Raw genomic sequence first — 131,282 nt, forward strand, 5'->3', positions numbered from 1 at the left:
ACTTCCTTTCATAGAATCATAGAAGCTTATGGCACAAAAGACCCCTTGTCTCAATGCTGGCTGAAGAAGGGATATTCGGACAAATCCTGTTTCCCACCTTTTGATCTCTGGCACTGTAGATTGAAGGAGAACATTTGCTCACGCAGGTACTTATTAAATGTGATGAGGATTTCCAGTTTCTCCAATTTTTCAGGCAGAGTTCCAGACACCATCAACCTTTGGATGAAAATGTTTTTCATCTCCTCTCTATTTCTTCTGTTATTTTAAAATGGTCAATGCGTTTCTGTTAGATGTGGCCTTAAAATGTCTTTTTGCAGCTCTCTTTATTATGATCAGATTTAAAGTTGATTTCCCCATCATGTAAAGCTTATCACAACACTGAACATCATCTTAAGATAAGATAACTTTATTAGTCACATGTACATCGAAATACACAGTGAAATGCATCTTTTGCATAGCGTGTTCTGGGGGCAGCCCACAGGTGTCGCCATGCTTCCAGCGCCAACATAGGATGCCCACAACTTCCTAACCCGTACATCTCTGGAGTGTGGGAGGAAACCAGAGCATCTGGAGGAAACCCACACAGTCACAGGGAGAACGTACAAACTCCTTGCAGACAGTGGCCGGAATTGAACCTGGGTACCATGCCTGCCTCAGAGCCAGGTTTGTAATAAGCAAATTTTGCATTTTGGTCTCTGAAGTGGACAACAACCTAGTCCCAGCACTAGCACAAAACCGCTGAAGGAAATGGGAAAATATCCAGGGGCTGGACACATACAACTCATGAGCAGCTGGTTCACCAATAACCTTCTACCCACCTGCTCCCAATGCACCACATTGCCTGCAACAATAAAGATTGACAGTGAGACCCTGGAAAACATGGACCACTTGCATATCTCAGAAATCAACTCTCAGTGAAATTCAACACTGCCTTCAAATCACTAGCATCTTAGTTGATTGGGGGAAAAGGGCATCTTATAACAAATACCTTAAGACCTGGCACAAAATTCATGGTCTACCAGGCAGCAATGATCACAGCCCTTCTATATTCTTCTGAGAGCCGGAATACTTACAGGAGGCATCCTAAGGCACAGGAAAAGTACCACCAAGGTCTCTGCAAAATCCTCCAAAATTCATTGGAAGGAGAAGCAAACCAATGTCAATCTCCTCTCCTAGGCCAAAATCCCCAGCATTGAGGCCCTCGTTACTCTCAGTCAGCTATGTTGGATAGACCATACTGTTCATAAACCTGACAGCAGAATCCCAAACACAGATAATCTATTCAGAGCTCCACCTTGTGAGGAGATTACCAGGCAGACGGAAGAAGAGTCTCAAGAATGTGTTCAAAGCTTCCTTGAAGAACTGTAATATCCCCACTGACTCCTGTGAACATCTGGCTCATGATTAATCAAAGTGGGGGAGGAGCATTCAGGATCGAGAGCCTCGAGGCCATGCATCTGGGCACCTGCTCAAAACTAGACAGCTGCCCGCCCTATCAGTCTCGTCCTGCCCCACCTGAGGAAAAGTCTACAGATCCCACATTGGCCTTATGAGTCATCTCAGAATCTAAAACACTGGAGCAGAAGCAAGTCATCCTCAATCCCAAAAGACTGCCTGAAAAAAAGATTGTCATAATTAGAAAGTGACTTCATGTATCCTGGAAGGGCATACTTTTTCATTCTTGGGATGTCAGCATCACTAACAAGACCTATATTAATTTTCAAGCCCTGAGTATATTTCTCAGACTGCTTCAAGCATTTAAATGTTTGTCAGGCCACTTCAGATGACAGCTTACTGGTGCTGTGGGACTGTGGTTGTGTATAAACCAGCCTGGGTGAGGCTGGCTTTCTTATTGAGGCTTTTTTAAATGAATTCAAATTCCTAAACTGCCATTTGAACTCAGCTTCCCCAAAACAATCTATACACGGGGTTTATAGTTCAGTAACAAAACCACTGAGTTATAATACCTGCTATTTCCTGCTTTATGTTTTTTAGTGAAAGTCTTTGCCATTTATTAATGGCTGATTTCCTTTTTGTAATGGCAAGGACAATAAAGCACTCAGTGCTGTAAACATACACTGCTAATTACATGTATCCCTCTTCTCCTGTTTGTCCTGTTCCAGGAGGGTCTAGTAACTCTGAGCATGGGATCTGTGTGCATACGTTGATCAAGAATTTTCCTGTTCTTTTGGTGCATTAACACATGCAGGAATGTAGACAAAAAGATGCTCAAATTTGCTGATTTCCCCCCACTTTGGAGCCAAAGTGTATTCCTACAAAATTCTTTTCTCAAGTAGGTAATTTCCCCCAAACATTGAGTACTGCAACATAGACTTTTTAAAATGTGGGGTTTTATTTAATCATCATCTTTTTCAATATTCCACAGCAGTTCCTATTTGAACCTTGTCTTTTATATTCTGGAACCCCTTTCTATACTCTCTCCTCACTCAAATGCCAACAGTTAAGCCAGTTTCAGTAATTGCGGCTTTAACTTTCCATCTATAGCTAAAAAGGCTTCCTTCCTCCAATTAAATTAGCAAGATGTTGTATTTTATGCAATAGTCTTTTGAAATAATTACTTTAAATGTAGTTGCCTTTCGCAACTTCAAACTTCACAAGAGAAACGGGCATCTAAATGTCTTTTGATCTGTGAGACAAGAGGTGTTGTAAATTAATTTATGATTAAAGCAAAAAGTTACTTCTTAAGGAATGCAATAGAAAGTGGGATCCACAGTTTTCTTGAACTTCATTGAGAGCCAGGTCCTTACTTACTAGGAGGAAAACAGGAGGCTTCTCCTAATACCTTAAGTTGAGACCCAAATGGATCAGTTGCAAAACTTGATTGAAAAAGGAATCACATGATTTGCAAATGTCATGGCCTCAAAGTCTTCAAAGACTGTTTCAATCAATACTATGGCTGAGCATACAACTGTTCAAGAAATATGGTCCAGAAAAGGCATTTTAATCTCTTTTAGACAGATTCAAATTTAAATACTCTTTAGTGTTCTTACTGCTCCATGCATTATCCAACTTCTAAATAAATCTATTATTTTTAGGCTCAAATGACGTTATGAAGTCACGGCTATTCTTTGCACTCATTCATGACTTGAATTCTTTCCTTAGATCTTGGGATATCAAAACTAAACAACATTATACTGAAGATTCAATTGAAGCACAGTATTGTAATTTTAATGTGAGAGCTTCCATTACTGTAACATCCACCAAGAAAAGTCAGCATTTTGCTGCTCAGCAATAATCTGACAAGTTTGAGCTAAATCTAAAATCATCCCTGTAGTGCTTTCAGAATCAGATTTATTATCACTGTCTTAGATGACATGAAATTTTCCTTAATGTAGTGGCTTTTCTTTTGCCAATATATTTTTTGCCAATATATATTTTGCCAATATATCTTCTTGCAGATAATTTATTTCACTTTATACAAAGAAAACGCATGGATAGTTCAATTTGTTACTGCTTCAAAAAACCGAGGTGATTAGCTAAAGGGAAAGCTAAATATGTGTTAAGACAGAGTGGAATAGAAGGATAATCAGCTGGGTTAGACCTTAGAGGGTCGGGGATGCTTTTGTACAGCATAAACAGCACCATAGCACTAATTACTTGATTGGATTATAAATTCCATGCAATTTTTTTGCAAAGGGACAGAAAAAGATTGCCATATTTACAATTGGGCTCTCTATAGTAATACAGATTACTATAAACCTAGTAACAAATCCAAGGAGAATACCAAAATAAATTAAATATCTTCCAGTTTATCAAAATGGCTGCCATTCAAACTTGCCTTTTAAAAAAAATCACACACTGGATTTATGGTCCTGAAACATAACTATTGTTCCAATATCTGCTACTTCCTGCTGAATGTTTTTAAGTCAAAGCAGATATCAAAGCCCCAACTGACATTCACCATTAGTTAGAACACCCTACTTACAATACAACCCCCAAGTAATCAGCTGGTACTGGTGAAAGTATGAGCCCAACTAAAGTGTATCTTGGTCCCTCACAACTGTTCATCCTTATTCAAGAGTGAAGTTACTGATCCCAGAGCAGGCCTGATCTGCCACAGGTTGTTTGAGCAGATTCTGTACCATGAGAGATGGGGAATCGCCACGACTTCATACTGTGCTACTGTCAGCATGAAGAGCTGTCAGCAAGTTCAGGCCTATTCATCCGCACACATTTGTGTGAAAATCCCAAACCATAGAACAATACAGCACAATAAAGGCCCTTTGGCCCACCATGTTGTGCCAACCTTTAAACCACACCTAAGACTACCTAACACCTTCCTCCCACATATCCCCCTATTTTAAACTCCTCCGTATGCTTATTGAACAATCTCTTGAACTTGACCAACGTATCTGCCTCCACCACTACCCCAGGCAGCACATTCCATGCACCAAACACTCTCTGGGTGAAAAACCTCCCTCTGATATCTCCTTTGAATTTCCCACCCATTACTTTAAAGCCATGCCCTCTTCCTGCCACTGTCTGTAAGGAGCTTGTACGTTCTCCCAGTGTCTGCGTGGGTTTCCTCCGGGTGCTCCGGTTTCCTCCCACATTCCAAAGACGTACAGGTTAGGATGTTGAGGGCATGCTACGTTGGCGCTGGAAGCATGGCGACACTTGCGGGCTGCCCCCAGAACACTACGCAAAAAGATGTTTTTCACTGTGAGTTTCGACGTACATGTGACTAATAAAGATATCTTATCATTTTGTGCATTGGTGCCCTGGGGAAGAGGCACTGACTGTCTACTCTATTCCTCTTAATATTTTGTATACCTCTATCATGTCTCCCCTCATCATCCTCCTCTCCAAAGAGTAAAGTCCTAGCTCCCTTAGTCTCTCCTCATAATCCATACTCTCCAGTCCAGGCAGCATCTCCTCTGCACCCTTTCCAATGCTTCCACATCCTTCCTATAATGAGGCGACCAGAACTGGACACAGTACTCCAAGTGTGGTCTAACCATTGTTTTGTAGAGCTGCATCATTACTTCACGGCTCTTAAACGCGATCCCCCGACTTATGAAAGCTAACATCCCATAAGCTTTCTTAACTACCCTATCCACCTGTGAGGCAACTTTCAGTGATCTGTGGATATGAACCCCCAGATCCCTCTGCTCCTCCACACTACCCAGAATCCTGCCATTAACCTTGTACTCTGCCTTGGAGTTTGTCCTTCCAAAGTGTACCACCTCACACCTCTCCGGATTGAACTCCATCTGCCACTTGTCAGCCCAGCTCTGCATCCTATCAATATCCCTCTGTAAGCTTTGACAGCCCTCCACACTATCCACAACACCACCGACCTTGGTGTCATCTGCAAACTTGCTAACCCACCCTTCTACCCCCTCATCCAAGTCATTAATAAATATCACGAAAAGTAGAGGTCCCAGAACCGATCCTTGTGGGACACCACTAGTCACAGCCCTCCAATCTGAATGCACTCCCTCCACCACAACCCTCTGCTTTCTACAGGCAAGCCAATTCTGAATCCACAATGCCAAGCATCCCTGGATCCCATGCCCACTGACCTTCTGAAGAAGCCTACCATGTGGAACCTTGTCAAATGCCTTACCAAAATCCATGTAGACCACATCTACTGTACTACCCTCATCAATCTTCCTGGTCATCTCCTCAAAGAACCCTATCAGGCTTGTGAGACATGATCTTCCCTTCACAAAGCCATGCTGGCTGTCCCTAATCAGTCCATGATTCCCTAAATGCTCATAGATCCTATCTCTAAGAATCCTTTCCAACAGCTTGCCCACCACAGATGCAAGTCTCACTGGTCTGTAATTCCCTGGACTATCCCTACTACCTTTTTTGAATAAGTGGACAACATTTGCCACCCTCCAATCCTCCACTACCATTCCCGTGGACAACGAGGACTCAAAGATCCTAGCCAAAGATTCAGCAATCTCCTCCCTTGTCTCGCGGAGTAGCCTGGGGAATATTCCGTCAGGACCCGGGGACTTATCTGTCCTAATATTTTCTAACAGCTCCAACACATCCTCTCTCTTGATATCTACATACTCTAGAACATTAACCTTACCAACATTGTCCTCAGCGTCATCAAGGCACCTCTCTTTGGTGAATACCGAAGAGAAGTATTCATTGAGAACCTCACCCACTTCCACAGCTTCCAGGCACATCTTCCCACCTTTGTCTCTAATCAGTCCTACCTTTACTCTAGCCATCCTTCTGCTCTTCACGTATGTGAGAAAAGCCTTGGGATTCTCCTTAATCCTACTTGCCAAAGCCTTTTCATGTCCCCTTCTTGCTCTCCTCAACCCCTTCTTAAGTTCCTTCCTTGTTACCCTGTATTCCTCATGAGCCCTAACTGATCCTTGCTGCTTACACCTTATGTATGCTGCCTTCTTCTTCCTAACTAGTTGTTCCACCTCTCCCATGGTTCCTTCACCCTGCCATTCTTTCTCTGCCTCACCAGGACAAATTTATCCCTAACATCCTGCAAGAGATCCCTGAACAATGACCACACCTCCATAGTACATTTCCCTTCAAAAATGTCATCCCAATTTACACTCTCAAGTTCTGGCCTTATAGCCTCATCATTTGCCCTTCCTCAATTAAATATCTTCCCCTCCTCTTTGCTCCTATCCTTGTCCATGACAATGGTAAAGGTTAGGGAGCAGTGGTCACTGTCCCCCAAATGCTCACCCACTGAGAGATCTGTCACCTGACCCGGTTCATTACCTAACACTAGATCTAATATGGAATTCCCTCTAGTCGGCCTGTCAACATACTGTGACAGGAATCCGTCCTGGACACACTTAAACTCTGCCCTGTCTAAACCTTTGGCCCTAAGCAGGTGCCAATCAATATTCGGGAAGTTGAAGTCTCCCATGATAACAACCCTGTTATTCTTGCATCTTTCCAAAATCTGCCTCCCAATCTGCTCCTCAGTATCCCTGCTGCTATCGGGGGGCCTATAGAATACTCCCATAAGTGCAAACGATTGTACTTATGCAGGGAATTGCCAGCAGTTGCGGGTGGAACTGCCAGAATTTCCCTGCAGAATCCAGGCCATCACTTTGTACCTCACTGTGACCAACATTTCTGTCGTGTTTCCTCTGGAGGCCAGTAGAGAGCCAAGAACATGACAGTCTTGCACTGCTGCAATGAAAGAATGCTTAAAGCATTTCCAGACTCCCACAACTGAATGGCAATGCATATTTTACTGTGCACAGTTTGTTTCCTGGTACTGCTATTTTCTTTTCAAGACGTCCTTTGCTCTTGGAGGTCTGGCTGGTTGAACGGGCTTAGCTTATTTAGTTAGCAAATAATGGAGCATAAAGGATGACTACAGAACACTTAAAATCCATTAAACATTATGCAACTGCCTGTGTCTGTTTGCATAACAGCTTCTGTTCCCCTTAATCCAAGCACAGATCTAGTTTGGACAGTGCTCAGGTGGGTGTATTCCATAAAAAGAATGGAGACCACACACGCACACACACAGTGTTTTTTTGCTTGATTGATGTTATTTTCTTAAAATGAAAGTGGGAATGAATGACAGGCTAAAACTTTTTAAGTACAACAATTTGTTTCTTTGATTTTCTGAAGCATTAGCAGAAGCAACATTTTTTATATGGTGGCAGCTGAGAGAATTGGAAAAGCTGCAGAAATGCAGATTGCGGTCAGCTTTTCAGGTGAAGGCTAACATGGAAGTCAAGCTTCTTAGAAGCCATGCTCAGTCTCTGTACCAAACAGAAACTGAACACTGCATTTTCCAAACCTTAACCTGTCAGGTGGTTTTTTCATTTGCCCGAAATGAGATGGCAAAATTCATTGAGTAGCACCCAGACATGCATCTATTTTGCAATAAATCTGGAGGAAGGCCACATTCAAATGGTGCATCACAAATCAAATACTGCATAGGCAAGTTCTTCAAAGCATTTCCTCCTCATTCCATTAGGGTTGGACCTGGTCCTTTCCCCTTCAGTGTCATCTCATGTGCACCTTCTAAAATAGGTTTCCCCTCAATGCCCAGCGATTGGGTCTCCATTCCACCTCAGGGAGCTGAAGGCTGAAGCCATTTTGACAGGGGATCAGTGTGGCGGCAGAGCCTGAGACATTCTTGGAGTTGCTGAGTACTTCAAGCACTTTTGGTTTTTATTTCTGACTTCCAGTATTGGCAGGTTTTTGTTTTGCCTTTTGATTGTTTTCCCAGCCTTTCTCACTGTTTGTAGATTCCAAATGACAGCTAAGCTTGAAATTAGAGGCTTGGAAAAGATGTTGCTCATTCTTGAGCTATTCCACCATGTACGATGGAACACACAGACTGGCTCTGAATGAGTTACAAGACAAACTAAATAAAGAAGTGCAGGGCAAAGAAAGAATTTGGCTTCTCTTTAACAGACGTAAGCAAAACAGGCTTTCAGGATGACTGGGGCTTCATTTAAATGCTAAAGTCATATTATTTGTACTAATTTAAATTACCGTGAAGATTTGTCTGCTTCCTTGCTCTTCTGGTCGCTGAGCCAACGCTTTAGGCCACCCAGGTTGCTGGAAGATCAGATTAAGCTTAAATGAAAATCTGTCAAGTTTTACACAATTAAAAGGAGTCACATTTACTTTGGTTTTAAAATAGAGCCATATTTTGAAGTACTTTCTTTCTGAAAGAAAGAGGGGGATGCAAAAGGTGCGGAGGGGAGGGACAGGGGTTGATGGGGCTGGGGGTGGGGGAGGTTGCACTACTGATTAGGGAGAACATCATGGTAGTACTTATGATATCTTGGAGGAATCATTCAATGAGGTCACTTGGATAGAACTTAGCAATAAGAGAGAGGTGACCACTTTGCTGGGATTACATTAATAGCTTCCCAATAATTAGCAGGAATCAGAGGAAACAATATGTAAGCAAATCGTAGAAAGATGTAAAAGCAATAGGGTTACAGGAGTGGGGATTTTAACTTCCCCAATATTGACTGAGATTACCTTAGCGCAAGAGGCTTAGATGGGGAGGAATTTGTTAAGTGCACCCAAGATAGTTTTGTGAGAGAAATGTATATTGTCCTACTAGAGACAGGGCAGCACTCAGCCTTATCTTAGGGAATGAAACTGGGCAGGTGGTGGAAGATATGGGGGAACATTTTGGGAATAGAGACTATAATTCACCAAGGTTCAAGGTAGTTATGGATAGGCAGTCCTCAAGTTAAGGTCCTAAATAGGGAGAAGACTGATTTCAATAATATAAGAGGTCCTGGCAAAAGTAGATTGGGAGCAGATTCTTGCAGGTAAGACAACATCAGACATGTGAGAGTCTTTTAAATAGAGAGTAAGAGTTCGGGACAGCATGTTCTGGAAAGGATGAAAGGCATAGATGGTGTGATTAGGATGACACAGGTTATTGAAGGTTTGATCAAAAAAAAAGTGCATGACATGTATTGGCCATTGAAATTCACTCCATCTTTTGAGGAATACAGAAGGTGTTGTGGTGAAGTTAACAAACGAATTAGGAGGGCAAACAAGGGTCATGAAATATTCTTGGCAAGTAAGATTAAGGAGAATCAACGACATTCTGCAAGTGTATGTAAGGAGCAGGAGGGTAGCCAAGGAAAGAGTGGGTCCCCTTAGGGACTAAAGGGATAATCTGTGTGTGGAGCCAGGGATGTGGACAAGACCCAAAATTAATACTTCTCATCTGTATTCACCAAGGACAAGGATGTGGAAGAGCATGTTGATAGTCTGGACCATGTTAATATTAAGAAGGGAAAGGTGTTAGATGTTATGGAACGCACAAAGATTGATAAATACCAGGGCCAGATGATATATATCCCAGGATTCGATGGGAAGCAAGAGAGGAGGTCGCTGGGGCCCTAATAGAGATTTTTGCATCTTGGTTAGCCACAGGTGAGATACCAGAAGATGGGGGGATAGCCAATGTGGTTCCTTTATTTAAGAAGGGCAGCAGGAATAAGCCAGGTAACTACAGGCCAGTAAGCCTTGTATCAGTAGTAGGGAAATTACTGGAGAAAATTGCGGAAAGACTGGATAGGCTTATTTTCCCTGGAGCAAAGACGCCCAAGGGGTAGCCTGATAGAGGTATAAAAATTTACAAGAGGCATAGATAGGGTAGGTCATCATAATCTTTTTCCCCTGGTAGAAGTGTCAAAAACAAGCATAGATTTAAGGTGAGAGGAAGGAGTTTTAAAGGGGATTCAAAGGGAAAGGTTTTGTTTTCACATAGGTAATGGTTGATATCTGGAATTTGCTGCAAGATGAGAAGGTGGAATTAGATACAATAATTACATTTAAGAGACATTTTACAGGCAAGGCATAGAAGGATACAGACCTAATGCAGGAAAATGGGATTAGTGTTGGGCAGAAGGGCCCAGTTCTGCACCGTATGACACTATGACTCTAAAAATGGACTCTGTTCCATTTATTAATTGTGCTTTTGATCTCATTCACTGTGATTATGAAAGAGATCAAAATCTTTGATTGTGAAATTCACAACATCAATTTTAACTATTTTCATAAATTCTAAAATTAAAAATAATAATCAATGGTCAAAAAAATTAAGGTAACCCTAATTACTTCACATGAAATATTATGACCAAAGTACTAAGATACTATGTGGAAATTTTTAATGATTAATTGGAGAAAATAGTGAATGGCAGATGGAACGCTAGTTACTCTCCATGTTGGGTGTTCCGTAACATTCTCTTCAATTGGCAATTCCATTCCTCTACACTAAACATCCATTCCCTCCACTACCAGAGCACAGAGGCTATGGTAAGTACGATGCACATGATGCAAAGCAATGACTTGCCAAAGCTTTTTTTGATGGAACCTTACAAACCCATAAGCAAGGACAGCAGACACATGGGAACACCACCATATCCAAATTATCTCCTCTCCAAGTTCACTTCCAAATTTTCCTCACACACCATTCCAACTCAGATGTATATCATGGGCAGGCACAGTAGTGTAGCAATTAGCATAACGCTTTACAGTGCCAGTGACCTGGGTTCAATTACAGTCGCTGTCTGTAAGGAGTTTCTACGTTCTCCCCGTGTCTGCGTGGGTTTCCTCCGGGTGCTACAGTTTCCTCCCACATTCCAAAGACGTACAGGTTAGGAAGTTGTGGGCACGCTATGTTGGCGCCAGAAACGTGGTGACACTTGCGGGCTGCCCCCAGAACACTATGCAAAAGATGTTTTTCACTGTGTGTTTCTATGTACATGTGACTAATAAAGATACCTTATCTTAATCAACAATTGGTCAAAAAATTGGAACTTCTTATTTAATAGCACTGTAACAACATCTTCAACAAATTGACCAAAGTAATTTAAGAGTAAGAAGTGAGAAATTAGGAAGTCCCTGTACAGAAAATGAATTTATAAAAATACAGAATAGCTTGACATTTACTAAAGTTTGTCACTGTTTCCAACTTCCCCACCTCAAGCTTATGGAACAGGGAAGGGCAAAAATGACCATCTTACCAAGGGAAGATCAAGTGACTTGATCAAGGTTAGTATAGATAGAAGGCTGAAACTGGCTGACATACCATTACACAAGTTCATAAAAATCTCACTAAAAAACATCAATTACTTTCAGAGGGCCATTCCTGCTAAAAACATGACTGCCCACTCAGAGGTGAAGCCTACCCTCATAGTCAGAGGAATGAAGTTAAAAGCCTGCATTTTCACTTCATACGTACCATTTCAGGAATGGTGCTGGTGGCATCCTGGGAGTAGGCCAGTTGTGGAATCATCCATACCATAGGGATACCTAAGAGGCAGAAAGAAAATATTTACAACTATGACAAAATCTGGGGAAAAGAATTAGCCATTCTTTTCTTCAGTCAAATATATTATGTATCAAGAACGGTTCCCTTAGGTATGCATTAAAAATTACAAATTTTTCAATAATTTCCTTCCATATTAGTACAATAAATCATTGTAAAATATTTTTGGCACAGTAACTAAACTAAGCAGATACAAAGTATTAAAATCGAGGCTGACTGCATCTCATGAAGGGATATCATTTATCTTAACAAATAGAAGAAAGTATACCGATAAATAATAAAATATTCATTCTATTATTTGTAATTTACAAACTTATATTCTTGGCATTTTATTAAAAGTGAATAAAAATCTTTGAAACCATTTTTGATTCATTTTACAAGTTTCTAAAAGGATGAGAAAACTTGCAATTATGAAGGGTTCATTATATGCACAGAACAATATAAAGCAAATGAAATTTATATACAAATAATCTGTGAAGTGCAGTCCCTGTTTCTGTGGAAAATGCAGCATCTATTTTATGCACAAGGAAGGTCCCATAAACAACAATGAAATGAATGACCAGTTGCCTTATTTTTGGCCATGTTGGTTGAGAGAAGAATGTTAATAGTAGAATTCCCTGCTATTCTTTGAATAGTCCCATGGATTTTTACCTTTTACCCGAGCAGGCACATTGTGAGGTTTCAGAGGATCAGCACTTTCTGGGAACCGACAGATCCCAGTTAGATTGCAATAGGTGTGGGTATGGTCAGGCCTAAATAAATGCTCAAATCCCAGAGTTTGTTCTTCTACCTACAGCCTTTTTACAGTGAGGTAAAAGAGCAGGTAACAAGCAACAACTAAATTTGCTTTGCATATTTGAAAAAAATTTAAGAATTTTCCATTTAGATTTCACTAGCTGATGCTCCCATTATATTTGAAGCATGCATTATTGAAAAACAATTGCCTCACTCATTGACAGTAACCTTGCCCAAGTCAGAAAGCCATAGGATTAAACCTTATCACAAAACCTTGGCAACTGTGATCACGTAAACTTGGCTAGTACTTCAATGCAGCACTTAGGGAGAGTTGCACTGTCCGGGGTGTCATCTTTTTAAAACAATGTTAAACTGAAGCCCCATCGTTCTTGAAAATCAAGAAAAAACTGTATATGTTGGAAAATCTGAACTGAAAACAGAAAATGCTAGAAACATACAGCAGGTAAGGCAGGATCTGTTGAAAGAGAAATAGAGTTAATGCTTCCGAATGAAGGCCCTTCATTTGCACCGAGAAAGCAGCAAACAAGTTAGTTTTAAATTGCAGAGGGGTTGAGGGAGGTGTGGATAGGACAAAGGTAATATCTCTATAGGGTGAGGTCAGGTTTGCTGAAGTGATTCCAATATTTACAGAACCATCTGGTTAATAGATTAATGAGTGAAGTTCAAGAGAGTGAGAAAATTGTTTGTGAAAAAATGTGCATTTTTTTCCTCCCATTGCTGATCAGGAAATGTGGGCAAGGCAATATGATGTTTTATTATTGCCACTGTTTTGATGGTTGGAAAAAATTGTAGAATAACTTGTTTAAAATTTTTCTGTCCTTAAACGAAGCATGTAAAATCATTTGAAACTAGTTTTTTGATTAGCAGTTTACTCCCACAACAGTTTGTTCAAGCTGAAGGCCAGATGACTTTGCATCATAGACAACCCCAACTCAATCAATAAGTTTCAGGTCAACAAAGCATGAGGCAAGCAGCAGTGAGCCTCTTGATTAAGACTTAATGGTGAAAACGTATCTTGCAGAATCAGGGAAATACAAGTGGAAGACAATGCTGGGGCTCACATAGAATTGTACCTATCATCACCATAAAATTTTTACAATCAATACGTTTTGAAATGTGTTCACTCTGGTGAAATAGGAAATCAGCAATCATTTGCACTCAGCTTGTCACTACAAACAAGTTGTTGATAATGATCAGAAAATTGATTTCAATGAATTTGATCATTTACCTTCAATTTGAGCAGGGTTCCTTTATAAGGCATCCCCACTCCATTGCAACTAGACAAAAAAAAAGTACACTGGAAAAGTCTTGGAAGACGGTTATTCTTTTACACTGTGGTTAACACGAGCAACCTCAAGCAGAATAATGCTGTGCATATAATGGCTCCCAAAAAAAAATGTTTAAAAAACTAGCTGAAAATAAACAAAATGTCATGTTTAATTGTATGAAAAGGAAGTACATGAGAAAAAAAAATCATCACTTGTCTTGTTGGAGATAGCACCCAAAAGCAAGAATTCTTTGTGAAGGCTGATCTGGTGAATCCTCTTGCCATTTCTCAATGTTACTAGGTCACATTGTAAGGCAGTGTGGTAATTTGCTTTCCTTTTGAGGCTTCAGGTTATGAATGTGCAAATTCAGCAATGTTAAATGCTTAAAGAACTTAAATGCTTCTGTGGAGCATTGACAGGTGGCCAGCACTAAGCAACATTCACCACTCAATTGTTACCTTCTGTGGAAGCATCCAATGAAATGCACTAAAACTTCAAACCCAAGCAAACTTAATGGCTTACCTCTCTATATGCTTTCCTCTACTTTAAAAACTCACCACAATTTACCCTATCATAACCTACGTCACTTAAAACTCTTGAACCAATTTAATTAACTTTGGCATTTTCTTAATTGGATGAAGATAAGCAATGATGCCAGTTTGTGTTATTCCCGCGTTGAAGCCCAGCAGCCCAGCACAAACAACCAAGAACCAGATTTGCAGTCCACTGTTTTTTCTGGCACTGGAGCCTGAACAATTCTTATCAAAAAGCCAAAATCAGCTGCCTACATTATTGCCCGATGTATGGAATAACATTGCACAATTTTCAGTGAGATCCAGACCCACCACAAAGAACACTTTTTTGTTTAAAAAAGGCTGTACAGACCAGTTCACAGAAATCACATTTGTTCTTTTATGTTTTAAGCTCAATAAGAGAGGCATGTCATGCTAAAACATGTTAATATAACAAAGCAGGTTGCTTCAATGTTTTAGGGATTCACTCGTTCAGCAAATTATCATGCTGAAACCTGTCAACAGGCAAGAAAATTATTCAAGCCTTCACAGTTTGAACTGAATACCAGCCCAACTTTTAATCTTTAAATGTTTTTTTTGTCTGTGAGGTAAAGTTACCTTGCAATCAGTCTTGTTCAGAATGTTCTTTCAGACGTGGATCATGTGCATTGGGTGCTTATCCCCATATACCTCATTCTATATCCAATCTCCTGTCTATGTACAGGCCTCCCTGCTTGATCTGCTGTTGATGTGAAGAGACATTTGATTCTTGTTTGAGGGCCAATCCAAGGCAGTCCAGAAGCCACCCAGCCTAAAAACTTGGAGAAAGTCATGGCTGCACAGGGGTGAGAGCAGGCGATCCAAGTTTTAGACACTGACCCTGATACCTTGATTGACAAAGTGGAGAGAAAGAGAGAGGTTCTCCATCCATGGGGACCCAAGAAACCCCCACTCCTTAAAGGTCAACCAACAGTAAGAGGTTACCATTGAGGTCAAAGCCAGGAGCAAAGCCCCAAAGTCCTGGTTGTAACACTGCCAGTTTATTGACTTCATATGTGTGGCCCAGGTCAGTAATACATTATCCCTTCCAACATCTGCATCAATAGCCTCACACGATGTTCTACATGATACACTTCTTTTACTTATTTTGCCACAAACTCTATCAATCAGAATTTCTACCTAACATTTAATACTTAGCTCTATCACATGCATCAGGGAAGTCAAGAGTGAAGGTTGGAGGGGCTGGGGGTCAGTAACACACCAATGACTGGCACAAACTCTCCCATCCCTCCCTTACTGTCACCACAAATGGTGTGAATTAAGGTCACTTCATTTTAAGCTCCTGGTTAGATGAATAAGTATACTCAGCTATTCAGTATTAATCTACTGATCCACTATTATTCATATAGAGATCTACTATATAATTGACTAATCCACTATTAGCTAATTAGTGGATTTCAACAGCTCTAGTGATTATGTGTCAAATGCAAGAATTGTCAAGAGGTAATTGTAAACCTATCAACCAGCCAAGACTCCTATGGGATTGGTCAGGAGCCCATTTGGCATACACCCAAAACTACACTTAGTAGGCATTGCATGAGAATAAAAATATATTGGGTTTAAAACCAACATTACACCTGACCTTACCAGATGCACAAGTTAGGCTAAAATTGTTCCCATTTTCTCCAAAGTTAATAAAGACTCCTACTGCTTGGCCTGCAAAGGATCTCCACTTTTTAGAATAACTAAGAAAATGATTTCTAGATTCTTTGCAAAGTTCATGCCTTGTTTATGGACGCTGAAAAAAAAAATCAGAATTGTCATATCATTACTTCTCAACTTCAATTTGGCACTAGCTAACTTTGCAGGATATAAATCAAACTAGTTGCTGCGATCTGATGGATCAGAATGAAAGCTGAGTCAGTCGTAAAAGCCCATGATACAGGATGTCATCAGTGGTTTAATGGAAGAGGAGGGGCTAGTGCAGGGAAAGACTACAGAGGGTTACAGGACCCTAATGAAATACATGGTTTCAGTCATTATGCTTCAGGCTCCTTCCAGGCTAGAACCAGGAACATTACTGGGATATCCTGATGGATTTGCACTCTCACCTCTGAGTCAGAAGGTAGTGATCTCAAACTTCATTCCAGGAGTGGAGTGCACAATCTAGACTGGCACATGTTATTTATTAAGGATCATTGTCAGAGATAGAATAATGGATCATGAAACTAAGTATCATACTACTTTTATGCCTAGCAATCTAATTGCTCATCATAAAATATTGATGCACATAAAAAGACAAAGTGTAGAAGTTTGTTATAGGCCTTTTTCTTTAAAAATACCTTTTAGTGCTTGTGGGCTTTAAGTGCATCCCTGACCAGGAGCCCACAGAACATCAAAATTCCTGCAGAGGAATCAGATTTCAGTAAGACATCCCAAAATAGTCGAGACTCCTCATTAATTAAATGTTGGTGACCTAATGCCAAAATATTGCCTGAGCCAGTACGAAGTGAGATGCATTTCAGGCATTAATTGGTCCTTTTCCACTTCAGTTCGAGTTGTGCCTATTCTTTCTTATGCAAAAAAAATCTTTTCTCACTAAGTTCTTATTCACTGCCTTTTGATGTTCTTTATGCACAAATGTAATACTTAAACAAGTCTCTTCCTTTTAATAAAACTGGGCTCAGTATAATGAAGTTGAGTTGACCAATTTAAAATAGGATTCCTAGCTCGGCAGGACACATTTTTGATGGTTTCTAAGCTTCACTTGCCACTCCTGACAACATCATCCACTCAATTTTCCTCTTTTCTAAAAGTAGTCACCAAAGCTGTTCAAAGAAAATTAAAATTAAACTTTCTAAAAAATTAATTCATCCACATTTCTTCAAGGTTGCTTTACCAGTTTGCAGGAGATTAATCTTTAACTCCTGGAGACTCTTGGACATCTTGTAAGGGTTAGCTACATTAATTCCAGTGGTCAGCAGAAATGCAGCCCAACTGTTAGCGCTCTATAAAATTGTAACTGAAGGGTTCCTGATGCCTGTACAAGAAACATGAGAAGCTGCAGCTGCCCTTTAATATATTTAACAAATCCAAAACGTACTGCCAAGCTTCACATAACGTTTCCCTAGCCTCAAAAGCCCTCACTAGAAATTCTTTGATGTGCAGAAATTAAAAATCTTAACAATCACTTAAGCAGACATTTGTAAGATAATTTCTCCAAATGTTGTGCCTAATTTCCCATTCCTATGACTGTCTGCGGCTCTATCCTGCAGTTATTCAAAATAATATGCAACAGGTTTAAGGTAGGAAGTATGTCAACAATAATTGCAAACTATTAGTGATGGACATGCCGAATGTCCTAATATCCTCTATGTGACATGAGACGAAAATAATCCCAAATAGATTTGAGGTCAGTGGCCTTTTTTTTGCAGAAACTTTAAAAAGCCTCAAGATACTTCGGGAGATATAGACAACATATACGGAAAATAGTTTTAAGGAACAGCTTTGAGGAGGAGAGGAAGAGAGAAGGAAAGGCTTCAGGAGGGAGTTAATTCTAGAGACCAAGGCCCAGCTACTGATGTGGAGTCATTGAAATTGGCGATGAGCAGGGAAGTAGGATCAAGACATAAGAGAGAATATAACTATAATAAAAACATTACATAAGGAAAAGAGAAAGCAACAAAGATAAAAACCAAGTAATGCTTTCATACTATTGCATTAAAACACAGAAAATAAAAATAAACATATTGATTTCTGGACATTTATCTGGCTACCAACATTCACAGGATTAATTTTATTTATCAGGGTCTGGCTGAGTGGCAGTGAAGGCAGGTAAGGATATGCATGTGCTTATTGTCTTATTTAATCTTATACAATAGCACATCAGCCCCAAAAGACAATTTCTGTCACTTTTCCCTCGCATGAAATCCAGTGATTGCCTTGTGAAAATGATGAGGCTGATAAAAATTCCAAGTTACTAGGCAGTTATAACCACAAACCCACATCAGGAAGTAACATCAAATTTTATATGACATAATCCGAGCACTTTCAACTATTTTGAGCTAGCAGCAAAATCTTCATTCAAAGCTGCATTGGCAGGTTCAAAAATAGAACCTAAATGTTCTCCTCATTTATTATATATTAATAAGAACATGTAGTAGACAAGGCTGAGTAATAAAAAGTGACTGGCATTTACATAGCATCTTTAACACGGAGAACTTATAAAGAAACCAACTAGAAGAGAAAGGAAAACAACAGAAATAATATTACATTAGACAGTGAAATGTACTTGACTTTGAGCAATAACATGGTGTATCAACTATTATTTTAAAATTTAGGATGTGAAAAAAAAATCGGGAAAAAAAATTGTATCTTTGGGTTTCATTAAAAGGCAATGAACAGGAACAAAAAAAGCATTTGTCTCTATTTCATAACTGAAACAAAAGGTTGAACAGGGCCTTGGTCAGACCATCTGGAATTCTCTATTCAAATTTAAGTACTGAGGTTCAGGCTTTCAAGTTTTCAATACAGATTTACAAAAGTAATATCTGGACTGGAAGGGTTAAATTATGACAGCAGTTATATTTAAGGCTGAGAGATAGAGTCATAGAGTCATACAGCATGGAAACAGGCCTTTCAGCCCAACTCGTCCATGTTGACCAAGATGCCCAAATAAGCTAGTCCCATTTGACTGCTGTCATGAACCAGCAACAAAAGAAACACACTGAGCATGATTCAGTGTTAAAAACTATTTTATTAATCACTACTATTGATAATACGTAAAATAAAAGTAAAAATGTTAGTATGTTAGAATTCAAGAATGTTAAACCTCGAACGTTAACCCCAAAACTAAACTCTTCGTGTGTGTGTGTGACAAAGTCCAAAACTCCCAGTTCCTGAATGGTTCTTAAAGTTCAGTTCCGCAAGCCATAAGGTGAAAACATGAGCAAGGGCTTCTTCAACAACCACCGTTGTCTGAAGATAAGATGTAGATGTAGAAAAACATAGAGAGAGTACATACGAAATCCAAATGTTCCACGATGGAACCCAAACGACACTTCAGTGTTTACTCGGTATTGACTTCCTCACCCCGAAAAGCATCCGAACCGTGGTCGTCCACACACAAATACCTGTTTCCTTCTACAGGTCAGCAACAAAGTGAACTCCACCGGATTACTTCCAACTTCCATACATGGATTTCAGTGGCAAACACAGTTATTGTTTCTCATCCATCGATAGAGAAAACAAGCAGGCTGGTGTCTCTCTCCCTTCTCTCTCTCTCTTCTTCTTCTTCTTCTTCAACAACGTCATTACGTCCTTTATCTTCTATTGACGTAAGCACGCCCCACACACACATACACACACACTCTCTATCTTAAAGGGACTTTCACTGAGTCCATAACACTGCGTTTGACCCATATTCCTCTAAATGTTTCCTATCCATGTACCTGTCCAAATATGTTTTAAATGTTATTGTACACGCCCCAACCACTTCCTCATGCAGTTCATTCCATAGACGTACTAACCCTCTGTGTGGAAAAAGTTGCCCCTCAGGTTCCTATTTCCCTTCTCACCTTAAACCTATGCCCTTCTAGTTCTTGATTCCCCAACCCTGGGAAAAAGACCATCTATTTATGCCCCTCATGATTTTATACACAAAAATCACCCCTCAGTCTCCTACACTCCAAGGAATAAAGTCCTAGCCAGCTGAACCTGTCCCTGTAACCCAGTCCCTCGGGAACTGGCAACATCCTCATAAATCTTTCCTGCATCCTTTCCAGCTTCATGGCATCTCCCTATAGCAGGGTGACCAAAACCTAACACAATACTCCAAGCAAGGCCTCACCATTGTCTTGTACAACTGCAACATAAATCGCAGCTTCAACTGCATATTCAGTGCCCTGACTGATGAAGGCAAGCATGCCAAAAGCCGCCTTCACCATCCTGTCTACCTGTGACACCACTTTCAGGGAACTATATACTTGTCCTCCTAGGTCCCTCAGTTCTGCAACACACCCTGGGGCCCTACTTTTCACTGTGAAAGTCCTACCCTGGTTTGACTTCCCAAAATGCAACACCTCACACTTATCTGAATTAAACTCCATTTGCCATTCCTTGGCCTACTTCCCCAGCTGATCCTGTAATTCCTGATAACCTTCTACACCGTCTACAAAACCACCTATTTTAGTGTCATCTGCAAAATTACTAACTGTGCCTTGTACATTCTCATCCAAATCTTTGCTATAGATGACAAACAACAATGGACCCAGCATCGACCCTAAGCACACCTCTAATCACGGGCCTCCAGTCCAGAAAACAACTTTTCACTATCACCCTTTGCTTCCTTCTGTCAGATTATCTCTGTATTCAGTCAGCTAGCTGTCCCTGATCATACAAGAACTAATCTTCCAGAGAAGCCGACAATGTGGAACCTTATCAAAGGACTTGCTGGTCCATATAGACTATGTCTACTGTTCTGCCCTTATCAACCTTCTGGTTACTTCTTCAGAGAAAAACAATCAAATTCATGAGATATGATCTTCCACAAAAAATCCACGCTAATTATCCCTAATCAATCCCTGTCTTTCCAAATGTGCATGTATCTTATCCCTCAGAATCCCGTCCAATATTTCCCTTCCACAGATGTTAGACTTACTGGTCTATAGTTCCCAGTTTTTTCTTTACAACCCTTTTTAAGTAAAGGAACAACAATAGCCACTCTCCAGTCTTCTAGCACCTCACCCATCGCTAATAGTGATGCATATATCTCAGCCAGGACTCCCGCAGTTTCTTCTCTAGCTTCCCACAACATTCTTAGATACACCTGATCAGACCCTGGATTTATCTACCTTCTTACATTTTAAGACAGCCAGTACCTCCTCTACTGTAATGTTGACTACCCTCAAGACATGCCCATTAATTTTCTCCGAGTTCCCTAGTCTTCATTATCTTTCTCCATGGTAAAAACAGAGGAGACATATTCATTGAAGACCTTGTCCATCTCCTGTGGCTCCACATATAGGTGCCCACTTTGGTCTTTGAGGGGCCTTATTCTCTCCCTGGTTACTTTTTTCCCCTTAATATTCATAAAATATCTTTGAACACTCCTTATTCTTTCCCATCAAAGCTATCTCATGCCCCCTTTTTGCCCTCCTGATTTCCTTAGGGGATGCTCATGCATCTCTTATTTACCTCCAGGGTTTCACTTGATCCCAGTTGCCTGTATCTGACCCCTGCCTCCTTTTTCCTGACCAGAACCTCAATATCTCATCATCCAGGATTCAGTGCTCCTGCCACCCTTGCCTTTCACTCTAACAGGAACAGGATGATCCCTGTAAAGGGATTTGTTAGATTAGCTATGCAGAAACTTGCCGAGAAATTAAATGTTGCCTGCTTTTGGTGTGCTAGTACTAATGGCAAATCGGGTCCAGGAATAAAAATAGTAAAATTAGAGAAATAAGACATTTGTAACAGCATTAGGGTGGTCTGCACACAGAAAGAAACATTGAAATAGGAATAAAAACAGAAAATGCTGGAGATGCTCATAAGGTCAGGGAGCATGTGTAGAGACAAAAAGTTAACTTTTTAGGTTGAAGAATTTGCATCCCAACCGGAAAAGTGAAAGTGTGTTTTAATTTGCAGAGAAGGGGAAGGAGTAGGGAGAACAAAGAGAATATCTGTGATGGGATCAAGGCAAAAGAATAGAGATAACACAACCGCTGTTGTTGTCACCTCAGAGTGTTTGTTAATCATAGTTGATCTGTCTGAAGGTGTAAATAGAGTAAGGTGAATGAAGGCAGTGGAGCAAAACTACAAAACGTTATAGTATGTAATAGCTAGAATATCTAGTGCATGGAACACGCACACACACAAAAAATCAGCATGGGGTATAGCAAGTAATTAGGAATGCTAATGAATTTTGGCCTTCATGGCAAGTGGTATAGAATATAAAAGTAGGGTAGCTTTAATGGAATTTGCATCTGGAGCATTGAGCACAGCTTTGGCCTCCATACTTAAATGATCTTCTTGCATTGGAAGCAAGGCATAGAGGTTCACTCAGTTGGTTCCTGGGATGAAGAGGTTAATCTATGAAAAAGCTTGAGCACATTGGGCCTATACTAATTTGAGTTCAGAAGAATGCAAGACGACCCTATTGCAACATGAGATTCTAAAGCAGAATGACACGGCAGATGTTTATAAAATATTTCCCCTAATAGGAGTATCTAGAACTAGTGGACAGTTTCAGAATAGGGCGGTCACTCATTTATAATGGAGATGAGGAGGAATTTCTTTTCTTAGAGGGCCGTGACTCTGGATTTCTGTGCCCTCGAGAGTTTTGGAGGTGGAGTCATTGAATATATTCAAGATAGAGACCAACAGACATTTGAACTACAAGGAATTCAAGAGATAAAGGATGAGAGCAGGAAAGTGGCATTGACCCTACTTCTCTATGCACAGACACTGTCTGACCTGCTGAGTGTTTCTAGCATTTTCTGTTTTTATTCTTGGGAGAATTCAAGTGATGGGCAACTGGAAGTTCAGGGTCACCTTGCAGACTGAACAGAGGTGTTCTGCAAAGTGGTCATCCAATCTACATTTGCTTTCTCCAATGTAGAGAACACATCGTGAGCAGCAAATTAAATATACTAAATTGGAAGAAGTGCAAGTGAATTTCTGCAACTGGAAGGATTGTTTGGACCCCTGAAAGGTGGTAAGGGAAGGAGTAAAAGGGTAGCACTTGCATGGGAAAATGCCATGGGAAGTGAAGTAGTTGGTGGAAAATGGGGAGAGAACCATTGTGTAACACAGGGAATTTCCCTTTGGAGTGCTGAAAGGGGAGGGGAGGAGAGGAGATGTACCTGGCATTTTGTTGAATGATGGGTGGTGGGGTGTCATGTCTCTAGTTATGACACCAAGGCTCTCATTGGCCCAAATGAGAGAACCTGATCACCAAAAGAGACAGTTTAAAGTCAGTCATATAGCATGGAAACAGGCCATTTGGCCCACCACATCTATGCTAACAAGTGGGAACCCATCCATACTAATCCCATCTTCCAGCACTTGGCTTGTAGCCTTCTATGCCTAGATGATTTAATTGCTCATCTAGATGCTTCTTAAATGTTGTCAGCGACACTGATTCCACCACTCTCTCTGGCAGTGCATTACAGGTACTCACCTCTCTTCGGGTGAAAAAGATCCCCCTTAAATGCTCTCTAAATCTCTTACCCCTCATCTTAAATCTATATCTTCTGGTTTTGTTCACCTCTGATTAGGAGAAAAGTTTCTTTTGGTCTACCCTATCTATACCTTCCATAATTTTATATTCTTCAATCATGTCCCCTCTTGATGTCCTTTTCACAAGAGAAACAAAACCTGGCTTCTCTAGTCTCTCCTCAGAACTGAACTACTCTATCGCAGGAAAGATCCTGGTGAACCTTCTCTGCACCCTCTACGGTGCTGTTACATCTTTCCTATTGTGTGGCGATCAAACTACACAGTACTCCATCTGAGGTCTCATCAATGTTTTATAAAGTTGGAGCATAACCTTCATACTCATGTATACAGTGCCCCAACTAATGAAGTCCAGTACCCCATACGCTTCTTAACCTCATTATCTACCTGCGTTGGCACCTCCAAGAATCTTTGGCCTTGCACGCAAAGGCCCATTTCTCAATACTTCCTAGGATCTTACCATTCGTGGTGTATGTCCTAGCCTCACTAATGCTCCCCAAATACACCATTTCACATTTATCAGGGTTAAACTCCAGCTGCCATTTCCCAGCCCATTTCACCACTATATCAATATCATCCTGCAGCCTAAAACTACCTTCTACATTGTCCACAACTCCAGCAACCTTCATGTCATCTGCAAACTTACTGATTATTTACTTCTATATTCAAATCATTCACAGGCATCCAATCACAAAAACAGCCTTCCACATTCACCCTCTGTCCACTATTGCCAAAGCAATTTTGGATCCAATTTGCCAAATTGCTCTGGATCCCATTATGGACCAGTCTCCTGTGTGAGACCTTGTCAAAGGCCTTACTGATGTAAACCACATCAATGCCACTTCCCTCATTAATATACTTCACCACCTCAAAAAGTTCAATCAGACAAAATCTACCCTTGACAAAGCCATGCTACACATCTCTGATCAGTCCCTGGCTTTCCAAGTGATCATTAATCCTGTCCCTCAGAATTTTTTCCAATAACTTACCTACGACTGATGTTACCTTCACAGGTCCTTAATTGCCAGGCTTTTCCTTGCTGCCCTTCTTGAAAAGGGGGATCACATCTGGTACCTCGCCAGTGAAGACTTGAAAACCTCAGCCAGAGCAATCTCTTCCCTTGCCTCCGAGAGCAGCCTGGGATGGATCTCATCTGGCCCTGGGGATTTATCCACCTTCAAGTACGCTAAAGCATTAAGAACTTCCTCTTTATTTATGGAGACCTGCATTGAAATTTCATCTTCCCCTTTACTGAGTTCTCCAAGCACAAAGTCTGTTTCCTTTGTGAATTCTGATGAAAAGTGTTAATTTAGGACGTACCTCACCTATACCTTCTGGATCCAATGCACATTTTGCTGGTTATTCCTTTGTCCTTGATATAGTTATAAAGCATACTGTATTTGGATCTGTCTGCCTGTGCTATTTTGTGACCCCTCTTTTCCTTCCTAATTTTCTTTTTAAGCATCTCCCTCCATTTTTTATACTTTTGACAGGCCTCCCCATCTTTAGTTCTTTAGACTTGCTATATACTTCCTTATTTCTCCTTATCCAACCTCGATATCCAGCTCTCCTTGTATTTCTTACTCTTCAGCAGAAGTCCTGTTTAATAAGATGAATACCAAGTTTTGTTGTTGGAGAACCAGAAAGAGCCCAGCAAGAGATTGCTGAACTGGTCTCCTCCAGGAGTGAGAATTCTGGAAGAAATTTCATTATGTTACAAGATATATTATGCACACCACTATGTATATTGCTTTATTATACAAACACAAGTGTCCAGACACACCATGTTGCTCAATCTACACAGCGCATGCTCTTTACAATTGCCTTTCTAAACTCTCAGAATTCAAGCCTAACAACAGGATAACGACAAGCTTATTCACTATTCCTCTTCGCCTGCATTCAGGCAAAGACAATGAGAAATAGGAGGAAGGCCGTCTGTAAGAGAAGGGGAGAGGCCCTGATGGAGAAGACCTTTCCTCTTCTGGCAGAGGGGCCACATATAGTCAAAATGTCTCACAAACAGACATCCCAACTGCCAGGAAAGCTTACTAATTAAGCTTCATTGTACAGTGTACTAGGAGCTTGTCTCTATGCTATTGTTGGCGGGCTGGTGAGTACTACCTTATGTAGACTCTAGGAGATATCAGGAGCTTCATACATATGCCAATTTGAGGATTGTCAACTGCTTGCACAAATGTCTACTTTACAGATATTATTGTTACTGTCACTTGTGACTTATTTATATATTTACATACAAATATGCTACACTGTCTTCATATTATTGCAGCTTCAGTCCAGCTTTCCCAGATGACTGGACCTTGAACATGTTTGGGTTTTAGGTGTCAGTTATTTATTGATCTGAAGAAGTTATAACACACCAAGTTAATTTACTACTTACTTGCGTCTCCCCTTCGGTGTTGGTTCTACATCCACGTCTGGAATGAATTCAGCAACAGAAATTTCTCATCAATGTTCTGGTATGTCGTGTACTGCAATTACTTCATTACAGGCCCTCTCCAGTTTACAAACACCCAACTTATGTACAACCCGTACATTTGAACAAGCATTTGGGAGACTGGCGGGATGGATTTGCCAGCCACCGCAGGGCTACAGGCATCTGCTGGGGAACTTGGTTTGCAGCAGCATTTCCTACTGGTGTCAGTTTGGGTTACGAACAGTTCTCAGGAATGGAACCCTGCAGGAACCTGGAGAGGACCTGAATTGTAAACTCTTCAGATCTTTCTTTCAAATGCAGCACAAGTCTGCAGTACTAAACAATCTCATCAATGTTCCATTCCCCCATCCTGCACTGTTTGGTGGTCTTCGTACTCATGTTCTTGTGCTCAAACCAATTCCCTTTGTGTTTTCCTGATGAGTTGTTAGGAAGCAAGTCATGATTTTGTTTTCATTTCAATTGCTGTCCACTCTCTCCTCCAAGCTGGCTATAAAAAATCTCAAGCAAGTTTGAAGTTTGTGATGCACAAACAGCCCTGCTGGGGTGAATCCTGTGACAGAATGTGGCATTATATGAAACTTTAACAGGAAGTTAGCAAAATAGGGAATCATGGTTAGACTCAAACCAAAGTTTAAGTGTATACAGAACTTTGAGCTGCAGCATTAATGGCAGGATGGTATGTTTGATACCATTCCTCCAGATAAAGAATTTGAGTAAATATGATCTTGGATGAGCTCTATTTTCTGACACTGTACTTCATGCATACCATAAGTAATAAAAATCAATCTCAATATCACTATTCTATGTTCTACTGTTGTGCATGATCCCGAGGGTTAAAATTCAATCCATTTGGAATGAATGTTGAAAAGAATGAGCAAGTAGTAGTTGTAATTCTGACAAAAAAATGTGGACACTGAAACAGTTACATTGATCACCTTTATATTTAAAAGGGTGTTATCTCGACAGACTGGACATGTTTTGACCTGAACCTTCCAGGTCACTGTGAATACCTGAAAAGTATATAGAGCTTTTAGTAAAAGCCTTCATGTTTACATTGCCAGAATGTTCCACATGTAATTGATCTGAAATTCACCTTGTCAGGACATCGAGGATGACTATTCCTCATTTCTACTTCAGAGATGGTTACCTCTCCACGTTTGGACACTATTGTTTCAGAAATCTGTGTTCACTCAGCCATTTCCATACCTTAACCTGGAAAGTCATCACCCACCACTCGTGGAGATTGTGTCCTCACTGCCTATCATAGGATTTTCGCATGGTAGTGTGGATCAACCATCTGCATGTAAAGAAACCATATCTGTCCAATTGACCTTAGTTTTCCACCAATTCTTGCCTAGTAAAGTTGGTCACTCTAGTTATGCCTATCGGCAGTTCTAATTATTTGCCATTATAAATGTTGGATGTATTTTATTTGACCTGGTAGCTTTAAGAATGTCAAAAGTATATAGTTAAATTTCTTGTTGCAGATGCCTCTACCCATGTTAGGGCTAGATTAATGACCAATCACTATAAATATAGATGCTACCACATCTATATTTTGCTGCTTCCCACCATTTGCACCAGTAAAACAGATGCAAGTCTAATTCTGATTTATTGGCGGCCATTCAATTTCTGCACTGTTTCTGTGAATAAAACTATTGGCTTTCTGTGGGACTAGCAGATTAGTAAAAGTGGAATAGGACTTGAAATCAATCTCTTGCAACAGAATAAGCTTTCTCCTTAAGCTTTCTTAGGAGAATATTCAATGCATCAGCATTTTCAACATTATCCTTTATATATATTCCTTTATAGGCAAAGAAGCCAAAGTCACCTCAAGAGCAAATTATGGAACTGCAAGGTAAGATCACTCATAATGCTTCATTGTGCAATATATTGGGAGGAGGCCTATGAGCCGCTGTTTTAGATTTGATGAATACTGTATTAACTAGCCCAAAGGAGACATAACAACCTTCAGAATATGTTTAGTCTTCAATAAAGAGGTGTTAAAAACTGTGTGCTATGTTACATATACTATTACATCATAACATAACATGTACATGATTTTCATTCATATTTACATACAAATGCACCCCTCATTGTGATGACTACATCCCCTTTGATTTGATCTATAGTAGACACCTTCTGCACCCCCTGCCCCAAATCCCCAACTACTATCTGTCCTGCTGCATCACCACAAAAATGTTTTAGGTGCACTCTACAAGAGTAACTATTTTCTGCTTTGTCTCTGTAGGGTATCGGGAGAGTTTCCCCAGTTTCACTCTTCTCAGAACTCTATCACTCAGAGGTTGAGCAGCAGTCAAAGCACGAGGGAAGATCAGAGAGTGGGAAGAGGTTATCGGAGGGTGGGTTGGCAGTGGGTTGCAGTGGGGATAGGGAAATGATGATGTTGAGGGTACAGACCACCATGCATCTTTGTGCCTGGCAGCCTACGGCAAAACCTCAGCTGTTGGTTCTGTGAGGGATGAAAAGACTTATGTTAGAGGGACAGTGTCGAGAGCAGATACACCAGGTATTAGCATGCTGCAGCCTGGTAACAGGTGTGGGAAATCAGTGCAGGAGAATCCCCAGAGGTTGGGGTGGGTGGTGGTCCAAGCATCTGTTCTGTTGCAGAGGACTCAGACGAGCACCACAATTCAGATGCTTCCAGTGACAAGGCTGGTGCAACTGCGCAGCCAGACAGTTAGTGAATTTACCGGCCCGTCTCTTCCAATGCAGGAGGCAACAAGCAGCATGAAGGAAACCACCTCCAAACTCTCACAAGAGGTTGTGCGGACCCAGGAGACCATGACCTCCTCTCTGGTGGCCACCTTCATTTTTCTGTAGGACTTGGTGATAACATCATTGCACACTGACTACTGGCGCAGATGAGGTGGCAGCTGCTGCAGAGGTAATGGCCACAGTCTTTCTTGAAACTCTAAAGGAACAACTTAAGAGTCATAGAGTTATACAGCATGGAAACAGGCCCTTCAGCCCAACTTGTCCATGTTGACCAAGGTGTCTATCCAAGCTAGTCCCATTTGCCTGGATTTGGCCCATGTCCCTCTACTCCTTTCTATCCATGTACCTGCCCAAATGTCCTTTTACACATTTTAATTGTGCCCATCTCCACAGCTTCCTCTGGCAGCTCATTCCATATACCCACCACCCTGTCTAAAGTTGCCACTCAGATCCCTTTTAAATTTTTTTCCCCCTCGCATTTTAGATCTATGCCTTTTATTTTTAGACTCCTGTACCCTGAGAAAAAGACTGCGACCATCCACCTTATCTATGGCCCTCATGATTCTCTATAAGGGCACCCCTCAACCTTCTATGCTCCAGCAAAAAAGCCCCAGCCTATTCAGCCTCTTCTTATAACTCAAGCCCTCCAGTCCCAGTAACATCCTTGTGAATCTTTTCTGCACCTGTTACAGCTTAATGACATCCTTCCAATAGCTGGGCAACCAGAACTGCACACAATACTCCAAGTGTGGTCTCACCAACGACTTGTACAGTTGCAACATGAGGTCCCATCTCGTGTAGTTAATGTCCTGACTGATGAAGGCAAGCACAATATGCCATCAGGGAGCAGCCTGATGCCCTTAAACACCAGAAAGATGCCCTTTGTGAGTAGTATGCTTTCCACCTTTGAGAAGACTGTTGTTCTCAATAGATAAGGATGCTACCCAGATGCAGGTTTCTGTTTTCTAAGCGCAAAGGGATGTTATGCATCAGCAACTGCCCAATCTGCGTAAATTGCTTGCCTGCACGACCAGAGAGACGCCAAGACGAGAAACCTTCTCGTCTGAGGATTGTATATGGAAACTTGTCTTTCTGTAGGAGCAGAGATGCACCCCCTACCCCAGCCTAACTGCACACCTCTGCGCTGAAAACAGACAATGGCTCAGATTTCCTCTGACCTCTAGTACAATTTACCCCAATTTTGGTTTGTATACTGCTGAGGAAATAGATGCCATCCAATCCAATTTCAAGGCTACAATTTCCTCTGGTAAAGAAATCTGGAACAAGACTACATAATCTCAACATTGGACCATGGTGTGAAAGAACATCAAGTGGCAAAGAGAATTGAAAACCTGCAATGTTCGCCCCAGCTGTCGATAATGCTGAGCCAAGTATAATTTTCAGGCAGAGCAGAGATGGGTAAATAATGTTGTACTCCACCTCATACGTGTTCTCAGTCTGCTTGCAGGAGCCGAGGACTCAATGTTCTGCACTAGAAACCTTTAAATGTCAAAGGGAAAAAGTAATCATACAAACTAAAAAGAATATTCTTCCTCACACTAAAGTACAATTGTTTTGGACAGATTTAAAATCAATAACTAATAAGAACAACCAGATAACCATAGACTTGATGGGCTGAATGACCATCTGCTGTTCCCTACCAAATCTCTGAACCTCCATTAAACATCAAGTAACATTTGATTATCGCATTAAGATAGTTCCTGTATAAAATTGACTGTATGTCCAAAAACTGAAAATGTTAAATAATAAGTAAATCTGTTTCTCAGAATAATGCTAATCAATGCAAAACAAAGTATCAACTGTAATGTCCCAAACGACCAACTTCCAATAGTATGTTGTTACCTTACCATTCTTCTGCCATTCCATGAAATGTAAATATATCAACTTTGAAAAACAAGCAGAAATTCATTACTTCACATTTTTTTTCTTTACAATTACTGTATTTAGATCAATTAAACACTATTCATTTATATGTTTCTGCTGCTTTTCCCCATCCAAAGTCTGAAAGTTCTGTTTCCACAGCTGGCAACTTGCCAATGATGTGCCAGATGTTGAGGCACTAAAGTCATTCTCTAGATCACGTTTTTTCCACAAAAACTTTTCATTCTTCTTCCAAAGAGAGCCATCCCATTCTTTTTCCCTTCCCTTAGTTTTCAGAGGTGCACTTTCACATAACCTTTCTATCACTGAAAAATCTGTTAGTGTACTGACATACTCTTCATTACTTTTATTGAGAAAGTCCCAGAAATCTTTAGGTTTGCTTTTTCCTTTTGGCACATGCCCAGAAGCTTTCTTTGGCTGTGCAGTAAGGGTTTTCTTTCTGTCAAACAATGGATCCAGTATGGAGGTGTCACCAAGCAGCTCTGTGATTGAATCGGTTTTGAGTTGCGTTATTTCTTGGTTGTTATCTGACTTGCACTTTGGCCCTTTTGCTGGTGGTCTTATCTCTTCATGGTGTTGCTGAAGTTTCACAGCCCCTCTGGAGCTCGTTGCACTCCTGTCGAGTCTACTCTTTGAGAGAGCAGCAGTTGAAGGACTTGAACATCCCATACAGATTCTATCGCCAACACCTTCAGCAAAATCACTAGCAGATTTGTCAGCCATCACTTTATTATTTTTTTTATGAGGCTGTCCTGAGTTATAATCACGCTTTTGTGAACCAACTTCATCTTGCGTTTCAAAACACACAGCTGCTGTTTCCTTCAGGTTCTTTTTCCTTAAACTTTTTATTCTGCCAGCTGATACTCCACAGATACAAGAATTTATTGTTTTTTTAGCCCTTCTGTCAGAATGGTCTGTGGCTGCATAGCCCTTTGACCTCTGCACTGTGACATTATCCTCAAGTTCAGATTCTGGGGGCCCGGCTGGCAGGATGTCATTGAGCTCTGGATATGGAGTCAGGCGGGAGTTCCTCAGCATTTTTAGCTGGTGTTGAGAGGTGCTGCTCAGAGCAGGTTCAGCTAAACCTTCCACAGAAGCCATGCCAGAGGGTTGCTCTCTGTAACAGAGAGATAGGAGCTCTTTCTTAAAATTGAACACTATTAAATAAACAATTCAACATTTAAAGAAAAGCAGCAGAGTAGGAAGGATTTTTTTGTTAAATGGTGAGAAACTTTTGCCCTCTTCCCCTTCATCTCCCTCAGTCTCTCAACAAATTAGCTAAAGCTCTGAAGCACTAAGCTGATGCCAGATCAACAACACAAGTCTTTCCATTTGTGAATATTGACGATCTAAACAATCTAAAGACCAGTCAATTTCTATTTGAGTGCTGATTGAACGTTGCTGAGCATTTGACTGGTACCAACTAGAAAACAATCAAGTGCTTTGGGTTAGAGTATGGAAATGAAGAAATACATTGATCCTTGTACTTTTGGAAGTACTTGCTCACAGTACGTTTCCTCTAACTACGACGAGTTCAACATGTTGGCTGAAAGTTATTTCAATGCCTTGCTAACCTGACATGCTAGGCTCACTTTGTGCTATTTATCCTAACAAGTCAGAAGTACACAAATGCATTTTTGTTGGAGACATGGTTGGGGGTTAGGAAGAGAGGGAGAGGGAGGGATGGGATGGAGGAGGAAAGTTACACTGTATGCATTATTGAGATTGTGATATTTTTCAATGTCTACATTTGCTCCATCCTTTCATCTGCTGCATAAATACATGGACCTAAACCATCATATTCTTCCCAAACATAAATTAATAAAATACATTTACTCCTTGAAAATAATGAGGTATTTTTCAGAGTCCCCCAAATGGCAGCCAACTCACTCAGTTTAACCTCCACTTCAAAGCAGCTTCTAAATGTCTGTTTATTTAGGTCACAACACACGTACAGTGAGAACACACTAGATGGCAAAAGCTCAGGATTAACAAATACAAAGCCATTCAAACGTCAACGTGGTCAGTAATCCCAGCTGGACTGAATGGGTGAGCCTAAGGTCTGTAAATTCTCCTGCTGATTTAAATGAAAAACCTTCAACATTGTGAGGCAGAACATGTTTCTGGGCACATATATGTTTATCTAACCAGGATGAAGCAGAAAGCCTTATTGCCAATTAACACACATTAATAACAAAACATCGAATCATTACTAGCACTTCCAACTCTCTTGATCTTAGGCTTCCTCCGACCTTCTCATTATCAGTCAGACATGAGATCCAGTGCTTTTTATTCAGTTAGCAATGTGCATGGAGTGTAAAATTTCCTCCAGTGCAAGATATTCAATACTTTTCTAATGTATTCCCTTACTCTGGCAATGTAATTACAGCAATAAAACAGTACGTTTCCTGTCACTACTTCCAGTTTAACATGTTGGCATTATTTTCAGATCCATCGCTAATCCTATTTGCAAGCTCCTTCTTTGATGGTGGGCAAAAAAAAAGTGTTCGTTGGGAATGCTTATACAGCTGCACCACCAGGTCTTGAGCAGAGACTGCCTGTATCTGCAACCCAGCCTTCAGAACCTGTGTGGGCTGTGTGCATTATTCAGCACAACACCAATGAACAGCTGAACACAAACAAAAAACTGACCATAACACATATGCCGCCTTTAGGCTCACACATGATTACAAATAAAGGCTCAATTGTCATTTACCACATAATCAATTCATGCCTTGCCTTCACATTCATCATTGCTCAATTATTGTATGATGGTGATGCCTGTCAAAACAAGGCTTCTTGAATCGGTGATCTAGAGAGTGAGACGATGAAAAAGGGAGCCTGAAATCCTGTACAAATTTCCTTACAAAGACCAGATTCACAGAGGACGTGACACGACAATGTAATCAGAAATGACAGGAAACACAATGGTTTAGAGAAGTACTGGCCCGCCACTCAAAATGAAGCTCAGTCTGCATTCCTAGCCTGGCTCTGCAGCTGTCACTGCCTTTGACAGGTCCTGCACTCTGACATCTTTACAACTATGAAATGCTTTAACAACCTGAATGGAAACAAAATGGTCAGTGGAAGAATAGGCTAAGTATTTCCTGTACATGTATTCTGCTGCTGTCCCACCGTTTGGCAAATACATTAGGTCAGCATGCCAATCAAGAATGGTCTGGACTAAAAAGATCACATTACTAGTGTTCAATTTCTTCTTGGACTCTTGCAAGTACAAAAGCAGCACCTATAGTGTCATCGTTAGGTAAAAGTATCATATGACCAAGCAAAGAGATAATGAGTTCAGCTGCCTTAACAGAGAGTAAGCAGGGCCTTTTTGACCTTTGACTTCAGTCTTCTAGTTCACTCACCTACAGACCCCTTTGGGTGCATCCCTAATCAAGGTGCTGGTGCCAGCTGCTCGTTGGTCCTTCCTGTATGTCTGTGGAGAAGGATACACAAGTGACAGGTGTGTTAACTTCTGACCTTCATTTGTTTGGTGTTGATGAAAGCATTTTTGAGGGGAATCAAGTACATGACTAGCTTCATGAAGCACTTAGAACAAGAGGTTAAATACTTTTATGGATGTAGTCATAAAGGTTCCATGGGATTCAGTCTGCTGCTAACTCCAGATAAAGAAGTAGCTGATCCAAACAAAAAATGTCACCCCATATTGTTTAGAATTCTTAAGTCAAGTAAGATACCTCAATGCAAAATCTGAAATAAGATGCTTTCTAATTGATTTTCCTTTATGTGCTACAAGTCAATCACTGTTGCATTAGATTGGACTTCACACACTTAAAAATACCTTCAAACAATTAAAAATATTTTAAGTGTGTAGGAGTTTTATGTTTTAAAGTAATTATTAAATATAATTGTTATATCATTTCTCATAGTTTTTTTAAAAAAAGTGATTCTTGAAGCATTTAAAATCTTCAAGGATTTGACAATTGTACTTTACTCTGTACAGTTTTACTCTACAGTTATTGTTTTTACCAGTACTACATCAATGCACTCTGTACTAACTCAATGTAACTGCACTGTGTAATGAATTGACCTGTACGATTGGTTTGTAAGACAAGCTTTTCACTGTACCTCAGTACAAGTGACAATAATAAACCAATACCAATTGATTGAATCTGGGGGTGTAGCACAGATAGTGGTCATGGCTTTTTTTCAGCTGCTTCATGGCAGGACTTACCTGGTCTGCACATGACACACAAGGTCCTGCTACTATACAGGGCCTTGCCATTTTGAATCAGGACTGCTTTGGGCAGCAAGTCCACACTGACAAGTCTAAACTTACCACATAGCCCTGAGGTAAGTGTGGGAGGCTTGCTAGCACCATCAAGTTCTGATTCTATATGTCTAAGGTTATAGACATAAACTTTCAAAATGTGCAAGTTGAGGAACACTAGATTAATCCAGTTTTGGCCAATCTAACACTCTTGGTACAGGGATTTTTTTTGATGGATGAGAGACTACAGTTATATGGATAGATTGGAAAAGCTGGAATTGTTCCCCTCAAAGAAATGTGATAGGGATATCTAAAAACATGAAGGATTCAGGAAGTAAAAAAGATCTGATTTGACAGCTATTGGGTTGCCAGCCAGAAGGCACAGCTTTAGGATAATATCAGGGCAACATTAGGATTTGGAATGTACCGCTTGGTAGAGTAGTTAGTAATAGATTCAATAGTAAACCATTACCTACAAAAGAAAATGGAATAAATAAGTTAGAGCTGAAATTACAGAGGTATTAAGTAAAGAATGAGGAATATTGAAACCAGCTGAATTACTCCAAAAGTGCTACTGCAGATTCGAAGGACGAAATAGCCTTCTTCCATCATTCTATGATCAGAGTTCTCCTATTACCTCCCATCCTTTATTAGAATTCAGTTACTGACCTGAGCCCAATGGAAACTGATGAAATATGTTGGGTTTGGGTCAGGTACCAAAGAGTAATAAGTTTTTAAGTTCAAGAGCTTAAAAAAAAATTCTACATTGTTCAGTAATAACAATAGGGAACATATGTCAACACATTAAAATCTGCAGGGAGTGAGCTGATTGGTAACTCCTTTAAGATGGGATTGATGGTGAGCTATCACTGCAGCTGAACCATGAATCCAGGCCCAAAGGTGGAGCCTGAACCCAGCAGCAAAACTCATTATATCTGAGCCCCCAAATCCAGAGCTAATGGGTGGGTCATAGACTGATCACAAAATGGTGATAAAAAATACAGCCTGCTGCCTAGAGGGATGAAGGTTAACATGCCCAAGTAACTCCTGCCCCCTCTTTGCCTGAATGCACCATATATACACGGCGGGCATTAGCACAATCTCCTCAGTCCATCACCCCAACTTCCACCCTTCTCGAGCCTGGCTACATGACCCAAACCTGACAGGATGCAATTACAGTGGCATGCAAAAGTTTGGGCACCCCTGGTCAAAATTTCTGTTACTGTGAATAGCTAAGAAATTAAAGATGACCTGATTTCCAAAAGGCATAAAGTTAAAGATGACACATTTCTTTAATATTTTAAGCAAGATCACTTTTTTTATTTCCATCTTTTACAGTTTCAAAGTAACAAAAAAGGAAAAGGGCCTGAAGCAAAAGTTTGGGCACCCTGCATGGTCAGTACTTAGGAACACCCCCTTTGGCAAGTATCACAGCTTGCAAGCACTTTCTGTAGCCAGCTAAGAGTCTTTCAATTCTTGTTTGGGGGATTTTCACCCATTCTTCCTTGCAAAAGGATTCTAGTTCTGTGAGATTCTTGGGCCCTCTTGCAAGCACTGCTCTTTTGAGGTCTATCCACAGATTTCTGATGATGTTTAGGTCGGGTGACTGTGAGGGCCATGGCAAAACCTTCATCTTGTGCCTCTTGAGGTAGTCTATTGTGGATTTTGAGGTGCGTTTAGGATCGTTATCCTGTTGTAGAAGCCATCCTCTTTTCACCTTCAGCTTTTGTTTTACGGACGGTGTGATGTTTGCTTCCAGAATTTGCTGGTATTTAATTGAATTCATTCTTCCCTCTACCAGTGAAATGTTCCCCGTGCCACTGGCTGCAACACAAGCCCAAAGCATGATCGATCCACCCACATGCTTAACAGTTGGAGAGGTGTTCTTTTCATGAAATTCTGCACCCTTTTTTCTCCAAACTTTCCTGTGTCCTCACCACAAAATTCAGCATCAGAAGTTTGCAAAGGAACATCTAAACAAGCCTGATGCATTTTGGAAACAAGTCCTGTGGACTGATTAAGTTAAAATAGAACTTCTTGCCTGCAATGAGCAAAGGTATGTTTGGACAAAAAAGGGTGCAGAAAGTGTTTACAAGCTGTGATACTTGCCAAAGGGGGTGTTACTAAGTACTGATCATGCAGGGTGCCCAAACTTTTGCTTCGGGCTTTTTTCCTTTTTTGTTATTTTGAAACTGTAAAAGATGGAAATCAAAAAGTAATCTTGCTTAAAATATTAAAGAAATGTGTCATCTTTAATTTTATGCCTTTTGGAAATCAGGTCATCTTTAATTTCTTAGCTATTCACAGTAACAGAAATGTTGACCAGGGGTGCCCAAACTTTTGCATACCACTGTATATGTTTTGAATTTGGTTATCAAAACTGGTTACGTTCTGAGGCTCAGATCAGATTTGGATTGGCCATGGTCAGATCAGATTTTACTTTTATATCCTGCACTCTGAACAGATCCCTTGCTCTAAGGTTATGTACTTTCATTAAAATAAACTTTTTTCTATATAAAAAACATAATATTACTACAATAATTGTGGATAAAAGTGTCCTTTCACCTCTTAATCACTTAAAAGGATTGCCTGAGCAGGAAATGCACATTTCAAGGGACAAAACAAACTTCTTAAAATTTAGCCAGATTATCTCAGAAACATTACTAATTCCCTGCAGAATTTTGTACGGAAAATTCTATAGACTCTCATTCTGAGAATCAAATAACTTTATTAATACAATACTACAAATTTGTGATTAACATGTTGATTGACATAAAAAGATTTGCCCAAGATAGTGCAAGAACTGAAGGCAGCAGTTTTAAAGGTCAAGGGCACACAGTAATAAACCAGACCAATAAATACTATACTGGAAACTTGAAGCACTAATCACTTATATGTGTTACACATCAGAAATATGCGATAGGTCGAAAATGTGTATTTATATAAAGTGTACTTCTGAAGGTTTCAGTTTTATTTCTTGACAAGATGTTGGTATTTTATTTACATTTTCAATTCCTGTTACGGGAGATCTCAAGATGATTCCCTTCAGTGCAAGGCTTACCTGACCTGTATGGCAGGCGATGTTTGCAGGAATCTGGGAATTCTGTTTTAGTTCAAACACATCACGAATTGCGGTATGGGTCATTTGGTTCTCAGCCTTGCTAGATCCAACCACACGTTGGTTTGAATGAATGAAAGCCACTTCTTGTACATCGCCTATTAATTGAAGTATTAAATATCAGTTATCAACAATCCCTGCTGCTTTAAAAAAAATTTGCCAGTGTCCTTCAGCAAATCATGTGATTTATCTTGTTTCATAGAGAACTAACTCTTCTGGTTTGCCCCTTTTCTTGTTTTCAACCAATTGGGTGAAATTCAAATTATTACTGATAAAAGGCTTAAAATGTACCAAAGTGCTCCATAGTTGATGAAACCATGCTTGAGTGGAAGAACTTCTAGCAGCAAGGTATCTCTTGATTATCCAGACCACAAGTCTGAACCTAAAACCTACCCTCCTTGATAAACGCAGAGTACTTACACTTTTGGTTTATTTATCAATATCTACTGTTTATTTTGCAAGGATAAGGATTGTATAAAATTTCTCTCATTGGAAGCATTATTTTAAAAAGTCTTTGCCAGAGTGACCTTATTCTGATTTAGAGCTGACCTGACCCTATACCAGCTGTAATTAAATACACTGAACAATTCTAATTAATGCATAACTTTAAGCTTTTCATAGTGCACACACACCACAACTGGAGCACCCTTACAATTATAGGGACAGTTCTGGGTCTATTCTTGCTGCTTCAAAGGCAGCATATGCCTGAAGTGGACAGCCCAAGAACACTGAAGGATCAGACCGTGATCGAACCTTATCTACATATTTGGAGTCAGAGTTGGCAATCTTCATTGTCTGGATGTCTCCAGGAGTTGAAGATTAACCTCTAAACAATTCTGCAAGCAACCCCGTAAAAATGGCTACGTGACTGGACAGGATGATTTGAGGCAGACAGTGGCCATGTGATATATTGTCCAGGAAGATATCCAAACAGAATTGGCAACCCTATTCAGGTGAGCTGCTGGTGCCCTTTTCTACATTTATCACCAGGATTGTGAAGAGTACTTGATTGGGAGCACCCCTGCCGTTCTTTGCTCCACAGTGCTTTCCTTTATAAAAATCTAATGTGAAATAAAACCTTAAGATTTGATTGATTGTCTACAGAGGTTGCAAAAGAATCCTGAACTGGCCAGACTTGAAGTACATTTGTGTGCCAGCAAACATAATGTATGTGCCAAGGGTTCCTTAGCCTCCTAATTTGGAGCTCTTAAGAAGAGGGCCTCACAAATGTAGCAGCAGGAGCAATGCCTGTGCTAGTTAAACATGATATTGTTAGACTTCATTTATAACATAAAATCAGGCAAAGTCTAGCCCTGAAAAAATACTGTTTTTCTAACTTCAGGAGTTGAAAATATTAGTCTGCTTCTATTCTGAGTCACTTTGGTCCTTCACAGTTGATTCCCTCCAAGTTTAGTGCCAGTGCAAAGTAGCTTCAGTGTCATCCTAACATAGTTCTTGTGAAATGCCAGTGTACGATTCATCTGTAATGTACTCTCATCCCTCACAGACATAAAATCTTCGCAATAGACAGACAACACACATCCTGACCACTTCACTCTTTAAATGAAAGATCTGTAGTTACCCAACAGTTTGTCCACTGATGCCAACTGCTCCCTGTCACTGTTCCTGTGCCTGGGTACAGTTTCATCTTTGGCAATTCCACTCGGCCTGTTGTGAGATCCAAACTGAACTTTCTTGCATTCTTGTTTCCTATTACTTCTATTCATCTCATTGTCTGCATTTAATCGGGTCTGCTTGGTGGGAATGTCATCTTCAGAGGATGAAAATTCCTCAATGTTGTATCGTGCTGTCCTTTTTTTAACAATAGCTCTAGAATTACTGTTAACGCTTCTTCTGCCTACTTCAGCTCTGTGATCTGATGGATTGGACATTATGTCTGATGACTCTGTAGATATTTCAACATCATCTGACTCATCACTGATGCTGTCTTTCTCTTTCAACTGTGTTTTCAGTTTGGCAACATAGCTCAAGGGTTTCCCCTTTGTTATCTTGGGAGAATCGTCAACAATGCATGGTTTCGCACTAATGCAATCTGAATTTTTAAGGGATAATAAAGACTTTTTATTACTGGAAATATTTTCATTGTTTGAATCCTCTGAATCTGTAGACAGGAAGCTGAGATTAGATTTCTTCTCGACTAGCGTTTTTTTCTTTTGTCCCAACACTCGTGAAGTACTGATCACATCATTCTCTTCTCTGCTGTTAGTGGCTCCCACGTCAGTTGCTGGTTCAGCCTTTCCTTCAGATTCAGTGGAAGAGCAGCAGTTCTGCCTTGCCTGCTTAGTATGCCCACAATCCCCTTTTATTGGTTGAGCATCCGATTGGATATCTAGAGCCAGGTAACCAGGCATGTCCTTTCCCTGTGCCACAGCAGCACCCAAGCTTGTGCTTATTTCTGTGCTCTGCTTCTCTAACATTTCACCATCAGAACTACAGTCACTTTCACTGGATTCCTCACCACTGCTTGCTTTTCTGTCAAAGAATCTGGAAAACCCACATTGGACTAAAGTGAGCTGTCCACCAGTATCCAGACGGTGACTGATTTCTACTGAATCTATTTTACTGTTCTTCATTTTTGCCACACTTGAAGGCTCCGTTTCGCTGTCACTACTGAAGTCAAAAAATTGTTCCGACTTTCTCAAGGCTGCCCTATTTCCTTTATTAGGTTGCATCAACAAGTCCAGGTTCTCTTCTCCCATTATATTTCCGGTGTCTGTGGTCTAAACATTAAAGAGAGTATCAAACATTTAAAGGTGTACCAAACAATACATACAAATAAAAACAGAACATTTGAGAAAATCTCAGCAAATCAGACAGTATCTCTGGAAAGAGAAACAGAGTTAATTGTCAAATATTAATGGAAAGGCAGCTCAGAAATGCATGGATGGCATAACACTATTACAGCACCAGCGACTCGAGTTCAATTCCGGCCGCTGTCTGTAAGGAGTTTGTATGTTCACTGTGTCTGCATGGGTTTCCTCCGGGTGCTTTGGTTTCCTCCCACATTCCAAAGACGTATGGGTCAGGAAGTTGTGGGCACGCTATGTTGGCACCGGAAGCATGGCAACACTTGCAGGCTGCCCCCAGAACACTCTACGCAAAAAGATGTATTTCACTGTGTGTCTCGCTGTACATGTGACTAATAAGGAAATCTTATAAAAAAAATTTAGTAAGTTGGATTCTCTGATTTTGACACGATTGGGTCTTTTTTCCTTTTATGGCTTTCATGTCTCCAAACTGTGGGGTTAACATATCATACATTCACACAATGAGATTCCATCCACTATTTGAAAGGCCAGAGTATAAGTGGAACTTGGAGGACGAGGAGGGTCTTGCAGAGGACTCGGACTGTCTTGCAGAGGCAGGATACCTCCTTGATTTAGTGGTTCTGCAGTCAATAGTAGGATTTAGTTTTTTTAGGAGGCAGCTGAAGAGGTGCGCAAGGGCAGAGCACCTCAATGTTGGATGCTTTTAAGGCAGCCATTTAATAAAAACGTTGTGAAAAAATAAGAGTCTTTTGTAAAGCATAATTATGGTGGTTATTAAAATTTTCAGCTTTCCTACATGTTGTGGTATGAACTCTCTTTCATCCACCTTACTCCACCACACAACTCATCATACCCACTCAACTTTTACTGCCAGCTGTATCTCAGTTGATAGCTTTCTTGTCCCTGGGTTAAAGGGTGATGGATTCACATCCTGCTCCAAGCAAGCAGCTACAAAAATATTGAACTTTTTCTCCACAGCAGGTCTAATGAACTGCCGCTCTTTTAAACGTGCCCCCATTTTTTAGTTGAGATGTTAATCCCAAGGATTCATCTGCTCCCTCACAAAGAAATAATGGATTTCTCACTACTTGTTCAAAGAGCCCTAAGTCAATAGATATCTCTAAGCAAACTTCACTAAAACTGCTTTACACATTGCAGTTTGTGGGAGCTTGCTCTGCATAAATTGGCTGTCACATTTCCTACATTTCAACATGTCCATACTTAAAAGTACTTCATTTTCTGCAAACTACTTGGGACATCCTGCCAATTTTTCCTTCCAGCAGAGGGTTCAGGACAGGTAAGCTACATAGGTACATCTTTCCCAAATAGGGATGAATGGAACTTGGACCTCATTGATACCTGATGACAGAATTACAAACATCTCTGACACCAACAAGCTCACTTTATTTAATTAATGACTGCCATTTGTGAAGAATAATTATGGTGGTTATCAAATTTTTCACCTTCCCATGATAAAATCCTTTCATTTGACTTTGAAGATCTTGAAGCATAGAGTATATGTCACCGAACATTTCAGAAGACCTCCTTCCTTCTAAAGATACATCTCGCACAGACATACAGCCCCATGTACCAGTGGAGATAGAGAATCTGGGCTGTCTAGACAGAGTTATTTGGGTTTTCACTTAGTGATTCACATGTCACAATTGAGCATAAGCAGATACTAGACAGCTGTGGCATTGTCCAGTGCAGATAATCCAATTCTCTCAAAGCTCTGCTGAGCTGGACACAACAATTATTCCAAAGGTTCAGCATCTAACGAGCACAATGTGAGAGATAGGAGCAAATTTGCAAGGTATTGACCTATATGTTTCACTCACTCTCTGCAATAACAGAAAGGATGGAATCATCCAACAAGATCAGTAGGGGATTGGGTTATCAGGCAATTGTGAGAGTGCCTACAACAGGGAGAGCATTTGCTTCTAGGAAGCTTCCAACATTCCTATACAGGGCAGTACCAAAGCTGTGTAAACTTTGAATGCCAATTTTTTTGCTGCTTTAAACAGCCTGTCAGATATTTTACACATTCCAATTCCACTATAATCTTTGGTTCTGTACCAGAACATTAGGAGTAAGGTGGTGATGACCTTCTTAAAGGATGATAGCTAAGGGGCACATCGTAGTGCAAACTCAAATCAAAGCACTGTATTCCCCACTCATTGTCTCCTTCACCCAACTCCTCTTAGCCATTACATGACATGCCACCTCTCTCCCGATGACCAAGACTACCCCTGCTCAAAGCAGGTAAGGCAGCCTTTGGCAGTGGTCTTGGGACCTGGATATCCAGAGAATGCAGGGCACCCAGCTGAACAGCCTGCTTCAACTACTACTAAAGCAAAAAGGATGTCCCCATGTGGAAACAGCAGCACATGGCAGGAGTCTGATTAAACGCTAGTTTAAGTTTCTTGCTTATATACATCTCTACAAAAAAAGACTTATTGGCACTACTTCCATATCGATCCACTGCAGAACCCATTCAGTGGATGAAAAGTGGATGGATCTGTGGTTGGATGAGTGCTTTAGTAATGGATGGGTTTGGGGTGATGGCTTTCATTACTTCTTGCAGTTAAAATTACTAATTGAATCTTTGTGCTATGAAGGCACAACTGACAGTGATGCATGCACTGGACTGGCAAAAGGATGGCTGTATCTCCTCTTTCAATTTTCTCCTCAGGGGTGCCTAGATTATTTTCTTCTTTCTTGTACAACATTATGCATAAGCAGCACACTAACATGCATCTGGAGGTCCTCAATGGGCACATGTTCAACATTTCAAAGGCATACTCAGTGACTTCTGACATACAAGTAGCTTTCCCTGCAGTGGTCCTGTGCCTTGTGGTGAGATTCCTCATAACTTTCATGAGCCAAATTGGAAAGGGGTTTCCTAAGAGCCAGACTACAAGTGTGTTTCCTGGAACAAAAAGGTTTGGAATGTTGGATTGCTGTGATATAAAAGCATCATGACTGCCCAGGAAATTTGGCATGTACCTGCATGTGGTAGTCAACCAGTTGAACACGAAAGCCCCTTGTGGTTGATAAAAACTCCTGGCAGTTGTAGTGGAGTTTGGATTGCCACTTATATGCAATTAAGGCACTACATACATGTGGGAAGCCAGTCAGAGGAAAAGCAAACTACCCACTCATTCCAGCTATTGTAGTCACAGAGGAAACTGACATAAGTGGTTAGCCTGGCAAACAATCCAACTGTGTGTACATTGTGGGTACCTGACTGAGTGGCCCTTGAGATATCAATGGCAGTACAATGGTAGGAGACAGAAGCAAAGGAATTGAGGACAGCGATGACTTTGCCAGAGGTAAGCAACAGGGGGCTACCATGTTCAGCAGTTGATTTTTAAAGATAATATTACATATACTTTTGACCAATAACATCAATGTCAGTCGCCCCTCTCGCAATGCTTCCTATGACTGGTTACTCTTACTCTTCTACATGGTGTTCTCCATCCCTTTCCGGTGCACCCGCTTTTTAGAAGTGCTTGATTCCCTCACCTGATATACTCCCATGGCACTGCCAGCCCTGATGGCATCCGTTTAAAAGCATAAAAGCTTCAGATAGCTCTAAAGCTATAATTCACCAGTATTTCAGGTGAATGATTAGAACCGAAAGGAGTTGGAAATACAAGCCAGCAGAGAACCAGAAGTAAAAAAAAGATAAGATGAAGAGCAATAGCAATAGCAATTAAATGGCAGAAACAAAGCTGGTGCAAGGTAAACGGGGGTTGTAATGGTTAAGTAAGACCATAAAACATAGAAGCAGAATTAGGCCATTCGGCCCATCGAGTCTGCTCACCATTCGATCATGGCTGATTTATTTTTCCCTCTCAACCCCATTCTCCTGCCTTCTCCCTGTATCCTTTGACGTCCTCACTAATCAAGAACCTATCAACCTCTGCTTTAAATACACTCAATGGCTTGGCCTCCACAGCCATCAGTGGCAATGAATTCCAGAGATTCACCACCCTCTGGCTTAAGAAATTCCTCCTCATCTCTGTTCTAAAGAGTAATCCTTCTATTGAGGCTGTGCCCTCTGGTCCTAGACTCTCCCACTACTGGAAACATTCTCTCCACGTCCACTCTATCCAGGCCTTTCAGTATTCGGTAGGTTTCAATGAGATCCCCCTTCATCCTTCTAAACTCCAGCAAGTACAGGCCCAGAGCCATCAAACGCTCCTCCTGCATTAACCTTTTCATCCCTGGATCATTCTTGTAAACCTCCCCTGGACCCTCTCCAATGCCAGCACATCCTTCCTTAGATATGGGGCCCAAAACTGCTCACAATATTTCAAATGTGGTCTAACACATTATAAAGCCTCAACATTACATCCTTGCTTTTATATTCTAGTCCTCTCAAACTGAATGCTAACATTGCATTTGCCTTCCTTATTACCAACTCAACCTGCAAGTTAACCTTTAGGGAATCCTGCACTAGGACTCCCAAGTCCCTTTGCACTTCCGATTTCTGAATTTGCTCCCCGTTTAGAAAACATTCTATGCCTTTATTCCTTCTAGCAAAGTGCATGACTAGACACTTCCCTACACTGTATTCCATCTTCCACTTCTTTGCCCATTCTCCCAAACTATCCAAGTCCTTCTGCAGACTCCCTACTTCCTCAACACTACCTGACCCTCCACCTATCTTTGTATCATCCGCAAACTTGGCCACAAAGCCATCAATTTCATCATTCAGATCATTAACATAAAATGTGAGAAGTAGCGGATCCAACACTGACACCTGCAGAACACCACTAGTCACTGGCAGCCAACCAGAAAAGGCCCCCTTTATTCCCACTCTTGGCCTTCTGCCAGTCAGCCAATCTTCTATCCATGCTAGAACCTTTCCTGTAACACCATGGGTTCCTATCTTGTTTAGCAGCCTCATGTGCGGCACCTTGTCAAAGGCCTTCTGGAAATCCAAGTAAACAACATCCACTCTCTTTTGTCTATCCTGCCTGTTACTTCCTCAAAGGATTCCAATAGATTTGTCAGGCAAGATCTCCCCTTAAGGAAACCATGCTGACTTTGGCCTATTTTACCATGAGCTTCCAAGTACCCCAAAACCTCATCCTTAGTAATGGAGTCTAACATCTTACCTACCACTGAAGTCAGGCTAACTGGCCAATAATTTCCTGTCTTTTGCCTCCCTCCCATCTTAAAGAGTGGAGTGACATTTGCAATTTTCCAGTCCTCTGGAACCATTCCTGAATCTTTCACTCCTGAAAGATCATGACTAATGCCTCCACAATCTCTTCAGCTACCTTTTTCAGAACCCTGGGGTATTGTCCATCTGGTCCAGGTGACTTATCTTCCTTCAGACCTTTCAGTTTCCCAAGCACCTTCTCCTTAGTAATAGTGACTACACTTACTTCTGCTCCTTGACTTTTCCGAATTTCTGGCACGTTGCTGGTGTCTTCCACAGTGAAGAGTGAAGAAAAATACTTAATCAGTTCGTCTGCCATTTCTTTGTTCCCCATTACCACCTCTCCAGCATCATTTTCTAGCGGTCTGACGTCCACTCTTGCCTCTCTTTTACTCTTTATATATCTGAAAAAACTTTTGGTATCCTCTTTTATGTTATTGGCTAGCTTATCTTCATATTTCATCTTTTCTCCCCTTATTGCTTTTTTAGTTGCCTTCTGTTGGTTTTTAAAAGCATCCCAATCCTCTAGCTTCCCATAAATTTTTGCAATATTGTATGCCCTCTCTTTTGCTTTTATGCTGTCTTGGACTTCTCTCGTCAGCCACGGTTGCCCCATCCTCCCTCTAGAATGCTTCTTCTTTGGGATGAACTAATGCTGTGTCTTCTGAATTACTCCCAGAAACTCCTGCCGTTGCTGCTGTACCTTCATCCCTGCTAGGGTCCTCTTCCAAACAACTTTGGCCAGCTCCTCTCTCATGCCTCTGTAGTTACCTTCACTCAACTGTAATACCGATACATCCGATTTTAGCTTCTCCCTCTCAAACTGCAGGGTGAATTCTATCATATTATGATCACTACCTCCTAAGGGTTCCTTTACCTTAAGCTTTCTAATCAAATCTAGTTCATTGCACAACACCAAATCCAGAATTGCCTTTTCCCTAGTGGGCTCGATCACAAGCTGCTCTAAAAAGCCACCTCGTAGACATTCTACAAATTCCTTCTCTTGGGATTTAATACCAACCTGATTTTCCTAATCTATCTGCATATTGAAATCCCCCATGACAACCGTAACATTGCCCTCCTTACATGCCTTTTCTATCACCTGTATGCAACTCCCATCAGGGTCTTATTAAATAGTAATATAAGGAACTATTTACCATCACCTGATATCTGGGGGGGAAAAAAAAGGAAGCAATGGATGCAATTCAAATTTGCTGAGTCTAAAGGGGGTACAGAGTGCCAAATAAAATGACAAATTCCTTAAATTTATGGTGAGCATCACTAGAACAATGTTGAAGGCAAAAGACAAGGGGTGGGAGTGATTTAGAGAATTAAAATGCCAAATAAGTAGGAGCTCAGGATCATGGTCACGGAAATATAGAAACAGTTTAGATTGATTTATGGTTGTTTAAACAAAAAGGTGAAAGTCTTCATGCGTTACTTGTATGAATGCAGATAGAATGAAATTAACTTCCACTAAAGCAGTATAGCAGTTAGAATAACAAAATAATGTGGAACTCAATTTCAAACTTCATTTTGTTAAAGAACTTCATGTGGCTTGCTGATATAATTCAGCTCATGGTATGAATGAGAGAGAAGAGTGGTGGACAAACACAAGTAAAACAATAATTTTAATTTCAAGGAATAGCATTTTAGGTCCTATGGACCAAATCTCCCTCTCCGCTTCTTCCTCCACATCCCCATCCCTCCTCCACATCCCCATCCCTCCTCGATTTCTCCCATCTTCTCTATTTGCTCTAACTGTTTGACTGAGCATTGTCAAAACACAGCTACGCGTAGCCAGATAAAACTGAGAGTGTTTCAAACAGACATTACGAGTAAAAGAGAAAGAAAGGTGTAGACTTGTAGTGATGCAGCATCTTTCACAACCTTGGGCCATCCCAAAATAATTTACAATTGATGAAGTGATTTTGAAATGTAAATACTTGTAGGAAATGTGGCACTCCACTTGAGTGGTGAATTCTCACAAATAGCAAAGAGATTAAGGCCAGGTAATCTGTTTTATTGATTTACCCAAGGGATAAATATAGACCAGGACATTAATGATTAATTCCCTGATTGTTTTTGAAATAGTGCCACAAGACCAATTACATCCACCCGAGCGAGTGGATCTCAGTTTAATGTCACACCTCAAAGAAGACACCTCTGACAGTGCAGCTAAACTTTAGCATTCCACTGAATGTCAGCCTCAATGTTTATACTCATGTTTTGGGAACTTAAAACCTTTTAGATTTAGAAGAGAGAGTGCCAACAACTGAGCCATCAGACACAGGAGGCTATGCTCACATCTCCAACTAGCAGGTGGACTGCTAATTTTTAAAGGGACCTGCTGTTTCAAAGTTGTGATACAGGCAACATTCACACTGATGGTGCACATAATACAGGTTATTATAATGGTGAGTAAGAGTTTTATCTCATTAGCATGAATTCATCCTGAGGTGTTATTCAACACAGGGGAAACTATAAAATTCCAGAGGTGTATGAGGCTTACTTCCATCAATGTGTATTTTTTTTTGGAAATGTGGCACAACTTATTCCCATTATTGCTGATGTTTGAACAGGCAATTAGGTGTAGACTTCAAATATCAATGTATTTAAATTTTAATCTGGAAAGAACTTATGATTGGGCTGAAGAATTAAAAATAATTGTCAGGATCTCAACCACTTGTAGAAAGGGAAGTTCTGTTCGATGGAAGGAAGAATGGCTTGAGCAGGTACTAAATGTAGAGCTGAATAATCAAACGAGCTTTTCATGTTCCTACCTCATGTTCCTACCCCATGTTCTCAAAAGCAGTTTCTTTCCAGTTGGAATGTACAAAAGGCTATGGAAACAACAGTTCAAAGTTTCCCATGATATTTGTTATTCACATGAGCATAAAGTTTGGAGTCATCTACTCATCCGTGACCAGTACTAATGACAAACTCAACTGATCAACTGAAAACAGACATGTTGAGATTATATAGACGTCCCTGGATTATGCAAATACATCAGAGTGCACTGCACACAGCAGCAATCATCTTGTGAAAAGCAAGTTGTAAACGGTTACGTAATCAAAATCTATCTTGATTTCCAGATGAGCCACCCCCCCAGAGCTTGAGCAGCACTAACCTATGGGAAAGTGAACTATTAACCCAGGCACGGCATTGGGAAGTATCAGAGGGTTGGGAAGTCACTGGGGGTCATTGATGTTCAGTGGTTTTCAGGTGAAGTATTGCGTGCCTACATGCGATGACAAAAAACTCACTGTTTCCTGTCTTTCCACTGGAGGTTCTTCTCTCAACTGTGTAGTGGCTGTCATCACTCCTGCTTCCACTTGGCCCTCCCTCTGCAAAGAAACACACAAAATCTCATGGTTTAGTCATATTAAAAACAGAAGAGATGTAATGTAATGAACAAGCAAGTTCTAAGAGTTTCTGAAAAGCTCTTAAAAAAAGTCTAAACCAGAAGCCACAGAAAAGTAAACCTATTCCACTTGATTGAGTTTACAATTGCCCTCTAAACATTTTATTTTCCTGCATGCAATGAACTGTGACAACCCAGCAGGTAATTTCAGGAAGTGATTCGTTGGTATTTATAATGAGTGGTTGCTGCCCCCATTTTATCCTTGGAGAAGGACCTCAATTGGTATAAAAACTGAGCAGTATTTTAAAGAGGAATACGAAAGAACATACATTTAAATAATACTTTGCACAGTGTAAACTGCTTCACAGCCCATTAACTATTGTTATTGTGTAGTATATAAAATGTGGCACCTAATCTGCACACAACTAACAAGATCAAGAAACAGCCATGTGATAAATGACCAGACAATGGGGTTAAAATTTAGCTCTGGTCACTGGCACGATAAATGCACAATGTTGCATATTGGACTGCGCTTCCAGACTTCCATTCCATTGACCCAATTAAATTCTGGATGGAGAGTGAAATGTGCTGCTGGTGCCCCAATGTATGTTTAACACTAGCAACCAAAAATGAATAAGGCAAAAACAGAAAACGCTGGAAATACTCAGCAGGTCAGGCCTCATCTGTGGGAAGAGAAACAAGAGTCAATATTTCAGGTTGGAGACCTTTCTTCAGAACTGCAAAGGAGACAAAAGAAACTTGTTAAGCTGCAGGGAGGGTGTCTCTGACAGGATAAAACCAGGGTGACCATGGGGATAAGCTGTACTACACAAGGTTTGAGGAACACCAAGCTTCCTGTTTGCCATAAGTTCTTATCCCACACTGACCTATTGGTCTATGACATCCTGCACCGTCACAGTGAGGCCCAACGCAAGCTTGAGGAACAGCACCCCATTGTCCATCTGGGCGCATTCCAACCTTCTGGACTCAATATTGAATTCTACATTAGGTACCTTGATTTCTCAGTCTGTATCAGTGATCCATCTGTAATATTAGCTCAGCTTTTTTTTTTCTTTTTATTCCCTCTGGGAGTGGAGCACATACCCAATGTTGACCTGCTGGGCTTGTCCTCCTGCTCTGCATTTCAGAAAGGGGGCAGAGGAGTTTTCAAGGGAGGCAGAGGGGGAGAGAAGGGGGAAGGAGAGAGAAAGAGAACCAGGGGCAGGTGTGTGTGAGTGAGAGCGAGGGTGAGAGAAAAGTGACTGGAAGAAGAAAGCCATTAAAAATATTTCTGACCAAAATCTGCTTCTAACCATATTCCGCAGGCTTGATGCTGCACTCTCACCTGAATGATGTCCCGAGTCAAGCAGGATCCCCCTATTCGAAGGCTGAAAAGATTCTGGACTCCAAATATTTCCCCAGGATGTTCCTTTGATCCTTGCACTGCATTAAAATAACGCCTTGCATTTTCACTTCCAACAGCAGCACAGTGCAGTTGCTATTGTAATTGAGAAAATAAATATTTCAGAAACTTCAGATTCAATACAGCTTCAGTGTTTTGTAGTTTTCAGAAAGCTGATACATGGCTCTAATTTGAGACAATCATTAATTCCTAAGGGTATCTAATTTGCCAAACTTACTCAAGCAGCTGTTATCATTGTGGGTAAATGTGGGTCTTGCTGAATGCTTTGAGTATTTAGAAGTCTACATTCTAGTGCACCAAAATGGGTGAACTACGCTGACAATGCATTGAACATTAACAACCACTGTTTGTGTGGCCCTACTGCAGATTTCAGCAGCATTTGAAGTCCACAGCTTTGAGAGTAATAGAGCAAACACTGCACATTTTCATTTTTGCCCCGAGTTGTTCAGGGGAAAATTGGGGTTGGGAAGGTAGGTTGTTGAGTGAGAGCAATTGTAAACTCACTTGTAGTCTGAGGAAGAGATCATGGGGAATACATGCTTGAGACAATCTAAGCATGAGAATGCGGGATTATTAGGAAGGAAGGATTAGGGTCATGTGGTCAAATGGGAAGAGTCTGGAAGAACAGAGCCTGGAGGTCAGGAGTAGTGATCAGGTGTAAGGAGGGAGCGGTGGGTTGGGGGGGGGGGGGGGGGGGGCGGAGTGTGGAAACAAAGGATGAATATTAAGCAGGGGACATTGCCTTACAGTGTACCCAATTCAGGATTATGTTGCTAGAGCATGTTTATCACTGTCTCCTCCCGATATGGTCACAAGCAATGTTTCACAGGAAACATAACTGCTCCATGCCTGACTAATAAGGAAGTCGCATTAGGGTGCAAGGATGATTCTCACCCAGAAGTGCCCGACAAATTTCTGAAGTGATACAATATGAGCTGGAAGTAGTTATTATTGTGTTTCACAAATCGATTTTTAATCGCACTTTGCTAGAAAAAAATGTCTTATGCAACCAAATTCCTAGACACAAATGCCTTCATTAATTCAGAATCAAAAAATCTCAGCATGTTTTGAATCTAATTATTTACACTTTCTGCTTATGTTGGTTCCTTGCAGAGACATCTGGCAATGTAACAGAAATGCAGTTTCAACACAAGATGGAATTTGATGGATCAGACATAGGAGCTACTCACAACATCAACATTTTCGTACATTGCAAACACTCAAACAGATTTTGCTTTTCTTCATACCACCTCTACCAAAATCTTTCCGACTTTCTTCCTGAATACCCAGACTCCAGTCCGGATGCAGTCTAGCAGCACTAACAGTCAGCTTGCCCTAGTAGCTTTTCTTTATTGGCAATGCAAGTGATGACAGTCAGCAAGCGGGATGATGCTCAGATTCAGCTCTCTGCGCACTTCTGTATTCACACACGTTTATCCATTCCTAGCTGGAATTACCAGGCAACAAAAGAAGGGGCCTTGGTTCCTTTACATTTTTCACAGGATCTATCCCAAATCACTTAACCTGTGGGATCAGATATGCCCCAACTCTCTCCTGCCATGATCAATGCATTCACAATGGGTTATGGAATCTTCAAAGCAAATAGAGACATGCTGTTTTCTAAAGAGTACAGTGTTGACATCAGCTGTGCTGTAATGTGCATCATCCCATGGGTGTTTCATTGTCCTTTCAAAAGTTAATAGAAGCAAAGACATTAAAACACCATAAGAAATCTAGCATATTAAATCCTTGTAACAAGTTTGGTTTTGGATAACGTAGAACCCATAGCTGTTGAAAGGAAAAATGATCACTGTAGATTGTGCAAAAATGTGTGAAAAGTTCCAAATTATTGGCAAACCTCTACTAATCATAGACGATTCACTTTTACATCATCAAGATCCATTTTGATACATTTATATCCTTATAGGATCAGGATGATAACTCTACCCATTTAATATACAATATAAAACAATAATAATTACTTAGAAAATTACCAACAAGAATGAATTGTTATTACAAATAGAAGCAAAATTGAGAAATACTGAGCACCATTATTTGCTCACCTGTTTATAAAGTTGGCGCAGGTACATGATTTCCTCAACCGTGCCCAATGAAATTAATCGAAAGACTTTAACATCTCTGCACTGACCAATGCGATAAGCTCTGCAATGAGATGGGGGAACCATTTTTGTCAAAATAAGCACAGAATTCATTGGTAATTAGTCAGGAGTACACAGATACAGGTTAACATGGCAGCACAGTAATACCTCAAATTAAGAAGCCCATAAGTCAAAAAATTATCATAGTAAAGTCTTCTTGGACCCTCCAAAGTTCATTATGGAGCCTCTTTTCCCTTTTTCTGTGTCACAACATATCCCTATGTTACGAATTATATATAATTACATATGATACAACCGTCTTCTCCAATAACATTTTGTAGACAAAGTGATTTTCAGGAACGTCCCCTTTATAATACAGGCAGTCCTCAGATTCTGAGAACTACTTGTAATCTGAACTGTTTGCAAGTTCAAACGAACCAAAACGGTGTGTGGGAGAGGATGATAGAAACAGCTATGATGGGAGAATGTGCAGGCATGGGCAGAGTGGCTGCCCCCATCCTCACTGACTCAGTGCGTGAGTGAGCGAGTCTGCTCAGAGCTTCCAGCTCTGCTTGGCTCAACCCAGCCCCCAATTTTTGTGGCTTGGGGTAGGGGAGGGTGGGGAGAGAAGGGATGCAGAGATGCCCCATTCCCACTCGGCAGAGTATGCCTGAAGCAACTGGCAAATCCATCCCTATCCATCCTGCCGGTCGCTCAAACACTCATTTGTATGTACAGGGTGTCCATAAGTCGAACATTCATATCATGTGAAGGACCTATATATTACTCTAATTGAGTTCCACGTCTTTTTTTATTTGAATCAATTGGACTTTAAACATCCAATTGATCAGTATTAGAGACAAACTGAAACAGAGCCCTGAGGAAATAACCTACAATGGGGGAAAAGGGAACAGAAGCTAGAAAAAAAAAACAAGAGTTGTTCACACAGAGAGTGGTTGGAATCCAGAATGCTCTGCTTGAGGTGGTGGTGGAGGCAGGTACTCTCACAGCATCTGAGAAGCATCTAGACAAGCACGAATTGCCAAGGCATAGACACTATGGACTAAATGCAAATAAATGGGACTAGTATAGATAAGTACATGGACAGCATGGACATGGTAGGCCATAGGTCCTACTTCTGTGTTGTACGACTCTATGACTCCATCATAACCAAGTACAGAAAATGCAGTAAATGCACAGCAGGTTGATCAGCATTCAAGAGAGGAAGTTAATCCATTGAATGAATTTTTCTGACTAAACCGGTTCCCATTTTGTAGATGATGAATGGCCTTGGGTTTATTTGCAAGAATATAGCAGCAGCTCACCAATTAGCGGTCTAGACTCTTTCACTTTCTAGTCCTTAATAACATTTCAATATCAGTCGCCAGCTTTAGGTGATTTGCTCTCTCCATTTGTAATGGAACTGTTCATTTGACTCTAAATCATTCATTTATGATATTCACTCAGGTTTTTCCTCTCTCCATTAGTACAACCTGCTGGGCATGTCCCACAGCCCTGCTCTTAGCAACAAATAACACAGACAAAAAACCATAATTACCATCTAACTGCCCCCATTAATCTATTTGGCTTGTTCTCACTCTATCACTGATATTCCTTTTCCCTGTCCATCCTTCCCCCTGCTTTCTCTGCAACTTAAAATTCACTTGTTGCTTAAACTTAAAATAGTCTCTTTCCCAATTCTGACAAAGGGAAGTAAGTTGGGGGTGATGATGGTTCAGGCAGGGGTTGGTGGTGGGGTGGGGGGAAGCTCATTCGCAGAAGAGGAGAAATTTTTGAAGAGTTGCCTTTGTTGTGACAGTGACAGTTACATTTTTGTCCATGGGGATAGAACTTAAGCTTTGGAAAGCTTGGGAAACTCATGGCCAAAGGAAAATATAGGAGATGCCAAAAAGATACCTGTCAATAGCTTGAAGATCATTAGCTGGATTCCATGTTGGGTCAAACATCACAACAACATTTGCACCAACAAAATTTAGTCCTAGGCCACCAGCCCTGCAAGTAACAAAAAAAAACATAACAACCAAACAGCACCAAAATTTAAGAAGTACTAATCACTTATGAATACATCTTTGATAATTAACCAATGAGTGCACAATTGCAAATTTAACACATCTTACATTGTGGACACTAAGCAAATGTTGATATCTTGCAAGCTGTTGAATTCCTTCACTATCTTGACCCTCTCCTCTGTCTTGGTTTTCCCATCAAGTCGCCGATAATCCAACCCAGTAGCCATACAGTAGCTCTCCAGCACATCCAAAAGCTGAATGGTGTACAAACACATATACAAGCATAAAGCAAGCTCCATCACTTCTGAACTTTGTTCACTTGCTGTTTAGATAGGTCTTAAGAAATATGGAAATAATATTGTAATCTCATTGTGTTGTTGCAACAGTACAATGACAAATAAAGAAATAAATTTTTTTTTTAAAAAGTCATTTATCTGTTTACATTATGCATGAAAATATTAGTCAGAATGTGTAATACACTTTTGAAAATGCTGCATTTGTGTAAGACAAATAACTGATCTAGATCTGGAACTGCAGAATCAAAGAAAATCATTACATCACAGGAAGATGCCATTCAATCCAGTGTCTGTGATCAGTCTTTGCACAATCTATCATTTAATGTTCATACTTTCTCTTTGAAGGGACTATTTTTCTAAACACCAGAAGTAAAAAGGGATAAATTTACAAAGTGTGGAAGAATTGAAAGTATTGTTAATTTTTTTTAAAGACTGCAAACCACATGATATGGCCTGACGGGAAGTCTGCAACCAGTAGTGTACTACAGAGATCAGTGCTGGGACCTTTATTGTTTGTCATATACATATCCCTCAATGATTTAGATGAGAATGTCTGTGGCCTGATAAGTAATTTTGCTGATGACATGAAGATTAGTGGAGCTGTAGAAAGCAAGGATGGTTGCCTAAGTATACAGAGGGACATAGATCAGCTGGATTGTTGAGTGTTGTGGTGACAGATGGAATTTAATCCAGACAGGTGTGTGATAATGTATTTTGGGTCATCTAACACTGGCAGGATGTATGGAGTAAACAACAGGAACCTTAGAAGCAGTGATGTACAGAGGGACCTTGGGGTGCAAGTTCATAGCTCCCCCAAAATGGCGACACAAGTGGATAGGGTATGTTGTATGTAGTTCTGGTCACCACACTGTAGAAATGATGTGGAAGCACTAGAAGGAGTGCAGAAGAGATTCCTGGAATGGAGAGCTTTAGTTAAAGGAGAGATTGGATAGACTGGGAATGTTCCCACTGGAGTGCAGGAGGCCAAGGGGGGATCTTATAGAGGTTTATAAGGGGAGGGTAGATATGATAGGGTAGATAGTCACAGTCTTTTTCACAGGGAAGGAGAGTCTAAAACTAGAGCTCAAATATTTAAGGTGACAGGGGAAACATTTAAAGGAGATCCAAGGGGCAAGTTTTTCCACAGAGGGTGGGAGGTTTATGGAATAAGCCGGCAGAGGAGATAGTTGAAGTAAGTACAATCATAGTGTTTAAGAAGCATTTGGAGAGTTACATAGATAGGAAGAGAACAGCAGAATATGGACCAAATGCAGGGAAATGCATTTCGCGTAGATAAGCATCTCGGTTGGCATGGGCAAGTCGGGACAAAGAGCCTGTTTCCTTGCTGTAGAACTCTATGACTCTATGATATCAGCATTAGCAAGAGCCAAAATGGGTGGATCTTTTCCTTGGGGGATAAAAGTCAGGTAAAACTCCAAAACAAGAAATACTACAGACAGAAATTCTTCAATGAATATAATACCAGCTCTGAAGTTGTCTACAATCAAGCAAATTACATATTAAAACCTGGATTTTTACTTAATCCATATCTTTCTGAGACCTGGACCACCTAGAGCAAGCATCTCAAGACACTGGAAAAATACCATTAACACTATCTGTGCAAAATCCTCCAAATTCACTGGAAAGATTAAGTGAACAAATGTCGTCCTCTTCCAAGCCAATACTTCTAGCACTGAGGCCCTAGTTTACTGTCAGTTGGCTACATTGGGCAGGTCATATCACTCTCATGCCCTACATCAGGGTACCAAAACAGACAATCTATTCCAAACTCTATGAGAGGAGATCGCCAGGTGGACAGACAAAAATATTCAAGGGTGCACTCAAAGCTTCATTCAAGAAGTGCAACATCCCCACTGATTCCTGGGAATCTCTGGCCCCTGACTGCTTTAAGTGGAAAAGGAGCATTTAGGATGTTATTGAGAACTTTGAGCCCATGCATCAGGACCATACAGAAGTTCCACATAAACAGTGGAAGGAACGCACCACCTCACAAACTACTCACAAGCCCAACCCATGGGGCATCTCTTGCCCCATCTGCAGAAAAATCTGCAGTCCCCTCGGTCCTGAGGTATTGCCGAAGAAAGAGTCATATTGGTGCATGGACTGATCTGGAAAACAGTCAATGGAGAGTTTCTTTCCTTTCAAATCAGGATAATTTGCAAGGCTAATTTGAATGGAGGCTTATAAAGTTGTAACTGGAGATACAAAGGCTAGAAATTAATGAATGGGAAGGGGTTTTTTAAGGTGAAGTGGGAAATCTGCTTCAACTTGTAATGAATCCAGAATAAGGGAGCAAAATAGAGTCATAGAGTTATACAGCATGGAAAAAACCCTTCGGCGCAAGTTGACCAAGATGCCTCCTGAGCTAGTCCCATTTGCCTGCGTTTGGTCCACATCCCTCTAAATCTTTCCTATCCATGTAGCTGTCTGAATATCATTCAAACGTTATATCTGTACCCACGTCTACCACTTCCTCTCGCAGCTTGCTCCATCCTCTGTGAAAAAGTTGCCACTCAGGTCCCTTTTAAATCTTTCCCCTTAAACCTATGCCCTCTAGTTTTAGACTCTCCTACCCTGGGAAAAAGACTATGACCATTCACCTTATCTAAGCCCCTCATGATTTTACAAACCTCTATAACATCACCCCTCATCCTCCTGTGCTCCAGGAAAAACAGTCCCAGCCTATCCAATGTCTCCTTATAAATCAAACCCTCTAGTCCCGGCAACATCCTTGTGAAATCAATAGAAATTAACCACAAACAAATCAAATAGAGAATTTAAGAGAAAATCCTCTTACAGAGTGCAGTGAAAATACAAAAAACTGTTACATGGAATGGAAGCAGCAAAGAGCTCTGATGTATTAAGAGACAGCTTGATGAATACACAGGAGTAAATAGAATTAAAAAAAACAAAAGACAGGGTGGAATGAGATGATTGCTATGGTAAATGGATGAGAAGCAAGACCTATTTCTAAGCTGTGGGTTGAAGTAATCAGATCATTTAAAACTCATAAATAGGGCAGGATTTGATCCGGCAGACTGAAAGATTGTTTCTTTGGTAGGTATGAAATACCATAAAAATATAGATAGTGGAAGCCTGACTCTCAACGTAATGTTTGAAATTGGTAAAATAAATATCCAGGAAGCATATTTCTTTAAAAAAATAGCATTGCTTTTGGGAAGTCTAACAGCTTGAATCATTTTTACTTAAAAATAACAAACAGATGATTGGATGGCCACATGGTTAAAATAAACATATTTTTTAAAAAAGCAAACAGCCAGTTATTCTGGATAATTTTCAATTAAGTAAGAAAGATCCCACTCCCACATGCTCTCCCTCGCAAACACAAGTCCTGCGAGCAATCATCTTACCCTTTACTGAGCAATTTTTAAATAATCTGTTGTCATTGAAAATAGTTTCTTGCAAAAATATATTCTAATAATACTAGAAGGAAAAACAAATTTGATAAAATATATTTCATTTACAATTTATGGATTTCAAGAATTCATGGACAAATTTGCAATAAGTGGAGTAAGAACAGAGTATGCTAGGAATACTCAACAGGTCAGGCAGCGGCTTTGCAGTAAGAAAGATTACTATTTTTCAGATAAATAAAGCTTCATCAGAACTGGAAATAATCGAGAGTTAGAGATAAAGCAAGTTTTAAGGTGCAGAAAAGGGAGGAGAGAAGGAATGATCAAAATGGAAGATCTGAGATAGGTAATTATAATAACAACAGGGTGTTTTTACCATTGATGCAATGGAACAAATTAATTTCAGAATAAATATCAAGTCTATACATTCCAAGTAAGAACTTTTGTTAACTATTCACTGTATTGCTACTGAAGCTGTATCCACAATGGCAATTATTCACTATTAAATCCAACTTCAAATAGCTCAATAAAACTAACATAATATTTGAAGAAACTCTGAACTTCCTCTAAAGCAACATTTGAAATAGAACATCCACAATCCTATTATTTTGAGTTTAAGACAGAGACTTTGTACTGCCAGCTGTTGAAGTCATTTCACTGATCCTCCCAAAGGATATAGTTGACTCAAATCCTGACACTGTTTTGCCAAATATTAAAGAGTGCCACATTTTTCAGTTGATTTCAACTAAATGTCACATTTCCTTGAGACATGGAAGGAAGCCATTTCGGCCCATCGAGATTTTGCCAACTCACAGAGCATTCCCATTCCCCACCAATTTTCTCCAAGTGCGAAGTAATTGCAGGTCACGTAACAATTTAGCTATGAAATTCAGACAATCTTGGGTAGAAACTATCATGTTCTTAAAGATGTTTGAAATAAAACCAGAAAATGCTGTTTCCAGCTTTTTCTGCTTTTATTTCAAAAATAAAAAAATGCTGGAAACAGAGCATTATTTTATGAAGGGTCTCCAATTAGAAATAATAATACTGTTTCTCTTTCCACACATGATGCCTGATCTGCCGAGAGTTTTCAGCATTTTTTTATTTTTATTTCAGACTTCCAGAATTTGTATTTCATTATGCCAACTACTTCCATTATTCTCCTTTTGGTTTCACAGCTCAGCAATAGCTCTGACTTGTATTTCCACAACATTTACATGTTCCTTTCTTTGTTCTCTCTCTCTCCCCCCCCCCCCCCCATTGCCCTCATTTAATTACGTTATTAACAATACTTAAATAATATTATCTAAAGTTCTCTATCAGGCACAAATCTAAGGTTATATAGTACATGTAATTTCCATCAGATAGCTCTGCAAACAATAAAATCACCGGCATCCTCTGCTTCATCCTACCCCTTTCTCCAATCCATTTCTCCCCAGCCTCTCGGCAACTTAAAACTAACTTGTCTTCTTATATTCTCAATTCTGTTTTTCTTTTCACAGATGTTGCCTGGCCTGCTGAATGTCTCCAGCATTTTCTGTTTTTACACCTAATTAATGGCTTCTCTGGGATATTTCTATTTTTAAGAATTATCTTTGCATGAGGTGAAACTCTGCATGTAACTGGTCTACAATATGGAAACAACTGCAGACCTAATTGGTTTATCTCATAGGAGGCACTGGAATCACAAAGGAGTGAGGAATTCAGAAGCTCCAATTGAATAAGCATGGTCCATAATCTCTTTACAACAGACATCCAATCATGTTCTTCAACTTTCAGGATTCATGGCTAGCCTTCCCAAACCCTAAAAACAGTATTTTCATTTGCATTTCTGTTTTAGCCTTGAAACCCAATCCTGCTTCTTCAAAGTATGGTCTAAAACGTTGGCCATCTTCTTTGTTGTTCAGTGGGGCCGAGACAGGACTTGAGATATGACCATAAAGACTGTCAGCTTTTTGTTAAGTAAAGAAAAACCTTTCAGTACTCCCCCAAAACCAAATCAGCTGTGAGCTAAATGAAGGGCATTCAACACAGCAGTGACATAATTACCAAGAATAGAAATAATTTAACTTGAAACATGTTTACAACTTTTTATATACAAAATATATCAACAGATACTCAATTCTGGCATTATGAATTAAATGGAAGACCCACCAGTTCCATAAGAAAAATATTACAGCTCATTAAATTTAGGGTAAAACACTGCAGTCTAGACATTCTGATTTAAGCAGTATTGAGTATTTACTTTAAGGAGATTGATTAAAATAGAAGTAATATTAAACCATCTTCAATTAAAAGTCAAATAACCTTTCTTCATACTAAAGTTAATAACAGTACTTATATAACATTATCTAAAGTTCTCTATAAACCACAAATCTAAGGCTTATGCAGAACACACAATTTCCAAATCAGGAAACTCAGAGCAATATATTAAAAATACAAATATATGGTTACATCAAATTAAGAGTGAATCATCTCAATTTAAGCCACAAATGTAACAATTATTTTAGAAGGATCAAATAATTAACCACAATATTAATGGTCATAACAACATAAAAAGATATATAATTTCTGCTGGTATCCAATTATATCTAATTGGTCTATGGTGAGCATATAAATAGATATCAGTCTGATGTATCAGTCTGATAAGTAGGGACAAATTAGAAGTCCTGTACCAGACTCCTCATGGCAACAGGTTCAACCAGGTTCCGGCTTCTGTCTAAATTCCCATTCTGGAATTCCCCTCCCTACTGCCTCCTCCTCATCAACATCAGCCTTCTCTGCTGATCTTTTCTGGCATCCATTTCAGTCATCCTAGTCCTGCAAACAGAAAAATTAAAAAAGACTCCAGAAAGGATTTTCAAAAGTCCTCTTCCCAAATCATTAGCTTTGGTCTGCTTGGACTGTTTTCTCTTTCTTCATAGACCTACTACAAGTTCTGCTGACATTTGCAGATCTCATTTGCAATTCCCTTGCCCTCGTATTTTATGCAAATATTACAAAAGCACACCCAACCCAGCTAACCTTGCAGTCATCCTCATAAACATCTAGGGATGTTCATAAACTGGGAGTTGTCCTACAGACTAACTAAACAACATCCTTACCAGTATTATGCAGAGATTCATATCTCCAGCCAACAGCCCAGACTTCACCCAAAAACAGACCCACAAGAGGTAGCAATACAGTCAGGAGTGATTGGCACTGAACATGGTTCTTGGACCACATGGTATCTGGTCAAATATGTGCAAGGAGGCCACCTGCTGATGTCACCTACCACCCACCTTTGGATGAATCTGTGCTCTTCCATATGAAAAACATGGAAGCAGCAACTGGGGTAGCAGGAGGGTGAATAAAAGTTCATTACCAAGAAAAACTTGGTACCACCACCACTAACCAGGCCAGCAGGTCCCAAGGGATATTACTGTGGCACTGGGTTTGTATTAGATGATGAAGGAAACAATGCATGGGAAAATCTTACTAGACCTCACCCATCAACCCTTTTCAGAAACATTTGTTCATGACAATACTGGCTGAATGATCACAGCACAGATCCCTTTCAGATGATATCCTCTCTTCACACTGAGGACCTATCACTTTGCTTGGGATTACCAAGTACTACATGGGATGGATTCAGAACAGATTTAGTAGCTGAAAATCGGACATCCTCAAGAGCCAGCGGCAGCAGCAGGACTGAATTCCTGCATAGAGTTCAACTCTGTGGCCCTCATTAACTGTCTATCAAATTAGGGGACTATCCCAAGTTCAACAAATATAGAAGAGCACGCCAAATGCATCACCTGGCACAACAAAATATGATGTGGAAACCTGGCAATGCTACATTTACATTAAAGAATGTAAGTACTGTGCCTTGGAGCTGAGCATTCACACAACCAAAAGATCAGATCAATGTCCTGCAGTTCCAACACATGCAGTAGTGAAGGTGATAGATCACTGAACTAACAGATAAAGGAATCTCTACAAATAGCCCAATCTCAATGAGGAGGGAAACCAGCATGTCAGTGAAAAAGACAAGCTGAAGTGTTTTCAATACCTTTTGTCAGAACCGCAAGTGGATGATCTATCTCAGCTTCCTTGCAGACATATCCAATCCAGTTGCTCCAGCTGACTGCACTAGATATCCAAAGGCAGCTGGATCTGCTGAGGTAGGTATTTACTTGTTGCTCATGCAGCTAAACCTGATGACATCCAGGTTTGGACTGGTAAGTGGCAAATAACATTCATGCCACACAAATGCTAGAAAAAGACCATCTAAATAACAGAGCGACAAAATACATCTCCTTGACATTTAACAACGTTACCATCGAGTTTTACAGTGTAGACAGCTTGCAGGGTCTCCCCGACCACCATCTTAACTAAGCTAATTGCATAAATAATATGGCTGCAAGGGCAGGTCAAAAGGTTGGTATCTTGCAGTGTTTCAATTGCTGACTCCCCAAAGCCTTTCCACCCAAAAAGAACCAGTCGCGAGTACATGAAATATTCTCCACCTGATTGGATGCATGTGAATCTGAAAAAAGTTCAAAACCATTGAGGACAAAGTAGCCTACTTGATCAGCACTAATCCAATGAACACTCCTTCCCTCCATCATCAGTGCACAGCAATGTGCACGAATTCATGTCACCCAGCTGCTAGGAAATGACCATCTAAACATGAGACTGATGAACAACTTCCCCTTGACATTCAATGACATTGCCATCATTATGCTTTGTCACATTAACTTACAATGGTATTTCTGAAGCACCTCCTAAACCTGCACCAACTATTGCCTCGAAGAACAGCAGCAGCAAGGGCATAGGGTTGTTACCACATACCAGGTCCCCTCCATGTCCCAGCTTGGAAATATTACCTTTCTTTCTTTCTTGCTGCGCCTGAAACTCTGAAATTCCCTATCTGACAGTATTGCAGGAGTACTTTCACCACATGGACTTCAGTGGTTCAAAGTGGCTTACCAACCCTTTCTCAGTGAATGAAAATAAAAGAACCAGATGCTGGAAATCTGAAATAAAAAACAAAAGTTTCAGCAGTTATCAGGACTGGCCTTTTCTACTCTGTCATCCACCCACCTGTGATATTGGGTCAATTTTTCTCTCTCCATTACTACTGTTTGACCTCCCAGCATGATCCACAGCCCTATTATTAGCAACATATAACACAGAACAAAAATGTAATCATCATCTAACTGATTACATTAACCCATTTGACATGGTCTCACCCTATCACAGATAGTCCCATTCTCCTATCATTCACCCACCCCCCCCCCATCACCTTCTCTGCAAACTAAAACTAACTTGTTTTCCTCTTTTCCTCATGTCTGATGAAGGGTATTTGACCTTAAATGTTAACTGTGTTTCTCTGTCTGCAGTTGTTGCCTGACTTACTGAGAGTTTCCAGCATTTTGTGTTTTTGTTACCCTTTTCTCAAGGATACGAGGATGGGCAGTAAATGCTAGTCTTGCCAGCAACAGCCATATCCCACTAACAAATGAAAGGACGTAGATTGTATCATCAACCATACATACTGACAAACTGTGTTTAGGCCATACCACAGTTGGAAGACTGACTTCCTCGAGATCACACCAATGCAGCTACCAAATGGTGAGCCAGAAGGAACATGTCGGGTCTCAATCTGGATACCAGATGTATAATTACTACCAGGGATACAAACTGAGGTTAGTCCAGGAGCATAGAAATGGAGTATGCCTGTTAGTCTATCCAATACATATGCGAAAACTACCTGTAGTCCAACATCAATATCTAACGGAAGGTGAAGATGCCAATACTTGGCAACACAATTGTGATGTATAACCTGAGTTAGGTGCATGATCCACGAAAGAAATATAGGTTAAAGTCACACCAATCCATAATTAAAAATCTTTCACCTTATACTTAGCTAATGATGAAGAAAATTACTTGTAGTTTCAAAAAGGAAAATATTCTTGTTTGCCGTTCTTGAGCAGCTTTCAAGTAGAATGGGAACAATGGAATAGCAACTAGTACTATCAATAACAAATTCAATTTCTCTTCATGGGATTGGGATGTACCTAAAAGTCACCCATATAATTTCAATGTTTACCTAATGGTATTAAACCTTTGCAAGAGTGAGTTGTAGGGGAGCCATGATTGAGTTTTCAGAGCTGCCTACTATCATCCTTGATAGAGTGCAATGGAAGAACTGCTTGCTGTTAAATATGAGGACTTGGCAATTGGAGGCCCAATGCTATTTATCACCATCAATGTTAGGAACAGTTGTTCATCTGGCCCTCACCCACTGTATGCATCATAAAGCCCAGCTTCATGTCACTTTGCTCCATGCAGGTGATGAGCTCAAACACTTGAATAAATCTGCTCTTCAGAATCCCAAGGAGCAAAGGCTGGAAACCTAACTGCGGAACCAAAGGAATTGAACTCCTGCTACCACATGCCAAATTTGATGCTAAGTGTAAACAGCAGTACAGAAGCAGACTTAAATTCCAAGTAATGTGGCCAAAAGGTCAAAATAAAAATGCTTGATTTATGATAGTGCTTAGCCTGACTTCCTTCATATAAGTAGGAAATTGAAGACTGGAGCTCATGGTCAAGCATTATGTACTTCTTGGCTTTGAAGAGTGATCAGCTCCTTTCCATTTAATTAGCTTTTGATGGTACCTATTAACTGTACTATTCTTTGCTGTTAAATGGAATATTTTCAATCGTCAACAGTTGCCAAGGAAATAGAACTAACATCATATCATTTTCTGTACTAATTCAGACTATTTTGCTTCTTTCCCCTGATCACAAAAGCAAATTTGATCAAATAAACCTAACGTGCACCAAAAGCATAGTGCAACTTTATGTTACCTCTAGCAGCCCTCTAAGGGCAAGCACCAAGGGTAGAATATATAGGGAAACACAAATGCTTTTGTCAATTCTTTATATTTTATAGAAAAGTTTGAGCAGCAGCCATTAAAAAAAAATCAGTACACCCAACATCCCTCCTCAAAGCTGCATTTACCTTCATATTCAGTGGCTCACTAAGATAGTAATTAACCTCACAAAAAACTTTCTTTAAGAATTTTAGTAGCTATGCCATATTTGGCAGAACATTGGTCCTAAATGTTGGAAGTTTGTGAAAAAAATAAACCATGCCAGATGTACCTCTTAGAACCCACTCCATGGTTTATTTTTCATAAATCACCAGCCCTGTTGTTGATTCTCCCCGTAATTGTGGAATGAAAAGGGTTTTCAGTCAGTGGGAGGGGGAGATCCCACTAAGCAAGTATTTTAAAATCTCTTCCTGCCAAAAATGCAAGTTAACTCCTAAATAGGACATTTGTATCCGAATCCAACCAGTTTTTTTTATCCTGTATACTCAGAAATATTCTGATTCAGTTTGTAAGTAAACCATATTTGAACATAGTTACAAACCTTGGTGGAGAAGGAGAAGAGCAGAACTTTGTCCCTGTTTCTTCTACAGTGGTCCAAAATCCGTTGAAGAACCTGAAAGCAGATGACATTTTAAATATGTTGTGGGGAACCTAGGGCGATGGAATGAAAACAAAAGATCACCAAGGAATTAAAAGATAGATCTACATTGCAAAAAGGGGCCTGGAAAAGTTAATGCTGCCATTCATGGTTCAGCACACGCTGAGGGAGGAACTGGAACAACACAAAAAGAGCTGAAGAAACTCAGCGGGTCAGGCAGCATCTATGGAGGGAAATGGATAGTCAACATTTTGGGTCGAGACCCTTCATCTGGACTGGAAAGAGGGGTGAAAGCCAGTATAAAAAGGTGAAGGGGTGGAGCAAGAGGAACTGGAATACAATGTTACCTTGTGAAGTGTGGGCAGATCAGCCATGATCATACTGAATGGTGCAGCACCCCGAGGTGCCCTACTACTTTTCTTGTGATACCAGCTAGACAAGAATAAACAAGTTTTGTGTATCAGCATCCTCAAGAGGTGTAGTCACATTCACCACATCTGAAGTTTTGAAGGTGACTCCATGACTGATTTTGCACAAAACTGTCAAAAGTTTTCAATTTACTGTTCCTGTCACACCTTACTCTCTCATTCTCATGCCCTAGCTTGAATCTCATTCAAGATTCGCCCATTAGTGGAAACATTTCAAGATCTACTTTTCCAAATCCCTTGTATCAGATGTTCTTGTGCAGTGCTTTTCGAAAGAATAATTGCTGTAGTAATAAGCATCTGAGGAAAAAATGGAGCTTAGCAGGCTGAAAACTGGCAGCAATTCTCATGACAAATGGGTAGGCCAGGAACGATTAAGAGGAATATTGAAGAAAGGATATGGAAGGTGCCACACCTGGTATACAATGACAGGTCATGCTTACATGCCAAATTCCCTACAGAAATGTTACTTTGGGCGGTTTCAATTGTTGCGGCATAAAATTATTACCAAAACTTGTGATACCTCTAAGTTAAATTGAAATGTGTTTTCATTTGAGTGTCAGGACCTAGTCCTGATCAATTCTTGATTTTAGGGTAACACATCACTATTACACTCAGCCCTCTTGTCTGCAACAAAAAAATACTCCATGATTAAAATATGATTCTTAAATTTATTAGATACTGCAGTCTGCCACTTTATGAGTGATTCTATTGCTAAATCACATCAGAAACTTGTTTACTGTCTGGCTGCTCTAGGAAATTAGATAGACAGCACTTCGGTATTTGCTCTCATTCCTATAGATTAAGTTTTGCTTACTTTAATTTGAGAGATTGCCAAGACAATTTTATAAAAAAATTATTGCTTATAATTCCAACAAAAATAACTCAATTTTCCAGAAAAATTAAGGCAGATTTATAAATCTACATTCAAACCAAACTCAACTTTAGTTTGAGAAGTATTTTGGAGGGGTAAACTCAATGGCCTTGCTTATTAGTACAGAGTTAGTAGACTGTAACTTAAGGAGGGCTTTAATTATCTTAGGCATTGGAGAAGAACCTAATGTATTTCACTGTGGTTACTGGTTCATATTTTAACTTACAAATTGATTTTCTCAAGTTTCCAGTTCATTCAACATCCCGATTGTCTGATAGCGAATGCTTTACCTCTATAATTTGCCAGGGCTGATCATCATTGGAGCAAGGTTCACAGGAAACGTTACATACTCATTAACAGCAATCATGGGAGAAAGTAGGCAAAATAAATCTATTGCTTTGTACCATCCTCCAGTGAACTAGCTATTTGTCCTGGATTGCAGATAAACCTGGGGCGTTCTCTAATCGATTTGCTCAATCAGGGCTGGGTGCCTTGTGAGAGAATCTTTCTCCTTTTACTCAGTAGCTACATTTTCCTTTTATTTTAGATTTGTACAATTCCACACAAAGACCAAATTCCCTTTTCTAAATTATTACTTTGGATCATTGAGTTTAATAGTTCAAGCTTATCCTAGCCAAGGGTTAGTTAACAGACCTTTTTGAGTTGGAATTGTCAACCTTCACCTTGGTTTATCTGATGGATTCACTTGAATAACAGATCCCACCCCCCCAGGTTAGAACTTTGCCGCGAGTTTCAGCCAAGTTTTTATTTTATCCAAGAGGTTTTGTTAAAACTGTGACAAAAATGATGGATGAGGAAACTGCATTTAATTTGGACTGTTAGAAAGCTTTTGACAAGGTATCACAATCCACACTACAGAAAAGATTAATGGACATGAAACTAGGGGGAGGGGTAGCAATGTGATTTGAAAACTAACTATGGAAGAAAATACTGCACAGGAGTAAGGACCCGACATTGATAAGATGGTGGAAAGGTCAGAAAGTGGCAGATGGAATACAACCTCTGGGAGGTTAGCACAAATTTTTACTTAATTAACCTCAGAATGAAACATTAAGCGCTATGAAAACTAGAAAGATTTACACGTTCAGGTTCAAAAGAAATTAAAAGCATTATTTTGTGAGTATGGCCACCAAAAAGATCTAAGGCTTGGCCAACAATAAAAAGTTAAGTTAGACAGGCAGATGATGGGAAATGGGGAGTAAGGCAATAGAATGGACACTTGGATCAGGACCATCGCATGCAGGTGATAAACATCAATATAGACTGGTTGTGCCGATCTATCCCTTCTCTGCTGCAATTTACCTAAAAACTGGAGGGTAGAACAATCCAGCCCTAGCAGTTCATTCCTGCTGAAAATAAGAACTAATATATCTTTATTAGTCACATGTACATCGAAACACACAGTGAAATGTACCTTTTGCGTATAGTGTTCCGGGGGCAGCCTGTAACTTCTATCATTCATTATTTGCTGCATTACGATTGTAATTACAATTTAATATGAAGTTCAACAACTCACTTACACTTAAAATTATTAAGTTTAATAGCTGTGCCATCCATCATTGCATAATGGAGTTGAACTAGATAGCTTGATTCTCACTATACTAAAACCCAATTTTGGAAAAGAAAATTTAAATTTAGCTGGATTGCTTATCTTGCTGGAGACTGCATTTAAGCCAACAGAACTACATTGATCTTTTGAAAGCAAATTAGTAAGCCTGCAGTCCTGATTTTGGAGGGGTATTGTGTTCTTTAATGGGAAAGAGGAATGGTTAAGACAATAGTCCACCTATTTTTATCATAGCAATCACATACCTCAAACTTTTTTTTAGTTTATGAGCTGGCAAAATACACATTCCAAATATCCTATGTCTCTGTTTGTGTTATTTAATTTTTGAATGCTAGCAAATCATATTTTTAAACATTTGCCTAAAATATACAAGCTTTTCTCAATTGGCTATTCTCAAGCTAATCAAATCATTTGTTTTGCCGAACTGACATTACGTATTAAAGTCAACTGTACAGAAAAATTGGAAGCAGAGGACAAAACAAAAACTGCAGGGAATAGCCACCTTAGTTTAATTGAATTACATTCAGCCTGCTTTTAACAAGTGGATGCAAGTACACTTCTGGAAACTTGGTAAAGCTAGTTTAACACACACACGTTTTGCTTTAAACCCACACTGCAAGTTTCCATAGTGAATTAGGGAACACATCAGGAGTTCAATAAAACCATTCACCGAAAAAGTAATCAAAAAATGCTTGTTAGAATGGGTCTGCACAGAGCTAGTCTTATCTGAATATTCCTTCAGCAAGAATTTAGCTCAATATCTTCTTGGAACTCTCTTCTCTAAATAATCAGTCAGTTGCCCAGGGGGTGCTCTTGTGTTGCTCTGTTTACAGTAGGCCTTGGCTTCCCTGAATGTGTACAGATGTGGATCTGCCAATAATCTGATTTGCAAGATGTTCCATGGCTTGGGGAAGCAAATAACTGGTGCCTTGTGTACAAAGGCTGGACTGTTATTTTCAAAGGAAGCATATCCACATCTGGCAGTGGCAGACTGAATGGACTACGCAGAAGACAAAATGCACCAAGGGGAAATGAGGAATTTTCTGCACCACGTCCAGTGCTTTCATTCATTCAGTAATAAAATATTACAACTACTGATGTGTACTTCGATGTTGCAATCCACCTATAAATATCAGCTTAGCTACAGGTTCAAATTTACTGCTCGAAAATGTAGCAACAAGCTGCATGCATTTAGACAAACAGAACCAGAAATAAAAATACATGTAGTCACTAAGCTAACATAAATAAATTCCAGTCTGCTAGATGTGGAAGATAGTTTGTGCACAAGATTTAAAGCATTTAATATTTATTTAATGATTTATCTTTATCTTACCCTGGCAGTGTAATCCACAGGTGCTCATTTGGTGTCTTACAGATTGAAAGTGGGAAAAGCTACTTTTTCAATCAAACTGCAACTTAAGACATCCATCAGTAGGTCAAAATGTAAAGACAACAATTGATGTGATACAGAGCCAAATTGAGCAAGAACATGTCAAAATTAATCCTAGGTATAGGGTTAGGATGATTATTAGGATGACCCTCAGTATCCCTAGCACAGAGCAAAAGACTTCTCATTGTGAGCAGTGCAATAGCCTCATCACAGACCTAGGCTGGTGTGGAGATAAGCAGTGTTACAGCTCCTGCCACCCAAACTGGAATCTCAATGGATATAATCACCAGGGAAAATAGGATTGATCGCCACATCAGTTCTGTCTTACCCACACCCACCATCCCACTTCAGACAAATAACTTGCTAACACACTCAAGAGGACATGAAAAATATTCTGAGGTGCATGGTCTATTTAAAGGTGCAAAAATTGTTAAGCAAACTTATTTAAAAATAACATGCTAGAAAATGAAATGTGGGAAAGCCTATGTGATCTAGGGTCCCACTCCTCTGTTTTCCTGACTGATCCCCATAACTTTAGATTCTCCCACAGTCCAAATATCTCAGACTTAAACATTCAACATCTGCAGCCCTCTAGGGCAGAGAATTCCAAATAGTTGCAATCCTCAGAGAAGTATTTCCTCCTCATTTCAGTTCTAAGTGATTGATCCTTTGTCCTGGGACAATGTTGGCTGGCTATGCACGTTCTAGGATCTACACTGTCAAGCACCTCCAGAATCTCACATTCTTCAGTGAAATCACTTTTCATTCTTCTTAAGTCCAGAAAGTATAGATCCATACCACTCAATCTTTCCTCATAAAGCAAACCCCTCATCCCAGTAATCAATCCACTGAATCTTCTCTATACCACTTCAAAGATCAGAATATCCTCCTTTGAGGAGAACAAAACCAGACACAATACTCCAGATATGGTCTCACTAAAGCTCTGTAGTTATAGGAAGACTTTGTTACTCTTGCACTCTACCGCCACGCCCCCCCCCTCCCCCACTTTGTAATTAAAGTCAACATTCCATTTTCCTTCTTGATTGCTTGGTGTACGTGAATACTAACTTTCTGTGATTCATATAGGAGGAACAAAATCAAGCAGCCATGTTAGGAAGGAACTGGTCAGTGGTAGGTATATTCTGACAAAATCCCCGAGGTTAAAGCTTAAAGATTCCTTTTCAAGGCACGTTTCATATTGGTACTGTGTGGCCAGGAGAAACAACTGTCAAAAAAAACTAAGGCTATAATTAAACCTTTTAGCAATTCATTGGCATTTTCCATGTCACTGTTTGCGAGATGAAATTATATTAAAAGACCAAATCCCATGATTTGTGGTGTCAGGACCCAAAGTAACCACGATGGAGGAAAAAATATGCCTGCATCTAAACACAGTTCTTCCAAGGGTGCCACTCCATTTTGTTTCAAATTACAGCTATTCCCTTTCCACTTTCACCTTCCTCAGGATGCATTTACGTCTCTCCCTCTCTCTTTTCCTTCACATTTCTGACAATAATTGGAGAACCTGGACTGAGGTTGATGAGATGGTGTTGCAGAAATGGGCATCAGAGGTCTGAAATCCCAAAGTGGTGTGGAGCAGACTATGAATTTTCTTAGACTAGTAGTAGAACCAGTACTCTTGGGTTGGGTCCATTGGTAGACCAGTCCAAGAAAACCTGTCCAAGTTGGAAACCCACCAAAAGGATTGGGAGGAAACTGGGAGCCCTGGTTGTGTTATAATACACGAGATGGGAGAAGAGAAGGAATTGAGGAGCTAGCCAACACACAGGGATATTAATTTCGCCAAAACCATAATGACATGGCTTTTATTGGCAGGTCCTACTTTCATATGTCATTCCTTCCTTGTACTGTCATTTTCTGTTGCTCTATTTTCCTTTGAACACTTCACCCCGAAGCTAAACTTGCAGCAAGAGCACATTTAACTCAAGGTGAACCAACCTTAAGGAGGGCAGGTTGCTGTGAGGAATCATGGGACTTATAAAATCTTTTAAAATAAACTGCCTGAAAAATCTGCAAAGGTCACTGTTCATACAGTGTGATTGACTCATTTTGCTGTGGAAGGGGAGATCAGCAAACAGACTACAAGGAAGTCAAAGGGATGGGGAGAGGATGGGAAAGATGAAGTTGGATCAACTACAATATCGAATGGCAGAGAGGTTCAAGGGTCCAATTGGCTTACTGTTGCTTCTTATGTATGCAGAAGCACACACAGCTAACTCAGGGATATAATTTATTTATCACCTTTCTCCATATAGCTTTTGTAGTACAACTGTCCACAACATTTTCCAAGTTAACACCTAAGTATTCATCAGAACAAGAACTTTTCAACACGTCGATAACCTCAGTGGTACTCCCTGTCAAAACAACTTTTCTGTGAAAAATCAGGCGAAGGATGGATTAAATCAATCTACAGAAATATTTGGGCTTACTTGCACAGGTGATACCATCACAAAGAATGGTTTCATGTCAATCAATTGTCACAGTGCGATTTTTGTAAAAAGGGTGTTTCCCGGCAAACCTTTGGCAACCTGCAAGGGAACTGCAAATGGAATGATTGCCTGGACAAATGGGAACAAACTGCTTCAAGTAAACATAAGAAAATAGGAGCAGGAATAGGCCTCCAGGCTCCTCAAGCTTGCCTTCAGTGTGATCTTGGCTGATCTATGCTGGCCTCAAATCTTCTGTGCCAGTTCTCCATAACCCTCAGTTCCACAATCTTTCTTCTTGGTCTCCATCTTAGATATATCCAGTGATCTGGCTCCTGCCACTTTTGGGGGATGAGAATTCCAGAAATTCACCACCTTCCAAGAAGAAATTTCTTTGCACCTCAGTTTTAAATGTACCCTTGTTTATGACTTTCCTATTAGAGAAAACATCCAAACATCTATCCTGGCAAGCCCCCTTAGGATGTTAAATGTTTTAATACGATCACCCCTCATTCTTCTAAACTTCAAGGAATATAGAGCCAAACTATCTAGCCTCTTTTGATAGGACAACCGTCTCATCCCAGGAATTAGCCTAAGCAATCTCCTTTTTCCCTCTGCCTCCAATGCTAATATATCTTTTTTTTTAGGGAAGGGGGCCAAAACTGTACACAGTATTCCAGGTGTGGCCCCACCAACACCATGTACCACTGTAACAAAATCTCCCTATTCTTAAACTTAAACACTTTGCAATAAAGGCCAAAATGCTGTTTGTCTTCTAAACTACTTGTTGGATCTGCCAGTTAACTGTTTGTGATTCATGCACTAGAAAACCTAGACCCCTCTAGCACCTAGAACTTTACTCACTGGCATTCTCTCTCCATTTAGATAATAATCCACCTTCTGATTACTCTTACCAAATCTGACGATCTCACACATCCCCACATTAAACTCCATTTGTCAGGTTTTTGTCCTATCTACATACATCTTGTTGCAGAATCACTATGTCTTCATCACAACTTCCCCCCACCTATTTCTGTAATATTGTTAAACTTGAAAACCTTACTTTTTGTTCCCTCCTCCAGGTCATTAATGTAAACTTGTTATGAAAAAAACTTGGATTCATTTCTCAGGAGCATTGGAGGCTGAGGGGCAACCTGATAGAAGTAAATAAAATTATGAGAAGCATAAATAGGGTAGATAGTCTTTTTCCTAGGGTGGAAATGTCAAATACTAGAGAACATAGCTTTAAGTTGAGGGGAAAGTTTAAAGGAGATTTACCAGGCAAGTTTTTTTTAAAACACAGAGAGCAGTAGGTGCCTGAAATGAACTGCCAGGGGAGGTGTGTTACGGATTAGGTTACTATTTGGTGAATGTCCCTTTAAGACATTGTACAGTAGTTTGTTTGTGTGTGTGGTGGTGGAGATAACGATGTGCTGACGCTTTAGTAGTCAGGAGAGAGAGGCGAAAGAGAGACACTGCCTGCTGGTCTCTGTATCAATGGATGAAAAACAATAACTGTGTCTGTCACTACAATCCACGTATGGATTTTTGGAATAATCCGGTGGAGTCCACTTTGTCGTTAACCTGTAGTGGGACACAGGTATTTGTGTGGATGGCCACGTCTCGAATGCCTTTGGGGTGGCAGATACTTCAGAATAAAGCAGTGGAGATCATCAGTGACTGAGGTGTCGTATGGGTTCCATTGTGGAACATTTGGATTTTGTAACTTCTCTCTATTTTCTCTCTACATTTTCTCTTCAGTCAACAATAGTTTTGCAAAAGCCTTTGCTCACGTTTCACCTTATGGCTTGCTGAACTGAACTTTGAGAACTATTCCTGGACTTGGAGTTTGGGAGTTTGCCACACACACACACACACTTTGAGTTCAGTTTTGGGGGGTTAATGTTTAAGATCTAGCATTTTTACTTTTAACATTCTAACATTTTTACTTTTATTTTTTCTTATTATCATAAGTAGTTATTAATAAAATAGTTTCTAACACTTATACATGACTCGGTGTGTTTCTTTTGTTGCTGGTACATAACAGGTGGTGGAAGCAGATATGATAGAAATGTTTGAGGCATTTAGACAGACACATGAATAGGCAGGGAACGGAAGGATATAGACCACGTGCAGGCAGATGTGCAGAATAAAATGGCACCATGGTCAACACAAACATTGTGGCCCAAATGGTCTATGCCTGTGATGTACTGTTCTATGTTCTAAGTAGTAAACAATTGAGGGTGAAGAACAGACCCCTAGCATATTTCACTAGTTACATCCCTCCAGTCCCAAAAAGGATCCATTTAGTCCAACTCTTTGTTCTCTATGTTACATCCAGTTTTCAATCCATGCCAACACACTTCCTTCAATACCTTGGGCTCTTAATTTATATATTAGCCTCTTGTGTGGCACCTTGTCAAATTCCTTTTGGAAATCTAGATACATTACTTCTACAGGTTCCCCTCTATCAACCCTCCCTGTTACATCCTCATAAAATTTGAGCAAATTTGTTAAACCTTTCATAAAACTATGTTGACTAGGTTTGCTTATATTCAGCTTTCCTAAATGATGAGTTACTTCCTCTTTGAGTGATCGCTGGCATGTGACATGTTCAGAGTCAGAGTTAGACAGAAATACACACAAGCTGATGTTACAGTTAAGAGTTAAGCTGTGTAAAAATCATGGTATTGTACAGTATTTTCTGTGTTAGATCAAACTTTTTGTAGTTTCTTGTATTATTTTATGTTATATTATTTGTAGAGTTTGCATTTATACCATTTTGTTTGTAGCATTCACTTATTTTTAATAAACTTATAAAAGAATTGTGGATTGTGCTTCTCTGTGGGCCTTGATTACCACTGACACGCATAGACAAGTTTTGGCTGAATGCAGAAAGTAGGTGCGAAAGCCACCTATCCCTTGCTGCTGCATTCTGCATTTCTCTGAAAATCCTTGTCAACTTGCCTCTGAGGTTCTCCAGCATCTTTTACCTGGTTTAATCTCTTTAGCATATTTCTGCACTGAGCAATAGCTCATCATCAAGCAATTTCAGTCCAAATATCAAGGTGCTGTCAAAACACCTTGCAGTGGCTCAAACAATTACTCAGCGCAAATTTACTGCTTTACCCATTGGTGTGGTCAGTGAATCTTCATACAGTCATCATCACCACTCTCCCTTAAAAAAAAACATTATTTGTCCTTCAGCCCTCTGCAATCACTTGCCCATTTTCCATACTCTCCTTTGAAAGCCTCCCAATGTTATCTATGTCCTCTTTTCATCTGTTACTCCTTCCATGGCATTACTGTCTCCTACCCCTGCAACCTCATTCTGCCCTATGTTTCTGTGCACACATCTGCTCTTCTATTTTACATTTTCCTTCTCTACAATCCACTTTTGGTTTTACAAACTTCAGTTTTTTCAGCCAGATGTTCAGACTCTCTTCTTTAGGCCCAGCCCCCATGCCCACCTTTCTCCTTACCTTCAAAAACTACCTAAAGGAGCTATTTCATTGATTGTTATTCCAAATCCTTCTTGTTCTATTTCTTAGTTTCCAGTTGTTTTCATCTCTGTGAAGCATTTTTACACTAAAAGGTGTCAATTAAGTTCAAAATTTTGCAACTGAAAATATAAATACTTGCATTTGCAAAAAAACTATCATTTGGTTTAGTTATGCAACATTTGTCCTGATTCTTACCTTCATTTTCCCACTGTATTTGGGATCAGAAATGGTTGCAAAAGCAGCTTCTTTACTCTGCTTTACAAACTCTGGAAACTTGCAAAATACATGCTCACAGACTCCTCTGACAGTAGATTGCTGAAATAAATGCAAAAATCAAAAGCATAAATTGAATGATTATCAAAATCTTATTTCACATCACACAGCACTGAAAACATATGGAATAGCAGGAAAGAGGTGAGAGGAAGGTAATATTGGAAAGATGCATCTTGACGTTGATTTTAAAATATATTTTTTTAAAAAGTTGTGCCAGTTTCTTATGACAGTCAGGTACTGGGAAGCATCCAAATATTCCTCTTGGTGAGGTTTTCCAAATTACTATTGGTAATCGACTACACAAAATACAATGTGTTGGATCTTCCAACTTGCCAACAAGTGTTTTATTGCATTTATTGCTGTGACAATGCTTTTGAATCAGAAGGTAGATGGTTCCACAAAGACTAGCAATGGTTGACGAACATCTAATGATCAAAGAAGCTGGTCCGTTGCCACAGTACTGAGCTCCCAGGAAATCTCCCAGTCTTTGCTTGAGGGGGGAAGGGAGGGTAGATATTCATATTAGAAAATGGAATTACAAATGGCAAAACACAGGTTATGTTTTATGTAGATCAGTTAATTGAAAGCATGGTAAGTCAGCTGTCCTTTACAGAGGAGATTGTTTTTTTAAATCAGTGCATTCTCATTAATTGGGGCAATGTCATCAATGGGGCCTTTTTTGAAATGGTCAAGTGATGGGGAATAAAAGCCCCTTTTAACTTGCAACCTGGTAAACATAGCATATGATAGCTGTACTACTAATTCCTAGCTTTTCCCCACTTCCTTGCATCTTGAGCTGAGTCCACTCCCATCACAAATCTTCAACCGCTTCAGCACCTGTTACCGAAGCAGATCCACTAAAGCAGGGCCAACTTAAACCAAATTCAAAATCTAAAGACTGGAGATACTGGAAATCTGAAATAAAATCAGGAAAAGTAGTAAACTCAGGAAGTCAGGCACTGCATGTGGAAAGAGAAACAAAGTTAGCATTCCAGGTTAAAGAACCTTTATCCGAATGTTCCTGGCAACTTCTATTTTTCTTTCAAATTAACCCAAACTCTTTATCCCAACATTCATGTCTGAAGAGCAAGTAAAGAAGGGCAAAACATTGACTGAGATATGACCTCTTTCTGAAAGGCTATGGATTGTTAGAACAATACAGCACAAAACAGGGCCTTCGGCCCACCATGTTGTGCCGTCCATCAAACCACTCTCACACTATCTAACCCTTTCCTCCCGCATATCCCTCTATCTCACATTCCTCCATATGCCTATCCAACAAACTCTTGAACCTGTCCAATGTATCTGCCTCCACCACCACCCCAGGCAGTGCATTCCATGCACCAACCACTCTCTGGGTGAAAATCCTCCCCCTGACATCTCCCCTGAACCTCCCACCCATAACCTTAAAGCCATGCCCTCTTGTCTTGAGCACTGGTGCCCTGGGAAGGACGCACTGACTGTCTACTCTATTTATTCCTCTCAATATTTTATATACCTCTATCATGTCTCCTCTCATCCTCCTCCTCTCCAGTGAATAAAGCCCTAGCACCTTAAGCCTCTCCTCATATTCCATACGCTCTAATCCAGGCAGCATCCTGGTAAATCTCCTCTGCACCCTCTCCAACGCCTCCACATCCTTCCTATAATGAGGCGACCAGAACTGAACACAGTACTCTAAGTGTGGTCTAACTAGAGTTTTGTAAAGCTGCATCATTACTTCGCGGCTCTTAAACTCAATCCCACGATTTATGAAAGCTAACATCCCATAGGCCTTCTTAACTGCTCTATCCACCTGTGAGGCAACTTCCAGTGAACTGTGAATATGAACCCCCAGATCCCTCTGCTCCTCTACACTGCCAAGTACCTTGCCATTTACCTTGTACTCTGCCCTGGAGTTTGTCCTTCCAAAGTGTACTACCTAAACACTTCTCCAGATTGAACTCCATCTGCTACTTGTCAGCCCAGCTCTGCATCCTATCAATATCCCTCTGTAAGCTCCGACAGCCCTCCACACTATCCACAACACCACAGATCTTTGTGTCGTCTGCAAACTTACTAACCCAGCCTTCCACCCCCTCATCTAAGTCATCTATAAATATCACAAAAAGTAGAGGTCCCAGAACCGATTCCTGCGGGACACCACTAGTCACTGCCCTCCAATCCGAGGGCACTCCCTCCACCACAACCCTCTGCTTTCTACAGGCAAGCCAATTCCTAATCCACACAGCCAATCTTCCCTGGATCCCTTGGCCTCTGACCTTCTGAAGAAGCCTACCATGAGGAACCTTATCAAACGCCTTACTAAAATCCATATAGACCACATCCACCGCACTACCCTCATCAATCTTCCTCGTCACCTCCTCAAAGGATTCTATCAGGCTTGTGAGGCAAGATCTTCCCTTCACAAAGCCATGCTGGCTGTCCCTAATCAGTCCATGACTCTCTAGTGTTCATAGATCCTATCCCTTAGAATCCTTTCTAACAGCTTACCCACCACAGACGTGAGACTCACCGGTCTGTAATTCCCTGGACTATCCCTACTACCTTTTTTGAACAAGGGGACAACATTCGCCACCCTCCAATCCTCCGGCACCATCCCCGTGGACAACGAGGACTCAAAGATCCTTACCAGAAGCTCAACAATCTCCTCCCTCGCCTCTCGAAGCAGCCTGGAAAATATCCCATCAGGTCCCGGAGATTTATCTGTCTTGATATTATTTAACAACCAACGCATCCTCTCTCTTGATATCTACAACCTCGAGAACATTACCCTTACCAGCACTCCCTTCCGCGTCAAGACCCCTCTCCTTGGTGAATACCGAAGAGAAGTATTCATTGAGAACTTCTCCCACTTCCGCCACCTCCAGGCATATTCTCCCACCTTTGTCTTTAATCGGACCTACCTTTACCCTAGCCATCCTCCTACCCTTCACGTAGGTGAAAAAGGCCTTGGGATTTTCCTTAACCCTACTAGCCAACGCCTTTTCATGTCCCCTTCTAGCTCTCCTCAGCCCTTTCTTAAGTTCCTTCCTCGCTACTCTATATTCCTCACGGGCCCTGTCTGAACCTTGCTGCTAATACCTTATGTATGCTACCTTCTTCTCCCTAACTAGTCGTTCCACCTCTCTTGTCACCCACGGGTCCTTCACCCTGCCATTCCTTCTCTGCCTCACCGGGACATATTTATCCCTAACATCCTGCATAAGATCCCTGAACATCAACCACATCTCCATGGTACATTTCCCTTCAAAAAGGACATCCCAATTTACACTCCCAAGTTCTCTCCTTATTGCCTCATGGTTCGTCCTTCCCCAATTAAATATCCTCTTGTCCTCTCTGCACCTGTCCCTGTCCATGACAATTTTAAAGGTTATGGAGCAATGGTCACTGTCCCCAAAATGCTCACCCACCAATAGATCCTTCACCTGTCCCGGTTCATTTCCTAAAACTAGATCTAGCATGGCATTCCCTCTAGTTGGCCTGTCGACATACTGCGTCAGGAATGCCTCCTGGACACATTTAACAAATTCCGTCCCATCTAAACCTTTGGCACTAAGCAGGTTCCAGTCTATACAAGCTGATCATCATATCTAACCACAGATGAAGCTCTCTGCCAGTATGAAATAAGTGATGCAGGGTTTTGACCTGAAACATCGACAATTCCTTTCCTCCCACAGATGCTGCTCAACCCACTGAGTTCCATCAGCAGATTGTTGGTTGCTCCAGATTCCAGCATCTGCAATTTCTTGTCTCCATGAAATAAATGATCAAGCGAGCTCAGCTCAGTTCAGGCACATAGGAACAAGTAAGTGGCCAGAGAATCCTGATGATGAGTTAGGATTTCTCCCCCTTCAGATCTACCTCAAACTCAATCCATTACCAAAAGCTGGATGTATTCTGACTGAATATCAGGCCTCCAGTGGGACTTCCACTGTTAACTGAAACAGTACCAGCACCTTGAGGATTTGTGAGTGCCCAGAATGTCATCAAGGTTTCAATTTAAGGCTCTACCAAGACCAAAATAGTTGGTGCCAATTGGAAGGAGAGAAAGCTGTTACAATGTCTTCTCATCCTGTGAGGGGATCTCAAGCTCTTTACTGTCAATCTCCAAAGTATAATGTCTCCACTGAGAACTATGTTATGCTATACAACTAACAAGCAATAAGCAGGGAAGAAATGTTCAATAGTGGGCCTAGTGGAAATGAGGGGAGGAGAAATAAAAGAGTAAAAATAAACAGAAAATATTTGAAAAATTCTATAAGCGCCATCTGTGGAGAGAGAAACCGAGTTTCAGCATGACCGTCAGAACAGATAAGAAGGGAAAATCCTGATTAGTAAAATGAGTGTACTCCTCAGATCAATTTCCCTTCTTTCTCTGACTCAGTTTAAGCCAAGATCAAGGGGGAGAAAACTCCACTAATTTTATTTGCAGGTATTATTATACAAGATCACCTTAAAAGAAAATTAGGTTCATTGTTTCCAAATACTTGCACATGAAATAACCAGGCAAATTAGTGCTTGGGGGATATTGTGCATTGCAAAAGATTTTGAGGAGGTTAAGTGAGAAAGACTGAGACAACAAAAATTTTAAGGGTATTAAAAGCAAAGGAAGAGAAACAGTGCTTTGAATGTGATCGGCCTTTGATTTCAAAATGGTTAATCATGCATTTTGAAGGGATTAACTTTGCACTGTATAATACTTTGTAAATGATTCCTTGTAAATATGTCATATGAGCTCCCTATCTCTCACTCACACACACACACACACACACACACACAGAATCTTTGGTGCCCACTAACTGCATCAATACTGCAACTGCCACTCAAGCCAATTTCTAAACTTCACTGGGAGTTTGGCAAAACAGGTTGGGGCAATAAAATGGTCTAAGTTCTGGTTGCAAATGATCCGAAAATTGCCATTCAGACATGAGACCTTGGTACCCAGGGTGCTCTTTCTCAGGAAAAAGATTGTTTTATTGGTATTGGTTTATCATTGTCACATGACCCAAAATACTCCCCAAATCTCTACATTATTTTCAAAAAACCCATCCCATTACCCTAATTAATGAGGATGCACACATTTTTAAAAATCTCCATGGCACATCTGTATGGAGCAGCTTATCTCAACACATTTCTTTGATAATCTTGCAAACCCACATTTTTCAATTTGTAATCCCATATACAATGTCCTCCCAAGTCCCCAGCAATAAAAGTGGAACACCTATTTCCACCCCTGCCCCCCTCCTAAAAAGTGTTTGATTGAGGGATAAATGAAGACTGGAATTCCCCTTTTTGTACTGCTGTGTGATTTTTACATCCACTTGACAGTGCAGAAGGGGTCTTGGTCTCATTTGAAAGGCACCACCTCTGTTAGCATAACATCACTATGAAATGTCAATCTTAGTTAGGTTCCCTGATGTGAGTGATTTCCCACAATTTCTAACTCAAGAGGATAAAATTGCTACTGTCTGAGCTTTAAAAGCTTACGCTGGAATTCAGTTGCGTGGCTCTGTTTTGGTCACTGCCATTCATCTGAAAATTTGCTCATTCCCAGTGTGGATTGCAATTACAACAAAGTGATTGAGTCACCCCGCTGTTTAAATTTAAACAAGTACTTCATTGCAAATTACCCTTGTACCATTGACACCATTTCCTGGTCAGTCAGTAACAAAATGGAGTCATTTCCTAAGTTTGTGCAGCACAGCCTCTGAGATTAGGTCACATTGTTCCAAGGAGGACCTGTTAATGTCACTCCCAGAACAACTAAATTATCCTCATGCTGCTCGATTTGCAGCAACATTGACAGGAGCCACCTTGTACTGGGCCCAGTGGTTTAGTTTATTTTTAAAACTTGCCTTTAGACTTCAACCCCAACCCCCACTCCCCAACACCAGCCCCAGTCTCAATACCAGAACCCAATTAGGCCTCTGTATGCAGGCCATATCTCTGCTATCCCTTACCTTCCAGGCCAGTCACTGGACTTTGACCTTACCACATTTTTACAAAGTGTGCAACAGATGATTAATATTGTCTGATGCCTAGAAGCTCAGAGACTAACAAATTCTGCTGGGGTTGACTTGTACTATAGACAGTTAAAGGTGTCCTATACACTGATCCTATCACATCATTAAAGATGCAAATTAATTTCTAGGCTGCTGAATCTATTACTAAATAGTGAAATCAAAAAATTACCTGCATCTTGCTAGTGTTCTCATTAGGCTGCAGGAGTGCAACATGATTGGATATCTTACGGAGGACTGCCAGGTAACTAAAATAGATCTGTCGTACTGTGGAACCTTCTTGATTGCACTGAAAAAAATACAACAAAAAAATTTTGTTTTGTTAAAACCAAATCAAATGGTTCCAATCTCAAATTACCAGAGGGAACTCAGAAACAAGAGAAACATCATTAGACAACACTTTAAAATTTGTCTCTTTTCTCCCCCAAGAAAAAGGAGCATTTGGCTCGGAGTGGCAATGTTCTAGGGAGCTGCCACCTTCATTGCATTTGCAAAGCTAACAGATCAGTAATGCTCAAAACTTAGCTATGTGCTTGGGCTGTCTTTACCACCTCAATTAATGTAGTCCAAGATCATCAGGGACTGAGAGGTGTCCCCATGATAATGAAAGACTTGATAAATACAAAATTGTTCACATAAAAAGATGGCAGTAAACATATCAGTGTTTTTTCCCCCCACATGGTACTGTTCCATAACGAAAGGCCAGTGCTTGGCCAAGGAAAGAACACTGATCAGGACATTAAGGCCTCTTGCTCTTCTTTGAATGGTGCTCTTAAATTGTTAGCTGCACACCTGAATGACCAAAACAGGGAGAAGCTCATCATCCCTGCCAAAGGACATCATTTCCAACCTTGCCATATTCCCTCAGTACAGCAATGGAGCATCAACCTGGATTTTATGTTAAATTCAAATGGGCTTCTAATTCAGATTAAGCATAACTGAGCCAAGATGAAGTACAGTGGAATTATGAATGGCAAAAAAAAATTGCTTTGTCAGCTATAAGGCTCCCAAATAAGATGAGGTTGAAGAATTTCAGCTATGGGTCCACAACTTCAAAGCTTGTATTACTGCACCAAAACTGCAATGAAGAGGTCACTGTAATGGCAGAAAATGGAAATGTTATAATGCTCCACCAAAGGGTTAAAGCATAATGGAACAGAAGGGGGCTTTACTCTGAAACTAATTTGCGCTATTCCCGACCCAGATTTAATTCTCACACTGACTGCCAAAAGTAAAAAAAAGAGTTCCATTCAGAAGCCCTTGACTTGACGAGTAGAAAAGCTAGCCAAAAGTATATATTACGAAAACAGCAGGGTTTACTTAAAAAAAAATCAAGCAAAGGCAGAACATTGAAGAATTACCAAGAAGGGGACACCCAGAACTTACTGTTTGTAAATTACAGAGTGATTCAAAACCTAACAAAGTAGCTTGAACATTCATCAGAATATATCCTCCTGTGCTCAGTTATTGATGCTTTAACTGCTATGATTGCAGTATCATTTACCCCTTACTCCACAATGGATCTAAGTGTTTGTTTTAACTTTGTGTTACACAAGTAGATTTTGGATACTTTTGCCTAGGTGTTAACAGAAACAAGTTCTCTTGGGTGGATGCAGGGAATTGGGGGCTGCTGCTAAAAGCCGGTTTCTCCAATATTCTGTAAAATTTAACTTAAGCATTCCCACCTATAGTCAGCCAGGCCTGAAAAACTGGAACACAGCTGAATAAAATTTCTATTTTACAAAGTTAAAGCCTACAACCCCAAAAGAGGAGTTAGTTTTGATGAATGATAGGTCTGATCTTGGGGTGTAGTCTCAATTACTGGGGGGGGGGGGGGTGCCAAGAGCAAATAGTATTTTTGGGGAGGGTCAGGGGAAGACAGGAAGTGGGATTGATTTTGCAGAGAGTGAAGGTGGAAAGTTAAGGCAACCAGATTCCCACAGTGGACTTGCCAGTCATCCCTCATTCTGTCTCTGTTAAAACTGCGAGTGATTGCGTTTAAGGCTGGCTCAGTTCTTGTTCCAAAATTTTTGCTTAACCCCTAGCATGTCCCCGGCCTTTTTTCTGGAGTTACCATTCAACTCTCAGCTTCTCATTTCCATTTGAATGTATTGTGGACATGCAGATTTAGTCAGAACAGAAACTGTTTGGAAATTTAAATTAAAAAAAAACACAAGTAGGCATTATATTCATCATGCCAATGTAATTCAATTTCACCGAACTTAGCATCTAACTCTTTGAACTATTCACCAATGAGAGCCTTGACGTCCAATTGCCTGTGGCTGACCTTATAACAGCAGTTTTTCCTTTTTCGGCCACTGCTGCAATCACATGGATCCCAACCACGCATCACCAACTTTATATCTTCTGTCTCCAACACTGCCTTATACACAGACTTCTGGAACTCTGTTAAAGAGCAGTAAACCACCTGAGAAGAACAAGATATTTAAAATCTGGGAATTCAGGGCTTCTTAACTCATCCACTAATAACCAATCAGGTCACATAAGACCAGTTCAAGTATCTAATCCTGGACATGTGTGAAGAGAGCACATATTATTTCCATACAATCATAATTGTACCATACAGATATGGAAACCCAATATCATTTACTTTATTTGAAAATAAAAAATCTGTAGATGCTGGAAATCTGAAATAAAAAGTGATCTGGAACTTTAACCCTGTTTTTCTTTCCTCAGAAGTTACCTTACCTGCTGAGCATTTCCAGCAGTTTCTCTTTTTATATCAATTAGAGTTTCTTAGTAGCTTCTGTATGAAGAGGTATGTGTACGAGTAGATGTGTATCATGCCATTGGAAACATAACATTGGTAAAGGGCAATGCCATCTAAAGTTATCTGTCCAGCTTCAATTAGAAATGATAACTAAATTAATATGATACAATGTAATATTTGAACCACCCTGTACTGGAGCAGGAAAGATGCTGATCAAGGTCAACAGGGAAGTATTATTCAAGGTTCAGTCGGGGAATGGTTTTGAGACAAATTTTGACACAAGGAAGATTTATGAAACAGAAACAACCTAACTTTCATTAGTTCATTGACAGTGTTCACTTAACCAAATACAGTTTCAGTATAAGAACAAAATTTTATGAACATTCAAAATTTGTAATAAAAACAAAATTTTAGAAATATTCAGCAAATCAGACAGTCCCTGTGGAGAGAGTATCATGTCTAACCTGGTGACAATTTTCAGCATTTTCTGTTTTCCATAGAGTTTATTGCTGTTTGGCAGTTCACAGCCAAAAATCACAGCTGAATAGAGCAATTATTTTACTACCTTCCAAAGTCAATAATAAAAAAAAAGAGGTATAAACTCTAGGTCAAAATAAAGTGAGAAGTTTTCTGAAGACTTTTGGTCTTTCTATAAATTACTTAATTACTGAGAAGGTAAGTGCACACTCAGAATTACAGGGAGCAATAGTTTGTTTCCAGGATTAGTCAAAGTATAGCATTTTCATATAGCTTTAAAGGACCCCAAAACCACACATTTATACAGAAATATATATTCAAAAATATTTACCTCATAATTCAAATAATGTACCCCAATTCTACTCAGTTGTGAGCTGAGAGGTCCAAATACTTAATTTCACCTCTGATGTACTTGCGTTCAAGAAAAATGGCATGGATAATGTCACAATCTCAGTTTAGAATAAAATGTCAGGTTTGCTTTGATTTTAACCTTTATCTCATGCAACAACAGACAGTGGGTGGGATCGACAGGTAATGGGTAAGCGGGCTATGGGCTTGAGTACAAGTTCGAGGGGTAAGCATTAACCAGAGGGGTAACCAAGATGGTTAGTTGCCCAACCATCAGTTGCCTTATTTTACATTCCAAAGCTCTGGCAATGAAAGCCAACATTTTATTAGCCTTCCTAATTACTTGCTGTCCCACATACTAGGTTTCCACACCCCTCCCCCACTCCCCCAAGTCCTTTGTACTGCAACATTTGGATGCTTCATTCCATTTAAATAATAATAATTTGTTATCACATTAGATTGCATAGTATATACACAATGTTCATTTACTGAAGGTCCCCAATGAGGAATTAATGAGCATTCTCCAACAGACTTTTTATGCAAGTGCTGGCTATCTATGTTCATTCAGAAACACAGTTACATTACTAGATTGATCTTAATTTACCCTGTCTTCTTTTCTCGGTAGTTGATCACTGATGAGAGACTTGGTGCGCCTCAGAAACCAAAAGGACATGCGTTTTGCCAACAGTCTCACAGATTTTCTTCCAACAGCTAGTTCTCTTTTAGTTGCCCCATGTCTCTGACCAAATTCAATCGGATTGCCAAAATCTTCCTTAAACCGAGCTCTGTTGCCCAGGCAGCCTGGTATGGCCCTACAAATAAAGAATTCCAAGAGACTTTTCATTACCTCGGCCAGTCAAATCATTAACAAAGCTAGGAATAATTTACACACTCAATATATTAGGGCCAACTACTGCATTTTGGTGCCTCGCTGCCTTCATTAAAACTGTTTCTCAGAGACTGCAACCATTTTAAGAATTGTAGAGTTCGGCTGAGTATTCTTCAAGCATACTTACAGAAGCTTCCTACAATTCTTTGCCAGCACCTGTGCCAACACATCCAGTACAACAGGGTCTGAATGGCTCTGCTGTGAACATTCCTAAAATGCAATGTTCAAGATCTCTACAGACAATTTTTGTGTAAATATATCTTTCTTCAGAAAATGAAAGTAATTTTAAATTGTCTCAATCCCCCAATGACAAAAATAGCTTTACCATGAAATTCTTTGAACCTTTTTTGGGATAAGTTTTTATTGAAAAAAACTAAGTTCTTGATGATAATTTATTTTAAAGTGAACAAACCTGTGAGAGGTTGGTTGGGCAACTGGGTGACAAATTGGTAACTGCTAAGGCAATAACTGAGGCTCAGAAATGTTTAACATGTATTCTTCATTCATTAACTTACTTAGATTCTTATCTGACAAGACTAAGAGCATTAAATGATTTAACTAGGAATGCTAATGAAAAAATGCTTTTGTATAGGATCTTCTCACATTGTTCCACCTTAAGCTGTTTCGCAGGCTCTTTTTGGTAGGTAAATGAGGCACCCATTCTTCAATGTTAACAATTCACAAGTAATAAGATCGATCACTGGATCATCTGGAGCTACTGCTTAATATTCAACATGTACAAAAATGTGTGCACAGAACTCTACTGAACTAAACCCCTCATCGATAAATAGCTAGAAACTCTGTCTGCTTAAATATCACTTGTTGACTGAGGATTATTGGAATAATTAGGCTAGGGAAATTACAAATACTGACAACATTCAATGGCTTTAGCCTCACGGACTCCTCCACCATCAATATCCTGGGGGTCATCATTGATGAGAAGCAACTGGCACAGCTATATAAATACAGTGGCTACAAGAACAGCCATCCTGTAGCAAGTGACTCTCCTCCTGACATTACAAGGTTTTCCATCATCTACAATCAGGACTGTGGCAGAATACTCTGTACTTGTCTGAATGAGTGCAATGCAAACAGCTATCCAGAGCTTGATATCATCCAAGACCAACCTGTTTGACTGGCACCCATCAACAACCCTAACATTTAGTCCTTCCACCCAGTGCACAGTGACTGCTGTGAGCACCATCTCGAAAATGTACTGCAGTTATTTGCTCAGATTACTCCAACAGCACCTCCCAAACTAATGACTTCTACAACGAAGGACAGCAGCAGGTGCATAGAAACATCATCACCTGAAAGTTCCCCTTCAAGTCGTGCACCATCCTTAGTTGGAAGTTTAATGCCTGTCCTTCATTATTGCCACATCTAAACCTTGAAACTTCCTACCCAAAAGTACAGTGAGTGACCTTCATGAAAAGGAATGCAGCAGTTCAAGAAGGCAGCCCACCACAACCATCTTTTCAAGAGCAGTTAAGGAATGGCAATAAATCCTGGCCTTGCCAGCAATGCCCAGATCCTGAGAAAGAAGATCAATGAAAGAGGCAGGTGGCTCAAAATTTTAGTTTTGGAAATGCCAGTTAATTTTCTCATTTCTCTCTGTATACCTGACAACCACCAGAGTTACATTCTGGAGACATTTATCCTTGCATTGATTGCCTCCCACACATGGGAAGAAAATGCATACGTTAAGTGCTGTGACTAGTTTGGTCAACTGCTCCGTCAATGACCAATTAGAGCCTATTCTAGTTCCTACATTGCAATCAAACATTTCAGAAGTTCAACCTGAAATAATTTGCTATTACTTAAAATAAACATCGTAAGAACGCTTACCAATCCATGACACACCATAACTCATCCATGTTGTTCTGTAAAATGGTTCCAGTTAGCCCAATTCTAACCTTGCATTTCAGGGCTTTCAAAGCCTGTGTGATCTGAGCTTTAGGATTCTTTATCTTGTGGGCTTCATCTACAAACACTGCAGACCATTCAATACTGTGCAAGAAACAGAACATAAACTACAGAAGTTACATAATATAGTAATTCTTAGGAATATCTACCCCTGAACAACAGAAAAGATTTACAGTTTACTAACTTACCAACAAAGAAATTCCAAAACAATAACAACACAATTCTACAGCTGTTATTGATAACAAGACTCTTTAACAGTATCAGAGCTGAAAAAAAAGGGTAAGATCTTTTGTTTGCTTCTAGTGATACCACCCAAATGGAGAATGTACTGTTAATGGAAAATATGAACTTTGTCAAAATGTAGGATGCAACAAACGCATGTTACATTCTGAATAAGCTAGAACGCTCCCTGTTGATAACAGTATAACTTGCTCAGTGGGGTCTATCGCTCACTCTTCTCCAGCTCTATAATTGTGATCTACAGATTTTTCAAATCATTTCCATTGTTATCAGATCATACAAGGCTATTTAAAAAAATATAGATAGATTGGCTTAAACTAAGCAATAATATTTAATTTTTCAAAGCTTAAACTGGGACTAATTCTTTCTTTGGTGTACAACAAAAAAGCTCGGAATCTATTCAAGGACTTCGGAAGTAAACTAACATTCAAAGGAAAATTGTTTAAAAGCATGCAAAAATATCTGAAAGCCTCTCAGAAAGCATTGAAGAATTCCAATTAGTTTAATTTGCAAGTTCAAAATCATAGGGAGATCCTAGGCAAGATGCATCAGTCATGAGCAGGCCCAAGTGGCCACTTCAAAATGGAAGAGGTTTAGGGCAAGACACCAACTTAACCCTGAAACACAAAACACAGCATTATTAAGCTGGGAACAAAACCGAAAGCTGGAGGAGGGGGAACGAAAAAGGAATTGGCAGGAGGGATGGGATGGGGGGAGGGGTTTCAGGGAAGTGTACAAAACTAAAGAAATTGTAATTGTATTATTGAAAGAAATTCTGGGAAGGTAAGAACCTTTAATTAGTTTCATTCTTTGAGTTCAATTCAACTAAAATTAGTAATCTACATTGATGACCTAACTGAAATTTCAGGGTTATTACATGTGCTCAACAGAGTTTAACAGGCACGTGGGAGATGGCATCTTATAATTCCATTCAATTTGGATAAAAGTGTAATCAACACTGTGGATTTGAAAAGGTGTCCAGATAATTCATAATGCATTACTTGGGCAGTTAGCACCTTTTAAGATATTGATTTTGATTGCAAATAAAGTTTGGAAAGATACAGATGTGAGATACAATCGATATTGGAAATGCTCAGCAAGTGAAGCATTACATCTGGATAGACAGCATTAATGTTTCAAAACAGATGAAACTGAAGGTCTGATAAAAAGTCATCAATCCGAAAAATTAATTTTATTTCTTTTCCCCTACATGTTATCTGATCTTCAGAGTATTTCCAATTTTGGAAATGTTGCAGCTCTCACAGGAAATGATTAAAAAAAAAACATTTTTTATCTCAAAAGGTAAAGATGAAGTTCAGAAGAATTCCAAACTTCTCTGAATATTTACTAAGAGCATTCAAATTTGCTCCAAATGCCTCCATTAACCCAACAACTGGATGATCTCTACAACTTGTCTCCATGGCAACCCTAGGCTCACCCTACCAGAGATATTCCACTTGTCCTATCCCCCATCACTCACCCATCTTCTCTGCAACCTAAAACTTTGTTTTCTCTCTTTCCCAGTTCTGACAAAGGGTCTTAAAGCTGCAGTGTTAACTCTGCTCCTCTTACCACAGATGATGGCAAACCAGTTGAGTGCTGCCAGCATTTTCTGCTTTTATTTTAAGAGTTGAAAGTCTAAGTTCCAAAGTCCACCTTCAGCGTCCTAACATTGCCAGTGATACAAATCCTACCATTTCACTGGTGCACCATTCACCCACGTTCAACTAGATGGAGTAACTGCACCATTTACCTGCAATCCCCAGTGCCCTGACTGAGTCAAGTTTTCCTGCAGAGGGATGTGCAGTTTCTGGAAGAACGCAGAGTCAGAGGCAAGAAAGCAGAGATGAAAAATACTAAAAGTGCATTTCACACTCATTTCTTGTGTGCTATGATTTTGTTATGAAACAATATAACAGTGCAAATAATCCAAGGGGGAAAATATCAAACCCATCCTCATCTTTACTTCACTATGAAGACCTGGCAAACCTGAATGCAACCTTAGCTCACTGAAGTATCTCTCAGCTACGGAACTGAAATGACACTGGAGGAATTTTCAGAATGTATACACCATCTATCATACGATGGTACTGGTTTCTGTATCACAGCTTTTGTATTGCAATTCAAGAGATATTATCTTTATTGGAGTTTTAATTCCATTGATCTAACCATAAAAATACAAGAGAACATTGAATCTTATATAGATGAGCCTCCATATCTTCTTGAATTAGTACTCCAAGCAGCTAATTGGATAACAAGTGTACTCTGGCAACATCAGGCAGACTGAAGCTCTATACCTAAACTGTTCTACCGTAAATGTGCTATAAACTTAAGAAGTAAATATTAGTAGCAAATATCAAAGCAATCCAATGTTAAATACATTGTAATATACAAGCTATTTACCTGTTGACCTCATCTAGACATAGGCGGACTGTTTCGTAAGTAGACAGGGCAATTTCACACTTGCTTCTTCGAATGCAGCTGAATGCATGGTCTTTCTTGTTGCCATGCAAGATATACACTCTAAAATAACCCCAAGTGTCCAGTTCATTTTTCCAGTTATACAGCACGGATAATGGAGCAATTACTAGAAAAATCTTCAAGAGAGAGAAAAAAAACAAGTTTTAGATCCATTGTTGAGATAAATCACTTGGAAAATTATGAGATGATTAGCATTAATGCTAATGCAGAAGGTAAGTTACATCTAACATAATTAATTGTTATAACTGACTCAATACGAAGACAGAAGCTGTGGAAAAAGAAACAGATAATATTTCAGGTCGAAGTCCCTTTGTCCCCCATCCTCCCCTGCAGCTTCATACTAATTAGTTTTCTCTCCTTCCCAGTTCTGACAAAGGAATATCTCCACTAGGTTGAGGCCAGAGTTGCCCTGGGGATAAGCTGTTAAAAAAAATTCATCAGGTCTATGGGTTAATGGGGGCTGTTAAGGATGGAGAACATAGCCCTTTGTCCATAAAAGCTATGAAGTGAGGGCAGTTAGAGTCAGAATGCTGACAAAGGTGACAAATCACAATAGTGGCGCCAATCATTTCCTGCATGGTGATCCAGAAAACTATATGTCCAACATAAGCAACACATCCACAAAGGAAATTACATTACAATCTCTCGAAGTGGAGTATGCATACACAGTGTACCCAGCAGCATAATGCAATTGGATTTTACCTAAAATAGTGTGGCTTGGAGCATACAAAATGTTGTGCCATTTGATAGAACCTCTAGGCGAAGGAGTTTTCCTCTTATAGTTCAGTGTCTGGTCTTTATATAAAGCGTCCTGGGTTTGTCAAAATGGTGAGATCATGCAATGAGAGGGAGAAATATAGAACAAATATGCAGGGAAACTACACAGAAGTACACAAAGCGTAGGGCAGTTATAATGGGGGCTTTAATTATCCCAGTGTAATCTGGAACAGTAATAGGACAACAAGGGTGAAGAGTTTCTGAAATATGTCCAGGATAATCTAGACAATTGTGTTCTGCAAAGGTGGGTGAAATGCAGTAAGTTTCAGTAGGAGAATATTAAGGAGATATTACATCACAAGATGAAGGTCGGCTGTATAAAGGGAGAAGAGGGGACTAATATGGATGGGTGTCCACTGGTCATGGTGGGCTAAATGGCCTGTTTCCATGGTGTATGATTCCATGACTCTGTATGTAGGTTTGTAGATGGTTTTCACCGGTTTTGGTGAATAGTGAAGAGCAAGATCTTGGCAGATTAAATATGTGAACAGTTTAGGTAATCAAACATGACGCAGTCTATTTGGAAATAATGACAGTAAATAATAGCATTCAGGACAGAAGAACAAAAGAGTGTAGAATATCAGATATATAAATTATTCGAAGTTAATTTGCGGGTTCAGAGGACTAATACTGGGATCCTCGCATCAGAGGGCATTGGTATAAAATAAAGAAATTGTAAACAACAAAACCTTCCATCAGGTGGAATTTGGAAGATTGCATTTTAATATCTACAACTTACTTTGAGAAGGAAATACTGGACTTAAAAGAAGTCAAATTATGATCAATTGAGATTAGCCATATATTGGGGCAAATCAATGGGCCAAATGGCCTAATTCTGCTCCTACATCTTATGGCCTTAGATCCTACCAAACATAAGCAAGGGATTATCATGCACAGTATGTGCTCTAAATATACAGAGAGCAGACAAGTCTGAGTTAACACTGCCATTTTGGCTTTCAATGCTCCAGTTAACTGCTTTTTTTAAAAAAAACTTTCTACAGTTAACCATCCATTCAGCAACAAAAGGGACAACCCCTCCTCCCCACCATACTTCTCCCAATCAACACTATTTAAAGATATTATCAATAAACAGGTTAGACATTGATTGATTTCTTCTAGCTGTGGCTACAATTCTATAAGCTTTTTGTGCTATCAATAGCTATTTCAAGTTGCTTCAGTCGTGGGGAAGGTGATGAAGTTTTGAAGAATGAGAGGAGATGATCAAAACACAGAAAATCCCGAAGGCGACGAAGGACCTTATTTTGCTTTTATACAATTGTTAATTGCTATCCATACTTTAAAGTTTTTCAAGTCTACAGGGAAGGACTTTCACCTCAATTCAAGACGAATTAAAGCACAAATGCCACACACTTTTCCTCAGAGTTTCAGGTCAATTGCTTCTTTACGCCTTGGGCAGATTTTGGCTTCCTGCTGAATTTTTTTCTTCCTCTCCTCCTCCCATCCAGAAGCTTGTCTTGCTCTGCACGCCCTCTGCTCATTTTCCAGTCTCACCAGATTCCAAGGGAAATGCCTATTAATGTCTACATGCATGGGGGTAGCTGGTTTGTGAAGAAGACAAACTCAAGACAATGTTCCGCAGCACCTGCTACACTACTCCCCTAGACTCAGGAAACTTTAAAGTATAGAAAGCTATTAATAGTTGTACAAAAGCAAAATAATACAGGTGTTGGAAATCTCGGGGGGGGGGGGGGGGGCAGAAAAGAAAATCCTGAAAATATTCAGCAGGTCAGGCAGCATCTGTGGAGAAAGAAGCAGAGTTAACATTTCAAAATAATCTTCCATCAATTCTGACCTGCTGAATATTTTCAACATCTTTTTGCTCTCTATAACAATTGTTCAATAATTGCCACAAGCAGTGCAACTCAGTAGGCAACTAATGTACAACCTATTGCCGATCCCTTTAAGTAGCACTGCTGGTTGGGGTGCCCTGCGCTGCTGAATGAGTATGCAGCTGTGCAAGGTTAAGAGAGGGCACACAATTCCTAAATATCTGTGTTAGTATCAAATCAGCTTTGGATAGTGACCGACACCAGGACCTGCCTGCTTTGAGTATCCACTAAAAGTCACAGCAATAAAGCATTAGCAACCTTGCACACTACAAATACACACTCATATTGGTCACCATTTTGGAACTGATTCAGTCACATGAAAGTAACAGAGCCAAATTTTATACTTCTGCTGTCCTACCAGAAGCAGTTCTGGAAGCAAATTCCGTAATAACTATTAAAAGCATATAAATGTTTGATGCAGGAAATGTTTATGACTATAAGAAAAGGATTAGGAAATGGAATTACTTAGCTCTTCAGAGAGCTGGCTCAGATTGGTTAAGGTGAACTGCCCACATGATAAAGTTTGATTACAATTGTTTGATAAGATTAGTGACATATGTCCAAAGCTTTAGCCTTCACTTTCAGAATATGGGACACATGGTTAAAAGTAGAAAATGTAAAGCTCCCCTGCATCTTTTATTATTCAAACTACTCATTATTTTTGAAGAGAGGAAATCACAGTTGACTTGAACCAAACTTCATGAATTGATTTAATATTATTGGGGTCACAAATTACTGTTGCAGACATAATAATTGAAGACAGATGCATGGGGTATGAAAAAGATGAAAATCAAATTTCAACCTTTTTGAAAGATGTTTACACAATGTAAAGGAAACAGTGCATCAAAGACTTTGGTAGAAAATGTTTGAAACATCACCTTTAATGGCAACTTCTTTTAAGGTTTAATGAAGAACTTTCCAGTATCAAACAAAAACATATTACATGTGGACAAATGAATGAAGGGAAGGCAGCCAATTGGCCTCTCAGGCCTGCTCCCCCATTCAATAAACTTGCTGTTGATTTTACTGTAACTTCAACTCCACATTCCTGTCTACCCATGGTAACCATTCACCTCCTTGCCTATCAAGAATCCATCTACCTCTACCATAAAAATATTTATACTCTGCTTCCACTGCTTTTTGAGGAGGAGTGTTCCAAAGGCTCACAGTCCTCTGAGACAATGACCCCTAGCTCTAGATTCACCACAAGAGTCATAAAGCATGGAAAAGAGGCCCTTTGGCCTAATTCATCTATGCTAACCAAGTTGCCTAACTGAACGAGTCCCAGTTGCCTGCATTTGGCATATATCCCTCTAAACTTTTCCTATCCTTGTATCTAGTCAAATGTTTTAATTATACCTGCCCCTACCATTTCCTCTGGCACCTCGTTCCATATACCTACCACCCTCTGTGTGAAAAAAAAATTGCCCCTTAGGTCCCTTTTAAACCTTTTCCCCCTCATTTTAAACCTATGTCCTCTAGTTTTGGATTCCCCTACTCTAGGGAAAAGACTATGGCTATTCACCTTTATCTATAATCCTTCATGATTTTATAAACCTCTACAAGATCAATCTTCAGCCTCCTACACTCCAGGGAAATAAGTCCTAGCCTATCTAACCTCTCCTTAAAACTCACACCGTCCATTCCCAGTAACATCCTTGTATATATTTTTTGTACCCCTTCCAGCTTAATGACATTCCTTCCTATAGCAGGGCGACCAGAACTGTACACAGTACTCCAAGTGTGAACTTACCAACATCCTGTACAAATGTAACATGACTTCCTAACTCCTGTATTCAATATCCTGACTGATGAAGGCAAGTGTGCCAAATGCCTTCTTAACCACCCAGTCCACTTATGTCACCACTTTCAAGGAACTATATACCTGCACCCCTAGGTCTCTCTGTTCTACAACACTTCCCAGGGCCTTACCATTTACCATGCAAGTCCTACCACAATGTAACATCTTGCATTAATCTGAATGAAACTCTATTTGCCATTCCTCGGCCCACTGGCCCAGTTGGTCAAGATCCCCTTATAATTTTAGGTAACCTTCTTCACTGTCCACTATACCATATCCTCCCGACATCCACCCTTCAGGTTCTTCTATGTTTCAATCAAGTCTCCTCTCGTTCTTCTAAACTCCAGCAGACCTGAGCATAGTCTATCCAACCCTTCCTCACAAGACAACCCACCTATTCCAACTATTAGTCCCATAAACTTTCTGAGAACTGCTTCCAATGCATTAACAACCTTCCTTAAATAAGGAGACCAATACTGCATACAGTACTCCACATGTGGTCTCATATCCAATATAACAAACATAAACCTCTGCATTCAATTGCCCTAGCAATAAATGATAACATTGTAAGCTTTCCTAATTACTTCTTATACGTGCTTACCAGCCTTTTCTGAATCAAGCACAAGGACACCCAGATCCCTCTGCACGTCAGGGCTCTGCAATGTTTGACCATAGGTAGTAACGCTCTTTTATTTTTCCTGCCAAAATGGACAGCGTCACATTCTCCAACATTATAGTTCATGCGCAAGATCTTTGCCCACTCTCTTAGCCTATCTATAGCCCTTTCTAGCCTCCTGATGTCTTCTTATCAATTTACTTTCCTACCCATTTATGTGTTGTCAGCAAAATTAGCAAGCATATCTTAAATCAATTCATTGAAATCATTTATATAAATTGTACAAAGTTGAGATTGCGCACTGATCACTGTGGCATGCTACTCTTTGCATCTCGCCAACCTGAAAATGTCCCACTTATTTGTTTCCTGCTAGCCTGCCAATCTTCTATCCTTGCCAATATGTTACCTGCTACACCATGAATTTTCATTTTAGACAATGACTTCTTGGAAAGCGAGATCTGCCACAAGATATAGGTTATAAAGGATTACTTTGTCATTGAGAGCCTTAGATTCCTTCCTCACAGTCTTCAGTACGAACTCAGGCATGTTATTTTCAATATCCTCTCGGGTCCCTGTTTTATGAAGTACAGCTGCTAGAAAGGAAATAACCTATGAGAAGAAAATATTATTACATTAAGAAATTGAACAAGATTTTTTCCATTTTAAATAAAGAACTATCTCCATTCGATTCATTATTTAAACAGGTCAGTTAAAGAGTAAATATATTTTCACAGAGGTAAATATTGGTGATGTATTAATACCAGTGACAACTACTTCCGCTCAATTCATTACTTAAACAGTTCAGATGAAAATGTCAAAAGAGAAAATCTTTTTCAGAAATTGGTTTTTAATGTAGTTAATTGGCTCAGTGTGTAGACAGTAAAGTCTACCTCACTGATTCTCCACCTGACCTGCAAGCAAGAGTGCACAAAAGTGGACTGGCTAAATTTGGAATCAATCTTCATTGTCAATTTTATAATACAAACTTTGTGAGGAATAGGGATATTAAATTCCCCTAACCCATCCTACGCCTAATCCCGTTCATCCTTTGTCCAGTAATCACTTCCTTTTTCATCGACCATACCTTGTGATACTTCAAAATAAAGGCCATTTCTAGAGAGACCAATGACTTCAACTGCATCAAATGATTTCTCACAGAGTGATTACAACTGTCATTAAATCTTCTTTGTCTTTTTAAGTCTGATTTCACCTCATCTCTGACTCTTCAATCTACATTCGCCACTCATGTTTCAATCCTATATCCACCACTGTTTTCCAATCTCATCTTTGAGAGAAATTTGCCATTTAATGATTTCAACCCAAGGTAAAGCCTTCTCTGATCTTCACTTCCCTCAACAATAATTTGTTCCTCCATAACTCTCGACAATCACCCTGTACTCTTGGCACAACAATCATCCTGGTCTGAGTGTCAGATGTGGCTCAACTGACAGGACTCCCACTGCAGAGTTGGAGGTTTCTGGGTTCAGTCTGGAAACCTGAGCACAAAAATCCATGCTGGCTCCTCAGTGCAGAAACAATGGAATTAGTCTTCCAGGTGAGACATGAAAACAACACTAGCTTTCTTGAAAAGGCATAAAATTTCCCATTATCCTACTTTGCAGGAGAAGCAGGGGAGTCATCTCTGGTGCCTGGTCAAAACTCATCTCTCACTCAACATTGTGGAAACAAATTTCATGGTTATGAACTTATTTGTTTGCCAGAGCTTCCTATGTGCAAATTGGTAGTCATGATGGTGAACTTAACTAATCAAAGGCAGAAGTAGAACGCACTCAACCCCAAGCCTGCTTTGCCATTTAATAAATTCATGGCTGAATGTAACCTCAACTCCACATTCTTGTCTACCCATATTATTTTTTTCATCCCCTTGCTTCAAGTATTTACCTACCTCAGCCATAAAATATATTCAAAGACTCTGCTTTCACCACCCTTTGAGGAAGAGAATTCCAAATACTCATGACACTCTGAGAGGAAAATGTTCATCTCACCTCTGCCTTAAATGGATGACTGCCCATTAATTTTAAATGGTGACCCCTAGTTCTAGATTCTACCACAAGAGGAAATATCCTCTTCCTATCCACCCTCTCAAGACCCCTCAGAATCTTATATATTTTAATCGTCCCTTCTTATTCTTCTAAATTTCAGCTGACACAAGCCTAGCCTGACTAACCCGTCATCTGAAGACAACCTGCCCATTCCAGAAATTTGTCTAGTAAACTTTCCCTGAAATACCTCCGACACATTACCATCCTTCCTTCAATATGGAGGTCAATTACTGCAATACTGCAGATGTGGACTCACTAATGTTGTATGTAACTGAAACATAAGCTCCCTATTTTTGTATTCAATTTATCCAGCAATACTGAAAGAACTGTTAGCTTTCCCAATTACTTCCTGGATACCTGCACACTAGCCTTTTGTGAATCATACACGGCAACACCCAAATGCCTCTCCACCTCAGAGCTCTGCATTCTTTCACCATTTAGATGATATGCTTTTTATTTGTCCAAAATAGACAATTTCATACATTCTTTTGCTGCTCACTTGCAGATTTACCTTCAAATAATCTCTCCTCATTCAGGTCTTATTAAAATAAGCCTTCCCACATTTCGGGCCTTAATTTTCAGTCCATTCTTGTACTTCTCCATAACAAACTTGAAATTCAAAGTTACTGTCACTACCTCCAAAATGCTCTCCCACTGACACTCCCTCCACTTGCCCAGCTACTTTAGATCCGGTATCATCCCTTCTCAAACAGAACTAGAAGTGCCTGTCCATTCTCCACACTACCAAGTCACCTACCACTACTGTCCTTGGACTCCTGCTCCTCCCCATTATGTACTGTCTTATCCCTAAAGTCTTCTTCTTCTCCAAAGTCTTCTTATTAACTTGCTGTATGCTATCCTTTCCTATCAATCCCTTTAATGAATCTTTCCAATGCTACTTTCACTATGTTCACAGCACCAAGCAAGCAATCATTGCATCCCATCCCATCTCAAAACCTCTCACTGTCATTTGCCTCCATTAATTATATCATCCATCAACATTATGAAATTATTCCAAGGATATATCTAGTGAAATTGCTAGCGGGTAGATAACACTAGTGGGTGCAGCATCTTCGGAAACAGGAGTTAAGTTCCACTTTACTGCCAGGCACACTTAAACAGGTTGCCAGCACTCAACATAGGTTCATTCAATGGCACTTGGGAGAAGGCACTGTAGACTATTGCTACATGTAGAACTACATTCTAACAAAACACAGCACATTCAGCTAACAACTGGAAAGAAGAAAATTCAATTCCAAGATATCTAGGAATCCTTGCAAAAATCACTGGCCATATCTATTTTCTTACGCAGGCAGTGTAAACATGCCAACCAGGAACACTTGATGGGGAAGATGGAAACAGAGGTTACTGTCAATGTTGGAACCTCAACCAACTGTCTTATGCTGTGGGCTCTTACTCTATGCAACTGTGCAAGTTATTAATAATGCAGCTCCTTAAGCTTTATATCATTGCCATGGATGGATTTGCATCAGAGTTCATCAAGCTTCCATTTAAGGCTGTCGACACACCAGTTTTACTCTACTGCTATTTAAAACCTGCTTAGCATTTGAAATATGATGCAGCCTTCTTTCATTGTGGAGCAAATCTCCTTCCCCCAAATGTACTTTTCAGAAATAGTACCACTGTCACAGTTTGCATTTGACGCAGAAATTCCCTGCAAATTTTGTGGTAATAGGGACCTAATGTGGGCTCATCAGAGCCAATACCATAGCTTACACTCTACAAAGCTGCCACAATGCAGTCAGATTATTTACCTGTACAGTCTTTCCAAGTCCCATGTCATCACCAAGGATACATCCATTGCCACGAAAGTAATGTTTGCAGATGAACTGTACTCCATCTCTTTGGTAGTCTCGCAGGTATCTGTTAATTGTATGTGGAACACATATACCTCCCTCACACAATTTCAAAGAGATCTTGGGCCCCAATGTCTTTTTGTCATTAAAGAAGGGCTTCTCCAAATCTTCATCATCGAATATAAAACCCTTCCAACGTTCATTTTTACTTTTCTTTTGTAGTCTGGTTATTGGCACAATCTCTTCATTGAAACTGGAAAATCTTAAAAGAGCTACGGTTTCTCCATTTTCATCTGTAGAAATAGACTTTATTGTGGCTTCTGACAGCTTCCCATCTCCAGAAACGGGTGCAAGAACAGCATCTCCAACAAACCAGTTTTCTGTAAACAAAAGAATTCAGTAAGAGAGCAAATAAAATAAAAATGTTCTCCATTTGGTAATGACTATTAATGCCAGTGAAATGCAGACTACAAACAAGATTATTCAACTGCCTATGAGTTTCCATACTTACTTGTTCTGGCATTGATGTTCATCTCCAAGTCTGAGGCACTTGGCTCCATTTGTGAGATAATCTTTCAGTGTATGATTTTCCACAGCTTCTGAAAAAATAAATTACAAAACAAATTTTAATCATCTGTAATTATTTGGCTATGCAATTCAAAATCCTCTTTGCTTTTTTTACCATGTCCAGATGTTTTCAGCAATTACAAATTTCAACAAATTATCATAAAACCAGAAAATAGTGGAAGCACTCAGAAGGTCAGGCAGCAATGGTGGAAAGAGAAACAATTAATGTTTAAATGACCTTTCATCAGAACCAGAAACAATTGGAAATCAGACATGCCTTAAGCTACAGAAAGGGGTGAAGAGAGAAAGGGAATGTTTGTGATAGATAAAGGTGAAAGGTCAAAGACCACCGACCTCACTCTCTTTCTCCACAGATGCTGCCTAACCCGCTGAGCATTTCTAGCACTATTTTTATTTCAGATTTTCAGCTTCCTCAGTTTTTTGTTTTGCTTTTCAAATACAATTTACTTTGATGTTATCAACATCTACTGTCCTTTTGGAGGAGACATTAAACAAACGGCATGACTACTCCCTCAGGAGGCCCTAAAAGATGAGAAGGCACTAATGTGAAGAAAAGCAGAGTAGCCAGTATTTACCTTTCATCCAACAGCTAAAAACACGGTCTAGTTATCATATTGTCCTTTGAGAAACCTTGCTGTTTGTTGCATTTCCAATACTGCCACACTAGAAAATGAAAGCTGGATCTAATTAGCTGGGCAGGTGAAGAGTCTTCTTCAACCTGAAACATTAACCTTCTTTCTCTTTCCCCTGATCTAGCCTCATCTGCTGAATGTTTCCAGCATTTTCTGATTTCAGCACCTTCAGTCTTATTGTTCATTCACGGCCACAATGTTTATGCTTTAAAAAGTACTTCATGGGTATTAATTGCTTCGGATTGTACCAAGAACGTGAAAAATGCTCCATAAATGCAAATCTTTTTATTACCATTATTTGCCCACATTAAAAAGCATTCACTGCTCATCAGCCCAAATCATTTTCTATACAAGTTATTAAAATGTTGGCAAGTCTGTCCTGTTGTTTTTAACCCCTTTTTAGGTATTATTCAGAAACACATTTGCTTTTCTCACCAAGTTGTTGCCTCCCGGGTGCCAGAGTCAGGGATGTCTCCGAGTGGCAGCAGAAAACACTCAAGGGGCAGAGCAAACAGCCAGAAGTCGTTCTACATGTTGGTACAAATGACATAGATAGAACAAGGGATGAGGTCCTGCAAAACAGGTATAGGGAGTTAGGTAAGAAGTGGGACCTCAAGGGTAGTGACCTCTGGATTACTCTCAGTGCCACATGCTAGCGAGGTCAGAAATAAAAGGATAGGCCAGATGAATTCATGGCTGAGGAGCTGGTTCAGGGAGCAGAGATACAGGTTCTTGGACCATTGGGATCTCTTCTTAGGTAGAGGTGAACTGTACAAGAGGGACGAGTTGCACTTGAACCAGAGAGGGACCAATATCCTTGCAGGGAAATTTGCTAATGCTACACGGGAGGGTTTAAACTAGATTGGCAGAGGGTGGGACTCCGAGCAGGAGCAAGTCATGGGATAAAGCAGTAGCCAGCGAGAGCAAGTTTAGTAATCAGGATAGCCAGGGGCACAGTAAAGGCAAGGAAAGGAATACCCAGTTAAACTGCATTTATCTCAAGGCATGAGGTTTAACAGGCAAGGCAGATGAACTCAGAACATGTATTGGCTCTGAGGACTGGGATGTTATAGCCATAACAGAAACATGGCTGAGGGAAAGAGCAGGACAGGCAGCTCAATGTTCCAGGATACAGGGGCTACAGGCACAACAGGGGTACAGGTAAGCGAGGAGATGGTGTTGCCTTTTGATAAAGGACAACATAAGAGCAGTACTTAGAGATGACCTTCTTGAGGGATTGTCCAATCAGACCATACTTAGAAACAAGAAGGGGAGGGTCACCCTAGTGGGGCTGTATTATAGACCCCCCCCCAATAGTCAGCGGGAACCTGAGGAGTAGGTGCATAGAGAAATTGCTCATTGTTGTAATAATAATAGGGTCGTATTAGTGGGAGAATTTAATTCCCCTGGTATTGACTGGACTACCCAGAGTGTTAAGGGCCTGGACGGGGTGGAATTTATCCAGGAAAGGTTCCTGAATCAATAGGTAGAGGCCCCTACTTGAGGCGGTGCATACTGCACCTCTTCTTAGGGAATGAGGCAGAGAAAGTAATGGAAGTGGCAGTCAGGGAACACATTGGCTCTAGTGACAACAGTTCTATTAGTTTTAAGACAGTGATGGAAAAGGATAGGACAAGTCCACAGGTTAGGGTCTTAAACTGGAGCAGGGCTAAGTTTGGGGGAATTAGGCAGGATCCAGCAGAGGTCAATTGGGTGAGCCTGTTTGAAGGGAGAGGAACAAATAGCAAGTGGGAGGCTTTTAAGAGTGTGATATCCAGAGTCCAGGGGCAGCATGTTCCTGTTAGGGTGAAGGGTAAACCTGGGTAGTTTAGGGAACCTTGGCTGACGAGGGATATTGAGGCTCTGGTCCAGAAAAAGAAGGAAGCATACATTGGGTTTAGGAGGTCGGGGACAAGTTACTTTAATAACTATAAAAAGATTAAGAATACTCTTAAGAGGAAAATCAGGAGGGCAAAGAGACGGAATGAGATGGATCTGACAGGTAAGGTTAAGGAAAATCCCAAGAGGTTCTATAGCTATCTAAAGAGTAAAAGGGTGGCTAGGGAGAGAGTAGATCCCCCTAGAGATCAGCAGGGCCACCTATGTCTCGAGCCGCTGGAGATGGGTGAGATTTTTAACAAATATTTCTCCTCAGTGTTTACTAAGGAGAAAATCATGGTTGCTCAAGAGACAAGGGAAACTAGTGGAGACGTTTTGGAGGAAATTCATATTACCAGGGAGAAGGTATTTGCAGCCTTACAGCGCATTACGGTGGATAAGTCGCCAGGGCCTGACCAAGTGCATCCTCCGACTTTTTGGAGGCTGGAGAAGAAATTGCAGAGACCCTTGCGGAGATATTTGCTTCATCATTAGCCTCTGGTGAAGTTCCCGAAGACTGAAAGCAAGTTACTGTTGTTCCGTTGTTTAAGAAGGCTAGCAACGATAAGCCAGGGAACTACAGGCTGGTCTACATGGTGAACTACATGGTGGGGAAGTTACTGTAGGGAATTCTGAGACACAGGATCTACCAACAATATGGATAGGCAGAGTCTGGTTAGGAGGAGTCAGCATGGCTTTGTGCATGGAAAGTCGTGCTTGATGAACCTTTTAGAGTTTTTTTTTATTGGAGAGGTAATCAGAAAGGTTAATGAGGGTAGGGCAGTGGATGTTGTCTATTTGGACTTTAGCAAGGCCTTCGAAAAGGTCCCGCATGGTAGGCTGGTCTGGAAGGTTAGGTCCCATGGAATCTAGGGAGAGCTCGTAGGTAGATTCAAAATTGGCTCAGAGGTAGGAAACAGAGGGTGGTAGTTGAAGGTTGTTTCTCGGAATGGAGGCTGGTGACTAGTGATGTGCCGCAGGGGTCAGTGTTAGGATGCTTGTTATTCGTTATTTATATAAATGATGCGAATGCAAAAGGCTTGATCAGTGAGTTTGCAGATGACATGAAATTAGGAGGTGCTGTTGATAATGAAGGTTATCGTAGATTGCAGCAGGATCTTGATCAGTTAGGGAAATGGGCCAAGGAGTGGCAAATGGATTTCAATACAGACAAGAGTGAGGTGATGCATTTTGGAAAGTCAAACCAGCGTAGGACATACTATGAATGGTAGGACACTAAGAAGTGTAATGGAACAGAGTCTATGGAATGGGAGCTGCCAGAGAAAGTGGTTGAGGCAGTTACTATAGTATCATTTATGAAGCACTTGGATAGGTACATGGAGGGGTGCATCTTAGAGCAATATGGGCAGAATGCAGGAAGTTGGGACTAGCTGGGTGGGCATCGTGGTCAGCATGGACTCATTGGGCTGAAGGGCCTGTATCTGTGCTGTATTGCTCTATGGCTCTAAGTCATTTATGATGGATGGAGATATGGGGGAAGTATTCTGGTAAGGGAAAATTTAGACAAGATAAGGAGAACAGTAGCAAACTTGGTACTGATAACCATGCAAACAAAAGTGTACATCTCCAATTAGAATCAGAGTAGGGAAAAGTGGTCTAAAGACAAAACTGAAGACCTTTCCATCTGATTACACACAGCAGTTGAAACAGGATGTGTGAATTAATAACAGAAATGAATGGATAGGACTAAATATCCATTATGTGGTTGCAAAGTGATCAATGTTAAGAATTAAATATTCCAGAATATTTAATTTTTAAGCAAATTAGAAAAAGAAAGGTACTCGTTACTACAAAGAATGGTACAAAAACAATTGAAAAGGACCTTAGCTTAAAAATAAATCAATGAGTAGAACTAGTTTGAGTTGAACTTAGGAACAAGATGTACTGGAAACATTGGTGGGAGTTGTCTGCAGACTCCCCAACAGGAGCGGTGATGCAGGAGAACAGAGTAAAGATCCAACTTGTTCAGTGATCAGACTGCCCTGAACCCCAACAAGTCAGAGTTCACCGCCCTGTGGACCATGCAGCTCCCAGCAATGCTGGGAACAAGGACGCCGCCGCACGGGTTACTCACCGCCTACATCGCCCGCCACACTTTCACCCCATAAATCGCCTGAAGTCCTCTTGTTGTCACCCAGACACGGCCCCGGCTCTGACCCGGAAACGCTACTGCTGTCCCCAGGTCCATGTGATTGAGCTCACTGTGTGTGTCACGTGACCTCGGGGACGGCGCTCATTGGTCGGCCCGGTGACCGGGAGTAGACTCGTTGTGATCTGAGTATGGCGGCTGTGAAAGTGGTCCGTGTGGGAGACGGGGCCGCACGGCTCCGCCCCGCTGGTTCAACAGGCGCAGTGCAAACTGCAGTAACAGAGACACACACACAAATGCTGGAGGAACTCAGTAGGTCAGGCAGTACCTATGGAGGGAGATGAAACGAGCCGAGACTCTGCAGCTCAAACGGAGACGTTTTATTTGAGCTATGCCACAGGGCGAAGAGTTTCTGTGGTCGGAGTATAAATGTGAGGGGAGAATGGGCGAGATAAACCCTGGTCTGTCTGAACGTTTAACCAGAATCACCCAAGTACCACATGTTCAAACACTCAACAGAGTCCAAACGTTGTAATGCAACATTACCCCCAGGAACTTTCCCTGTATCTTCCCGTCCATTCTGTTGCGCATGTTTAGTCAGGCAATTACTTGATTCGTGCAGATCCATTATTTTCGTTTGACAGTCTCCAAATACAGGCTAACGAGAAAGCTAAAGTAAAACCAGAAAACGTTGGCATTGTTCAGCAGGTCAAGCGGGATTTGTGGAGAGAGAAACAGTTAATGTTTCAGGTCAATGATTATTCACCTGAAACTTAGGACAACTGCATAGAAATAGTTGGGTTTTCATAAAATGTAATTTCATTTCCACTCCATAAAGGTACCCCTGACTTATCTGGCTCATATGTTATTTGCACAGTCAGGCCACTCAACCTTATTCTGATTTGAACTGTTTCTCCTACCATAGGTGCTGTCTAACCTGCTGAGTGTTTCCAGCATTTTCCTTTTTATTTCTGATTTCCAGCATCTGTAGTTTTTGATTTTTAATGCCCATTTAAAACAACTTCTATTTTCTACTTCACTTTGCTGGATAATTCTTAATTCTACCATTATCTCAAGTGTTTTGTTCCACCCAGTGTTTCCTTATTAGTGGAAGCAGTCTACCACTAGTTTTATCTTAAACCCTTTAGTACATTTTGAAGACTTCAACCTCCACATAGTTTTTTCACTATAGCACAAGTTAACATTTGAACTCTGGTACCTTGAAAATATGCTGAACAACTCCCATTGCTTTAGCACACTCCTGTTAATTCTGTCTCTCAAATATACAGTGTAGGGATGGGGAGTAGGTGAATTGATTCAGATATTGGATTACTGAGTCTGGCAAAGATTTTTTGATTTTTATTGTAATTCTTTATCCTGCAACCTTTCTGACCCTAAAAAATCTCCACCAGACATTTACCATCACAAAATATACACTGCATATATGAATTCTTTGGTGGGCAGTAGGAAACTAGGAATGCCGTAGTGTGAATATGGTAAGGGTGCATTCCATCATAAAATGTCCAGATATATTTCACACTGACAATCTACATTTCTAGCCTTCTGAAAACTCTTACTAAGTTTAAAATTTTAACTTGATATATTGTCAGCTCCCATTAGGTTTACAGTTTCAAGGTCAATGGGAAAATACCTCGTTCACAAGCGGCAGTTGGTTAAAAATACTTGATTTGACGTGATTGGCAACTAACTGCTTTATGCAGTAGGAAATTCTGGATTTGTTCCATCATTGGTGGTTTTTGGAAAAGTGGGATGGTTGCCTAAAATCCCACATCTCCAATTATTCTCTAAGCTATTCTAGTTTTTATATTTAAAAAATTCTTGAATTTATGGTGATTATAGGCTGCTTTGGGACCCACATACTTGCCATTCTGAAGGTTTCCACTCATAAGAAATTCTGGGGACCAAATAAATGGCAGGCTCTAGTTGCGGATCCAGGCCTATCCCTTAATTTCTTTTTCTCTCAATTGGGTCTCCTCTGTTTCTTGGGTAGTTCTGCTGGTCCACTCACTGTGTTTCATCGGGTGGTTAACCAGTCCCAATATTCTTACTGGATTTGATTTCAGGTTTTTTGTGTTAACTTGTGGGGATGTGACAACATTTATTGACTATTTCTAAATGTTATTGAGAAAAACAGTTTCTTGAACAACTGAATATAAGGCACCTTGAAATCAATGGCCGTCAAAGGGAAAACACTCCAATGGTTGCAGTCATATCTTGCACAAAGAAAGGTGATTGTGGTTGTCAATCATAAGGTCAAAAGTGGAGATTTTTGCTGATGGAGACGCAAGAAATTCTGCAGTTGCTCAATGTTCAATTCCATTTGTAACTCCTCAGCAAATGAAGTAGTCCATACCTGCATGCAGCTGGACCTCAACAACATTCAGGCCTGAGCTGATGAGTGGCAAGTAACATTTATACCACAGAAATACTAGGCAATGACCACTCCAACAGAAAAGTATCTAACCACCCACCCTTGACATTCAATGACATTACCATTCGCAGGGTCACCCATCAACATCTTGAAGACACCGTCAATTGGAGCAGCTACATAAATGCCGTGGTCACAAGAGCAATTTAGAGGCTGGGTATCCAGTAGCAAATCAGTAAAAATTAAAAATCTTCAGTTGCTCAAAATCTAAAACAAAAACAGAAAATGCTGGAAATACTCTGCAGTTAGGCCACATCTGTGGGAAGAGAAACAGAGTCAATGTTTCAGGTCAGAAGACCCAGTGTTGACTTTGTTTCTCGTCCCACAAATGCAGCCTGATCTGCTGAGTATTACCAGTATTTTCTGTTTTTATCCATCAGCAAGAGCTTCATTGACACCCTAATGCCTCAACAACATTTAAAACGCATAGGTAAGGAACATGATAGAATATTCTTCATTTGCCTGGAATGCAGTGCAGTGCAACAAGTCTCAAGAAAATCAACACCATCCTGGACAAAGAAACCCACTTGTTTGCTACCCCATCAACCTCCCGAAACATTTATTACATCCACCAATGGCACACAGGGGCTACTCTGACAGCATCAGCCAAGCCTGTGACCTTTGCTATCAAAGACAAGAGCAACAGATGCAACAAACAATCTGCTGGAGGAATTCAGTGGATCATGCAGCATCTTGGGAGGAAAGGAATTGTGGATGTTTGCCAGCAAGCTAAGAATATTTCTTAACATTGACAATTCCTTTCCTCCCACAGATGCTGCATGACTGCTGAGTTCCTCCAGCAGATTGTTGATCCAGATTCCAGCATCTGCAGTCTCTTGTGTCTCCAAGAGAAACAGATGTCTGGGAACCCAACTACCTGTAGATTCCCCTCCAATTCACGCAACATTCTGTCTTGAAAATATATTGCATGTCCTTCATCGTTGCTGCATCTTTATCCTAGAATTCCCCACCCAAAGTCACTGGGGTACCTTCACCAGAAAGACTGCAATGATTCAAAAAGGCAAGTCACCTCCACTTTCTCAAAGAAATTAAGGATGGAGCCAGCAATGCCCAGATCCTGAAAAGGAATAACAAGAAATACATTTTAATTAAGGTATTCTCACAATGTTAATGGGTAGGGAGACACAGCAACAATGAAGGCAAAGCAATTGATTTGAATCAGGACAGGGAACAGCTTGGAGGACAATGTTCAGGTGATGATATTCCCATGTGTTGGTTCTCCTTGATCTTCCTGGTATTAGAGGTTGCAAGTTTGGGAGATATTGTTCGAGTATTGAGTGAGTTGCTATGGTGCATTTTGTAGATGGACCATACTGCATCTAGGAAGCACTGTTGGTGGAACAAGTGAAAGTTTAGGCTGCACTGTTATGGATGGTGTTAAGTTTCTTAAGTGTTCTTGGAGGTGTATTTGTACAGGCAAGTGAAGAATATTCCATAACATTCCAGACATTATGGGCGCTGGTAAGATTTTGGGGACTCGCTGCAGGATGTCCAACTTCTGACATGTTCTTGTGGTCATGGTACTATTGTGGTTGGTCTAATAAAGTGACTGGCCATGATGACCCCTAGGATGCTGATGGTGGGGGACCCATTCATGATAATGCCATTGAATATCAAGGGTAGATGGTTTGACTATCTCTTGTTAGAGATCACCATTGCCTGGCATTTCTGTGAATGTTGCTTACCACTTAGCAGTCAATGCCTGAAAGTTGTCAAGGTCTTGCTGTATACTGGACTGGACTACTTCATTTTCTGATGGATAAATGAGACGATTTGGACATAAAAAAAAGGTTATTTATGAAGTAGCACAAGATATTTGAGCCGAGGCTCAACTCAGTGAAGAGTTTTACCCTTGTCAAGATCTGTAATTTTGGCAAGTTTTAAACTTGTACTTTAAGCCCTACCTTATTATTTGTAGGGCCATGTTTTTAAGAAAAAAATCTTTCCCTGCAACAAAGATGGTGTAGAGATTATTTGTCAAAAATTACATTGTTAGCTCTTAATGGACATTATTTCCAAGATGCATTTTGGAAAGTCAAACCAGCGTAGGACTTATACAATGAACGGTCGGGCACTAGGGAGTTTAATGGAACAGAGGGACCTAAGAGTACAAGTGCATAGTTTGTTGAAAGCAGCATCACAGGTAGATAGGGTGGTGAAAGAAGCATTTTCACCACCCTGTCCTTTACTCAATGCCCTGTCTTCATCAGTCAGGGCATTGAGTACAGGAGCTTGGATACTGCAGGTGCAGTTTCAGCTATAGTTGTTTAAGTTGTTGTTGAGGCCGCACTTGGAGTACTGTGTACAGCTTTGGTCACCCTGTTATAGGGAAGACATGGTTAAACTGGAAAGAGTACAGATAAGATTTATAAGGATGTTGCCAGGACTAGAGAGCCTGAGTTGTAGGGAGAGGTTGGCCAGGCTAGGTCTTTATTCCTTAGAATGCAGGAGAATGAGGGGTGACCTTATAGAAATATTTAAAATAATGAGAGGCATAGATAAGGTGGATAAGCCTTTTCCCCAGGGTAGGAGAGTCCAAAAGTAAGGGGGCATAGATTTAGGGTGAGAGGGGAAAGATTTAAAAGGGACCTGAGGGGCAACCTTTTCACGCAGAGGGTGATGAGCCTGTGGAATGAGCTGCCAGTGGAAGTGGTTGGGCAGGTACAATAGTATCATTTGAGAAGCACTTAAATATGTACATGCAGGGGCGGGTCTCAGAGGATATGGGTGGAATGCAGGAAATTGGGGCTAGCTGGGTGGGCATCATGGTCAGCATGGACTCGTTGGGCTGAAGGGCCTGTATCTGTGCTGTATTACTCTGTGTCTCTATGACTCTATAACTAATGTAGGATGTAAACAGGTACAAACATGGGTGTGCTAACAATCCATATTTGATCTGATCAAAATTACAAGCTAAACCTGGAAGAGACTCAAGAATAACTAATTCACTATCTAAGCACGGAAACAGCCCTTCAGCCCCCTGAGTCCACACCAAACATAAAGTACCCATTTACACAAATACTACACTGATTCCTTTTAATTCTCTCTATGTTCCCATCAACTTCCCTCACATTTTACTCTTCACCTACACACTCGGGACAATTTACAATGACCAATTAACCCAGGAACCCATATGTCTTTGGGATGCGGAAAGAAACTGGAGCACCTGGGGAAACCCATGTGGTCACATGGGAGAACATGCAAACTCCACACAGATGGCACTGGAGGATTGAACCGGGGTTGCTGCAGCTGTGAAGCAGCAGATCTACCAGCTACACCACTGTGCCACTGAAGATCTGAAGGAAACTCTACATCTCTGCATTTTTGTAGACAAATAACATTCAGCTGGAGATTTTACTTTATACTGAATGTCCTTTTCCAATTTCACTATCAGTATTGGTAGATTATTACTAATAACTTTAAAGACTTTTTATTTTTCTCTTTACATTGTGAGAGAATAGAAGTGCTAATCATAAGCCACTATTTTCTGATACTAAACCTTTGAAAGCATTTTGACAGAGTTAACAGGAAGTAATTGTTTTCACTGGCAGAAGGATTGATAACTAGAGGACAAGGATTTAAGGTCATTGGCAAAATATCCAGAGGGGAGATGAGAATTTTTTTAAAACACATTATTGTAATATGGAGATGGTCTCTGAAAGTGCTGGAAGTGTATTCAGTAGAAACTTTCAAAAGGAAATTGGATTTATGCTTGAAAAGAAAGGATTTGCTGGAAAGACCACTGCAACAGAGCTAATTGGATGGCTGCTGGAAAGAGCCAGTACACTTTATGAAAGTCAAAATGGTCCTTTCTGTGCTTGCTGTACATTTCAATGAACATACAAGTAATTAGTTACTCAGTTCAAATTCAGATTTTTGCTTTTACCCACAACCAGTTTTAAGTGCTGATAGATCCATTGATCCATGACCTAAATCAGGTGTTAGAGAAAACTGTGAAAAAGTTGGAAATCCAGATACACTGAACCATTAAGAATATTGAATACACTGGACCATAGTTGACCTGGATGGTTTATTTGGAGAGGAGGAGTGCGTGGAGGGGATTGGCAAGGGATCCTTGTCAGAAGCAAAACCTTAACATTCCATATTTGACCCATGTCAGGATTTACATTACACTGAGAATTAATACTTCTTCAATTTCAGGAGGACCCAAAAGTAGATCTGGAGGCCACTGTATTTCGTATGATGAAATTGACTGGCCTGAGTAATGCGATGTGTGAATCTGCTTTAGTTACAGAAACAAAGCAGGGTCATAGGTGTTTGATCCCTCACTTCTGAGGCTCAGAGTTGAAATATAGTTAACTAACTGAGGTGTCTGACATCCTCTGCTTTCAATGTAGCTATACTGGGTTAACACTCTCGATTTTCAGAAGGGTAATTGAATACACTACAGAAGTTGAATTTGAATCCAGCTTAATGTGATTGGATGAAACCTTTTTGTCTTTGACCCTTGTTTAAGAAATGATATCAAGTTTTCTAGTGGATGTTCATGGCACATAATTAAAGTTTTGTAATCTTATACAGAAGGTCAGAAAAATGACAGGTGTTGTATATGGACAAGGTATATTGACTCCTCTTAAAGGTGACAGTTAAGGCACAGTAGGCCACGTGATTAGCATTTCTTGCTGCAGGCTAGAGGGAGCTCTAACCTACATCAAATCCATTGTCTAGCTGAACAAAGAGCTGTTATTGGGTAAAAAAAAGGAAAATTATGGAAATCTGAAATTACTCGAAGTACCACAGGGACATGGAAAGAGATCGAAAATCTTCACTGTCCTTTTTAATGCCACCAGCCAATAACATGGACACCTGGTTTAATGGCAGATAGTAGTTTTGTTGCCTCTATCTTCTGCCCTTGGGTCTCCAATAACATTTGTAATTAAAAATCCACATACTGATTACATTTTAACTTCAAAAATTATAGATAAGTATATAATTTGTTGATGAAGTTTGAATATATCTCTATTTACCATTGCTATTGCAAGTAGTACTGAACAAATCTACAACAGATGTCAAGTTTTGTTTTGCTTCCACTGACATATCTTACAAAATGCAAACAATTAATTTCCTCAAGACAGAAAATTTATAAAGTCCTCTTATTTTCCTTTATACAGCTTGATTCAATTTGCTGATCAACAGCACCTGTTAGAAATTCACCACCTTTCATTCTTGTAATTAGATTACATTTATTTAATGCGTAGTGACCAGAAATTTAAAGGGCAAGTTTTGTAAAAAACCTGTTGGTGTGTCAGATCATATCATGGGGTAGAATACAGAATTCTCATTGATGGTTTTATAATGTACGCATGTAAAACTTTACTTTCATTCTTAATATTTAGCATAACAGAGTAGCAAAATAATGTGTCTAACTACAAAAGCAACAGCGTAATTTGAAAGAGTTTTCAACAACTTTGGTTTAATAACTGATTTGTTGCCCATCCCTGATTGTCCCTAAGAAGGTGGTGGTGAACAACAGTCAGTGTGGTAAATTACTTCCACATTGCTGCTGGGTAGGGAATTGGAGGATTTTACTTTATATCCAAAGTGAGGATGGTGTGTGGTTTGGAGAGAAAACTATTCCCTAGAGTGTCATGTCCTTGCAGATTTGGGAGTTGAAGGTGCAGATTTGGGAGACAGTTGATGAAGAAACCTTGACGAGTTGCTGCAGTGCTGCTCATTGTACATGTGGCAGCCTTGATGCAAGAGTGGTGGAGTGAATGAACATTTAAGGTAGAGGATAGGATGCTGATCAAGCACACTTTTCTCCTAGATGGTGATGAGCTTTGTAAATATTAGAGCTGTACTGTCCCTGAAAAAGAAAGTAAAAAAAAACACGTGGACAGCAATCCCATTTCACCCCTGACATGTCTTTCAGATGACGGGAAGACTTTAAGGATTTAGGTGGTCACTCACTAAAGAATACCCAACCTATGACCTACTCTAATAGTCATTATTTATTTGGCTAGTCCAGTTAAGTTTCTGGCAATGGTAATCTACCATATATTGATGGTGGATATTTCAGCAGTATAATGTTCCGATGAATTTCCAGGGAGGTGGTTGGACTGTTTTGTTGAAAATTGTTATTGCCTCATTTATGTGTCCCACAAATATTGTTTTTTATCAGCTCAAATCTGAATGTTGTATGTGGGCAAATTGCTTCATCATCTGAGGAGTTATGATTGGAACTCAATGCTGTACAAACCATCAGCGAATGTCCCCACTTCTGATTTTATGATAGGAAAGTCAACAATGAAGCAGCTAAGGTGGTTGGGCCTGAGTCACTGCACTAAGAAATTCCTGCACTAATATTCTGGGGCTAAAGAGACTTGTCTCTAATGGCCATAATCCTCTTCCTTTACCCCATGTATAAATGGAGTGTTTATCCCATGATTCCCATTAACATCAATCAGTCAAATGCTGTGTTAGTGTTGAGGCTAATCACTCTTAACTCACCTCTAGAATTCATCTCTTTTGTCTGAAATGAAGCCCATAGCCAATTGGGCCTGATAGAAGACAAACTGAGAATCAGCAAGTAGTTTATTGGTGGCTCAGTGCTATTGATAGTATTGGCAATAAAACCTTCTGTCACTTTGCTGATGTTTGAGAGTAGTCTGACGCAGCTGCAAATTTCCAGATTGGATTCCTCCTTCCTTCTGTAGAAAACACATAGCTGTATAGTTTCCCTCTTTGGTAGACCCGTGTTGTAACTATGCTGAAAGAACCTGGCCAGAGGAGGCAAGTCTCCAAGAATAGTTGCATAAAACTGAGTAAGGAAGACTATTGTTGTCTAATGTCAGCAAAGGTCCATTCAGAATGTTTTAAGCATAATTTACATAATTACGGATTCAGGGCCTTGGTTTGGGGTTCTTTTAGAAAACCTTATGAAAAGGGGTTCTTCACATTTAGCAGTGATACTAACATGGTTTGGGGCAGACCATCCTTTTGTCTATTTGGTATGCTTTGGACACATCCTCAAAATTCAGAATCAGGCTTCTGTTTCTAATTATCCACACTGGCACAAAACCTGAATTAAGCTTGATCACCAACAACAGAGCAATTTTTTAAAATGGTTCCAAATATGCTTACAGAGTATTGCAAAGCTGCCACAGCATTTCCAATAAATTATACTTACATCACGTGCTTCTTCTTGGAAATGTGCAGATATGGCCTTGAACTTGTGACATTAGTACATGGCTGCTAAACCTTGAGCACCTAATGTGTACTTTCCAACAATTATCCTCCACTCCCAACTACAGAGACAGAGCCTGCAGATAAAGGTCCAGTGGGTGATCCAAATATATTAAATATCCAGGCTCCACATCTGTCATTTCTCAGTTAGATCCCTAAATGGGTGAATGTGTGTAAATAACATGTGCAGTAGTTAATGGCAAAAAGACCTGTTAATGAACAGAAAATTCATTAGATAAAAATAGAGCTACTTGATCAATTAGCTGGTTTAACATAATTATCTGAGGATAGACACAACAAATTTGGAAACAGAATTGACATTTCAAGAACTTAGATCAGTCTGATCTGCTTTGTTCCTAAGAACCCATCTTTTATTCCAACTTTGCTCCACTCCTTGGCAATCAGATTGAGTGACTTAAAAAAAAGTGTATAAACAAAACTACAGTAAATACCATAAATATACTGCAGTTCTGAAAAGCATCCAGTTGAAATATGAACTTTTTTTTTACCTACATCAAAGATAGATGAGGATGAGGAAATCTATTCTACCCATTCCATTGCATCTACCCAAAAAGAACTCAGCAATCTATCATCATAGCAATTCACCATTTTCTGTAATTCCATTTTTTTCCCTCTACTAGTATACTTGGACGTCTGTTCTATATGTTGATTCCTCTTTGTACATATGCGAGCTTCCTGATGTTTCGCATTTGAATTAGAGCTGCATTGTTCTACTGTCAGAGTTTATCATAAAGTAATGTTGCAGCTGTGCCTTTTCTGTATTGGTCACTATTTTATATCCCTTTTTGTCTCTGCTCATAACTCAGTGGAGTACAATGTCATGGCTCTTTTTTGAAATGCCTTCAGGGCTTTTAAATGTTGCCACCATGCCTTGTTGAGTGAATTGTGTTGTATATTTTCCACAGTTTGTTGTAGGTGTCAGGTTTCCTGTACTGGGAAGATTTTCTTTTCATCTCTACCTGTTGACCGTAATAATGATTCTGTTAATAAGTTACTGCAGTGAATTCCCATTTCCGTTCTCTAGTGCTGTGATTTATCAATTTTGTAGTCAGTAAAATTAACATTAAGAGTTTTGGAGTTAAACATTTTAAGTTCAAAATATATTAAAGTTTTACTTTATATATCATACAACTCAGTAAACATTAAGGCGATTTTCCACTTGAATACATTTAACATTGTAAAAGTCTCTGGTGTTGTGCATATACATTCCTTTTCATAATCTATTTGCCATGTAAGGCAAGAGATTACTTGTATGGGAATAAAGCATTTTGAAATTAGTTCTAGTCTCTTTAGAGTTCTCTTCAAGTAGGGACAAATACCAACAGAAAGGGGTTAATGGCTGATACATTCTTAGATGTTAGACTGGTGCTTCTATCGTAAAACACAGCAAATAGTGGGCAAGTTAATGATGTATCAAGGTTTTTAATGCAGAAAGAAACATTTCTAGCTGTGACATAGGAGCCTGTGTTATCAGTAATTTAGCTGCTGTTTACTTTTTTTCAAAACTGGAAATACTTGTCCAATTGTTGTGGGCTCTGCCATTTTCTCTTCTAAATCCCTTTTGGCTTTGAATCAAACTGAACTCTATTCATTTCCATGTGAGGCGAATACTAAAGGCTCTTCAGCTAATTAGGTTGTAACACAAGACTGAACACAATTAGAGGAAAGTTTAAAATGCATGGTATACACTCTTAGAACACATTCCAAAGAAAATAGAAAGTCTTAACTTTGCTTTCAACGATAGGATTTAAAAGTACTGTCACAGTATTTAAATAGCAAATTGTAAAATGTTTTAAATTAGGAAAAAAGTTCTTTACTTGTTTTTCTACTGTATCTAAACCTATTTATCGTGAATCCTTATTTACCATGTAAACCATCACCATGTCCAGAGTTTCACTGTGTTAAGAGCAGGGCTGACTAAAGAAGTTCACATGGAGGAAGCAATAAATTCAAGCTAGGGTATAGTGAGTGAACCAGAAGATAAGGAAATGTTTGACTTGAGCTTAAAATATCCAAAATAAGATTGTTCATTCTCTGTTTCCATGGGTTGTGAACCTGATCATATTTTTCCGAAGAAAGTTGCAAGCATTATTGTTTTGTGTGCTTGAACTGGAATTAATGTGATTTTGTTTGTTTTAGTTCTGTCTCCTCTTCAACATCTAACTGAACAACCCTCTGAAATGGCAGCAGTGCATTCATCACTTACCATAACAGCAATGATCATATAGCAGGTTAGGAGAAATAACTGGGATGCACATGCCTGAAATATCTATTCAATTAAATTCATAGGGATATGACACCTGGAGTCCAGTGTTTAAGTTCAACAAGTTCAGGTGTTTGAGCAAGATTAAGTTTGGATCTGCTCCTGTTTGAAATTTGTTTTGCCCTTTATCTGAACTCCATTTTTCATTGATTTGTGAAACGCCTACTTATCCATACAGTCAAGAAATATCCTTTAGAATCATTTTTTGTACTATTATCAACAAAGAGAACTGAGGGACTGCTGTGTGCTATGTCTCACAGAAAAGTGGCTTACACCTGCTTCACCTGACTGTGCCATTCAACCTGAGGGCTTCTCAATCCACCAAATTGACCGTACAGTGTCCTCGGGCAAAGTTAGAGGTGGAGGGGTCTGCTTCTTAATCAATAACTCGTGGTGCTCGGATGTGTTGGTCCTGGCGAGCTCCTGCTGTCCCAGTCTGGAATATCTAATGGTGAAGTGTCGACCATACTACCTGCCACGGGAGTTCACTTCAGCTACCCTGATGGCAGTCTACATCCCACCCCAGACTGACATGAAGCAGGCTCTCAATGAACTGTGGTCAACGACCTTGAGACAAGAGACCCTGAGGCCCTCTTCATTATTGCAGGTGACTTCAACCAGGCCAACCTCAAGAGTGTGTTACCAAAGTACTACCAGCATGTCTCCTGTCCCACCAGGGGCCCTAACACCTTTGACCATTGCTATACAACCATCAAAGGTGCCTTCTGAGCCACCCCTCGCCCTCACTTTGGTAAATCTGACCACCAGGCTGTGCTCCTCCTCCCTGCATACAAACAGAAACTGAAACGGAAGGATCCAGTACAGAGAGTCGTGCAGTGTTGGTCTGAGGAAATAGATGAGCTTCTACACAACTGCTTTGAGTCAGTGGACTGGTCCATGTTCAAAGACTCACCTGCCAGCCTTGATGAGTATGTCACCACCATCACAGACTTTATCAGCAAGTGTGTTGAGGACTGTGTATAAAGAGGACAATATGGGTGTTTCCAAACCGGAAACCATGGACAAACTGGGAGATCCACTCCTTACTGAAGTCGAGGACTGCAGCATTCAAATCAGGTGACCCTGACCTTTACAAGAAATTGAGATAGGATAGGATATCTTTATTAGTCACATGTACATCGAAACACACGGTGAAATACATCTTTTGCTTAGAGTGTCCTGGGGGAAGTCCGCAAGTGTTGCCACGCTTCTGGCACCAATGTAGCATGCCCACAACTTACTAATCCGTACATCTTTGGAATGTGGGAGGAAACTGGAGCACCCGGAGGAAACCCACGCAGACATGGGGAGAACATACAAACTCCTTACAGACAGCAGCTGGAATTGAACCCGGTTCGCTGACGCTGTAATAGCATTACACTAACCGCTACACTACCGTGACCTCTGGAAAGCTGTCAGGAACGCCAAGAGACAATATCAGTTCAAAATAGAGTCTCAGACCAGCTGTCAGTTGTGGCAGGGCTTGCTCGCTATAAAATGAAGTTGGGCAGCATAGTTAACAACAGCACATCCCTTCTTGATGAGCTTAACGCATTCTATGCATGTTTTGAACAGAAGGAGAGTGGATTCTCACCACCCACCCTGACAGCCTCCAATACAACTGAACCCGTGGTCACCGTCAAGGACGTAAGATCAGTCTTCCAGAGAGTGAACCCGAGGAAAGCATCTGGCCCGGATGGAGTCCCTAGCTGTGTGCTCAGATCTTGTGCTGATCAGTTGGCGGGGGTATTTGCAGACATATTTAACCTTTCCCTGCTTCAATCTGAGGTTCCCACCTGTTTTAAGAAGACTACTATCATCCCAGTACCTAAGAAAAACAAGGTAACATGCCTTAATGACTACCAATCAGTGGCTCTGACATCCATCATCATGAAGTGCTTTGAGACTCTGGTCATGACACGCATTAACTCCAGCCTCCCAGGCAACCTCGACCCACTGCAATTCACCTACTGCTGAAACAGGTCTACAGTGGACGCCATCTCCCTGGCCACTCATCTCTGGAACATCTGAACAGTAAAGACACCTACATTAGACTAGTGTTTATTGACTACAGCTCCGCCTTCAATACTATAATTCCAAGCAGACTCATCACCAAACTCAACATCTCTTTCTGCAACTTGTTCCCTGACTTTCTGACCAACAAACCACAATCAGTGAGAATAGGCAGAAACACCTCCAGCACAATTATTCTCAACATTGGTGCCCCACAAGTCTGCGTCCTCAGCCCTCTACTCTACTCCCTATATACTCATGACTGCGTGGCCAGATTCTGCTCTAACTCCATCTACAAGTTTGCAGATGATACCACCGTAGTAGGCCGTATCTCAAATAATGCTGAGTCGGAGTACAGGAAGGAGATGGAGAGCTTAGTGACATGGTGTCATGACAACAACCTTTCCGTCAATGTCAGCAAAACAAAAAAGCTGGTCATTGACTTCAGGAAAGGGGGAGGTGTACATGCACCTGTCTACATCAATGATGCTGAGATCAAGAGGGTTGAGAACTTCAAGTTGCTAGGAGTGAACATCACCAATAGCCTGTCCTGGTCCAACCACATAGACGTCACGGCCAAAAAAGCTTACCAGCCCCTCTACTTCCTCAGGAGGCTAAAGAAATTTGGTATGTCCCCTTTGACACTCAACAACTTTTATTGATGCACCATAGAAACATCCTATCTGGATGCATCATGGCTTGGTATGGCAACTGCTCTGCCCATACTGCAAAGGACTACAAGAAACTGCAGAAAGTTGTGGACACAGCCCAGCGCATCATGAAAACCAGCCTCCCCTCCATGGACTCTGTCTATACCTCTCGCTGCCTTGGTGAAGCAGCCAGCATAATCAAAGACCCCACCCACACAGGTCATTCTGCTCTCCCATCAGGCAGAAGATACAGGAGCCTGAGGGCACATACCACCAGACTCAAGGACAGCTTTTATACCACAGTGATAAAACTACTGAATAGTTCCCATATACGATGAGATGGACTCTTGACCTCACAATCTACCTTGTTTGACCTTGCACCTTATTGTCTACCTGCACTGCACTTCCTTGTAGCTGTGACACTTTACTCTATATTCTGTTATTGTTTTTACCCCATACTACCTCAATGCACTCTGTACTACCTCAATGCACTGTGTAATGATTTAATCTGTACGAACGGTATGCAAGACAAGTTTTTCACTGTACCTCGGTACAAGTGACAATAATAAACCAATACCAATACCAAATACATCTGCATAGGTTACAGTTACCAGAACAACATGAAATTTCCATACTTTCCAGGAGCTGTATTCTGTTCATACAGTTTACAGTAAAAACTTGGCCTGGTCACATTATGAGCAACTTAATGTTTGTGATGTTCTTTTTAAAAAAATGATAGGACAGTAACTTTAGAATCACTGTATGTTGTGCAAAGAACTATGCTGTAATATCTGCATTCTGAATATTAAAGGATCTGAGTGATAAGTAATTGTTATCGGTAGCAACAATACTTTGAAGATATTGAGATATTGGCAGTGGATCTCTCTCAGAATGCCCAGTGATGTGGTTACTGAGGTATAAGAATGAGAAAGAATTGCCAATATGATTTTCCACAAATGTAACAGATGCACCTTGTCAATGCAGATTATCCCCTACTGAATGTATCTTTCTTTTCTGATTTTTTACTGTCCAAACAGGAAAAGATTTGCTGGATATGCTAATATGAAAACCACTTCCCTTTAAAAAGGCTGGCTTCATACGCAAGCTCTTGTAAAAGCTCCACACTTGGATTGTGTGAACAAACTTGTTGTTTTTATTCACCAATTATTGACTGTCCCTTTTAAACACAAAGGCATTGCCTTATTGTGAATAACTATCTTCGCTGGGCTTGTTGATTTATTAAAAGTTTCAGTTTTGCACAGCTATCTAGAGAAAGCTTATAGAAAAGTTATAAATGCGTATTAAACAAAAGCTCTCTGTGCTACTAATATTATGACTTTAGATGCTGAAAATCAGCATTTTACTGTTAGCATTGTGCACTCCCTCTTCCTGTAAGGACACAGCCACCCACATAGATCTAGCAAGCTAAGTACAGTTGGATCAGTGATGTGTAGAATATCAATTCAAATTGCTCAAAAACTGAGAATTTAATTTTAAAAAATTAATGGCTTTCAGCAAATGTGGCCACAAAACTGTTGGATTACTGTAAAAACAAAGTTGGTGCTTAAAGGAGGAGACCTGCTATTCTTGCCTGGTGCTGTATCTTATTTTTAGATTGACCATCTGGATCAAGGATAACCTGCTTCCATGCCAATTTAGTGGATTCTGAGTTGTCTAATGAAGCCAATGTGAGAACTACAGACTCTTTCACAGATGGGGCCAGAGCTGCCAGATAGGGTGGGCACTCAGGTACTTGGTGAGGTGGTGTGCCCCTTCTGCTCTTTACACAGGGTTTCAGTGTGCTCCTGATGCACTGCCTCATTCTCAGACCATCCCATATGCTCCTTCTCCACTTCGAGTAGTCATGGGCCAGAGGGTCCCAGCAGACAGTGGGGATGTTGCACTTCTTCAAGCTGGCTTTCAGCATATCCTTGACTCTTTTTTTTCCTCTCCTCCCGCAAAATAGCCTTGAAAAGAGAGTCTGCTTTGAGAGTCTAGTGTCTGGTAGCATAAATACAAATGGGCCTGTCCAGCATAGTGAACTGAGAGTAACTCGCACCTCAGTGCTGGGCCTGAGAGAAGATGCTGACAGTGGTTCACTTATCCTTACAGTGAATTTGTGGAGGTAGCATTGGTGGTATTTTTCCAGTGCCTTGAGAAATGTGCTGTACGTAGTGCAAATCTCGGTAGGATTTAGGAGGGCAGCGAACATTACTGCCTAGTAGATCATGAGTTTTGTGTCAGGGCTGAGGCCTTGATCTCCAGATACCCTTTTCTTCATTTGAACTGGTGCATCAATGTTTGCCTTTGATATGAGGTGCCTCTGAGATATCGGAACTGGTCCACATTTTCCAGGGTCTCACTGTGAATCTTTAATGTCAGAGGGCAGTGTGGTACAATGGGGGCAGATAGATCGAAGCCTTGATCTTGCTGATGTTGAGTGTAAGGACTATCCTTTCATATGCTTCGGTGAATGAGTTGACAATGTCTTGGAGCTCTACCTCCAATGAAGGCATTGCCTGCGTACTGTAGCTCAACTGCTGAGGTTTGTGTGATGTTTTCTAGAGGGTACTCAGCTTAAGTTAAATAGTTTTTCATTAATTTTGAAGATTAGCTTCACTCCAATGGAAGTTTGCTGGATGTGAGTTGCAGTGTTGCAGCAAGAAAGATTGTAAAAAGTTTTGGGGTAATGACGCAGCCCCTTGTTTTTACCAGCCTTCACTGACATTGGTTCTGTGGTAAACCCATTGGTTAGTGTCACAGTTTGCATGACATTGTGGAATAAACCTAAGATGGAAAGAAATTTGATGAAGGTGTTCCACAGTCCCATCTGAATGATGGAGTCAGGGGCTTTGCTGAAGTTGAGGAAGGCCATGAATGGTGTCTGGTGCTGCTCCCTACATTTTTCTTGGAGTTATGTCACAGTGAAGATCATGTCCCCTAGATGGATGGAATCCCCTCTGTGATTCAGGGAGCAGCTATTTGGTCAGTGGGCAGAAGTGGTTGAGGAAGACTCTGGCAATGGCTTACCCTGTGGCAGACAACAAGGAGACCCCACTGTAGTTGCCGGAGTAGAATATTTCTTAGAGATGGTCACAATTATGGCATCTCCGACGTTTCCTGGTATACCCTCTCTTTCCCATACGTAGATAAGATTGTGGATTTGCGGTGAAAGCCCTTCTTCAGCAAGTTTTAGGATTTCAGAAGAATACCTTCTGCTTCTGTGGCCTTATTATTTTTGATGTGGGTGCTGACCTTTTTGACTTCTTGTCAGGTAGGAGTGGCAACAAGGCTAACCTAAATAGGCTGCTGCGGGAGGGAGTCCAGGACATTCATGTCAAGAACAGAATCACAGTTCAGGAGTTCTTCAAAGTGTTCCTTTCAGTGGGCATTGGCTGCCTCAGTCCCTGATGAGTTCACCCTCATTCCTCTCAGTTGTATGGGGCCTTGGGAATTTGGACAATTGATGATTTATACATCGCTGAAGAATCCACCCATGTCATAGCTATCAGTGAGTTGCTGAGACTCCTGTGCTCTCTCCATCCACTATCTGTTCTTTAGGGCATGGGTTTGCTGTCAGATGTTTGCCTTCAGGTGCCTGTGGAGCTGCTTCTTCTTCCTTGAATAAAGGTGGAGCTTCCAATTTGGAAATGCCTTGCAGTTGCAGTTGATTATCTCCTCAATCTCCTTGTTATTCTCATCAAACTATTCCAGGTAATTCTTGGCAGAGAAGCCAAGAGTCTCTTCACAGGTGCCAGTTGTAGTGGACCTCAAGACTACCCATAAGCTGTGAATGTTTTGTAGCTCCTCCAGGCTAGGAGTTGACAGGTTGTCTGTAAGTATATGTAATATCGCACACAAATTTCCTTTTGACCACCTTCTGAAGTGTCCTAATAAGCTCCTCGATTGTATGCAACTTTTTCAAGAAAAACACTGTACCAAAAGTGGATGAATAATAAATATTGGTTGCTAACATCGCTACATCCCAATAAAGTGAGAAAAATTCTGGGCCTAGAATTTCTGCCACAATGTGCTGATTTTATAAGTGCAATTGTCCCGAAATTGGCCAAACTTGCACAAAAGATCAAGGACTTACAGGAGCAAATGATGTTCAGTGCAAAGTGATATTCACAATCCTTTACACTAATTTGAAAACAAACATTGCATTGATAGCTGACACCACCTTAAAATTGGTCAAACTGAATGTATTGTTGTCCCCAGTTTCCACCAGTTTGTTGGGGTTTAAGGAGCATCTCAAAATTTAGGCTGGTTGTTTTGAACATTAATGGGCATACTTTAGCAGCTTTTGAATATAACATATTTCATTAAGAAATTTTTATATCGATATAGATAGTTCCAGTATTTAAAACTGGGATATACATAGGTATTGGTTCAATGGTCATTATTTCATTATTAAACCCATTTCATTTATGTTAATCAAACTGCACCATTACCAATTTTAAACACAAACAAATATTTTATAAGAGTTTTGTTTAAAAAAGTTATATCAACTTTTTTATATTAACTTTGCTGGTTCATGAAGGATTTTACATTTGATAATAAAAAGCTGAATTTGAATGAAAACTTTGAAAAAACCTTCTCAAAATTAGCACAAATTTGGTTGCAATTTCCATCCGGATTGCTAACTTGTAGTGATAAGTCCCAGTAATAAACTAGTTTGACTTGTCAACTATTAGTATGCTACCAGCCTAAAATCAAGTAGACTCCTCTGACATGCTACAAGGGTTCATATATGATAAAAAAAATTATGCATAAATGTAGCATCAATCAGCAGGAGAGATTTGTTCAGTCTGTCTGTAACATGGCTTTTGTTGATCTCATTCCCTGGTTCAGTTTATATCTTTCATTCCTTTAGCAAATTATGTCAGTTCCCACGTCCTTATAGTTAGAAAGGATAAATATCAACAATTTTCTGTTTTTAAAAGGAGTGATTTATAAACAGTTTAGAAGAAAGAGAGCAAGTTGCATGAGGGACAGAATGTGTCATGCTGCCAAAGCTAATCTGTTGAGAGCCCTTGTATATATTGGTGCAAATTGCTGTGCGGCAGAGTTCCCCCATTACCCAATGTGCACTATTAATAGACAGGAATATGTAGACTGATGTTCTAAGTCCTTCTTCTTCTTATGCAATTCCTTGGAATCAAGGATGACTTGCTTATATTTGGTTCTGTGGGTTCTGAGGTTAATGTGGGACCCACAGATCCTCCAGAGATGGAGCAGGAAGTGACAGATGGGGAGAGGGGCCATTTGGTTTGTGAGGTGATATGCTCCTTCCACTTTACACTGTTCTTCTGTGTGCTCCTTACACACGGACTCAAGGTCCTCTTCTAATCTGAATGCTCCTTCTCTTTGACTAGTCATGTCGCAGGGATTCCCAGGAGTAAGTGGGGATGTTGCCTTTTTTAAATGGCTTTGAGAACATCCATGAATCTTTTCCTCCATCCACCTTGCAATCTCTTTCCATTTATAACCTGCCTGGTCTCAATAGTAAAAAAAAATCTGACATGCCCAGGCTACGTTGACCACTTATTATTGATACTACCAATCAGGTATGTCTAGCTAATCAAGTTGTCCATCATGTATTAAATATTTTATTAAATAAATGATGTGATAAAAATAATACAAAGTGCTCTACATTTAATGAGATAAATATTCTATTGATTTTATATTAGTTAACCATTCAATTACCTTTGAATATAGTTGCATTAAATGTTGAATAAAGGAGCAGGAGTAGACCATTTGGCCCTTTGAGCCTGCTTCACCCTTCAGTATAATCATGGCTCATCCTCTGTCATAATACCGTACTCTTGCTCTCGCCCCATACCCTCTGATGCTTTGTATCTGGAAATCTATCTGCCTCCTTCTGAAATACACTTCAGTGCCTTCTGTGGTAGAGAAAACCACATGTTTACCATCTTCCGAATGAAGATGTTTCTCCTCATCTCATTCTTAAATGTTCTGCCCCATATCCCAAGATTATGATCTGTTGTTGTAGACAGCCTAGCCAGAGGAGATAATGTCCCTGCAATCAGTCTGTTTAGCCTGTCAGATAGTTAAATATCAACAGTTTCAACAGAACATTCACATTTCAACTTTTTACTTTAGGTTTGCACATTTCTAATGTTCTCTACTTGTTCATCTGGATTGACCCTATTGTCAATGTACTTCAAAAAGACTGACGCTTTCTGTCTGAAAAGAAAAAAAGATGCTTCTGAGATAATGGAATACCTAAAGTCTGAATCAGTTTTAGATTCTGCTTTTTTTTAAAAGAAAATCAAAATACAGATTTTATACCACGTTAGTTTGGATTGATCAGATACAGTATAAAATGTCATGTCCTCAATCAATCTCTTCATCCACTAATTGTTCTGTAAGGATTTGACTAGGGATCAAAATTTTTAGTCACATATTTTGCTTATTCAGCTTTTAAAAAAATCTCTCAATGGGAATAAGCAAAAAGATTGAAAAGATCTCATTTAGCTTCAGGAGATAGATCTATGTAATTGTACAAGGTTCCACAGCTTGACCTCAGGATCACAGTATGAGGATGACATTGCTCCTAGAATGATGTGTATATTTGTTAAGTGTGGACTTCAATTAGCACTATGATGTATATTGCTTCTGGAACACCAATATTGTCAAGAAGCTCTGCACCCTCACTTTGCCCAAAGCATGGGTCATGATTTGATCTCCAGGTTATATGGAATTACTTGATTTCAATCAGGGCTACTCTTAAACATTGAATTTATTGTCATGTGTAACCTCTAAAAGCATTTGTAAGCTAGAGTTGTGAACACAGAAGACCAGCCATGCAAGGGATGACACCCAGCTTAGTTATAATACTTTCTTGGTTGAATAGCTTGGGACATTATCAGCCTAGTTTCTCATTCAAAGAATGATAAACTGAAGGACTGCCAATATTGTAGAATTGTATAGGATGAATTGCTGCTTTGTGAAAAAATTAAAACTTGCGCATAAGATGATTTTGGCAGTGTTAATTTATAATAATCATGAGTCCACAAAACTGTTTATAAATTAACTTTTTGAAGTAATACATTGCCTAACTGAGAAAGTAGAAAAATTGGTTTAGTAAAGTTGATGCTCAGATGCTGTGGTATGTTAGACGCAGCTTTATTCTGCATCTACAATGTGGATTATTTGTGTAGAGGAACAAAGAGAGTGAATATCCACAGATCATTAAAGGTATCAGGGTAGGTCAATAATATGATTAGAAAGACATTCAGGATGCTTTCCTTTATATAGCCAAGGCAGAGAATTAAAGAGAATCAAGATTATGCTAGAACTGTATGCAACACTTGCTAGGGCACAGTTTTGGTACTAATGTACAGTTCTGTCTACAAGAATGATATGATTGCACTGGAAAAAGTGCGGAGGAGATTCATGAAGATGTTGTCAGTGTTAGAAAATTGTAATTATGAGGAAAGAAAGACTGGATAAGTTGTAATTGTTTTTCTTGGAACCAAGGAGTCTTAGGGGAGACAACTGATGTGTATAAAATTGTGCAGGGCTTGGAAAAAGTAAATAGAAAGGACCTATTTCCCCACAGCAGAGGAGTCAAAAACCAGCAGTAGTAAATCTAAACTAATTTATGGTATTAGAGATCCAACGAAGAGAGTGGGGTGGTAAGGTTCAGGAATTCACTACCTGAAAGGGTAATAGCGTGTACAAACTCTCATTGCATTTAAAAAGTTGTTGGATGTGTACTTGAAAAGCTGTGATATGCAGAGCCACAAACCTAGTGTCTGAAGGTGGCATTAGGTTGGGTAGCTTTCTGTGAACTGGCACAGACACAATGGCCTAAATGGCCTCCAGTGCCATTAGGTTTCTGTGATCTCTTTATGTTTCACTAGATGCAGAGCAGGAATTGCTCTGATGCATATATATACTTTAATTGCAGGGAATCTTACTCAAAACAATAAAGTTGATAGTGTTGTTGCATTTTTTGACAATATTTTTTCATATCATTAATTGTATAAGTGTTTCCATGAACTTTTTTAAAAAAAGTTCTAACAAGCTTAAAGCAGAATCTTGTGCAGAACTGAGTTCAAATACCAGTCTTTGTAAAATACTAAGAAAAGAAATACTGTGAAACTCCAACATAACTCAGAAGAATAAATAATTTTTAAAAATCTTTATGCTTAACAAAAGCAAAGTTTTAGCTTGCTTTAAATTATGTTCAAACCAAGAGGAGAAACTCAGCAAAAAAACAAGCATTTCATGCTTCCTTTGATTTGAATCATTGCAGCTGCCACAAAAGCATGGTCTTGCCCAACTACCATTCCAGGGCTACATTTTACTGTGACAACAACATCAAACTTCTCTGGTGAATGAAATGTTTCAGTGCAGCAATTTAATAAGACTGAAATGTATACATTATAAGAAAGCAGCTTTGCGAGTGACCTATGGCTGCATTTATGAATGTGAACAGACTACAGAGAATAAAGACCTCCAGACTGTTGTACCATCTCTCCAAAGCTTCATACTTGAGCTTATTTCAAAGGAGTATATTAAGGACTGTGTTTTGCAAAGACTTCAGTAGGTAGGGTATTAATTTGACAAGCATGACAAATAAAGAAATGAATTACAAAAGAACTTCCAACAAGAGCAGAAGGTCATGTAGGTTCATTACTGAAACTTAAACCACTTATTTACCTTTATATGGTTCTTGAAACCAGTTTAGAGGATTTACTTTAAAAGTCAGAATAATACCTATGAAACAGTTGTCCACAACAGTAAGTAAATGGTTATCCAAACTATCACAGTGCAGATAAATCTGGATTTTAAGAAATATCAAGTGGAATGGTGTATCAAAGACAGGTGGGGTAAAATTTTTAAACCACAAACTGGTCCTAATCCACTTCTGAATTGCCCAGTAAAATGAAGTAAATGCATTTAAAACACTGCTTTTGGTTTCAGGATAGGCAAGAATGTTTCCTTCAGGCCTAATAGTCTAACCGCCGTATAGATCCTGTGATTGGCCCACTCTTGTCACTTAGCTGGTATTGGTTCCCTGGCTCTTTGATTGTCTGACAGGCAGCCAGCCTATTAATCAGACTGACTGTTGGTTGGGAAATCTGCTGAAAAAAAATTTAATGATATCCTGCAAATAATTTCCATAATAGATCCTGGAGAATAAGACTTCTGGATTCTCTGCCCAGGAATGCTACCTTCTCTCTCCACCATTCCTTCCCAGCTCCTTTCATGGCCATAACCAAATGTTGGAGCCTTATTGTCTGGCACTCTGGACTTTCAGCGTTTGAACTTTGTCTCAGGCCCAAGCTTTTATCCAAAAACCTGTCACATATTTATTGTAAGTACTTAGCCAATTTTCTTTTAAAATTTATTTTTGAATCAATTTGTGTCACCTTTTCAGGTAAAAGTTACCAGATCCATTGGCAACGCTCTGAGTGAAAATGCTCTCTGTAACATACCTCTGTGAGGTAGACATCCATTATTTAAATGACGATAGAAATGTGCCCAGATAATTCTTTTGCATCCTCCTACTGCCCTGAAGTTTCACACTCTTTGCAGCTGCTTCCTCAATCAAGTCATATGATTGAATTATTGGAAAATCTAAATCACCATTGCCAGCAAAATAACATGTGGTTGAAATGAGACAGACTTTACAATTCTCACCCTTGTTTTTACATCCTTCTATGGTCTCATCCTTCCATATAGCTGTGATCTTCTCCAGCTCCATGGACCTCTAAGCAATCTGTGCTCCTCCAAATCTTACCTCATAAGTATTATCAGTTTCAGTTATTTCATCAGTGGCAACTGCTCCTTCGGCTGCCAAGGCCCCAAGTTCTAGAACTTCCCCTCTTGCACCTCTTCAAACCTCCCCATCTCTCTTTCTTTCTTTGAGACACTCCTTAATCCTACATCATCAGCCTTAACATCTCTCCATATGGCTCAACATCAAATTTTGTTTGATTAAGACTCCTACTGCAGGGCATTTCACTATGTTGCAAGCAATATATAATTACTGCAACTTTGGTCCAGAAACCATAACAGTAGACATCTGAATAGCTAGTAGAAGCAACAGACATATTATGGAACTTAAACCAATCAGCCAACCCTTTATGACAAGAACCATAGAACCATAGAATCATACAGCACAAAACAGGCCCTTCGGCCCACCATGTTGTGCCATCCATCAAACCACCCTCACACTATCTAAACCTTTCCTCTCGCATATCCCTCTATCTCACATTCCTCCATGTGCCTATCCAACAAACTCTTGAACCTGTAATGTATCTGCCTCCACCACCACCCCAGGTAGTGCATTCCATGCACCAACCACTCTCTGGTGAAAAACCTCCCCCTGACATCTCCCCTGAACCTCCCACCCATAACCTTAATGCCATGCCCTCTCGTCTTCACAAGATCACAAGACAAGGGAGCAGAAGCAGGCCATTCGGCCCATCGAGTCTGCTCCAAGGAAAAGGGAAAAAGAAATGGGGTGGGAAAAAAAGAAGAAAAGAAAAGAAAAAAAAAACTATTCTAATCCCATTTTCCAGCCTTATCCCCATATCCCTTGATACCCTGACTATTTAGATATCTGTCTATCTCCTCCTTGAATACCCCCACTGATCTGGCCTCCACTGCTGTGCGTGGCAAGGACTTCCACAATTTCACCACCCTCTGGGTAAAGAAATTTCTCCTCATCTCTGTCTTGAAACTGTACCCTCTAATTCTAAGATTGTGCCCTCTGGTCCTGGACACGCCCACCAAGGGAAACAGCCTAGCCACATCTACTCTATCCTTACCTGTCAACATTTTAAATGTCGCTACGATTTCCCCTCTCATC

The 131,282-nt window shown here is 40.2% G+C and overlaps 1 protein-coding gene across 5 annotated transcripts; it reads right to left on the reverse strand.

Annotated features, from left to right (window-relative positions):
• Window positions 1-8,445: 8,445 nt before the first annotated feature.
• On the reverse strand, window positions 8,446-105,883 carry ercc6l2 (excision repair cross-complementation group 6-like 2). Of its 5 annotated transcripts, XM_052019176.1 has the most exons (22): window positions 105,793-105,883; window positions 102,255-102,391; window positions 101,111-101,198; window positions 100,558-100,979; window positions 97,209-97,328; window positions 91,598-91,791; window positions 88,877-89,038; window positions 86,744-86,951; window positions 84,871-85,011; window positions 82,756-82,872; window positions 76,483-76,602; window positions 66,004-66,075; window positions 54,996-55,141; window positions 54,775-54,870; window positions 52,822-52,921; window positions 50,681-50,833; window positions 49,238-49,318; window positions 39,592-40,750; window positions 37,953-38,107; window positions 34,026-34,096; window positions 11,702-11,772; window positions 8,446-8,541 (listed from the first exon to the last, which is right to left on the reverse strand). In XM_052019176.1, the coding sequence occupies exons 3-21, from the start codon at window positions 101,157-101,159 to the stop codon at window positions 11,706-11,708; spliced, it is 3,633 nt and encodes a 1,210-aa protein (XP_051875136.1). In that variant the 5' UTR covers window positions 101,160-101,198; window positions 102,255-102,391; window positions 105,793-105,883; the 3' UTR covers window positions 8,446-8,541; window positions 11,702-11,705. The 5 variants fall into 5 exon arrangements, with proteins under 5 accessions (XP_051875136.1, XP_051875135.1, XP_051875131.1 ...); XM_052019175.1 differs by lacking the exons at window positions 8,446-8,541; window positions 11,702-11,772 and adding an exon at window positions 26,992-30,252; XM_052019171.1 differs by lacking the exons at window positions 8,446-8,541; window positions 11,702-11,772 and adding an exon at window positions 26,992-31,771.
• Between the last annotated feature and the right edge of the window lie 25,399 nt (window positions 105,884-131,282).

Source organism: Pristis pectinata, chromosome 7, assembly GCF_009764475.1.
Source record: "Pristis pectinata isolate sPriPec2 chromosome 7, sPriPec2.1.pri, whole genome shotgun sequence".
Lineage (NCBI taxonomy): Eukaryota > Metazoa > Chordata > Chondrichthyes > Rhinopristiformes > Pristidae > Pristis > Pristis pectinata.

What these genes read in the sequence shown, in the direction of transcription:
- ercc6l2 (XM_052019171.1), bottom strand. Translation starts at nt 101,159, where the DNA reads ATGGAGCCAAGTGCCTCAGACTTGGAGATGAACATCAATGCCAGAACA. An exon ending in AGAACACTAGCAAGATGCAG is followed by an intron (nt 76,603 to 82,755) that starts GTAATTTTTTGA and finishes CATTTATTTCAG; the next exon opens with CAATCTACTGTCAGAGGAGT. An exon ending in AATACAGTGGGAAAATGAAG is followed by an intron (nt 66,076 to 76,482) that starts GTAAGAATCAGG and finishes ATCTGCTTTCAG; the next exon opens with GTTCTTCAACGGATTTTGGA.